At 38.1% G+C, this 143486-nt stretch overlaps 13 protein-coding genes and 1 non-coding gene across 15 annotated transcripts; 12 read left to right on the top strand and 2 right to left on the bottom strand.

Annotated features, from left to right (window-relative positions):
* Positions 1–11993: 11993 nt before the first annotated feature.
* Positions 11994–18411, bottom strand: LOC113783143. The gene is made up of 3 exons (XM_027329204.1): positions 17014–18411; positions 16725–16860; positions 11994–12079 (listed from the first exon to the last, which is right to left on the bottom strand). Exons 1-3 carry the CDS (start codon positions 18409–18411, stop codon positions 11994–11996), a joined length of 1620 nt encoding a protein of 539 aa, XP_027185005.1.
* Positions 17933–18039, top strand: LOC113748470. Its single transcript, XR_003464328.1, has one exon. It is a non-coding gene; the product is annotated as a small nucleolar RNA R71 (small nucleolar RNA).
* A 1777-nt stretch (positions 18412–20188) lies between the features above and the next one.
* LOC113783144 (wall-associated receptor kinase-like 1) lies at positions 20189–21488 on the top strand. The gene is made up of 2 exons (XM_027329205.1): positions 20189–20972; positions 21343–21488. Exons 1-2 carry the CDS (start codon positions 20189–20191, stop codon positions 21486–21488), a joined length of 930 nt encoding a protein of 309 aa, XP_027185006.1.
* LOC113783145 (wall-associated receptor kinase-like 1) lies at positions 21400–22599 on the top strand. Its single transcript, XM_027329206.1, has one exon. It carries the CDS (start codon positions 21514–21516, stop codon positions 22597–22599), a length of 1086 nt encoding a protein of 361 aa, XP_027185007.1. The 5' UTR covers positions 21400–21513.
* A 3299-nt stretch (positions 22600–25898) lies between these two features.
* Positions 25899–31011, top strand: LOC113783146 (wall-associated receptor kinase-like 1). Its single transcript, XM_027329207.1, has 5 exons — positions 25899–26799; positions 26951–27001; positions 27226–28411; positions 29302–29503; positions 30700–31011. Exons 1-5 carry the CDS (start codon positions 25899–25901, stop codon positions 31009–31011), a joined length of 2652 nt encoding a protein of 883 aa, XP_027185008.1.
* A 14266-nt stretch (positions 31012–45277) lies between these two features.
* On the top strand, positions 45278–46772 carry LOC113783743 (putative wall-associated receptor kinase-like 11). Its single transcript, XM_027329958.1, has one exon. It carries the CDS (start codon positions 45281–45283, stop codon positions 46634–46636), a length of 1356 nt encoding a protein of 451 aa, XP_027185759.1. The 5' UTR covers positions 45278–45280; the 3' UTR covers positions 46637–46772.
* A 21719-nt stretch (positions 46773–68491) lies between these two features.
* LOC113783745 (wall-associated receptor kinase-like 1) lies at positions 68492–70089 on the top strand. Its single transcript, XM_027329959.1, has one exon. The coding sequence runs from the start codon at positions 68495–68497 to the stop codon at positions 69848–69850; it is 1356 nt and encodes a 451-aa protein (XP_027185760.1). The 5' UTR covers positions 68492–68494; the 3' UTR covers positions 69851–70089.
* A 5401-nt stretch (positions 70090–75490) lies between these two features.
* LOC113783151 (wall-associated receptor kinase-like 8) lies at positions 75491–77734 on the top strand. The gene is made up of 3 exons (XM_027329213.1): positions 75491–75667; positions 77251–77413; positions 77526–77734. The coding sequence occupies exons 1-3, from the start codon at positions 75491–75493 to the stop codon at positions 77732–77734; spliced, it is 549 nt and encodes a 182-aa protein (XP_027185014.1).
* A 539-nt stretch (positions 77735–78273) lies between these two features.
* LOC113783746 (wall-associated receptor kinase-like 1) lies at positions 78274–79838 on the top strand. The gene has a single exon (XM_027329960.1). It carries the CDS (start codon positions 78319–78321, stop codon positions 79585–79587), a length of 1269 nt encoding a protein of 422 aa, XP_027185761.1. The 5' UTR covers positions 78274–78318; the 3' UTR covers positions 79588–79838.
* Positions 79839–83105: 3267 nt separating this feature from the next.
* On the bottom strand, positions 83106–86409 carry LOC113783747 ((+)-neomenthol dehydrogenase-like). Of its 2 annotated transcripts, XM_027329963.1 has the most exons (6): positions 86307–86409; positions 85951–86197; positions 85009–85083; positions 83845–84024; positions 83443–83566; positions 83106–83316 (listed from the first exon to the last, which is right to left on the bottom strand). In XM_027329963.1, the coding sequence occupies exons 1-6, from the start codon at positions 86336–86338 to the stop codon at positions 83186–83188; spliced, it is 789 nt and encodes a 262-aa protein (XP_027185764.1). In that variant the 5' UTR covers positions 86339–86409; the 3' UTR covers positions 83106–83185. The 2 variants fall into 2 exon arrangements, with proteins under 2 accessions (XP_027185764.1, XP_027185762.1); XM_027329961.1 differs by having other exon boundaries at positions 83106–83566.
* Positions 86410–89147: 2738 nt separating this feature from the next.
* LOC113783152 lies at positions 89148–92829 on the top strand. Its single transcript, XM_027329214.1, has 4 exons — positions 89148–90434; positions 90479–91323; positions 91471–91583; positions 91637–92829. The coding sequence occupies exons 1-4, from the start codon at positions 89148–89150 to the stop codon at positions 92827–92829; spliced, it is 3438 nt and encodes a 1145-aa protein (XP_027185015.1).
* A 2281-nt stretch (positions 92830–95110) lies between these two features.
* LOC113782993 (tRNA (guanine-N(7)-)-methyltransferase-like) lies at positions 95111–96810 on the top strand. The gene is made up of 2 exons (XM_027328986.1): positions 95111–95168; positions 95639–96810. Exon 2 carries the CDS (start codon positions 95689–95691, stop codon positions 96436–96438), a length of 750 nt encoding a protein of 249 aa, XP_027184787.1. The 5' UTR covers positions 95111–95168; positions 95639–95688; the 3' UTR covers positions 96439–96810.
* An 11578-nt stretch (positions 96811–108388) lies between these two features.
* Positions 108389–109752, top strand: LOC113782654. Its single transcript, XM_027328527.1, has one exon. The coding sequence runs from the start codon at positions 108623–108625 to the stop codon at positions 109577–109579; it is 957 nt and encodes a 318-aa protein (XP_027184328.1). The 5' UTR covers positions 108389–108622; the 3' UTR covers positions 109580–109752.
* A 24007-nt stretch (positions 109753–133759) lies between these two features.
* Positions 133760–142915, top strand: LOC113783157. The gene is made up of 12 exons (XM_027329223.1): positions 133760–134074; positions 134186–134335; positions 134444–134884; positions 134958–135014; positions 135095–135183; positions 135734–135822; positions 137568–138162; positions 138250–138388; positions 138446–138734; positions 138852–139825; positions 139880–140449; positions 140924–142915. The coding sequence occupies exons 1-12, from the start codon at positions 133760–133762 to the stop codon at positions 142913–142915; spliced, it is 5700 nt and encodes a 1899-aa protein (XP_027185024.1).
* The last annotated feature ends 571 nt before the right edge of the window (positions 142916–143486 follow it).

Below are 143486 nucleotides of genomic sequence, written 5' to 3' on the forward strand. Positions count from 1 at the left end.
AAAATAATAATAAATGACATATTAGTTAGAAGAAGGATATATTGAAAGTTTGATACATATTAGTTGGAAGGACATATTCAAAGTTAGAAGTTGGCAGTTATCATGGTAGTTTAGAAAAAAACATAAAGTGGTATTAAAAACCTTACACCAACCTCTCCCTCTCCCTATATATATGGTATAGATACAAATGCTTTTGGCACACCCTAAATGTGTGCTTATTTCAAAAAAAAAAATGTACGACTATTTTTTTCATATTAAGTTACATATCATGGTAGACATATATATATATATATATATTTATCTAAAAAATCTAGTTACTACTTTAAAGGAAGTTATTGTGTTTAAAAAATCATTGAGATGAAAAGGGGACGTGAGGAAGTTAGTGTGAAGAAATTGTAATTTGATCTCAAAGGGATAACTCTTTGTTAATTGAGGGGAGTTTTTTTTTTTCTAAATATATTGGGATCAATTTGCCCTTAAGAGTAGATTAGAAATTTTAAAAAGTGACACTGTGGGTTTACACCACGCAATATTACTTTCCCTTTATCTATTATATATAGAAAGGATAGACATCAAAATTATATATATAGAGTACAGGTCCCGCTACAAAAAAAGCAACAAGAGATTGTTGAGATGGTTATTCAATTAGATATGGACATGAGAATTGCTAAAATAAAAAATGTGAAACATTTTTTACCTTGTTTTATATTACATAGTATAGGGTTGTGTGTCATATAAAATATCATTTTCCTTTGTGAATGATGATTTTGAACATACTAGTTAATTAACTTCGAATGCATAATCTTGTTCAAAGGGAGATGATATTAGTAAGTATTTCTCAGAAAATCTCAGATACCCCTTTCCTTCTTTTGCATTAGATGAAGTTTAAGTAGTGTTTGAGATTTTTTTTTATAAGTGTTAATATTATTTCCCTTGTTCAAACTATTAAAAACAGTCTTGATTAAAAAAGATTCCCATTTATCCTCTCTCTCTCACTCTCTCTCTCTCTCTATATATATATATATCTATATATATCCTTTTTATATATGTCATAAAGGGACCTAGGGCGTGTACAGTTATGATTTAGTACACTTCCGTCTAATTATACTTTGTCAAGATTTGGCTTACACATAAAGAAAAGATTCTATTTCTCACAAGAATCAAATATACACGAACAAAACTCATGCGCGCAATAACATAATAATAATAATATATATACCAAATAATGTAAAATATATAACAACACTCAATAACCACTCAGACCAAAACCGTATGGTTGCTAACTGATCATGGATATATTGCAGAAACCAAAAAAAAAACAATGAAGGTTAACGCGAGCCAATTGGGACAATTGATCATTTGGCAAGTTAATAACAACAATGTAGTGAAAACTTCTAGGTTGTTGCTTTTGATACAAAAGCTTTTCTGCTTATTTATGAATTTATCGCAATGGAACCTTCTTTAGACTCATTCAACAATGAGAATGATGATGATTCCTCTACTAATTAAGGACTGACTTTTGGGAGTAGTGCTCTTTTATGTACAGTAGTTGTGTCAGATGATAATTTCATGCTTCACTTTCGCCGTGCTTTGGATTGTTGAAGCTGCTTCCTCACTTCCTTTTTATATAAACTCCTATTGCCATCTGATCCACGTTCAACAAAGAACAAAGACAAGTCACGGGCAGTTTAACATAGTCTTACGTCTAAATCTTGTTATTATAAATTTTAAGGGCATATAAAACTTTACTTTGAAATTGCTTTAAGTTTTTCTTTCTTTTCCTTTTTTGAAATCCTATTCTATTCCAAGGAGGGGTTTTGGAGAAGGGATGCCTTCTACTGCTATTTCTGCGATGTGCCTGTCTGCTGCTGCTGCTGCTCCTCCTTCTTGACGTAAATGATGTTGGCAGGGTTCAAACCTGACCAACACTCCCAAAGATGAACTTAAGTTTTTCTTTCTTATTCAACTTCAACTATGAGGCCGAAGGAGTATATATGTCAATGGGGGTCAATATTTGACTTCAAATTCTTAAAGCTTTTTTGTGATTCAAGTGGTACCTTTTTGTGTACTTAGGGAATGGCAGGGTAGACGGATATTGCATGAAATTTATTGATGGAAAGTGAAGGAAACTTAGAAGGTTGATGAAAACCACGTCCAAGATCTCGAACTCTAATAGTGTTTGACCCTTTTTTATTTTTTTTCTATTAAATCGTATAACTTTGATCTATTTAGTAGGTATAATCCCCGTGTTATTGATCATAAAGCTAATAATTAAGAAACTGCACAAATGAGGAGTGCAAACATCACCTGCCATGAAGTTCCAAATGCCTATATTTCAAAAAAATAAAATAAATTTTATAATTAATTAGCAACCTAAATTAATCCCTCAACTTCTAGTCCGTGACTCACAAAGTACCACTAGGAATATCTTTAAGTTCAATCGCCGTGCTTTTTGACAACACAACTCATCCGCTGATTCCTCAACACTAGTCAATGGGGACCTCCTTTTTAATGGATTATCTAACTAGCTTTTCGAACTTGTCTCACTAATTGACCGAATTGGTAGTCTGAAAGCTAGCAAGTTAAGTTATCTAAATTGACCAAATTGGCAGTCTGAAAGCTAACAAATTAAGTTATCTAAATTGGCATATCCTGACTTTAATCTGCATCTCATGCATGCATCCAACTAGGGCTGCAAACGAGCCGAGCCGAGTCGAGCTTTGAACTAATCGAGCCGAGCCTCAACTAAATTTTACCAAGCTCGAGCTCGAGCTCGAGCTCGACGAGCCGGCAAATTTCGAGCTCGAGCTCGACTCGAATCAAGTCGAGCTCGAACTCGAGCTCGAGCTCAAAAAAAAATAAAAAATAATTATTTTATTTTTAAAAAAATAAATAAAATAATATTTTTTTCTTAATAAATAATAAAATATTAAGGATATATACGTAATTTTACTATAAAAATAAAAAATAAAAAAATATATATATAATATACGTAATTTTATTATTAAATAAAAATAAAAATAAAAATATATATATATACCCAAGCTCGCGAGCCGGCTCGCGAGCTAACGAGCTTAATATTCTGAGCTCGAGCTCGAGCTCGAGTTTGACTCGAGCCGCTCGCGAGCAGCTCGATTCGTTTGCAGCCCTACATCCAACCATTTAAGAATCTACAAAATCCGGAATGTTTCCTACTACTATTTGCACCATTTCAAACTATTCACTCTTTTTTTTTCATGCAAAGCTCCTGCTTACATCGCTTTTCTCGTTTCTCGTACCATCCAATCCATCTTTCCTCCCCTCCATTCACTTAGTAGTTAAAAAAGACATAAACTTAGGCTGCAGTCATTTTGGAATGGGTGGAGAACCCAAATTTATGGTTATAACAATATCAACGCGGTCAGTATCGTCAATAAGAAAACACCCCCCCCCCCCCCCTCCTCCCCAATCATTCTTGCAAATTTTGCATAACACAAAATGCATGAAAGTGAGAGAAAGTGTAGGAAAAAAATTTTCTAGCTTTTTCCTGTCACACAAACACTATAACTGTCTGTCAAGTAATTTCATGCTATTCTAATTTTGCGTTTGGATTGTTCGACTTGGAGTTGCTTACTAACGTCCTAATCATCATTGTTATTTTATTACTATATGAAAAGTGTGAAGAGTGTTGGGATTAGAAAGTGTAAGCACTTTTTTGTTTTATTTCTTATTATATCTAAATTATCATCATGTCTTATAAATAGAATGACTACATTTCAATGTGTGGCGCTAATTAAAAGAAATGTCACACTCTAGTTGATTACATTGCAATATTATTGGTAATTACAATTAAAATTTTTTCATTAAAAACTATTTACCTACCCTTGGACCCAATCTCTAATTATTATATGCATCAAAATTTCTTAATTAAAGCATGAAAAGTTTCTCATTAGTCATAATATGAGATTGTAAAAAAAAAAATCAGTGTAAAAAAATAGATAGTCTTTGGAAAAAGGAGAAACATATAAGAAGAAAAAAGCCATACAAATATCATGAGCAAATTTCACAATTATGTACTTTTAACTAATATGAAGAAATTAAAAAACAAAATCGAAATAGAAAACTCAACTATTTCAATCAAATGAATTTCAAGTGACAACTAAATAATCAATCTAAAATGATTGAGCATTAAGAATCATTTACATTCTTATAAATAGTCCAAATTCAATGAATGTTAAACCTCACTTCATACCATTCAAATTCATATAAAAATTGAAAAGTTGAAAAACTAGCAAGACATAAAAGAGAGCAAACAATTTAGTTTTAATTGACATGATAGTTCATGTTACCCAAATCCAAGCAAACAACAAAAATTTTTCCTTTACTTAACCTATAATCAACTTATTAATTTAATTTCACAATTAGATTTTTTTTTATCTAAGATGAAAAGGAAAAAGCATTCATAGGTTAATTTAGATGTATCCGTATTGAACTTGCCACTTATTAGATTAGTAGGGAAATGGAGTAGTTGCTTTTGGTGCTTTATGTTGCATTGTTTTCAAACAAATTTATAAAAACAATAGAAGATAAATGAAAAAGAGAATATCCAACTAACTCTGCCAATGAAATTTCAATTGATGACATTGAATATTCACACAGAAATGATTAAATATGATGGAATAAAAATACCCTAGTGAATTAAATAATTACAAAGAGTTCAAGTATATAAGTATACAATTTTAAAAAAGATTCAAAAAAAATTTAAAATAGTGTAACTCACTTCATATTAAAGAACTTCATCAAAAAATTAACTAATTCAATTCATATAACATAATAAATAATAATGGTCTACCATACAAAGAATTAGGTTAGATACGAAATGAAATTTGTAGAAAACCTGAGTCAAAAGAAAAAAGAAATACTGTTCAGGTAATTTATTCTTAAAGAATCATCCTATTATAATTCTACAATTAAATAATTAGTAATCATAAGTATTGATACTGCAAATACTATTCAAAAGTGTTTAACAATTTAACCAAATTTTGGTTTATCAGTTGTTAAAATCTGATAATTTTACTAGAAAATCCATAATAGATTTTACTTTTAATTGGAAAAAAGACATATCTAAACCCCAACTAATAAATGAGCTTGCAAAAGCATGAGGGGAAGGAAATCATAATAGATGCATAGTGCAATAATCAAAATGATAAAAATCTGACCAGTCAATTCATGTGGTACTCTAATGCCCTTTTTAACATTTTCATTACAAATAAGATTTGCTGCTTTCATACTTGATATGTGCAATTATACTTCCTTCTTAACAACATTATTTTGTACTATACAAAAGTACAATTTTCTAATATATGGACAATCATAACACCTCTGATAAAACATAATAGTAGTAACAATTGTTATCAAAATTCAATCTAAATTTAATTAAAAATTCTCAAAAAAAAAGTTCAAATAGCTTTAGGTCAAAGAGTTCAAATGTGAATAACGTTTGAAACCAAAATGGGTTAAAAAAAAGTGAAAAACATACATAAATTGTAATATGAGGTCGATAATCAAAATTTTTCAGAAAATTTTAGTACCTAACTATATTCACGTACAAAGTACATGAAGCATTACTAGTCACTCCTACCGCTGTCTGGTCTACAGTACAACAACAAGCGACAAAGAGAAGTCACGGTCAGCTAAAGTCACATTGTCCTAATTTCTTGCAGGCATGTGGGCTAAAACAAGTCTCGAGGGAATAATAACACTGCTATTAAATTAAGGCCCTAAAAGAATTAAATACGTATGTGCTTTCAGTCTTTCTTAGTGCTGGCTTAAACTAGTTCTATGACATTCTTAATGAGGGGAATCCAGGTGCATAGAGATTAGTGGGACGCAATAACGGTGTTCGCTTTACAAGCCTGCGCATTGTTTAGTTCATTATGTAAAAATAAAAACTACTAATCTTTTTGAATTTCTGTGAAATTTTTCTTCAAGCTTTCTCATATAAGTTGTGCTGTACGGTATTCAGTAATCTCATTAGTAAAGTTCCTTTTTTATTAAAAAATAATAATACTAATGATTGGCTTAGGCTTCGATGAGTACATAAAACAGTGAAAATAGAATGGAGAAAAAGGGTAATCTCATTATATCTAACGTCAAATTTTCTTTAAATTTTCTCTTATTCATTTGATAATATTTTACTTAATTAGGGAATAAGGGCAGACGGATATATCACAGCATTATATTGGTGGAAAGTGTTGGAAACTTTTCAAAATTTGTATGATGTACATACATGTAATTAATGTATATTCATTAATTTTTGGTACATGTATAGTATTGTGAATGTTTCTAAAATGTACATTCATTTATGAATGTATTCATGTATATGGGAATTATTGAATGAAAGATAGATTCATGTTTTGATCTAATGATCATGAGATGCATGAATTAAAGTGCATGAATGTGTACACAATACTTTGAATCTATTCATACACAATACTTTGAATCTATTCATACACAATACTTTGAATCTATTCATACAAGTGTTTAATGAGTTCTTTTGTTTCCCAAACAGTCTTCCTATATAAAGAGGTCTAGTAGAGAGTGGTTTGCTGCAGAAAATCACTTTCCTTCTACTGTGTACTCTCTCAAAGCACTCCTTAGTTCACAAAGGGTTTGTCTTACTTTGTGCAAGAGTTTAAAACAAACAAACTTCATCTTATCCTAAAGGATATTTGTCCAAGATTATTGCACTTTATATCGGACAAATAAAGCCTAAAGGAAAGTGATTTCTATCACGATTTGAAGCCAATTCTTGTCACTATATTTGCCAATTCTTTGCATTTTACCCAATAATCTTTAGGCTTTATTTATACTCTACAATGGCTGGTACCTTGAAAGATTTGACATCCAATATTGTCAAGCTCGAGAGGTTTGATGGAGGGAATTTCGTTCGTTGGCAAAAACGTGGTGGTTTCCTTCTCACTGCACTCAAAGTGGTCTATGTTTTGACCACACCAAAATCATTAATCAATCCCGATGAAGAAACTCTTGAAGACATCTGAAACCGTCAGAAATGGGAGAACGACGATGAAATATGCCGTGGTCACATCCTCAATACCATGAGTGACAACCTGTTCGATGTCTACCATTCAATTACTACCGCCAAGGAACTTTGGGATCGACTGGAGTCCAAGTACATGCAAGAAGATGCTACAAGTAAGAAGTTTCTTGTCTCGTCTTTTAATAATTATAAAATGGTAGATAATAAGTCTGTTATGGAGCAATTTAGTGAGATTGAAAGGCTTCTTAATCACTTCACACAACACAATCTACATATGGATGAAGCCATTATTGTTTGCTCTATAATAGATAAGTTACCACCTTCTTGGAAAGATTTCAAAAGAGACCTCAAACATAAGAAAGAGGATATCTCTCTTGAGATTCTTGCTAAATCTCTTCGAGTAGAAGAGGAAATTCGCATGCAAGAAAAGAAGGATAGTCAAATCCTTGAAGAGAACAAAGATTCTACTTCAAAAGTGCATGTGATTGAAGAGAGGCAAACTGAAAAGTCTCAAGGAAGCAAGAAGGGCCAACAACCCAAGAATCAATCCAAGAAAAGAAAGAAGGGACAATGCTTCTATTGCAAGAAAGAGGGACACTACAAGTCCGAGTGCAAGATTCTTCAAAACAAGAAGAAGAAGCAAGAGTCTTCCCAAAACACAGGCAAAAATCTTGTAGCAATGATATCTGAAATCAATATGATTGAAGATGATTTTGCTTGGTGGGTTGATTCTGGAGCTACGCGACACGTGTGCAACAATAGAACGTTCTTCAAGTCTATGAAACCGGTGGATGAAAGCACCGTTGTTTACATGGAAAATTCTGCTACAATTCCGGTTCAAGGCATTGGAGAAGTAGAATTAAAATTTACTTCCGGAAATGTTGTAACCTTGACAAATGTGTTTTATGTACCGGAAATTAGGAAGAACTTGGTGTCGGCTGGGCTGTTAAATAAATTTGGCTTTAGACTTGTGTTTGAGTCTGACAAATTTATTTTGTCTAAAGGTGGTACGTTTGTGGGCAAGGGTTATCTTTGCAATGGGATATTTAAGTTGAATATACTTGCTATTAGAGATAATAAGAGTGATATTATTTCTGCGTATTTAGTTGAGTCTTCTTTTGAATTGTGGCATAATAGGATTGGCCATGTTAATTACAAAAGAATGCATGAAATGATGAGACTTGATTTGCTGCCATATTGTGATAAGATTGAAGGAAAATGCAAAACATGCATACTAACGAAAATCACAAGAAATTCGTTTCCTAAAGTTGAAAGATCATCTAAAATCTTGGATCTTATTCATAGTGATGTATGTGATTTGCATGGTACTCCTACTTTGGGTGGTAAAAAGTACTTTGTGACTTTTATTGATGATTATAGTAGATACTGTCATGTTTTCTTGTTACACTCCAAAGGTGAAGCTTTGCAAAAATTTAAGACATACAAATCAGAAGTTGAACTTCATTGTGAATCCTTTATCAAATGTCTAAGGACAGATAAAGGTGGGGAATATTATGATATTACGTATTTTGAGTCTGTTGGGATAAAACATGAGGTGACTGCTCCTTACACACCACAACAAAATGGTGTAGCCGAAAGGAAAAATCGTGTATTGACAGAAATGGTTAATGCACTTTTGTCAAAATCTGGACTAAGTCAAGGATTTTGGGGTGAAGCCTTGTTAACGGCTTGTCATATCTTAAATAGAGTTCCTAATAAAAGGAGTTCTATAACCCCTTATGAATTTTGGAATAAAAGGAAGCCCAACCTAAACTATTTGAAAGTTTGTTGTAGAGCTGTTGTAAAACTCCCAGAACCTCAAAAAAGAAAATTGGGAGAAAGAGGTGTGGAGTGTATATTCTTAGGATATGCACAAAATAGCAAAGCATATAGGTTCATGGTAATTGAACCTAATGATTCAATTTCGGTTAATACCATAATTGAATCTAAAGATGCTATTTTTGAAGAGAATAGATTCACCTCTATAAAAGATGTTATTCCAAAATCAAGTGAATTGATAAAAGATGGTGAAAATGAAACCATTGAATTGAGAAGGAGCAAAAGAGCTAGAAAGTCAAAGGACTTCGGTTCGGACTTTTATATGTATCTAGTTGAAGGAACTAGAGATACAGTGAGCAACCAAATCTCATATTGCTTCAATATTGAGGCTGATCCCAAGACCTATGAAGAAGCAATGAACTCACAAGATGCTCCCTTTTGGAAGGAAGCTATTAATGATGAGATGGACTCAATCATGGGTAATAAAACCTGGAAATTAGTAGACTTACCACCTGGTTCAAAACCAATTGGTTGTAAGTGGATCTTCAAGAAGAAAATGAAGATCGACGGAACTATTGATAAGTTCAAGGCTAGGTTGGTTGCCAAAGGGTTCACACAAAAGTATGGTGTGGACTATTTTGACACATATTCACCAGTAGCTAGAATTGCTACAATTAGAGTGCTACTTGCTATAGATTCGATCCAAAATCTAGTCATTCACCAAATAGATGTTAAAACAGCATTCTTGAATGGTGATTTGGATGAAGAAGTATATATGGAGCAACCCGAAGGGTTTGTGATGCCTGGTCAAGAGCATAAGGTGTGTAAACTTGTAAAGTCTTTATATGGACTAAAACAAGCACCGAAGCAATGGCATCAGAAATTTGACCAAGTTATTCTTGCTAGTTGATTCAAAATAAATGAATCCGATAAATGTATTTATAGCAAGTTTGATGATGGCAAAGGTGTAATAATTTGTTTGTATGTTGATGACATGTTGATTTTTGGGACTAATTTGGAACAAGTTGAAGTCACAAAAACTTTGCTTTCAAGCAAATTTGACATGAAAGACATGGGTGAGGCAGATGTCATTCTTGGTATGAGAATCTTCAAACATGATAATATAATGTTGTCTCAAACACATTATATTGAAAAGATTCTTAACAAATTCAATCAAAGTGATTGTATTCCAGCCTCAACACCATTGGATCCCAAAATAAATTTTGTGAAAAATGAGGGGGATCCAAAATCTCAAATGGAATATGCCAAGGTTATAGGGTGTTTAATGTATGCAATGACTTGTACTAGACCTGATATTGCATATGCAATTGGTATATTGAGCAGATATACAAGCAACCCTAGTAGGTTACATTGGCAAGGTGTAACCAGAATTTTAAAGTATTTAAAGGCCACTAAGGACTATGGTATATGTTATACCGGTTATCCTTCAGTTCTAGAAGGATTTTCAGATGCTAGTTGGATCACCAATAAAGATGATCACTCGTCGACAAGTGGTTGGATCTTTATGCTTGGTGGAGGTGCAATTTCTTGGGGTTCTAAGAAACAGACTTGTATCACCGATTCAACAATGGCAGCAGAGTTTGTAGCACTTGCTTCGGCCTGTAAAGAAGCTGAATGGCTACGTAATTTACTTTGTGATATACCATTGTGGCCAACACCTTTGTCGCCTATCTCAATCCATTGTGATAGTGCAGCTACACTTGCTAAAGCATATAGTCAAGTGTATAATGGTAAATCAAGACATATCGGTTTGAGACATAGTTATGTCAAAGATTTGATTACAAATGGAGTCATATCAATTGATTTTGTGAGATCAAATGAAAATTTAAGTGATCCTTTGACAAAAGGATTATCAAGAAATTTGGTGTTAAAGACATCAAGGGGGATGGGTTTAAAGTCCAAAATTCTTGATCACTAATGGTGGAACCTCAATTCAACGCTAGATACAACGTCTAGTCTTGAATTCAATGAGTGAAAGTACACCATTCTAGTGGTTGGTGCACTATGTGAAGTTTAGACATCCCAATGTTGAATAGTGCATGTTATTCTCGCCAGTGCAAATGTAAGGATGAGTCATTGGACTCTTAACGAATCTTAAAAGTGCTATCTATGGCGGGGGCACTAAAATGTCGCCTATATGAATGTTGGTTTTCGGCAAACCACAAAGTTAAGGACTTTACTTTGTAAACATTCATGAAAGGATAGTGATACAAGGCCGTAAAATGTATCGTTGAAGAACTTATGGTTGTGCATTGCTCAGTGTATGATGTGTTTATGAGGTTGGTCCAATGTCCAAGTGGTTCAAAGCTTGTCTACCATCTTGAAGGATTGATTTCAAAGAACCTTCACTAAGATAGTGGTTCAATCGAAAGACACCATTATTTATGCATATGAGTGTCAGATTACTTGGTGACCTTTTAGAAATCCATTTTCTAATTTTGAAAATGGCGGGGGATTGTTGGAAACTTTTCAAAATTTGTATGATGTACATACATGTAATTAATGTATATTCATTAATTTTTGGTACATGTATAGTATTGTGAATGTTTCTAAAATGTACATTCATTTATGAGTGTATTCATGTATATGAGAATTATTGAATGAAAGGATAGATTCATGTTTTGATCTAATGATCATGAGATGCATGAATTAAAGTGCATGAATGTGTACACAATACTTTGAATCTATTCATACAAGTGTTTAATGAGTTCTTTTGTTTCCCAAACAGTCTTCCTATATAAAGAGGTCTAGTAGAGAGTGGTTGGCTGCAGAAAATCACTTTCCTTCTACTGTGTACTCTCTCAAAGCACTCCTTAGTTCACAAAGGGTTTGTCTTACTTTGTGCAAGAGTTTAAGACGAACAAACTTCATCTTATCCTAAAGGATATTTGTCCAAGGTTATTGCACGTTATACCGGACAAATAAAGCCTAAAGGAAAGTGATATCTATCACGATTTGAAGCCAATTCTTGTTACAACATTTGCTAGTCATTTACAATTTACCCAACAGAAAGTGAAGCAAATTTACAACCCTCGACTTTGTTTTGTGAAAATTTTAGCGTGGACAACTACCAACCTAGACCATCTCTTACCCTGTGCACATATTGGAAGAACCCCTCTTAGTTTATTCAGTCTCTCGATTTCTAATCTGTGACCTACATGTACAGCACTGTGAGAGTGGTGGTTTGTTTTCCACTTGGAATATGTTGCTGAGGCACCATGCTGGCAAAGCAAAAAGCATCTGCAATAGATAAACTAAGTTCAATTTGCTGTGCTTTTAGACTTCATAAACATTTTCAAACGGATTAGTTAATTAACTTGCTTTTTTTATGAGTTTGTATCGCTAATTCATCACATTGCTAGTGAGAATGCTAAAAATTAAATAATCTAAATTGACATCCCGACTTTTTCTTTTTTCCTTTTTTGGGTTTTTGGGCATCTCATTCATGCATCTAAGTCCAAGATAATCTACAAAAGGTGCAGTACTTTTCCTACTCCTGTTTTGCAACATATCATACTTCACTCAGCAAGAAAGAGATAAACTTACACTGCACAATTTGGCATGGATAATCTGAGCTTCATCTCTGCTTTATTTTTGTTCTTTCACCTCGTTGTTCAATCATCAGGGGCCACAAGATTTCTGACAGGTGCCGAACCTGTGCAATAATAAATACCTACTCGAGAAAAATACAGATTTTTGTATATAGCGGTGAGTAGGGTCGAATCCACAGGGAGCAGGTAGGAAATTATTTCTTTCCAAATCAGTAGAACAGAATTGGGGGATTTTCAATGGGAGGCACACAAATAAAATAAAATAAAACAAACAAAATTCAAAACTAACTCACAAAGTACAATTCACTGAAAATAGCAATTAACAAAAGTTCTACCCAAAGGATCAACTGCTCAGGCACGGTCCAATTAAATGCTCATCGATGCAAAGATATTTCACCCATTTATCACTAGGTTAGTTATAGCCATCAATAAGCTCTGACAACCAGCTCTTCCTTACTTTTTCGACAGTCAAGGTACGACCATTGACTGCTTCTCTAACCAGATAACAACCCTAGGTACGACCGTAGGAATTTAATTACCCAATTGCATTAAAGCCAGAAGAACCCAACCCTAACCAATAAACACGCTAAGAGGGTTTATTTAAATTAGATCTTGCGTTTCCCCAACATAAAACCAATTATGGTGGTTGCCACGAGGTGCTAACTAAATGAACAATTACGGATTCTATTTAATTAACATGGCAATAGGCTATTAAATTAAATCAAATACCCGGCCGTTGATATTCAATTAATAAAATACCCATGAACAATTAATTCAGAAAACGCACGAATAGCAATAACTTGGAAGAAATAATGAAGATTCGATTAGATCTCACAGATATTATGGACCGCGCCCTCGCGTCGACCTTTGGGCAGAGGAGAGAATTAGCCGCTCCTCATCGTGTCAATCCCGCGTGATTTAATTGAATTCATTCAATTATTTGACGAAGAATTGGGGGAAGGAATTAATTGCAATAACAATAGAGAAGGCCCTGCCTTCGTCTTTGCTTCAGAATCGCAATTACAAAGCAAAAAGCTACGAAGGAACTGTCCAGCGGAAAAGTTGAAAGTCAAAAGAGAAAGGGACCTCTAGCGCCTCGGGCAAGAAAAAACCTAAAGCTACTGTTTTTATTCGATGTAAATCTCCCTATCTAATTTGCTGCCCAAGAAGAAACAAAAGCGAAGGGAGCCGTCTGACAAAAAGTAGCCAAAAGAAAACTAAAGCTAGGGTCTTGATCCCCTGATTCTGAATCTCCTTTTTTCTTTTTATATGTAGCGCCGCCCAGGAGAAGTCAAGAAGAAAACAAACGTCTGGCCCAATTGATTGCAACAAAAGCTAGCTTTTGGAGTTTTAATCCCATGCTCCTCACGGTTCACGTGGACCGCAGTCCGGCCTTCGGTTTCGTCCACCTTCCAAGGCGTGGCCACGCTCTGAAATGCAAAGTCTTCTGGAATTTTGCCTCGCGAGATCATTTTCTATGCCGACCACCTACAATGCACACAAATGTCGAATATGAGTGAAACTCCAGTTCTTAGCACCGTGAGTAGTCAAAATTAGGACAAAATAACAGTCCAAAATACGCCAAATAACCGTTCTATCAAATCCCCCCACACCTAGACAATGCTTGCCCTCAAGCATTTCGGAGCTCATAAGTACAACCAAGAGAGCAGAGGCCATGTAGTAGTCTATACTAACACAAGCATCTAGGGTCCCTGACAATATCACCGAAGGTAAAACACACCGGACATGTTGTAATTCAAAGAATATATATGAATACTAGAAACGCTCAATTCAACATCACGGAATGCCATTACCATAAGCTTGCACGTTTATCACATCTCCACCACTTAAAAGTGAACTAAACACATAAATCAAAGGGACTTTATTAGGGTTGTAATGGGGCTCAGGTGAAAGGCGGGTTAAGAAGGTATAGGTAGGGGGTAAAGTGTCAAGAGAACGTCCGAAACTCACCAATAACCACAGTGCTTTACCGGAAGAGTTTCACTAACAAGGCAGTTTCCATTTGCTGTACACACTGTACAAGTGTTCCCAATTTTTTTTTTTTTTTTTTTTTTTTTTGCATACTGCTCGCAAGGCGTGGGCACGCCTTGTAGCCCATAGTCCTCTGGTCACGAGGTCTCTTCAGAATTTTTTTTTTTTTTTTTTCAGGAGAAAGTCCTGTAAGGCGTGGGCACGCCCTGTAAGCCAAAGTCCTCTGGTCAGTGGCCTTTTTCCAATTTCTCCCTCCTTTTACAAGGATAGCATCATATAGCTCCTAATCTAACAGCACTTGCAACCCCCGAATTTGTTTGATTTGCACAAATGATGGATTTCAGACATCCCTTGACAACACAGGGATAAACAAGAAAGTTTAAAGAGGTCTTGGGTTAACAAACACGGATATCAACCAGAAACGAAGGACAAAAGCTCAAATTGGTTCACTATTGGGATATAAAATGAGGGCTGATTTTTTTAGATAGCTGAAGAGGGTTAAATCCTAAATGCCCTTATCATTTCAAATGCATCCAGTTCATCAAAATGCGGTCTTGACATGTACAAAATAGCAAGTTCTAGAATGTTCATACCATGTGCGATACCCACTCAATCAAACAAATTAGAGCAAACAAGAATAATATGCTCAAGTAAGGCTCAAAAGCTCCCCAAAAGTTACAAAAATGGGTGAATTCCAGCATACTCAACATTCAATGACATTGCCAAGGGAAACAAAATGCACAGCCAGCATATACGACCACATACCCACTCATATTGATTATGTCATTTATCACAGCAACATGCCCCAACACTAACAAGCATAGACATAACCAAAAAGCCGACTAACTACAATGTTTTTCAATTTTTTTTTTTCATTCATCCCATGTTATATTTTTTTTTTTTTGAGTAATCAAAGCAAAAAGAACTAATGAAAAACAGAACTAATGGAAGCCACTCCCCCCACACCTAAGACCTACATTGTCCTCAATGTAGAAGAGACAAAATAAAGTAATAGGAGGAAAGAAGAGAAACTTCCCTGGCTACTGAAAAGGTGCGGCTGGAGCCTAAGGAGGCGGTGGATGCGGTGGAGTCGCGCGCTGGGTTCTGCTGCTGGGTGCTGCGCGCGCACGCCAAGGCTCGCACGCGGTGGGCAGCTGGTAGGCCTGCTGGGCGTCGCGTGCGCTGCTGGTGCCGCGAGGTTGCGCGAGTAGCAGAAGGGGTCGCGCGAGGTTGATTTGAGCGGCGGCGGCAGACAGCGATGGTAGGCGGCGGCAAGCTTGACCAAAACAAAGGAGAAAAGTCTGGAAACGTAGGCAATAGAAATTTGGAGAAGATTGTCCATGACTAGTCAAAGAAGAAGGGAAAGTGGAAGGAGTAGGGTCTTGGTCAAACTTTTTTTTTTTTTTTTTACTTTTTCGCTATCGGAGGGGTTGGAAGGCGTGGGCACGCCTTGGAGAGCATACTCTTCTGCCCACCACATCCAAATGATGTCCAAACGAACTCATTTTTTTTTTTTTGCAAGGCGTGGGCACGCCTTGGAACCCCTACTCTTCTGTCCAACACCACAAAAACCATCAAAACATTAAAATAAAACTGAAAAATCATAAAGTAAGGAAAAATGATCACAACTAATATTGTAATTCTTGGGTTGCCTCCCAAGCAGCGCCTTTCTTTAATGTCTTTGGCTAGACATAGCACCACTCTTTAGTCTGGATGTAATTGAATTTTCCTTGCAATTGGTGGCCTTCCTCCAGGATCCACATGGCCATTGAGTGCAACTTTTTTCCTAAATTTTCTCTCCATTTGTACCTCATGAATTGCTTTCATCCTATAGGACTTGTTCGCAGCAACCTTGAATTTACCCCTATAAGCAAACTTAGAAAATTCTTGCACAGAGGGATTAGTGGTATACATAGCAAACACAGAATGAGAGTTAACAGGATGTTTCATTGTATCAAAAATATTGAAGTGGACTATTTCTCCATCAAATTCCATCGTGAGAGTACCCTTACTAACATCAATTTTAGTCTGGGCAGTACTCAAGAATGGCCTTCCTAATATAATGGGTGATGGATTTGGGGCACTTCTATCATCCATGTAAAGCACATAAAAATCAGCAGGAAAAATTAATCCATCTACTTGCACTAAAACATCCTCAACTATCCCATCCGGATAAGCACATGTACGATCAGCCAATTGAATTATTATCCCCGTTTCTTTTAAAGGTCCTAAATTTAGGGAATCATAGATTGATTTAGGCATCACATTAATAGAAGCTCCTAAATCTATCATGGCATTTTTTATACTAGAATGACCAATCTTACAGGGGATAGCAAACATACCTGGATCTCCACATTTGGGTGGGAGTTTCCTCTGAAGTACAGCTGATACATTCTCTCCCACCATCACTCTTTCATCACCCCTTAGCTTTCTTTTGTTAACGCACAAATCTTTCAAGAACTTTGCGTACTTGGGTACCTGCTTGATCGCGTCCAATAGGGGGATGTTTACTTGAACTTTGCGGAACACATCCAGGATTTCTTTTTCCTTTTCTGCCCTCTTTGTCTTTTCCAACCTGCAAGGAAAAGGGGGTAAATTAGCTTTAACGGGTATTGATGGTGTGAGAATTACCTCAGGACCTCCACGAATGTGTCCTCCTTCCTCTATCTCCTGCTCGATCTCGTCTTCACTTTTACTCTTTGAGTTTGTGACCTTCGGCCCCTCCACTTCCTTGCCACTCCTTAATGTCATGGCACTTACATTTCTGGGGTTTATCTCAGGTTGCGATGGCAATTTTCCATAGACGTGGGACTCCAGACGATTAATGGCAGTTGCCATTTGACTCATACGAGTCTCCATGTCCTTCATGCCTGCTTTGGTGTCATGTTGGAACTGAGTAGTACTTGCAACTAAGGACCTAGTCTCCTGCTGGAGCTGAGTGGTGGTCGCGACGAGTTGAGTGGTAGTCGTGGCCAAACTCTTGACAATTTCTTCCAAAGAACTCCCTGAGCTTGAGGACGAGGGTTGAGACTTATGTTGCCAAGGTTGCTGAAAACCTGGAGGCCGATTGGAGAATGCATTTTGTGGCCTACTACCATAGCTGAAATTGGGATGATCTCTCCAACCAGGGTTGTACGTGTTAGAGTATGGGTCGTACGGTCTTTGAGGCGCGGGCACGCCTCCAGCCATGTTCACTTGTTCAGCTCCATCCTCTTGCAACATAGGGCATGAGTCAGTGGGGTGGTCCATGCTAGTACAGATTCCACACACCTTTGCTCGCGGCGTGTCTCTCATGGCTAATTGCCTAACAACAGACGTCAATTCTGACAGTTGCTGCTGTATGGATGAAGTCTCTACCTCATTGACTCTACGAGGAGGGTTGCTCTCACGTAAACCAAATTGCTGGGAGTTCTCTGCCATGGCTTCGATGAGCTCCCACGCTTCCCTCGGTGTCTTGTTTGCAAGTGCTCCCCCACTCGCAGCATCAATGATACTCCTATCTGTTGATTGGAGCCCTTCATAGAAGTATTGGATTAACAGTTGTTCACTAATTTGATGCTGCGGGCATCTAGTGCACAACTTGTTAAACCTATCCCAGTATTCATACAAGGACTCACCGGGATATTGTTTAATGCCGCAGATCTCCTTCCTCAAACTCGCAGCCCGGGATGCAGGGAAGAATTTTTCCAAGAATTTCTTTTTCAGCTGCGCCCATGTGGTAATACTACCTGCTGGTAGGTAGTACAGCCAATCTTTAGCTGCATCTTTGAGAGAGAACGGGAAGGCTCTCAGTCTAATTTGCTCTTCAGTGACCCCAGGAGGTTTCATACTAGAGCAGACCACCTCGAACTCCTTTACGTGCTTGTGGGGTTCTTCGCCAGAGAGACCATGGAAAGAGGGTAAGAGTTGAATCAACCCCGACTTCAATTCGAAAGCGGTATTCTCAGCCAAAGCGGGGAATGTGATGCATAAGGGCTGGTGAGTCAGCTCCGGGGCAGCCAGCTCCCTCAATGTTTGGTTGTTGGCCATGCTTATTTCGTCTTCCGCTGACTCGTTTGCAGCAAATAAGTGCCCTTCTTTTTGCCTCTTGGTCTCTTGCCTCCGCCTACGCGCTGCCTTCTCAACCTCAGGATCGTATACTAATTCACCTGTGCGAGAAGAACGGGGCATAAACCAGCAAAAGTACCAAGAAGAATAGAATAAAATAAAAATAAAACAAAAACTGAATTTGAAAAGAAATAAATAATCCAAACACCAGCTCCCCGGCAACGGCGCCAAAAATTGACAGGTGCCGAACCTGTGCAATAATAAATACCTACTCGAGAAAAATACAGATTTTTGTATATAGCGGTGAGTAGGGTCGAATCCACAGGGAGCAGGTAGGAAATTATTTCTTTCCAAATCAGTAGAACAGAATTGGGGGATTTTCAATGGGAGGCACACAAATAAAATAAAATAAAACAAACAAAATTCAAAACTAACTCACAAAGTACAATTCACTGAAAATAGCAATTAACAAAAGTTCTACCCAAAGGATCAACTGCTCAGGCACGGTCCAATTAAATGCTCATCGATGCAAAGATATTTCACCCATTTATCACTAGGTTAGTTATAGCCATCAATAAGCTCTGACAACCAGTTCTTCCTTACTTTTTCGACAGTCAAGGTACGACCATTGACTGCTTCTCTAACCAGATAACAACCCTAGGTACGACCGTAGGAATTTAATTACCCAATTGCATTAAAGCCAGAAGAACCCAACCCTAACCAATAAACACGCTAAGAGGGTTTATTTAAATTAGATCTTGCGTTTCCCCAACATAAAACCAATTATGGTGGTTGCCACGAGGTGCTAACTAAATGAACAATTACGGATTCTATTTAATTAACATGGCAATAGGCTATTAAATTAAATCAAATATCCGGCCGTTGATATTCAATTAATAAAATACCCATGAACAATTAATTCAGAAAACGCACGAATAGCAATAACTTGGAAGAAATAATGAAGATTCGATTAGATCTCACAGATATTATGGACCGCGCCCTCGCGTCGACCTTTGGGCAGAGGAGAGAATTAGCCGCTCCTCATCGTGTCAATCCCGCGTGATTTAATTGAATTCATTCAATTATTTGACGAAGAATTGGGGGAAGGAATTAATTGCAATAACAATAGAGAAGGCCCTGCCTTCGTCTTTGCTTCAGAATCGCAATTACAAAGCAAAAAGCTACGAAGGAACTGTCCAGCGGAAAAGTTGAAAGTCAAAAGAGAAAGGGACCTCTAGCGCCTCGGGCAAGAAAAAACCTAAAGCTACTGTTTTTATTCGATGTAAATCTCCCTATCTAATTTGCTGCCCAAGAAGAAACAAAAGCGAAGGGAGCCGTCTGACAAAAAGTAGCCAAAAGAAAACTAAAGCTAGGGTCTTGATCCCCTGATTCTGAATCTCCTTTTTTCTTTTTATATGTAGCGCCGCCCAGGAGAAGTCAAGAAGAAAACAAACGTCTGGCCCAATTGATTGCAACAAAAGCTAGCTTTTGGAGTTTTAATCCCATGCTCCTCACGGTTCACGTGGACCGCAGTCCGGCCTTCGGTTTCGTCCACCTTCCAAGGCGTGGCCACGCTCTGAAATGCAAAGTCTTCTGGAATTTTGCCTCGCGAGATCATTTTCTATGCCGACCACCTACAATGCACACAAATGTCGAATATGAGTGAAACTCCAGTTCTTAGCACCGTGAGTAGTCAAAATTAGGACAAAATAACAGTCCAAAATACGCCAAATAACCGTTCTATCAATTTCCAGTGGCAATGCCAGGATGCAATGATACCTGTGGAGGTGTGACAATTCCCTTCCCATTTGGAGTCGGCCCTGATTGTGCGCTCAACGATTCTTACACCATTATCTGTGTTGACAATTACGTTAATGGCTTAAAGCCATACCTATCATTTCTATATCAATCTGTTTCCCAGGTTTTTGTGGAGGTGCTGGAAATATCCCTGATTGACCAAACTGTAACCATAAATAAATCAGCCACTAGAATTTGCTCAGATCATTGGCAAGCAGATCTGACCATGGCAAATTATCTCCTTGACGGGAGTCCTTTCTTCGTTGCTGCAGAACACAACAAGCTGATGCTCGTTGGCTGCGGCAATGCCTTCCTCATGTCGGCTTCTGACGGTCCAGAAATCTTGTCGGGTTGCACCTCCATGTGTACTAACAAGAAGGTAACAGGTTGCTATGGCCTCAATTGTTGTCAAGCTAGCATCCCTTACCATCTCGGTTTGTACACTCTGAACATAACAGCCTCGCAGAACTTTACATCTCGAACCTGTACTGCTGCCTCCTTGGTAGACCAAAAGTGGAAATTTCAAGATTTGGACCCAAAAACTGATATGTTTTTTCCTCTTGTGTTGTCTTGGGCTTTCCGGAATTATTCTGACATTGATGGCATCTCAAGTTGTAGTCCGAAAATCAGATCCCTTGCCATAGGATCCAGAAATATTCCCACCTACTATTGTGAATGCAGAGCCTTGGGAGATGACGCTTGGTCTTATCATATCAATCCATACTTAAGTGATGCCTGCAAATATGGTAAGTTTCTGAGAGCATAGAGCTTCTGTGTGCGTGTGTGTGTGTTTTCTTATTTTCATTGTGCTTTCTTTTTTCTAAGCCTAACAGATTATCCTTATATCTTTGTCTAAAACTTCCTCTTTGTGGTTGGTTGTTTTGTGTTGAAGCCATTTTACAAATCAGGGGGATTAGGATAGCGATTGTAGTTGGTAAGCCATTCATCTCTTTCCATTTTTTTTCCTCCATTTCCTTATTCAGATATTACTCCAAGGGTGGTTTTTCATTCAAGTTCCAATTAGTGTTAAACAACAATATAACGTTTAGAGCGGTCAAGTTGAATATACTATTTATGTATCTTCTTCTATGACTGGCTGTTGACAAACTAGTACAGTTCAAGATACTCTAGACTCTTTTAAGTCCAGGATTTTATTTGGCGTCTATACTCTATTCAGGTTCCAGTGTAGGGGCTGGAATGCTACTTCTCCTGATCATTACTTGAATCCTGTACGGCAAACTGAAGAGGATATACAACAATAAGCGCAAAGAAAAGGTATTCAGAAAAATGTTACAGCAGCAGTTATCTACTCAGGACATTCAAAACACGAAGCTTTTCACTGGCAACGAATTGAGCAAGGCTACTGATGAATTCAATGAGAATCGAATTCTTGGCCAAGGTGGTCAAGGTACAGTTTACAAAGGGATGTTGACCGATGGAAGGATCATAGCAATCAAAAAGGGTAAAAATGTTGGTAAAAGCCGCTTTGAAGAATTCGTTAATGAGATGGTCATTCTGTCGCAAGTCAATCATAGGAATGTGGTAAAACTCCTAGGTTGTTGTTTGCAAACTGAAGTTCCCCTCCTAATTTATGAATTTGTGCCTAATGGAACCCTTCACGATCTCATTCATAATCAGAATGATGACGAGTTCCCATTCACTTGGAAATTGAGACTAAGAATAGCCACACAAATAGCAGGTGCATTGGCATACCTGCACTCAGATGTATCAGTTCCCATCTTACACGGAGATGTCAAGTCCAGCAATATACTTTTGGACGAAAAATACATAGCCAAAGTATCAGACTTTGGAACTTCGAGGTCTATTGAAGTTGATAAAACTCATTTAACTACACGTGTTAAAGGGACATTTGGATATTTGGATCCAGAATACTTTCGGACAAGCCAATACACGGACAGAAGTGATGTATACAGCTTTGGGGTTGTTCTTGTTGAGCTACTTACAAGACAAAAGCCGATATCTTCCATACAAACGGAAGAAGATCATGTTGGGGTGAGTTCGGTAGAAAGTTTTTTAAAATCCATGAATCAGAACTCCCTTGTGACAATTCTTGATCCTGAACTTGCTGATGAGAGAAATGAGGAAGAGGTTATTCTTGTTGCTGAGCTCGCGCAACGATGCCTAAACTCGAATGGGAAAGCAAGGCCAACAATGAAGGAAACGCACAGGGAGTTGGAAAGAGCTAAACTGTCCAAAGTGGATTCTACAATTCATGCAAAGTTTCAAGATCCAGGTTGTAATGGGAAAGAAGCTTTTGGGAAATCTGATGGTACATGTTACACATGGACAATAGCAAGTGATACTGTGGAGTCAATTTCAGATGCCTACCCTTCCATGTATAAAACAGTGTAATTCTACTTTGCAGTGAAGCATTTAGGTTCAGTTAGGTGACACTGGTTCCATGCATTCATGCGTTTGAGTATTATTTTTACTTTGCATGTATTGACAACTTTTGTGAGCAGTGCTTTTTATGGACAGTAATTGTGTGAGAAAATAATTACATGCTTCTCCACTTGAGGGAATCCTTATCTTTTTCCCCCCTTTTTGGAAGCAACTTGAGGGAATCTTGTTATTGTTAAATGTTAAGGGCAGATAAAACTTAATTTCCAAAATGCTTTAATACCGATGTTATTGAGCATAATGCTATTACCCTTTCATGTATAAAACAGTCTAATTCTACTTTGCAGCAATTAATGCATTCAGGTTCAGCAAATTGATACCGATTCCAAATGAAGTTAATCAAATCCGTATCATCAGGATATTTTATTCTGCTAACCCCCAGGGTTGGCTCAGCTGGTGCTAGGGGAAGTCTCTTTAGGTCCTAGCATTCGATGGTCGCGGCTCGACTCCTATTAACGTCTTGTGTCTTCTGGGGGTGGGGGCACAAGCGCAGTGAAATTAGCCGGTCCAGAATATTACTCCGTTGAATCTTGGATACCCACTGTGTCCGAAAAAAAAAAAAAGATATTCTATTCTGTTAACTGCATTCATGCATTTAATTATGGTACTCTTTTATACGTGCAACAATCGCACACTATTGAAATACCAATGCCTGGAGATTATGATGGTGAGTAGAGCAAGGGATTAAGTTTTTGAAAATTTTTCATTTAGAACCAGACAGCATCCCAAGTGCTGATATACATACACATACATACATACATATATTTCCATCTAATAAAAACTAGCTTAGCTAATACGAACATTAACTAGGTAATGGTATGACTGATCTAGTTTGTCTAAAAAGTCATCCACTTCCTCTCTATTCTTCTAAGTTTTAGAGTCTCCCTCTGTTTTATTACGCTGAATCTTTATCATAATGAAAATAATGTATGATGAAAAAACCTACAGTATAAAAAAAAGAAATAAATAATGATAGACTTTGGAAAATCAGTGGCTAAGAGTGGTCTATAAGTTTCAAAGTTGGAGGATCCGTAACATTCCTATTTTCGTTTTGAGATTTAGGTATTCCCACTATCCTGCAGTCATATTTCGTATGGTTACTAGAGGCTTGTCTTGTACAAACTACTAAAGAAGAGGCGCAATAACCAGCAGAAATAGAGCCAACTTTTTTAAAATGAAATGGAGGTCTTTTATTAGAGACAGTTCCTGCTTAAGCAAATGTCATTGAAACAACTGGGACTTACTAGTTTTCCAAGGAACTAATTAATTAGAGAAAGCCACTGACTAATTATGATTTCGGTGCAATTCTGTTTGATTGTGTTTCATCAAGACTCAATTTACACAAATACATAAACTGTTGTATTTCTTACAGAATTTGATATATACAAACAAAATTTATGTATAAAATAAAGTAATATATATGACATATGTAAGATAAATTATTGCGGTAGATAATCGCAGCCACCACAACCCCACCTAATTTTCGTGCGCCTCCAATCTTTACACCTTTTGCCGATGCTTTTGAATTGTGGAATCTGCTTCCTCGCTTCCTGTATCGAAAAACCACTGACCTTTTGCTTTCGGTAGAACCAAATATTAACCAAAAACTTATAGGAGATATATTTAATAAAATTAATGTATATTTATGGGTTTAAATTTTAATATATACAGACGTGTTTTATAACAAAAAAATAGAATATCTGAATTGATTAAATGATATTAAATTTTTTAAACAAAACTTGTTTCCAAAATTAAGTGACAACCTATTCACTTATCACTTAATATGATATACATTCAAATGTATCAGATTTAATACTTAACAATTCATAAGTTGATGGATTTAGACTTCATATTTCAAATTTCAGACTTCAAACTTCAGTTTTATCAAAGGCACACTATAAAATTGGCCCTCGATAAAACTACTAAATAAATAAATAAAAACTTCTAAACTTGATTTATATTTTACTAACATTGCTTCCCTTAGTTCAATCTTCCATTGACATCACCTCCAATTTCATCACGAGCAACAATTGCAATCTTGTCACTGTAGAGATGATGCACGACATTTTGTGATTGAATTTTATCCTGATACGTGGTAGTAGACAAACTAAATAAGCCACGAAGAGAGACGTCACGGGCAGCTAAGGTCACATTGTCCCAATTTCTTGCAGGTATGTAGATCAAAACAAATCTCGAGGGAATAATAACACTACTATTAAATATAGGCCATAAAAGAATTAAATATGAATGTGCTTTGAGGCTTTCTTAGTACTATGGAGCAGTCAATCGAGGAGAACTATGGCATTCATAACAAGGAGAATTCAGACGTATAAAGATCTGTGGGAGTCAATAATGGTTGGCTTTACAGGCTTGTGCATTATTTAGTTCATCAATGCAAAAACTATCAATCCTTCTAAAATTTTTGTAGAATTTCTCTTCAAATTTTGTCAAGTAAATCGTGCTGCTGGACGATATCCAATAATTCAATTAATAAAGTTCTTTAAAAGAAGAGTATAAACGTCACCTCCATTTAAGTTCCCCCCATATGAAGCCTCTACATTCGCATCTGAAATTGTAATTGGGGACAAATACGATGGTGTTTACACTGAAATCTATTTTTCAAGAAAACAATTTTAGAATTAACGGTTTAAATCAAGTCCCATTAGTCATGTTGTGGTCTCAATCCCTAATTGTTGTATCTTTATTTTTTTTTAATTGTGTACCTTAAGAACACTAGAATAAGCACACAAAATATAAGAACTTTATAAAAAATATTACTATCATCTATTCTTAAAAATATGATCATCTACCTACCTAGTCCATCTCTCGATTTCTGATCCGTGTCCGGCATGTACAGCATTATGAGAGTGGTGGCTTTGTTTATCACTTGGAATGTCTTACGAGCCACCATGCTGTCAAAAGCACTGCAATAGATAAACTAAGTTAAATTTGCTGTGCTTTTAGACTTCATAAACATTTTCAAACGGATTAGTTATAACTAGTTTTTTGAAACTGTATCGCTAATTCATCACATTGCTAGTGAGAATGCTAAAAATTAAATAATCCAAATTGGCATCCCAACTTTTTTTTTTGGTGGGGATGGGGGGGGGGGGGGGTGTGTTTGGGCATCTCATTCATGCACCCAAGTCCAAGATAGTCTATAAAATCTGCAGTATTGTTCCTATTCGTGTTTGCTACATTTCAAACTTCACTCAGCAAGAAGGAGATACAATATCACTGCACAATTTGGCATGGAGAATCTGAGCTTCATCTCTGCGTTAATCTTGTTTCTTCACCTCGTTGTTCAATCATCAGGGACGACAAGATTTCCAAAGGCGACAAGATTTCCGATGGCGAAGCCAGGATGCAATGGTACCTGTGGAGGCGTGACTATTCCCTACCCATTTGGAGTCGGCCGTGGTTGTGCTCTCAACGAATTTTACACCATAAACTGTACCGATGTAGTTGACGATTCCGCCAATGGTTTAAAGCCATACCTGGCACTTGTACCTCAATCTGTTTCTAAGTTTCCTGTGCAGGTGCTGGAAATATCCCTGAGTGATCAGACTGTAACCATTTATGTGACGGCCTTTCCAATTTGCTCAGATCAAGGGCAAGCATATGAGATTATAACAAGGTATCTCCCTGACGGGAGTCGTTTCTTCTTTTCTGCAGAACACAACAAGCTGACGTTGGTTGGCTGCGGCAACGTCCTCCTCACATCGGCTCCTGACAGTCCAGAGATCTTGGCGGGTTGCACATCCACGTGTACTAGCAAGCAGGTAACAGGTTGCTATGGCCTCAATTGTTGTCAAGCTAGTATACCTTACCACCTCGATTCCTTCGGTATAAACATAACAGCCTCGCAGAACTTCGCACCTCGAACCTGTGCTTATGCCTTGTTGGTGGATCAAAAGTGGAAATTTCAATCGTATTTTGGCCCTACAACTGACCGGTTTTTTCCCGTTGTGTTGTCTTGGGCCCTCCAGAATTATTCTGATATTGATGCCATCTCAGGTTGTAGTACCAAATCCAGATCACTTGATATAGGATCCAGCAACATTTCTGCATACTATTGTGAATGCAAAGTCTTGGGAGATGATACTTGGTCTTATCATATCAATCCATACTTAGATGGTGCCTGCAGAAACGGTAAGTTTCTGACAGCATAGAGCTTCTGTGTGTGTAAGTGTGTATGTGTTTTTTTTTTTTCCTGCTGTCTTTTTTCAAATCTTGTCAGATTATCCTTAGATCTTTGTCCGAAAGACTCAAACTCTTTGCGATTGCTTGTTTCTTGTTGAAGCCATTTCGCAAATCAGGGGTAGCAGAAGGCATAGGATAGCGGCTGTAGTTGGTAAGCCATTCATCTTTTTCCATTCTTTTCCTCATTCAGCAATTACTCCAAGGGTGGTCTTTCATTCAAGTTTCAATTAGTGTTAAACAACAACATAATATTTAGAACTGTCAAGTTGCACATACTCCAAGGGTTGTCTTTTTCTATGACTGCCTATTGACAAACTGAAATAGTTCAAGACAACCTAAACTCTAAAAGTGTGATTCTATTTGGCATCTTTACAGGTTCCGGTGTAGGAGCTGGAATACCACTTCTCATAATCATTTATTTGATCGTACACAGAAGAGTGAGGAGGATACAGAACAATAAGCGCAAAGAAAAGGTCTTCAGAAGAATGTTACAACAGCAGTTATCTACTGAGGATATTCAAAACACGAACCTGTTCACAGCTGACGAATTGAGCAAGGCTACTGACGGATTCAATCAGAATCGAATTCTTGGTCAAGGTGGTCAAGGTACAGTTTACAAAGGGATGTTGACTGATGGAAGGATCGTAGCAATCAAAAAGGGTAAAAATGTTGCGAAAAGCCGCTTTGAAGAATTCGTAAATGAGATGGTCATTCTGTCGCAAGTCAATCACAGAAATGTGGTAAAACTCCTAGGTTGTTGTTTGCAAACTGAAGTTCCCCTCCTAATTTATGAATTTGTGCCTAATGGAACCCTTTACAATCTAATTCATAGCCAGAATGATGATGAGTTCCCATTCACTTGGAACTTGAGATTAAGAATAGCCACAGAGATAGCAGGGGCATTGGCATACCTGCACTCAGATATTTCAGTTCCCATCTTACACAGAGATGTCAAATCCAGCAATATACTTTTGGATGAAAAATACATAGCCAAGGTATCAGACTTTGGAACTTCGAGGTCTATTGAAGTTGATAAAACTCATTTAACTACACGTGTTAAAGGGACATTTGGATATTTGGATCCAGAATACTTTCGGACAAGCCAATACACGGACAGAAGTGATGTATACAGCTTTGGAGTTGTTCTTGTTGAGCTACTTACGAGACAAAAGCCGATATCTTCCACACAAATGGAAGAAGATCATGTTGGGGTGAGTTTGGTAGAAAGTTTTTTAAAATCCATGAATCAGAACTCCCTTATGACAATTCTTGATCCTGAACTTGCTGATGAGAGAAATGAAGAAGAGGTTATTCTTGTTGCTGAGCTTGCGCAACGATGCCTAAACTCGAATGGGAAAGCAAGGCCAACAATGAAGGAAACGCACAGGAAGTTGGAAAGAGCTAAACTGTCCAAAGTGGATTCTACAATTCATGCAAAGTTTCAAGATCCAAGTTGTACTGGGAAAGAAGCTCTTGAGAAATCTGATACCAGTACTACATGTTACACATGGGCAGTAGAAAGTGATACCGTGGAGTCGGCTTCAGATGCCTACCCTTTCAAGTATAAAACAGTCTAATTCTACTTTGCAGTAAAGCATTTAGGTTCATCTAGGTGACACTGGTTCCATTTAACTCATGCAAATCTGTATCATCAGGATATTCTCATAACTGCATTCATGCATTTGAGTATTACTTTTACTGCATGACTTCACCACATAAATGTGAATGAATTTGTTGATGGCAGATCCAAAACTTCTGGAATTGCTTCCGTACTAATAATTACATGCTTCTCCACTTGAGGGAATCCTTTTCTTTTTTTTTCCCCCTTTTTGTAAGCAACTTGAGGGAATCTTGTTATTATTAAATGTTTAAGTGCAGATAAAACTTAATTTCCAAAGTGCTTTAATACCGATGTTATTGAGCATAATGCTATTACCTAAGAAATTGCACAAATAACTAGTGCAAACATCATCTCACATGAAGTTTCAAAAGTCTATATTTAAAAACTAAAATAAAATCTACAAATGCAACAAAAAAAGGGCCACTTAGGAATATCTTATTGAGGCACCCTGGCAAAAGGCAGTTTGACCGCTGATTGTAGTTTGTTCCCCACTTAGGCGTATCTTAATGAGGCAGCCCTGCTTGCAAATGAGAAAACAATGGCTATTTTAAAACATGGTATCATTTTTTTTAACTAGAGCTTTTCAAACTTGTATCACTAATTCACCAAATTGCTCGTGTGAAAGCTAACAAATTAAGCTACCCAAATGAATTGACAAATCCTGACTTTAATTTGCATCTCCTGCATGCATCCAAACCATCCAAGACAGTGTACAAAATCCCGAATATTTCCTACCACTGCTTGCAACATTTTCAAACTTCACTCAGCAATATAGAAAGAAATAAACTTAGGCTACAGTACATACAATTTGGCATGGGTGATCTGATCAGGTTCATCTATCTGATAGTTGTAATCTTGTTTCTTCACCTCATTGTTGTTCAAGTCAATCATCATGGGAGAGACCATTCCCATCATTTCCCAATGGCGAAGCCAGGATGCAATGATACCTGTGGAGGTGTGACAATTCCCTGCCCATTTGGAATTGGCCCTCGTTCTGCTCTCAATCAAGCATACACCATAAACTTTTTTGGGGTAAGCTAAAATTTATTTCCAAGTAGTAAAATGTACGTTATAATCAGTACAAAAAAAGTGATCCAAAAAGTTGAATCAGTCAAATAAACAAAGAGACATGAATAAATAAAATCCAGCCAACAATTACAGCCAAATAGCAGTTTTGGCCGAAACATAGATTAAGATAAATTTCATTGGCGTTGCAGCCACATATTTGGTTGAGACTTAGTGACCCCTGTCAAGCACATCAGCCTACTTATCACTAAGAAGCACACTTGTTTCTATAGACTTTTAGCAACGATGTAAGAGTTTGTGAATATCTTTTGATTTCTTTCATTCCAAACACAATAAACTGCAACAGCTAGCACCAGTTGAAGCACCAAATTCTAGAAACTTTTTGCCTTTCATAGTCATGGTAGCCCAACTAATGATCCCCTGCCAACTACCTTCAAACCATATGATATTGGATTTCCACAATAAATACCACCATAATTTGTAAATGAATGGACAAGAGAAAAATAGATAATCATGACTTTCAACATTAGCCCGATAAAACACACATGAAATTGATGCAATAACACCATAATTGAGAAGCTTAACGTGGGTTGATAGTCTCTCTTGAACAGCCAACCAAAGGACGAAGAAATGACAGGGAATAGCTTTTGGATACCAAACAAATGTTATGACAAGTGACAATTGACGTACACGATCTAAAGAAATTCCAAGTTTTTTGCACAGTGAATTCTTCTTCCTTCCCCTACATACCACACCACCTTGTCTTCTGTAGCACCTGAAGGCTCATAATGAGGCATGCTGTCAGCCAAATTTCTCATGTTTTCTGTAGGAAGTTGAGGCCAACTCCAAGTATCAGCATGTATAATTTTTGCAACTTTGTCAAATCTTAGGCTAGATTGTCGGAGAATCTGACTTCAAGCAAAAGATGGAGAGGCCCTGCTGGATGCCAATTTTCCCACCAAAGATACGTATATTCACCAATTCCAATAACATGTTTAGAACCACCTCTTGTCTCAATTTGAGTAATTTTAACCAAGCCCAAGCCACCTTCTTCTTTAGGACAACAAACATTATCCCAAGCCACCTTTGCACCAGTTTTTTAAGCTCAGTACCTTTCCAAAGAAAGGCTGGAAAGATTTGGTCAATCTCTGCACTTACCTTTTTTGGAAGAATAAACAAACCTGCCCAATAAACTTGGATAGAGAACAACACAGACTGTATCAATTGAAGTCGCCCAGCATATAACATACACCATAAACTGTCGTACTGAATTTACTGATGTCCATGGAAATCCCATCAAGGGTTCAAAGCCGTATCTGGCTCTTCCACCGCAAACTCATGTTTCCCAATCTCTTGTGCAGGTGCTGGAAATATCCCTTATCCACCATACTGTAACCATAAATGATTCAGCCTCTAGAATTTTTTGGGATTATCAAGGGCAAGTTGATGTGATCTCGGGGAATCATCTCTCTGTGGGAAGTCCCTTCTCATTTCAGCAGAACACAAGAAGCTGATTTTTCTTGGCTGTGTTAGATATTTTTCAAAATTGGATCATTTGCACGACGGGCTGGTCTTGGGAGTTGGGACCCGACATAAAACCCATCTTTCTGCAACCGTTCTAACGGGTTTGTGCATTTTACATACCGCGTAACTCCATTTTCACACGACGTAACTTTATTTACACAACGAGTAACTTTAGAATAAATTTTTGTGAGTCTCACACACATTGTTAAAAACGAGGTACAAGAAGTGATCTAAACCGTATATTTTTTTAGAGCCAGATCTTGGTCATTAACAGCTCAGGAGCAATCCATCTGATGACCGCTCCTGCCCCTCATCCCATCTTTCTCTAGTTCATGCAATGGTCAGTGACAAGTGTCAAGCTTGTATAATAATAAATATCTATTCAAAAAAAATATAATTTTTGTAGATAGTGGTTAGTAGGGTCGAATTCACAGGGATTGGAGATAATTTGTTTCTTCTAAAGTCTATAGTTCAGGGAATTTTTATATAATTGAAGATAATAAAACAACTCAAATAAATTAAATAAAGTAAAAACTAAACGACAATTTAGCAAAATTAAATCAATAATGAATAATCTCTAACCAAGAAATAATTTTGAAAATGGTTTACTCAATTGATCATGGATGCAATAATAATTTCATTCACTTACTGATAAATAAGTTATAACTGCCAAACACGCGATGACAATCAACTTCTCCTTATTGTATCGGTGATCAAGGTACGACCGTTAATCACTTTCCTTATCAAGAAAAATAACCCTAAGTACGACTTTGGAGTTCAATTTTCCAATAGCCTTAAGAATTAGAGAATCTCTATTCTAATCAAATAATACGCTACGAGAGTTATTTTAAATTAACCCATAGGTTCTCCTGACACAAACCCAATCACGCCAGTCACCAAAAACAATTAAATAATTATAGATTTAACTGCTTTAATTGGTTTTAGATTATTATATTAAATTAAATATCGAGCGCCCTTGATATTTAAATAAAATAATAACCATAAGAAATTAAATCAAAGAACATACGAATACCAGTAAATAAAAAGAAATAAATATAATCAATTCAATCTCATAATTTTAAATTAACCAAATCCTCCGTTGTTTCTTAACTAGAATGAAGCGTTTAGTTCATCTCCAAGGAAAAAGCCGCGTGCAAAATCATATGATTTATTGCCGAGACCATTCTTTTGAGAACGTGATGAAAATCCGATTGCAAAGAAAAAGAAAAGAATGTCTGTTTGTCTTTTAAGGAGAAGAGGAAAAACTCCCCCTTGACTGGTCTATCTCTGGCCCGAAGAACAATTGTCCTCACGGTAGACACCAAAATTTTAGCATTTTATTTTTATTCCCATTTTGTGCACTTTAGTTAAATATTATTTATTTTATTTTATTTGTTTCATTTCTGTTTTTTTGGAAAAATCATTTTAGAAAAATTAAGAAGAAAAGAATTAGAAAGAAAGAAAAAGAAAAAACAGAAAAGAAAAGAAGTGAAAATCAGCTTTTTATATAAAAAAAAAAAAAAAAAAACCCACGCGCGCGTCTTCTTCTTCAGCTGGTACAAGAACCAACCATACCAAGTACAGGATTTTGCAGCTCCATGCCCGCCTCTTTTTCCACTCATTTTCTTCGCTTTGTTTTCCTCCATTCGATCATGCTAGTACCAAAGCCACTTGGCTTCAATCCAAACATCAAAAAGGATCTAGAATTAAGCCATCTAATGGCTCTAAGAATTCCACAAAAATGGGTTTTATAAGGGCCAAACCCTTATCTCATATAAATAGCTTCAAGAGGACATGAGAGAGTAAGTAGGCGGCTGAGAACAAGAAGAAAATAAAAAACAGCAGAAAAAAGGGAGAAAAAGTGAAAAAAAGAAGAAAAATATTTTGCAGAAAATTTGTGGAAAAGACTGGTCTGGCAGCCATATTTCGGGGCATTTTTATCTCTAATTATAGCTCTCTTGAGGAACTCTGAATTTCTGCACTATCTACGTAGCTAGGAAAAGAAATTTTGTCGAAAAAACGATTGAAAAGCCTTCGAATTTGACCATCAAGTCACTGCTTCATCAACCCTGGTTCTGCTGCAACATTGTTGAGAACTTCTTCAACCCACGTTCATTCGCATTTTTTTGGCTCAAATATGTTTCCAAAGCTTCATCAGGTAGTTTTCCAACCTTTCTTAGTTTGATTTGACATTTATGCGACTTATTGGAATGAATTTATGGATGTTCATGCTTTAGGAGTTTAGATCTCATGTTTATTCATGTTTTCTCGGATTTTGGCCTTTGTTTGATGTTTACTTAAGCTTAAAATGCCATGAAATACATATATATGTGAAGATCCGATTTTAAAAGTTGGTAAAAATGGATTCTGGCGAATTTCTAGCCAAAATGACCGGAATTTTTCCAGATTCCGGCGGGTTCATGGTGTTCTTGACAATTTTTTGGGTCTTTTAATTTTCGATTTTTTAACTTGGTTGATATTTTTCAAAGCTGTTGGGCTAATTTTTAGTGTTTCTGGGCTGGTGATAGGCCTAAGATCTGTTTCTTTCTTTGGGTTTTGGCTTCAGTTTTATAGTCAAAGCCCAACTCTTTTGGTTGGGTTTGTTTTGTAAAAATGAGGGGCGGTCCACCTGTTGCCTCTGGGTTTTGCGTTGGGCTTAGGGAGTTTTGACCCAAACAAAAAGCAAAAATGGCCCATTGGCCTATGGCCTATTAGAAACCAGAAAACGAAATTTCAAATCAATCCCTGTATTTTAAAATAATTATTCTAAAGCCCTAAAATATTTAGATGTCTTTCGATTAGGTCCTTAATTTAATTTCCAATAAGTCCCTAAACTTTATTTTTTTTCAATTTGACCCCTAAATTTTATAATAATAATACTTTGACCCCTCAAAATTTTTAAAATTTTTCAATTAGATCTTTGCTTGTTTTAGTTTCTTAAATATATGTTGATTATCTTCCTTAATTAGTAATTATGCTTCATTTAGATGCTCTAATTGATAAAATTCATGATTATTTCCATTTTTACATGTTATTGCTTTTTTAATTAAATTGGTGCCTTGATGATTTTTGTTAATTTTGGAGTTAAATAGGGCAAATCCAATTCCCCATTAACTACTACTTCAAGGGAGGTATCTTCTTGTTTTATTTTAAATCCTATTATGTGCCCTTATGTGTTTTCATGTGTGAAATTGCATGTTTGCAAGTGATTTTTCTTTTAGTTATTCGTTTTATTTGTTTTAAGTTTCATATTTAATTTAATTTTGGTGATTATTTGAGAGGCATTTAAATGCCAAATTGTAATAGATAGGGGTTCAAGGCATGTATTTAAATAGATTATGTAATAGATAGGCTTTAGTTCTTACCAAAAATGTAATTAGTTAGATGAATGTAATAGTTAGGTTATTATTTTGTTTTTTCCCCCCTTAGATTGTAGTTAGGGTCCCGAATGTAATAGTTAGGTCTCTATTTGCTTTTATTTATTTGTGTGTTTGCATGCTTGTGTGTTTATGTGTTTACTCGTTTTCTTAGGATCTTTGCATTTAGATATTATACTTATGTGTTATGTGCTCTATGTGCATTATGTGTTTACTTGCTTTAATCGTACTTTATATGATCTTTTTAGTTATAATAAATGCATGACGTCCCCACACTAGTCCAACGCTAGTTGTGGTATTTTCTCCCTAATTTCTTACTAGTCCAACGCTAGTGAGAACTTATAGACATGGACTAGTCCAACGTTAGACCCCTAAGGACCGTCTACGCGTTAGATCATGTTTGTGTGACAAGCATTACATTTAATGCATATTTTCTATTTTTTTAGGATTTTTACCATTTTTGCATGATATTTCCTCTATATATATATCCCTTATCCCTATGTGCGAAACATGACATTTAAATTTGCATTTCATTTAAGAAAAGTTAGAAATAAGTTAGTGCATTTGCTTGATTAGGTTAGAGAGTACCCCTCGAATATGGGATTTGGACGAGTATGGCTTCTTAACCTTAACACGCTCGTATCTCTCCTATAAAAGGGAAAATTGAGTCACGAATCTTAGTACCCCCATACCCATTATGTTGCATCCCTCTCTTTTAGATCATGTATATTTGTATATTATAATTTTTTCTATTTTTTTTTCAAGTCTCATTGTTGCATATTCGTGACCTCTTCAAAGAATCACTTTTAGGCGTCGCAATTAATGCGACTTGCACGAATTAAAATTCGAAGAGACATATTGATCCTTCCGATAACCATTAGATCTAGATTTACATTCATATAGTAATATCTAAGTGTGATAAGTTTTTAGGTTAAATTAAGAAAATTTTTCGACTAAATCACGTAACTAACATTGACTAGGTTGAAAGGGTGCCTTGAATTTTATTTTTGCTTTCCCTTTCTTTAACCGTGATTCCCGAACCCTTTTCTCTTGATTTTCGAAAACTTGGAGTCGTTTAAAAAGGGTTTTTTCTACTTTGTATTTAAAATTGATTTTTAGGTGACTTGGTACACCTTAACTCAATACCAAGTGGCGACTCCTATTTTTCATTAAAAACCTTTTTTAAACTATTATTTTGGGCCAAAATCGTTGCACTTTTTAAGTCTCATTTTAGGCCCTTTTTCTTTATTTATTTTATACAAATCAAAAACTCATTTTCACTCAAAATTAATCAAAAAAATCATTTTTATAAACCCGTAATTAATTTTATTTTTCAAAACAAAATGGGGCGCGACACTCACATTTTGTTTCCTAATACTAGTCAACTACTACTACTAGCCACTAAGCCTTTAGCCTGGTGGTGTGGGAGGTCAAGGGTTCAACCCTTGTCTTTCCCACCAAAATTTGTCATAATATGTGACGGCCTTAATTGGTTTTCTTTGATGAAGTCTGTACTCATATCGAGTCCCCCTCCCCCTCCTCCCCTATAGATTAGGTTAGATTAGATTATAAGAATTCTACCATTGCGACAAAAAATATAGTCAACTACTACTACTAATTCAAGTTAAACTATTCCAACAAATTCTAACTTAACCGAAAAGAAAAAGTCTTCGTAGATAAAATATACTAGCATTCTAGTAGGAACAAAATGCTATCCATTTGGTGAAATATCCGACTCTTGTGATTTCAACTCACGAGCTCCCCGGATATGCAGAATTTAGGTTTCGGCGTGCTCATAATTAACAACAAATATAGTGAAGAAATCACACCTTTTAATTTTTTTTTACTCCAAATCTCTGCAACTAACACAAATTACCAAAAATAAGTAGAATCACCAATTAATGCAATATTTGGTAAAATAAGAGGGGAAACAATCATAAATTAATGATAAAAATGCAACCTATCAGTCATAAATTGATCAAGTTTATTTAGCATCTCTTCATGTTTTTGACAATTAATTACCATCCAAATGGTGTTTAAACATCCAAAAACTATCTAAATACTTGCGTTGATGGTGAGGAATCTTTTGACCAACACAAATACACAAATTAGTGGTGAAATATTGCAATTCTTGATCATGTCCAATCTCAACTCTATAAGGATCTAGTAGGGATGATTTGCTACAAAAGATCATTTTCGTACTATTAGAATTCTCTATAAAAGCATACCATAATTCAAGTAGATTTGTCTAATTTTTTGCAAGAGTTAATATAAATACCCTTTAAATTATCATAAAAGATATTTGTCCAAAATCTTTACACACTAAATTCTGGACATATAAAGTCTAAAAGAAAGTGATCTTAAGTCATGATTTGAAATCTCTTTACATCATTTGCTTTGTAACTTTTAGCCTTTTTCTCTTGTATTATTCCCAACAATTTTTAGGCTTTATTCTTCCTACGTAACAATGGCAAGTTCATTGAAGGAATTAGCAACTATCATTGTGAAACTTGATCGATTTGATGGAGGAAACTTAATAAAGTGGCAAAAACAAGTTCGTTTCCTTCTCACATTCCTACAAGTGATCTATGTATTAACCATTCCAAAACCGCTCATTGTCAACCCTGAGAAAGAGACTCTTGATGACATTCGAAGGTTTAAAAAGTGGAGAATGATGATGAGATTTGTCGCAAACATATTCTCAATACTATTGAGTGACAGACTATTTGATGTCTATCACACTATTGCAATCACAAAGGAACTTTGGGACCAGTTGAAGGCAAAATACATGCGTGAGAAAGCAACAAATAACAAGTTCTCGACAGTCAAGTAACGAGGAGTTGGAAAAGCGAGATGTTTCTCGGCAGTCGCCGGAAACAATTCATGGTAGTAATTCCCCATTTTTACAATGAACGGTTTGAATTAAACGTTGAAAAATTTTTGAAAATGTGAAGGGACAGTAGGCCAACGGTTCCAATTATAACCATTTACCACGTTAATGTTTATATCTATTGTAGTGTCTAAATTGTCCCGTACAAGTGATAATTGCTATTCCCGAGGCCCAATCTGGGGAAACATCTATTAGGGTTTGAAATTAATACTCCCTCCCTTTTTTTATAACTGACGTTTAAGAAATTTGCTCTTAAGTACTTTTATCTGTCATTTTACTATCCCCATGCAGCATTAATTATTTTTTCACAATTTTACCCTTTTATCTCTCTTTTCCAATACAGGGTTCTTAATTACTACTCCTAGTTAGTTTGCATTGCTTTTGGCCTAGTAAAACAGCACCATTTAGTACTCTAGTGAGAGAAAACATGGGTGAATTGGACAATTAATGAGGGTACAAAAGGAAAGTAGTGTATAGATTTAAACAATGAAAAACTTTTCTTAATTGGTGTGCAAAACCTTAAACGTCAGTTATAAAAAAAGGGAGGGAGTATTGGGTTAACATTTATCGTCACTTTATAAATTTTATTTTTGCTCTTATAAAAATTTCTTTTATTTTAATTATTTATAACTACTGATAACTAATTTTACTGTTAACTATTTAACTATATGTTTGCAACATTATTACGGTATTACCCCTAAACATTATAACTACCAATATAAAATTATTTTATGAAAAATATTTAAAAGATTAAAGTTTGCTTCAGTAATAAAAATTTCATTTAAAATATATGACCATCTATACTATATATAAAACCTGAGGAAGGGGTTTGGAATTAATATTAGGGTTAACATTTATCGTCACTTTATGAACTTCCTTTTTTGCCCATATAAAAATTACTTTTACTTTAACTATTTATAACTACACATGACTATTATTACTTTTAACTATTTAACTATATGTTTTCAACATAATTAGCCCTAAACATTATAACTACCGATATAAAATTATTTAATAAAAAAATATTTAAAAGATTAAAGTTTGCTTCAGTAATAAAAATTTTATTTAAAATATATGACCATAAGTATTATGTATTTTTTGATGGCACACACATTTGGTGTGCATCTAGCACTAGGGTGTGCTCAATGCACACCAAATGTTGCATTTCTTACCTGTGGTAAAAAAGAACTTTTTTATTTATAGCATGAATTAACTTTTATGCATTGATAATGTAATGATTTTTTTTTGCACTAGCAATATATGTCGCGTGCATGACTTAAATTTCAAATTTGAATTTATATTATGTGTCATGATCTAAATTTGCTAGTGTGAAAAAAAATTGTACCTTATAGTATTTAGTCACCTAGTTGTCGAAATAAGGAGAAGGCTTTATCGCCCACAAATTATAGTACAACAAGATATTTTATGTCCATAGTTCACTTGTATTTCTATTTTAATAGTATTTGGATTAAATAATATTGGGTGTAAATTAGTGCAATTTTAGTGTGATAGTGATTTTTGCACAAATTAAGTTTTATACTAAAATTGTATTACATTGGCTAAGCTCCTCTCTATCATCTCCATTACACTGTAATAAAATGAATTTAAAAATTATTTTCAAAAATCAATTCCGTTCATTATATATTTCGTCACTTGTATAAGTTATCCATAAAATTTTATATGAAATTGATCAATTTTGCCGTTTGATTAACTACTATAAATCTTGTTGCAATTTGTCTCATTTTTCACCGTTCAAATGTTTTGTGTACATTGAATGCCAAAATATTCTCAAAATAATGTCATTTTTTAGTATGTTGATCTAGAGATTAAAAGAAAAGTAGTAACACAATTCGATGATTTTATAAAGTTATAATAATTTAAATATATTTAACTGGAGAGACCAATGGCAAAAAAAATCTAACGAAGAGTTTCTAGCCTAACTTACGTCAGATTTTGTAAGAATTACGCAACAGGACAATAACTCAACTTGTGAGACCCCAAATCCATCAAGAAATATTTCTCTCTTCAATGACTCCTATGTCATTCACTAAACTAACTTTTCTTTGATCTGCTCAAACAGCTTCCCTGTGCCAGTGCTATAAATGGTCCTAAGCTGTCTCTTTAATGTTTCAATGGTTAACACCCATTGTACATTTAAAAGTGTATCATGCGTATATCTTTACAAATGAGAAAGTATACATATCGGAAGTGTGTACACCCGTCATATGAGAATGTACACGTCTTGAAAGATTTTAATTTGGTGTATTTGGACATGAATTATTTGTCAAAAAATTATTTGTTTGTATCACAAACATATTTTTCAACACACCTTTCTGTCATCTCAATCATCTTTTTACCTCACATACATCACATTACAAAAAAGTGTTATAGTAATTATTCCAAATAATATTTCATATAATCTCCTATCCAAACAATTGTCAATGTATGTAGTATTCTTGTCTGTGTACATCTATCTTAGTAAATGTACACGTTCTTTTGTTGATGTACATACAAGTATTTTCATAGGTTTCTCTCAACAAAGAACATATTATCGTAAGTATATCAATTTGTCAGAGCTGAATCCTGTTCCATTTTTAATACCATTTAATATAATTAAGACTTGGTTGTCAATAACTTGGCTGCCATAACATAGCCAAAGCAACAAGGAAGGCTATTATTGGACCATTAAAGAATGGTATATGTTTTAGGGAAATTTTAGAAAATGGGAGTAAGAAGATTCGAAATTTATAATAAGGATATAAGTTTTAGGAAATTTGTAAATGGGGGTTTGGGTTACTACTTACAGATTATTTTTAAAAAAATTAGTGTTGCAGGCGCAATCATGAAATTTCCTTCATGTGCACATACTATCACTTGTACGTGTTTATTTGAGTATACCTTCAGGTGTGAACCTATATTAATTTATATGTGTACCTTCAGGTGTATGTATTTATTACAAAGTGCACATTTTTATTCAAGGTCCATGTACATGTATTTATACATCAAAATATACATTTTTATTTATTAAGATGCATATTTTTATTCGATGAAATGCATATTGTTACGATGGTGATTTAGTCAACTAATGATAAATTTTGTTAGCTACTTTAATCATTGAACAATAATCTATACCTCGTTTAAATTTGACCAAAAGTTTCATCCTATTTATAAATTTTAAATCTTCCTATTCCCACCGTCAATTTCCCCTATGTTTTATTGTATTGAATTACAAGTGGTTGCAAACGTGGTCCGTAAAGGATTCTTTTCTTTTTCTTTTGGGAAAATTGCATAAACCTCCCCTGAAGTTTCTAATACTAGCACTCACCTCCCTTGTGATTTAGAAAATAGCACTGACCACCCTTGAATTTAAAGATTTTGTTGCAGATTCAATCCATGCCAGAAAAGTTACCATAAAAAAATTGTTTTAAGGAGTAAGATGAGAAATTTGTACTAGATTTGCCCTTCATGCTGCTTACCAAGTTGTATTAACAGGGGAATGATAAAATATGAAAAACTATTAAGAATTAGTAAAATTCAAGGGGTGTAAGTGTAATTGAATGAAATTTACCAACAATACATGAAACAGCGGTGGATACTAAACGGCTAGTTAAACGGAAAACTTATAAAGAATACACCTCACTTTTAAAACTCTTTTTTTTTAATGTAAGTAGAAGGATTCGAACCCAAGATCTCTTGCTTACACTCCCTCCCCCCATACCACCCAACCCATCCCCCCCCCCACTTTTAAAACTCTCTATTAGTAATGTGAATAATTATTTGTGATAGGTTGCAATTTTATCATTTATTTTATTATTAATTTCTCCTCTTACCTGACTTGATGTGGATTAATTGTTGGGTTCTATTCACTTTTCATAATTTCCGCTTACTTCAGGGAGTAGAACGAAAATATTATAACAGGTGCCAATTTGACAGAAAAGGAGCCCAGATGAAAGAGCTTGTCCTAGGGGTGTTTCTGGAAGAGAAGATATTATGCCCATTTTGGTAAATTCCGCCAGGGAAGGACGGTTGGAGGTTTTGGCTCTGCTGAAGTGCCGCCGCAAATAAAAGGAAGAAAAGGAGGATCAGAAGGGGGCTTGCATTTTTCCTTAGTCCTTTCGGCTGTAGCTTAGGCTTGCTTTTGATTTTCTCTTTTGTAATCTTTCCTTACTTCTTTTAGTCTTCTTCTTACGAATGTCAGGAGCCAATGTGGTTTTTGTTGACTTTTCTTCTTAGTTTTGTAGTAGCTTTTCCTTTGACATGTCACTGGCAATTGAGAGATTGAATCACTTTCCGTAGTTTCTTGTTTTTTTTTCCTTATTCCTTCGGCTGAGTTGAATTCGTGCGAGCAAGAACAATGGCAGCAGCTGTTGTGCTAATTTTGCATGGGTTTTTCGCACCAAGTATGAACTAAATTTTCTCGCTCTAGTCAAGGGACAACGGATGCCTTGGATCGCCTAAAATTGTGAGATCGTTTTAATTTAATCTTTTCCTTTTATTTATTGGTATCCGCACATTTCTTGATTGCTATGTTTATGGTTATTTAATTAATTGATTGTTTTGGATCCAGATAATTAGTTGATTGAGTAATCTATTGTCAATTAGGGCATTAAATCCGTAATTGTTTAATTACTCTAAAATAGTGACAACTGGCATGATTAGGTTTGTGTCAGGGGAATACGCGGGCTAATCTAAAATAACCCTGGTAGTGTGTTATTTGGTTAGAATAGGGCTCCTCTAATACGTAAGGCAATTGGGGAATTAAATTCTATGGGCGTACCTAGGATTATTTCTCAATTAGAGCAGTGATTAACGGGCGTACCTTGATCTCCGACACAGTAAGGAGGGGTTGACTGTCATTGCTTGTTTGGTAGTTATAACCTATTTATCGATGAATAATTGGAATTGCCTTTGCTTCAATGATCAACTAGGTGAATCATTGCTGAAGTTATTCCTTGGCTAGATCCTTAATTATCACTCGTTCGATTTTAGTAAATTGTTATTTAATTTCTAGTTGGCTATTTTATTTTTATTATTTTACTTTTAGTTGGATTGCTTAAATTGTCACCTCTGAGATAAAAACACCCCCCTTGTCACTGTGAATTTAAAAAGAAACAATTACTTCCAGTCCCTGTGGATTCGACCCTGCTTACCGCTATCTACAGAAATTAATTTTAGTTTGAGCAGGTTTTATTATTGCGCAGGATTCGACAACCTGTCAATTTGTACGAGTAACACAACTACTTATGTTATCAGCACCAATCATATATCCAAAAAAAAAAATCATTGAGCAATCAGTTAATTAACAGCATACTTAAGCATCACTAATAGTTACTGAGTATGAGATAAGTCTAGTTACAAGTAATTAGAAGTACACACTAATAAAATAAATTTATCTTTAGTAAGCAAAAATTTGTTCATTAAGTTTCTGCAATTAGTTAGGGTATAAAAGTAAATTCATATAGTTTATTGTTAGCAATAGGTCTAATTTCCTCCCGGGGAAGGTCAATGCTATTTTAAAAACTACAGGGGAGGTGAGTGCTAGTGTTAGAAACCTTAAGGGAGGTTTCTGCAATTATATCTTTTTTTTTCTTTTCTTGTCTTTTCTATTCGAGGTAGAGTACCATGACAAGCAAGCTTCACCAGCGTAATAAATGTGAGTATTTTTTTAGCCGCTGATCCATGACGCAGTTGACTATTATTTTTTTTTATATAATTATATGCCTAATTGCCGTATTTTCCCCTCTGTTTTGAAACACGGACCGGACCGGCCGGTCGAACCGGGAACCGGTCAGTAGCCGGTCCGAGTCATATTAAAAAAGCGGAAATTTAAAATCCGGTCAAAGCCGGTCAAAAACCGGGTTTGACCGGGCAAAAATCGGTTTTTCCGGTTCAACAATAATTTTTTTTTAAAAAAATTTAAACTTTTTAATATTATGTTTTGATCCCCTAAATTGTTAAAACTTATTGATATACCTCAAATATTTGATACTTTATAAATATTGTCCTAAAATTTGATGTTATTTTTCAATTAAATTCATAATTTTAATTCTAAACTTGTTAATATTTATTAAATAATATAAATTGCTACTTGATTGTTCTAATTTCTTTGTATTTTCTTGTTAAATATATTTGAAACATCAAATATATATGAATATACCTTTATTAATATCAATATATTATTAGATATTATATATATAATATTTTAATTTTTAAATAATTTTTATTTATGACGTCATCCGGTTCGACCCCCGGTAGAACCCATTGACCCCTAATCTCGGCCGAGTCGATATCCGGTCCGGTTCTGAAAACATAGATTTTCCCTACTTAACCCGGCGCTTGACTATTGACTACGGCACAAGAATTCTATTTAATTCAATTAATAGGAAAAAAGCGACCATACTTACATGCTTAATGACAAAAATCCAATTTTTGATTATTGAATAGACGGTATAATTTACCAAGTCTGGTGGTCGGATTTTTTTTTCTTTTTCTATTTTCTCCAATGTTCATTAGCACAACTTTAAGAAGACCACCAAATTAAAGGATGCTCCATGTGGAAAATTTTAATTACAGAAAATCTTCAATGGATCTCACAGTTTAATGCACTAGAACTCTACACAAATTTAATCGAACTTAAGTTTTTTGGGTTCCTAGTGACACACACTTAAATTTCATGAAAGCTATTTCTTGGTATAAATTTCCAATTAGAATGTGAAGTTGTATGTGTCAAATTAGCATTTAAATGTTGTCGTCCTTCAAATTACCACTTAAATTCATCGGCATTAACCGCTTAATCCGAAATGAATTTGTTTAACTTATATGAAGTTGGAATTATTAAGATTGGATAAATGATATATTACATTATTTTCTATTTTTATAGTATCTTAATTTATTTTAGATCTGATTTGGGATAAAACACTTTTAAGGTGTTTTAATTTATTTCAGATCTGGTTTGGAATTATTTTATTGAAAATTTTATTACTTAATTATGTATTTAGTCTAGTGCGAAATTGATTCTGTTAGAAACTACAATAGTAAATTAATAAGTTGAAATTATAATTCAGGTCATTTAGGTTGACCAGCCATCCCATCAACCTGAAATTTTCGGATTCGAATCAGGTATCCTGATCCATTTTGGGTTGACGGGTCGTGTTCGGGTCAACAGATTTTTTGTTGTACCTGGACCTCAACCCGTTTCTGATCTGATTGCCACCCCTATTTCAAATCATTTTTTTACCTCACATACATCACATCGCAAAAAAGTTGTATTAAAGTAATTATTCCAAATAATATTTCAAACAACCTCATTGTTTAATGCATGTAGTATTCTTGGCCGTGTACATCTATCTTAGTGGATGTACGCATTTTGTTATTGATATACATACAAATATTGTCATAGGTTTCTTTCAACAAAGAAAATATTATCGCAAGTATATCGATTTGTCAGAGCTGAATCCTGTTCCATTTTTAATACCATTTACAGAGAGTCTTGCCAACTATGATTATAAGCTTTCAAGGAAGAACCCAATAGAAACGGATGAGGGGTCTCGCAAATTGAAACCTGTAATTTTATTACATCTGATGTACAATTTACACTAATGGATTTCAACTTGGTAGATTTCAACTGGTGATGCCGATGATCTGACAAAAACACCATAAAAATAACCTTGAATATAATTGGTAATTAGTGTAGGAAATGAGATGGTCAAAAGAGTTAAGATGAGAACAAAGTCTAAGAGGCCGGCCAAACAAGTTTTGACCACGGAAGTGGATTGTTCCATACTGGTTCCTTAAGTCGTCGATTACATCCAGCAATTGCGGTGGAGCATCCAGGAATACATCCAACAATTGCGGCGAAACATCGAGGAAGTTGCTAGTCAAAAAAATAGCCCGCATCTGATCTCAACTGATGTAGGCTTCTCCAAGGTAATTTGACTATTTCCCCTACGATATTTGATTAATTATAACATTTTGGTTCACCTATTTAGGCAGATGCTCTTTGATCAGTTCAATAATATCCCTATGCTAGTGAAAGATAAAACTTTGCTCTACTTCCCAATAATGAGTCCTCTCAAGTTATTCTTTCTGCTACTTCTCATCCTTGCGGTAGTCATAGTTACGTTATGTCTTTTGGGCATAAGGACTCCAAAGCTTCCTGCGGCTGCTGGGGTGACAATTGCAGTGTTTACTGGTTTTATCCTGCTACAGAAGAGACGCAATAAAAAGAAGAAGCAGGGCCATTTTGAACGAAATGGAGGTCTTCTATTGGAGAAACAATTATCTGCTGCAGATGGTGCTATTGAAAAAACTAGAATTTTCATTTCTAGGGAATTGGAGGCGGCCACTGATGGATTCAACGAAAGTCGAATACTTGGTCAAGGTGGCCAAGGTACAGTATATAAAGGGATCCTAGCCGATGGAAGAATTGTGGCAATCAAGAAGTCGAAGGTTGACGAAAGCCTGTTGGAGCAGTTCATCAACGAGCTCGTCATTGTTTCGCAAGTTAATCACAGGAATGTGGTAAAACTTCTGGGTTGTTGCTTGGAGACAGAAGTTCCTCTGCTTGTCTATGAATTTATCCCTAATGGAACCCTATTTAACCTCATTCAAAACGACAATGAGGCTGAATCCTTTCCTTTTACTTGGAGCTTGAGATTAAAAGTAGCCACAGAGGTAGCAGGAGCATTGGCATACCTACACTCGGGGCTTACAATTCCAGTCTTTCACAGGGATATCAAGTCCACCAACATATTGTTGGATGAAAAATACATAGCTAAAGTATCAGACTTTGGAGCTTCATTGTCCATTGCAATTGACAAAACCCACATGACTACTCGAGTCCAAGGGACTTTCGGCTACATCGATCCAGAATATTTCCGGTCGAGCCAAATTACTGACAAAAGTGACGTTTACAGCTTTGGGGTGGTTCTTCTTGAGCTCCTGACAAGACAAAAGCCCATACCTTCCAGAGGAGAAGGAGAAGATGTCTATTTAGGATTGGCACAAAGGTTTCAGACATCCATGGAAGAGAATTCTCTTCCAACGATTCTTGATCCTCAAATTATAGATCAAACAAATGAAGGGGAGGTCATTGCTGTTGCTAAACTTGCACAACGATGCATAGACTGGGATGGAAGGAGGAGACCAACTATGAAGGAAGTTTCCATCGAGTTGGAAAACATCAAAATGTCCAGAGGGGGTTTAACTATTCAAGAAAATTATCAAAGTCCAAGTTGCACCGGCGAAGAAGCTGTTGTGATGATTGATGTTTACGACGCATGGACTATTGGAAGTGAGAACGTTAAGTCAACTTCAGATGCCTACGCGGTATTGAACAATACAATCTAATTCAGCGCTGGCGGCAAAATGACGGGGCTGGAAAGGCGCAATGGATCTTCCATCCTACGTCATGTGCCATTCTCTGTCCCTTTTTTTATTGTGTTTGGATTGTAAGTTATTTGAGATATTTTTACTGTAGCACTTTTTGTGATGTGATGTATGTGAGATAAAAAGGTAATTGGGAAGATAAAAAGGTGTATTGGAAATTGTAATGGTGATGTAAGTAAATATATTTGGGCAAATAACTTACAATCCAAACACACATATATATTATTATTTCTCCTTCATAAATATCATATTTTAGTTCTTTTTTATTTTTTTAAGATCCAATAACTATTAATTCAATAATACACAAAATTTAACAAACTCAAAAAATCAAAATGCATAAAAAATGAGAATTTTTATGAATTTTCTGCTGTATTTTTTAATTTTCTATTATATATTGCTTTTTTGAACTCTCTGTCCCACTTTTTATTATATTACTATTTCTCCTTCATAAACATCATATTTTAGTTCTTTTTTGTTTCCTTAAGATCCAATAACTATTAATTCAGTAAAAAAAATAAATAGAACAGCTTCAAAAAAGTAATATATAATAGAAAATTTAAAAATATAGCAGAAAATTCATAAAAAATCTCATTTTTTATGCATTTTGATCTTTTGAGTTTGTTAAATTTTGTGTATTACTGAATTAATAGTTATTGGATCTTAAGGAAATAAAAAAAAACTAAAACATGATGTTTATGAAGGAGAAATAACAATATAATAAAAAATGGGACAGAGAGTGACACAGGGTGTGGGACGGAAGATCCGTTGCATACAGGGCAGTCGCCCGAAGAATTCCACCAAATGTTTGTATGCACTGTGAACTTGGAGTTCAAGAAACAACTTCCTGTGGTTATTTTCTTCCCCCCCCTCCTCCCCTTTTTTTGTGGGAGAATGTACTGTGCTTTAGCGGTCTATCTTTTTACCGATAACTTCATCAAATAAAGTAGGAAAAAGTTCCTTGACCATATCACAACATATTTTGTGGGCCTGTTTGGAACCTGAGTTTTTTGGGAGTTTGTCTGATAAGTCATAATTTGTGCTAAATTTATAATTATTTTTCCCTTTGATTTTAGCTAAATATTATCTTAATTGATATATTCTATTTATATTTGGTATTTGGGATTAATTGCAGGAAGTGGTGAAGAAAAAGTACTGAAAATCGTCATTCTAGCAGACTCCCTGATAGTTTGGCGTGCCCACGCCTAACTCCAGCTTTCAAGGACGGATTTTCGGGATGATTTGCACACGTGAAAGCTTCCAAAACTAAATGAAGCAGCGGACTACAATGCTGAAAAGCAGTGGGGCCATTTCAAAAGCTGAAGAAAGCTATCCATAATAAGATTCCTATTGTTTAAGAAAATTGGTACTCGAGTACCAATTTTGAAGGAGAGAAATCAAGATGGGGATCTGTTTGTTCTCTCGGTGGGCCTGGCCTAAAAGGAAGGGATTTCCTTCATCCCTTTTAGTGGCTAAGAACGTAGAGGATTAGGAGACTTGGGGGAGGCTTGTCTTTGAATTTGTTTTTACTTGGAAAAGCTAGGGGGAAGGTACGGAGGTCGGGGACTTTTCCTCCGTAGCCGACTTTTATTTTTCTTCCTTGGCCGATTTGGCCAGGAACAATTTTGGAAGATTCAGATAGCTTTTTCGCATGGTTGTTCTCCATTAATGGAGGACTAACCTCTTAATTCTAGTCAAGAGACAACTGAAGATTTGGTTCTGCAATTACTGTGAGATCGTATTTATTTTAATCGCTTTCTCATTTATTGGTATTTATATGATTCCTGCTTTTAATTGTTATAGCTCTTGTGTATGATTGATTAGTGCGCAATAATTAATTATTCATATAGGCTATTTTGCTAAATAGGGGTAATTGAATCCGTAATTGTTCGTTACCTCTATCCCAGTAGCAACTGGCATAATTGGATTTATGTCAGGGAAACATACGATCTAACTTAAACAAACCCTCTTAGCGTGTTTGTTAGTTAGGATTGGGTCTTTCTAATTCTTAATGCAATCTAGAAATTAAATCCTACGGTCGTACCTAGGGTTGTTTTTGGGTTAGAGAAATAGTTAACGGTCGTACCTTAGCTATCGATAAATTAAGGAAGGGTTGGTTGTTTATCGCGTGCATGACAACTATAACTAATCTATTAATAAATGTTGGAATTATCTGTGAATCGATGATCAGTGCATGAACCATTTCTGAAGTGTACCGTTGGCTAGAGTTTCTCTTAATTACTTCTTTTAATTAAATTATTTTCTGCATTTAATTTGTTTAGTTGGCATTTAATCCCAAAACCCCCCATTAATCTTGACTTGAAAAGAAATAAATTTCTCTCCAGTCCCTGAGGAGACGACCCTACTTACCACTGTCTACTAGTTAGTGAAACCAGTTAAATAATGAATTCAGGTATATCGGATTAAGCAAACTCTTCGGGAACAAGATGAATCAAGTAACCCATTGCACACCTAGAGTCCCTGCTCCAGTACTCGAATTGATTATTGACTGCTTTAGGTGGTAGTTAGGTTTTATTTATTATTATTGCACAGGTTTGGCACCTGTCAATTTTTGGCGCCGTTGCCGGAGACTGGTGCCTGATTAATTTGTTTCTTTTTGAGTTCATCTTGTTTTCATCTTTTTTATTTTTCTCTTATTTTTTTTAAATATATAGTTTATGGCTGCTAACATTCCGTATTTTGGTGATAGACTAGATTTTATTTCTACAAGGGGTTATGAGACTCATGCTTTTTCTAATGATCAATGGGCTGTTGCGAATTGTGGAACTTATTTTGTCTCAAATTATTCAACCGACATATGCCCTGCATTTCAAGATGGTCTAAGTACTCCAATCGATATATAATAGTAATATATAATAGAAAATTAAAAAATATAGCAGAAAATTCATAAAAAAATCTCATTTTTTATGCTTTTTGATCTTTTGAGTTTGTTAAATTTTGTGTATTACTGAATTAATAGTTATTGGATCTTAAGGAAATAAAAAAAAAACTAAAACATGATATTTATGAAGGAGAAATAACAATATAATAAAAAATGGGATAGAGAGTGACACAGGATGTGTGACGGAAGATCCGTTGCATACAGGGCAGTCGCCCGAAGAATTCCACCAAATGTTTGTATGCACTGTGAACTTGGAGTTCAAGAAACAACTTCGTGTGGTTATTTTCTTCCCCCCCCCTCCTCCCCTTTTTTTGTGGGAGAATGTACTGTGCTTTAGCGGTCTATCTTATTACCGATAACTTCATCAAATAAAGTAGGAAAAAGTTCCTTGACCATATCACAACATATTTTGTGGGCCTGTTTGGAACCTGAGTTTTTTGGGAGTTTGTTTAAAATTTACTGTAGTGCACTGTAGAAGTTTTTGAAAAAATTTTGTAGAAGTTTTTGTAAGGTGAAAAATTTTGTAGAAGTTTTTGTAAGGTGAAAAACTTTTTTTTCTTTTTTTTTCCTTTTCTATTTTTTTTCTCTTTCCTCTTTCTTTTTCTTTTTCTTTCTTTCCTTTTTCTTTTCTTTCCTCTCTTCTTCTTCTTCTTCCTTTTTCTTCTTCTTCTTTCTTTCTTTCCTCCCCGTTACCTCCCAGCAGCACTCACACCCGCCACCCCTCTCCTCCCTTTCCCCTTCTCCTCCCTTTCCCCTTCTCCTCCCACCACCCCCTGTGCCCCTTCCCCCTCTGACAGCAGCCCCTCCCGCCAGCCCCTGCCCTTTCCTCTGCCAGCACGAGCCCCTCCACGCCACCCCTACCTTTTCCCCAGCTTCTCCCGCCATCCCCTGCCCTTTCCCCGGGAGACCTCCCCTGCGCGACCCCCTCCCGGCCACCCCCTGCCCTTTCCCAGCGCGACCCCCTCTCCCCGCCACCCAGCGGACGACGCTGAAATAGTACCCCGGTTTCCGGCAGAAAGCATCGAGGAATTTGCGGAACTTGGAACGCTTTGTCGCGGAGGATTTGCTCTTCTGCATCCAGTTGAATAAGGAAACCATCACGTTGAATTTGATGTCCAATTCCTCCATTCTGGACTTTTTTTTTCCCTCTTTTTGCCTTTTCTGGGCTATGATTTTGCTTGTTCGGTTCTTGGGGTTTTATGTTCATTCTTTGTGTTTGAAAATGAAGGATTTAAAAACCGCCTGAAAGGGGAGGGGGAAGGGGGCGGGGGAGGCAGAAGGGAAGAGGGAGGGGGGAGGGAGAGAAAAAAAAAACTTTGTGTATGGCCGGAACTGGCCGCCTGAATAGTAACCGGCGCCGGAAGTGGTGGTGGAGGTGGTGGCCGGCGGAGGATGTGGTGGGTTGGGTGGGGGAGGAAAAAGAAGAAAAGTTGAATGGAACGTTTTTTGTGTATTTTTGAAGTGTGTAGGTAAAAAGCTTTGAGAAGTTTTTTGGGGTTCCTGTAGCAAAAGTTGTTAAAAAACTAGTAGGTAAAAAACTTGATCAAAAAACTCACTTCCAAACAGGCCCTGTGTGTGTTTGGATAGAGTATTATTTGAAATATTATTTAAAATAATTACTATAGCACTTTTTGTGACATGATATATGTGAGATAAAAAGATAGTTGAGAATGTAAAAAAAGTATGTTAAAAAATATATTTATGATGTAAGTAAAATATTATTTACAAAAATGTAGTTACAAGATTAACCCGTTAATTTAAAACTAGTCAAAGTTGTGTGAGGCAGTCCCAATCTTTGATGCCCTGCTGCAATGTAGTAGCATAAAGATAGATAAGATGATAACATAGAGTGAAAGTTGTAAATTTATAGAGAAGTTATCTACAACAGGGTCAAGATATTTACCATGTACAAAATAGGTGTTTTTAGCATAGGCTGTCTTTTTCTTTTTTTCTTTTTTGAAGGGGGTAGGGGTAGGTGGGAGGAGAAAGGAAGTGCGATTTAGTATTTAAAAAAAAAAAGGGTCCCCTTGGTCTCATGGCCACCAGGAGGGCTTTCAAGTCCCTTCTGAGGCATTAGTTAACAGATCAAATTCTTTTGTCAATATTAAATATCAGAATTCCTGACTTCTCAAATTCAGTATGTGCTTTAGTGCATCCATCTGTTGCGGAAGCAACTAAATCCCTTCTGGTTCTAGTGGCCCTATTCCTGTCTTCCATAGTATAGGAGAAAAAATAGGTGCAGAAAGTTACTAATTGACACCAAACAAAAAAAAAGGAAGATTACATCAATTATCGCATTAATAAATTGGAGATCTCCTTTGCCTCAATATGTTTGTCATCCATGGTGCATCAAATGATTTGAAAGACTTAGGGTCTATTTGATAACATAAAAAAGTGCTGAAACTGAATCTTTTAAGACATTCAGATGTTTTGAGTGTTTGATAAATGAAAATCCATCTACTAAACTTATTAAAGAAAAATATATTCCATGTAGTCAGTGGAGATAGGCTGACACAAGGTCATGACCCCCAAGTGTTGAACCATTAAAAGAAAATATTTTTTTCAGCTCATTTGATATTTGGTAAGGTCAATAATCAGTTAATCAAAAATTCTACCTCAAACTCTCAAATCTCCCCTTTTTCAAATTGCTTGGGATATTTAAAAAAAAATGGAACTTTTAGTAGGGGAGGGTAGAAATTGAGAAGCAAAGCTGGAGATCAGAATTTGAAATCAAAACTTCTAATTCCTGATATCTCGATTGTTTGTGAGAGTTTAATTTACTAAAGTTATATTGAAAAGAAACCAAGGCTATGACAAACAAGATATTAAGCAGTTACAAGAATTGTAATTTGGTTCCCTTTGAACATCTGTTTTCAAGTTTAACGTGATATAGAACTAAAACTCCAATATTCATTGTCTATACTATGGACTCCATACCTATTTAATTATTATTGGACTTTAAGGAAATAAAAAAGAACTAAAATATGATATTTATAAAGAAAAAATAACAATATAATAAAAAGTAGGACAAAGAGTGGCACGGAAAGTTGGACAGAAGATCCATTACGTTTCAATGAGTATTACTCCTAATTTAAATTCTTTGTGTGATATTGGTGGGATAAATCCCAAATAAACAAGCGAATCAGTCTGCTAAAGGGTTTGGTTTCCAAATTACAATACTAGTAAGTGGAAAGTAAATTAAATTGGAAAACGAAATGGGGATTACGTTAGTCCATTCCATGACTAGAGTTAAAACAGATCCACAACAGATGTTGTACACGTTTCAAAACGCCCTCATTTGGAAGAAGACTCAACATCTACTGTTTCTCAATTTGGAGAAAGTTTTACCTCAGACACTTAGGAATTCTAGATGCTAATATTCAATACTTTAATTAGCCATACATTCTCAATTTTAAGAAACTTCAACTCAGAGAATTAATAAATGTGCAAGTGGAAGTGGATTCCCAAGCATTGGTTCAGCTACTTAATTCTCCTACACAAGTAAACTGGCCTATATGTCTTATTTTAGTGCATGTCAAGCATTTAACAGGTCTCTTGGCAGCCTTTATTATCCATATACTTCGAGAAGCTAATAGTGCAGTTGATGCATTGGCATCTATTGGAGGTAGTCAGCAACAAATTTTTAATTTCCTAATAGATCTTATGTTTTAATAAAATAAGGGCTGATATCCCTCCCCCGTATATGCCCGTTTATGGGAGGCTTGTCCCGAAAAAAAAAAAAAAACTCTGAGAATTAATAGGATGATAGGAGGCAGATTCTCTTTTTAATACATGGATAAATCATGTTTCACTTGACTTGAGGTTTGACAGGTGCCGAACCTGTGCAATAATAATAAATAAAACCTAACTACCACCTGAAACAGTCAGTAATCAATGCGAGTACTGGAGCAGGGACTCTAGGTGTGCAATGGGTTACTTGATTCACCATATTCCCGAAGAGTTTGCTTAATCCGATATACCTGAATTAATTATTTAACTGAATTTCCTAACTAGTAGACAGTGGTAAGCAGGGTCGTCTCCTCAGGGACTGGAGAGATATTTGTTTCTTTTCAAATCAAGATTAATAGGGGGGTTTTGGTATCAAATGCCAACTGAACAAATTAAATGCAGAAAATAATTTATTAAAAGAAATAACTAAGAGAAACTCTAGCCAAGGGTGCACTTCAGAAATGGTTCATGCAACTGATCATCGATTCAAATATAATTCCAACATTTACTAATAAATTGGTTATAGTTGTCTCGCACGCGCTAAACAACCAGCCCTTCCGTAATTTATCGATAGCTAAGGTACGACCATTAGCTATTTCTCTAACCCAAAAATAACCCTAGGTACGACCGTAGGATTTAATTTCCAGATTGCATTAATAATTAGAAAGGCCCAATCCTAACCAATAAACACGCTACGATGGTTTATTTAAGTTAGATCATATATTCCCCTGACATAAACCCAATTATACCAGTTGCTACTGGGATAGAGGTAACGAACAATTACGGATTCAATTACCCCTATTTAGCAAAATAGTCTCTATGAATAATTAATTATTGCGCACTAATCAATCATACATAAGAACTATAACAATTAAGAGCAGGGAGTATATAAATACCAATAAACGGAGAAAATAATTAACAACGGCTTAGATCTCACAGTAATCGGTGAACCAATTCGTCAGTTGCCCCCTTGACTAGAATTAGGGGTTTAGTTCCCCATGATTTGATGACAGGTCGCGCGTGTGGAGTTTGTGAAAGTTTTCAGATCTATTTTTCCCCTGCTTTGGTCGACACCGAGAGGAAACACCACGAGATTTCTTACTGCTGCCAATTTTCCTCTAAAGCATACGTCCGATAGTCTCCCAATTTTTGGTCAAAATTGAGTAAAGAGAAAACCCACAAAGTCCACAATGGCGGCTGCACTTTGCTTTCTTTCTTTCCTCACAAAAGAGACATACGAGAGATTTTGTTTCAATTGCTTGATTTCATGGGTCAAGGCTAATCAAAATTGACAAGCATCCCAGAGTCAACAAAAGTGGCTATTGTCTGCTTCCTCCACAGAGCTGCGGCTCTCTAGTCTAATTTTTAGAGTAAGGAAAAGACTCCAAAGCAAAACGTAAGAAGGGAATCCTCCTCCTAAGCCTCCCTACGGAAGTCTAAATACTTCCCTCCGTTTGTGTCCGGCCTTTTCGGGAAGGGATTTTTCCCCACAATTAAAACAAGACTTCCTCCAATAAAAATAAAAATAAAATAAAATCTATTACAATTAGATTTCTTCATCTCTCAAGCGGGCCCCACGTGCGATGAATCTTCTAAAAGTTGAATTTAAGCACTTTTCAGCATCCATTCCTGCAATTAGCACCAAAATAAAATATCAGTAGAATCCACCCAATTAACAAAAATATTTAGTCAATTAATTGTGCAATAATGCCCAAAATACCCACTAAAATGCAACCTATCAATCTCTCCCACACCTGAACTATGCTTGCCCTCAAGCATAATTAACTCAGAAGTACAATCAAGATGCTAAGCGAATCACAGCAGTTCATACCAAGAACGACATCCCAAATTCCCCAATAACTTCATCGAAATCAGAATATACCAAATCAACAATGCTCACAGTTCAAAGTGTACTCATTCACTCCAAAATGTATATGAAATGTATATAAGATGGCTCTCAAATCAACACAATAGAATGACACTACCATAAGCTTGCTCATATATCATATCTCCACCACCTACTCATGAATTTAAATGCAGCAATCAAGGGACTTTGCAAGGTTGTAATGGGGCTAGGGTGAGAAGGTAGGATTAAAAGGAGTCAAAAGGGTGCAAAAGTATAAAGAAAGTGCCCAGAAATTCATTACATAGATTCTTGTACATTTGAAATTTAAAGGCATCTCAACCATCACACAAGTGAAGTGAATTAGCACTTGCCACAACCTTCGCCTTTTCTCCTTTTTCATTCATCTACTTCCCCTCTCGTTTTCTTTCCTTTTTTTGTTTTCTTCTTTCCCCTTTTTTCTTTTGCTTTTTTTTATTTTTTATTTTTTTTGTTTCCAATACTCCCAACCAGCACCCTAAAAGTCAACTTTACTTGCTGGTTTCCTGCACTTTGTCTTCTTTTCACATAAAAGTCAACTTTCTCTTTCTCTCTTTCTTTTTTTTTTTGATACATAAATGGGTGTAATGCCCTTCGAATAACACTCCAAAAGTCTGTATAATGAAATCAAAGCACTTCTTCACACGAGGTTCAAAAAGAAAGTCTAAAAAGAGGTTTCACGGCTAAGAGCTGGGGTCTCAAGCAACGAATAGGGGTTAAGGCTCAACTTGGCTCCCTAATGATAGTAAATAATCCAAGGGTTGGTTTTAAGAAAGTCCAAAAATGGCTTATTCCTAGGTGCCCTATCATTTCAATGCATTAAACTCATTTAAATGTGGTCTTGACACGCATAACCGAGCAAGTTCTAGAATGACAAACCATGTGCACTAACCACTCAAACAAACGAAAAATTAGGCCCAAAAATCGCACAAGTGGTCAAATTGATGTCAAATCTAGCATATTCATCAATCAATTCAATATTAAGGAAAATAGAACACCCCATGGCATGAACTTACTGCTTATACTCACATCTCAATTGTATTCATCACAGTTTAAAGAAAAAAACTACTAAGGCAAGGAAAATGCAAATAACAACAGCTCAAAGCACCACTAATGCATAATTAACCCTCCCCCACACCTAAACCTTTCATTGTCCTCAATGGAAACGGATAAAGAGGAAAATAAAGCGATAAAGGCAACAACACTTCCCTTAATACGGCGGGGGGCAGAGGTGAACTAAGGTCGTGGAGGGCACGGTGGGCGGAAACCCACGTGGTGGAGGTATTGTGCTAAATTCTGGGCCATGCCGGCCATTTGGCCCTCCATCCGATCCATACGAGTGTCCATGTGCTGCATCTGGAACCGAAGAGCTGCAAGCTGGCTATCGACGGAGGAAGATGGTGGGGGTGCCGAAGAGGATGGTCCAGGTGTATCCGTGGAAGGACCACCAGCCTCCGGGGCAGTGGATTTGGAAGCGCTGCGCTTCGGAGGAACAGAGATTGGCCCCGGGGGAGCAAACTGGAAAACGCCATTAACCTGTCGCACAAGACCCATTTTCTCCAAACAAACCAAATCGAGGGGTTCCATAGTACAAGCACGATGCAAATTATGGTTATTTAAGTCCAAAACCCCAAGATTTACAGCCAACTGAGTGATAAATGAGCCTAAGATTAATGGCTTATTTTTCTTACTTAGCACAGTTCGGAGCTGGAGGGCAAACCAGCCACCCAAATTGACCTTAGTCCGAGTGACCATGCACCAAACGAAAAAGAACTCGGGCTTAGTCAGAGTACCCGAGCTATCCTTCCTACCTGAGAAACTATAGGCCATGAATCTATGTAAATAGCGGTAGGCGGCGCTCTTAAGATAAGAAGCCTTAGACTGACTGGGGTCATAGCATTGTCGGTCAACTGACAAACCACTCCAATAATCAAGGTAATGAGAGAAAAATGGCTCCGAGTACTCGCACACACTGTGCATATACTCCTCACTCTGGGAGTAGGGAATATCAATAAACCCAAGAGCCAAATTAAACTCAGTTATAGATTGGGTGAACTCTCTACCCATTAATCGAAACCTCACTACCCCAGGAGTGGTAACGGAAAATTCATCAGGAATATTCAACTCAAAAGTAGCATAGAATTCCCACGTCAGTTCAGTGAAAGCAGGTAAAATGATAGAAGCATAGCGGGTCCAACCTACATTAGTCAAGTGCTGCGTGACCTCATCCCTCAGGTTTAGCAAATCAAGTGTAGGGCCATGGATGTATTTACAAGGAATTATCTTCCTTGTGCAAGCCGAAGCATACCGCTCCTTGTCGGCAGCCCGGGTGAAGGTCAAATTGACCGCCAAAATGGGCCGGAGAGGAGATATGAACCTCCCTATTCCGTCCAAGGCGAGTACGGGGCCCTCCAGGCCCAGTCGATGGGGCAGGTCCCCCTAAGGGGACCGTAGGCTGAGGGGTGGAAGTGGAAGGCTTGGTCTTGCCTTTAGTTTTTGGTTTAGTCATTTGGTCTATTGGATAGGGCACAGGCAAGGCAAATGTGCACAAAAGAGGTCAACAGGCAGCTGATTCAGAAAAGGGTCCCAATCACAGCTTCCAGTCACAGACAAGCGCACAACCAAACAATAAAATTACCCCAAGAGTCAATTAATCATGTGAATCAGCAAAATACTTTCCAAACACTACTAAATCAATCCAAAATTCACTTAATTAGACAATCGCAGAAAAATTCCCCCAAAAACTAATAAAGCAGGCAACCATGGTAAAAATTCCTCCCCAACTATCACTGATTGAGCACAAAATTTGACAATTAGTTAGCAATCACCCACGGAGATAGCACAGCACCCAAAATCAAGCACAAAATTTCTGTCCTCAGCTAGCAAATAAACAATCTGGCCCCAGCTACGAAATTAAAATCTGGCATCAGCTACTTAGCTAGTAATCTGGCCTCAGCTACTTAGTGACAGAAATTTAAAAAGAAATCACCGGAGGTTTGGAGTAGGCAGTGAGTTTGGTGAAGTATGGAGCAAGGGCGGTCTGGAGGTGTCCGCTGGTGCGCGAGGGCCGTCTGCGAGCTGGTGCTCTGGCCGCTTGCTGCGCGCGGCGGCTGCTGGACTGGACTGCTGCTGGCGCAAGGCGGGTTCGGTACGCGCGCGGGGGAGGCGCGCGGTCTGGGTTGAGAGGGACGGCGTGCGGAGTGCCAAGCGGAGTCGCACGCGATGGAGGCGAGCTGCGCGCGCGGTGGGTTGCTGGGCGGCAGGGCTGAGTCGCGCAGAGGCTGCCTTGGTCGCACGCACAAGGGGCGCGCTGGGGTTGGCTGTGGGCTGGGCTGAGTTGCGCAGAGGCTGCGCACCTGGCTGCTGGAGCTCTGCCGGTGGTGAGGCGCGGCTGGGCAGCAGGCTGTTGCGCGAGCTGCTGGGAGGCGCGCTTGCGGTCTGCGCGCACGACCTGTGGTCCGCGACTGCGGCTTGTGGGTCTGGTGGTCCGCGCGGTGGGTTGACGGCGCGAGAAGCTTGTGCGGCTGGCTGCTGTGCGCGCAAGAAGGGGACGCAACGGCGGACTGGGCGGCGACCTGGTGCGCCTGGCTGCTCAGCGGTGTGCGGCAATGCTAGTGGCGGCAGGCAGCGGGCTGATCTCAGAGGGGGAGATCGAGCGGCGGGCAGACGAGCGGCGGCGGCGGACGCAACAAAAGAAGAAGCAAGAAGAAAAAGAAAGAAAAGGAAGAAGAAAGAAGAGAAAAGAAAAAGAAAAGAAAGAAGAAGAAGAAAAGAGTAGGGCTTCGTGCCCTTTGAAAAAAAAAAAATTTTAGCCCTTTTTTTTTTTTTTTTTTTTACGTTTTACCAACCTAGCGTGGGCACGCTCAACTGCCATAGAGTCGCAGAACTGAAAGAAAAATTCTTCCATCGGCGTGACCACCTGGCGTGGACACGTCTAACTGGCATAGAGTCCGCAGAACCTGAACGAAAATTCCTTCCATCAGGCGTGACCACCTGGCGTGGGCACGCTCAACTGGCATAGAGTCCGCAGAACCTGAACGAAAATTCCTTCCCCTCAGGCATGACCACTTGGCGTGGGCACGCTTAGCTACTAATTTCCTGCCACCAAACATCAAACTATTAATTGACACTAACACTTAACTAAAACTTCAAAAATACATGAAAACTGAAACAAATAGTCTTGGGTTGCCTCCCAAGTAGCGCCTTTCTTTACTGTCTTTGGCTAGACATGGCCAAAACCCTCAAGCATGATAAAGTGGATCTTGGAGGTGTTCAACTTCTACTTCTTCAACATAGAAACCCTCATAATAAGGTTTGAGACGATGGCCATTCACCACGAACTTTTTCTCCGTTTTTAAACTTTGGATCTCCACTGCACCATAATGGAACACATTAGAAACGACAAATGGATCAATCCAACGAGAACGCAACTTACCGGGAAAAAGTTTAAGCCTTGAGTGATACAAGAGGACCTTTTGCCCCACTACAAAAGTTTTCCTAGAAACCTGCTGATCATGAAAGATTTTACTCTTTTCTTTATAGATCGTGGCATTCTCATACGCTTCATTTCTTATCTCCTCTAACTCTTGTAGTTGCAATTTCCTTTGGACCCCAGCTTCGTCAAATCCCATGTTACACTGCTTCACTGCCCAAAATGCCTTGTGTTCGAACTCCACGGGGAGATGGCAAGCCTTACCGAAAACAAGTCTATACGGAGACATCCCAATTGGCGTCTTATACGCGGTTCTATACGCCCATAATGCGTCTTCTAGCTTTAAACTCCAGTCCTTCCTATCCGGACGCACCATCTTCTCCAAGATCGACTTGATTTCCCTGTTTGACACTTCGGCCTGACCGTTTGCCTGCGGGTGATACAGTGTGGATACCTTGTGCACTACACCGTATTTTCGAAACAAGGCCGTGATAGTTTTGTTGCAGAAATGTGTCCATCTATCCCTAACCACAGCTCTTGACATTCCAAAACGGACATAGATATTGGACTTTAAGAACTCTGCAACCACTCTAGAATCATTAGTACGGGTGGCTTTGGCTTCCACCCATTTAGAGACATAGTCTACAGCAAGTAAAATGTATAAGAAACCAAAAGACGAGGGAAAAGGACCCATAAAATCTATCCCCCAAACATCAAAAATTTCAATAAACAACATGGGGGTTTGAAGCATTTGGTCCCTACGAAAAATATTCCCCACCCTTTGACACCTATCACAGGATTTACAGAATAAATAAGCATCTTTGAAAAGGGTGGGCCAGTAAAAACCACTCTCCAACACCTTGTGAGCTGTTCGTTTGGGCCCAAAGTGCCCTCTACATGCAAACGAATGACAGAAATTTAAAATGGAGTGAAATTCACTTGCACTTACACACCTCCTGAGCACTTGATCCGAACATTGTCTCTAAAGATACGGGTCGTCCCAAATGTAATATTTAGCATCACTCTTCAACTTGTCTCTCTTAGCCTTGGGCCACCCTGCAGGCAATTCATTAGTCACCAAGAAATTTACTATATCAGCATACCAGGGTGTAGACGAGTTAATGGCAAGTAGTTGCTCCTCTGGAAATGCCTCTCTCAATGGTGGCTCTTCCTTATGAGCAAGCAAGCGGCTCAAATGATCAGCGACTAAGTTTTCTGCCCCACTCTTATCTTTAATCTCCAAATTGAACTCTTGAAGGAGCAGGATCCATCTGATAAGCCTTGGTTTAGCATCCTTCTTTGTCATCAAATATCTCAAGGCTGCATGATCAGAAAAAACTATTACTTTTGCACCTAACAAGTATGGTCTAAATTTTTCTAGTGCAAAAATCACAGCAAGTAATTCTTTCTCTGTTGTAGAATAGTTGAGTTGAGCTCCATTCAACGCCTTTGATGCATAATAGATTGCATGAGCCGCCCTGCCAATCTGTTGCCCCAGCACTGCTCCCACTGCATAGTCACTCGCGTCGCACATTATCTCAAATGGGAGGCCCCAGTCTGGAGGCTGGATAATAGGTGGTGATGTCAATGACTCCCTTAACCTGTCAAATGCCACCTTGCACTCCTCGGTGAAGTCATATGCTACATCTTTTTGCAACAGTTTGAACAGGGGCGCTCCAATTTTTGAGAAATCTTTAATGAATCTCCTGTAGAAACCTGCATGACCCAAAAAGGAGCGCACCTCCCGCACACTTGCGGGGTAAGATAAAGCAGAAATAATATCGACTTTTGCCTTGTCTACCCCTATACCTCTGGCTGACACTACATGCCCTAAAACAATGCCGTGATCCACCATGAAATGACATTTTTCCCAATTTAGAACTAGATTTGTCTCAATGCACCTCTTCAAAATTAAAGCTAGATTATCCAGGCATTCATCAAAACTATCTCCATACACGCTAAAGTCATCCATAAACACCTCAATAATCTTTTCTACATATTCAGAGAATATACTTACCATACACCTCTGAAAAGTTGCTGGGGCATTGCAGAGGCCGAAAGGCATCCTCCGATATGCAAATGTACGGAAGGGGCAGGTGAAGGTAGTTTTCTCCTGATCCTCTGGTGCTATTGCGATCTGAAAATAACCAGAGAAACCATCAAGAAAACAGTAATAGACACGGCCAGTTAATCTTTCTATCATCTGATCAATAAAAGGTAGAGGGAAGTGGTCCTTCTTTGTCACAGCATTCAGACGCCGATAGTCAATGCACTGGCGCCATCCTGTGGGTTTCCTCACCGGGACCATCTCACCCTCTTGGTTCTCTTCAACTGTTACTCCCGCCTTTTTCGGGACTACTTGCACTGGGCTCACCCAGGGACTATCTGAGATGGCGAAGATGATCCCAACTTCTAGGAGTTTAAGTATCTCCTTTTTCACCACTTCCATCATCAGTGGGTTCAATCTCCGTTGCGCCTGCCTCACTGGTTTTGCATCCTCCTCAAGCCGGATCCGATGCATGCATAAAGAGGGGCTAATTCCCTTGATATCCGCTACGCTCCACCCAATTGCTTCCTTATGGTCTCGAAGAAGACGAATGAGGTCATCTTCTTGTCTTGGTGACAAGTGAGCAGATATGATGACTAGTAACGTCTCATTGTCTCCGAGAAAAGCATACTTCAAATGCTTTGGGAGAGGTTTGAGCTCCAATTCAGGCGCCTGCACAACAGAAGGCAACAATTTCGCCTGAGTTTCTGGTATGAAAAGAGAAGTAAGTTCATACATTGGGGAAATTGGTGGGAGCGAATGCAATACTCCAACAGCCCGATATAACTCATCACTCAATTCTACATCAAGAGTTGCTCCCAACTTAAGATGTTTGGCTAATGCCACTGCCAGTGCATCAACCCCATCCAATTCAAATATTTCCTGTACAAGGGGCTCAACAACACTTAAAGCATAAACAGAGTTAGTCTCATCTGGGTACTTCATCGCATCAAAAATATTAAAATTTACAATTTTCCCATCAAACTCCATCGACAAGGTACCCTCATTTACATCTATTTTCGTCCTAGCAGTGCTTAAAAATGGCCTACCTAACAAAATAGGAGACGGATTTAGTGCCCTTTCATCCCCCATGTCTAGGACATAGAAATCTGCAGGAAAAACCAACTCATTGACCTGCACCAAAACATCTTCAATTAACCCTTCCGGGTAAGCATTGGTACGGTCTGCAAGTTGGATTATAATGCATGTGCCTTTTAATGGACCAAGATTAAGGGACGTATAAATTGTTTTAGGCATTACATTGATAGACGCCCCTAAATCCAACATTGCCTTCCTTATCGAGGCACCTCCTATCTTGCAGAGAATGGTGAACATACTTGGGTCTCCACATTTTGGTGGGAGTTTCCTTTGGAGCATGGCTGACACGTTTTCTCCAACCGCCACTCGTTCATCTCCCCTTAGCTTCCTCTTGTGGGTGCACAAGTCCTTCAAAAATTTAGCGTATTTCGGTATCTGCTTGATTGCATCCAACAGGGGAATGTTGATCTCCACTTTCCGAAACACATCCAAGAGCTCTTTTTCCTTCTCTACCTTCTTTGTCTTTTCCAACCTGCAAGGAAAAGGGGGTAAGTTAGAGCTAATAGTGAGTGGAGAGGTGGAAGTTATCTTAGGATCCTCACGAACACGTCCTTCCTCCTCAATTTCCTTTTCTATCTCCTCCTCGCTTTTGCTTTTTGAATTTTTCACTTTAGGCCCATCCAGCTCCTTGCCACTCCTCAGCGTCATGGCACTTACATTCTTGGGATCACCTCGGGTTGCGATGGCAGTTTCCCATAAACGTGGGACTCCAAGCGGTTAATGGCAGTTGCCAGTTGGCTTATTCGAGCGTCTTGGTCCTTCTTGTCCGCCTTGGTGTCCTGCTGGAGCTGTGCGGTATTTGCCGCCAAGGATCTGATCTCCTGATGAAGCTGAGTAGTAGTCGTGGTCAGGCTTTTGACTAGGTCCTCCAAGGAGCTTCCTGAATTTGAGGATGAGGGTTGAGATTTTGGTTGCCACGGCTGGTGGAATCCTGGTGGACGATTCGAGAATGAATTTGGTTGCCTGTTCCCATAACTGAGATTGGGATGGTCTCTCCAACCGGGGTTGTATGTGTTGGAATACGGGTCATACTACTTGTGGGGCGCGGGCACGCCTCCGGCCATGTTTACCTGTTCCGCCCCGTCCTCTTGCAAAATGGGGCACGTATCCGTGCAGTGGTCCATGCTAGTACAGATTCCACACACCTTTGCTCGCGGTGTGTCTCTCATGGCCAATTGCCTGACAGCAGACGTCAACTCTGACAGTTGCTGATGGATGGATGACGTCTCTGCCTCATTGACTCTACGGGTAGGAGTGCTCTCACGGAAACCGAACTGCTGAGAGTTTTCTGCCATGACTTCAATAAGGTCCCATGCTTCCCTCGGTGTCTTGTTCGCCAGGGCTCCTCCACTCGCAGCGTCAATAATACTCCTGTCAGTTGACTGGAGTCCCTCATAGAAGTATTGGATCAACAGTTGTTCACTAATCTGATGCTGTGGACATCTAGCGCACAACTTGTTGAACCTTTCCCAAAAATCATACAATGACTCCCCGGAGTACTGCTTGATGCTGCAAATCTCCTTCCTCAAACTTGCAGCCCGGGATGCGGGGAAAAATTTCTCCAGGAATTTCTTTTTCAATTGTGCCCACGTGGTGATACTACATGCAGGTAGGTAGTATAGCCAATCCTTCGCTGCATCCTTGAGAGAGAAGGGGAAGGCTCTCAGTCTTATTTGCTCCCCAGTGACTCCAGGAGGTTTCATGCTAGAGCAAACTATTTCGAATTCCTTGACATGTTTGTGGGGTTCTTCGCCGGAAAGACCATGGAATGAAGGCAGGAGCTGAATCAACCCCGATTTCAACTCGAAAGAGGTATTTTCAGCCAGAGTTGGGAACGTGATGCACAAGGGCTGATGAGTCAGGTCTGGGGTAGCCAGCTCCCTTAATGTCTGGGTGTTGGCCATGCTAAATTCGTTTTCTACTGACTCGTTCGCAAAAGATAAGTGCCCTTCTTTTCGTCTCTTGGTTTCTTGTCTTCGCCTACGCGCTGCCTTCTCAACCTCAGGATCGTATATCAATTCACCTGTGCGAGAGGAACGGGGCATAAACTAGCAAAAATACCAAGAAAAATAAAATAACAAAAACTAAATAAATAAAAAAAACTGAATTCAAAAAGAAGCAAATAATTCAGATGCCAGTCCCCGGCAACGGCGCCAAAAATTGACAGGTGCCGAACCTGTGCAATAATAATAAATAAAACCTAACTACCACCTGAAACAGTCAGTAATCAATGCGAGTACTGGAGCAGGGACTCTAGGTGTGCAATGGGTTACTTGATTCACCCTGTTCCCGAAGAGTTTGCTTAATCCGATATACCTGAATTAATTATTTAACTGAATTTCCTAACTAGTAGACAGTGGTAAGCAGGGTCGTCTCCTCAGGGACTGGAGAGATATTTGTTTCTTTTCAGATCAAGATTAATGGGGGGGGTGTTGATATCAAATGCCAACTGAACAAATCAAATGCAGAAAATAATTTATTAAAAGAAATAACTAAGAGAAACTCTAGCCAAGGGTGCACTTCAGAAATGGTTCATGCAACTGATCATCGATTCAAATATAATTCCAACATTTACTAATAGATTGGTTATAGTTGTCTCGCACGCGCTAAACAACCAACCCTTCCGTAATTTATCGATAGCTAAGGTACGACCGTTAGCTATTTCTCTAACCCAAAAACAACCCTAGGTACGACCGTAGGATTTAATTTCCAGATTGCATTAATAATTAGAAAGGCCCAATCCTAACCAATAAACACGCTACGAGGGTTTATTTAAGTTAGATCATATATTCCCCTGACATAAACCCAATTATACCAGTTGCTACTGGGATAGAGGTAACGAACAATTACGGATTCAATTACCCCTATTTAGCAAAATAGTCTCTATGAATAATTAATTATTGCGCACTAATCAATCATACATAAGAACTATAACAATTAAGAGCAGGGAGTATATAAATACCAATAAACGGAGAAAATAATTAACAACGGCTTAGATCTCACAGTAATCGGTGAACCAATTCGTCAGTTGCCCCCTTGACTAGAATTAGGGGTTTAGTTCCCCATGATTTGATGACAGGTCGCGCGTGTGGAGTTTGTGAAAGTTTTCAGATCTATTTTTCCCCTGCTTTGGTCGACACCGAGAGGAAACACCACGAGATTTCTTACTGCTGCCAATTTTCCTCTAAAGCATACGTCCGATAGTCTCCCAATTTTTGGTCAAAATTGAGTAAAGAGAAAACCCACAAAGTCCACAATGGCGGCTGCACTTTGCTTTCTTTCTTTCCTCACAAAAGAGACATACGAGAGATTTTGTTTCAATTGCTTGATTTCATGGGTCAAGGCTAATCAAAATTGACAAGCATCCCAGAGTCAACAAAAGTGGCTATTGTCTGCTTCCTCCACAGAGCTGCGGCTCTCTAGTCTAATTTTTAGAGTAAGGAAAAGACTCCAAAGCAAAACGTAAGAAGGGAATCCTCCTCCTAAGCCTCCCTACGGAAGTCTAAATACTTCCCTCCGTTTGTGTCCGGCCTTTTCGGGAAGGGATTTTTCCCCACAATTAAAACAAGACTTCCTCCAATAAAAATAAAAATAAAATAAAATCTATTACAATTAGATTTCTTCATCTCTCAAGCGGGCCCCACGTGCGATGAATCTTCTAAAAGTTGAATTTAAGCACTTTTCAGCATCCATTCCTGCAATTAGCACCAAAATAAAATATCAGTAGAATCCACCCAATTAACAAAAATATTTAGTCAATTAATTGTGCAATAATGCCCAAAATACCCACTAAAATGCAACCTATCAAGGTTATAATTCGCTGGCAAGAATGGCTTGGCAAGTCAGTCTGGACTATTGAATGTCGACAAGTTGGACGTAGACATTTCACGAAAAAATATGTAAATCCTGCTGCCACCTTCCTAGCAATTGAAGAAATGCATTCTCTTAAACCAATTAAGTTCAGTTATTCTGCTTAGTGAAAATTCCTCAAATGATTGCTTGTGTCATCCTTTTACTTTGCTTTAATGGCTACGTTTCTGACTTGACTCACTGACTTTTGCATCTAAATGCACCAATATGATAGTCGACAAAATCCCCCATGCTCCTACAGCCCTCTGCATTTGCAACATTTCAGACTTTATTCAGAAGTTAAGAAATAAATAATTTGGTACGAGTAATTGATGTTAATCTGTATGTTATTTGTGTTTCTTTACCTCATTGTCCAATCACTGGGGCGACACGATTTCCAGTGGAGAAGCCAGGATGCATTGATACCTATGGAGGAGTGACAATTCCCTACCCAGTTGGAATTGGTCTAGATTGTGCTCTCAATGAAGCATTCATCATAAGTTGTACTGATGTCTCTGGCGATTCCATCAACAGTTCAAAGCCGTATCTGGGGTGCTTTAACCTGGAAAAGGTCCCCAAGAAATTGTTGAGGTGCTGGAAGTGTCCCTGAGTGATCAAACAGTAACCATAAACTTACCCTTGCTCCAAGTTTGCTGGAGTGATTCATTTGATCCGGCCATTGCAGAAGGTTCCCTTGCTGAAGCTCCCTTCTCTGTTTCGAGAGAATGCAACAAGTGATGTTCCTGGCTGTGGAAATGCTCTCTTCAGACCGCGACTTGGCAGTCCAGAGATCTTGTCTGGTTGGTTGCACCTCAATGTGTGGCACCAACACACACATCAATTCCTTATCATAATCGGTTGCTGTCGCATCAATTCCTGTCAAGCAAGCATTCCCTACTATCTCAGCCAACACAGTTTTCAATTGCACGTAACGCTTTGCAGAGCTTTGCATCCAATACCTCTGCCTATGCCTTCTTGGAGGACCAGAACTGAAGTTGGAGAACCATGTACCCGGATCTCAACCCGACCAGCCAACCCGTTTCTGACCCAATTACCACCCTTATTTCCAATCATTTTTTACCTCGCATACATCATATCATATCGTAAAAAAGTATTACAATAATTATTTTAAATATATTTCAAAAAGTGTTACAGTAATTATTTCAAATAATATTTCAAACAATCTTGTATCCAAATAAGTGTTTAATGCATGTAGTATTCTTATCCGTATACATCTATCTTAGTGGATGTACGCATTTTGTTATTGAAATACATACAAATATTGTCATAGGTTTCTGTCAACAAAGAAAATATTACCGCAAGTATATCGATTTGTCAGAGCTGAATCCTGTTCCATTTTTAATACCATTTACACAGAGTCTTGCCAACTATGATTATAAGCTTTCAAGGAAGAACCCAACAGAAACGGATGAGGGGTCTCGCAAATTGAAACCTGTAATTTTATTACATCTGATGTACAATTTACACTAATGGATTTCAACTTGGTAGATTTCAACTGGTGATGCCGATGATCTGACAAAAACACCATAAAAATAACCTTGAATATAATTGGTAATTAGTGTAGGAAAAGAGATGGTTAAAAGAGTTAAGATCAGAAGAAGACTAAGAGGCCGGCCAAACAAGTTTTGACCACGGAAGTGGATTGTTCCATACTGGTTCCTTAAGTCGTCGATTACATCCAGCAATTGCGGTGGAGCATCCAGGAATACATCCAACAATTGCAGCGAAACATCGAGGAAGTTTCTAGTCAAAAAAATAGCCCACATCCGATCTCAACTGATGTAGGCTTCTCCAAGGTAATTTGACTATTTCCCCTACGATATTTGATTAATTATAACATTTTGGTTCACCTATTTAGGCAGATGCTCTTTGATCAGTTCAATAATATCCCTATGCTAGTGAAAGATAAAACTTTGCTCTACTTCCCAATAATGAGTCCTCTCAAGTTATTCTTTCTGCTACTTCTCATCCTTGCGGTAGTCATAGTTACGTTATGTCTTTTGGGCATAAGGACTCCAAAGCTTCCTGCGGCTGCTGGGGTGACAATTGCAGTGTTTACTGGTTTTATCCTGCTACAGAAGAGACGCAATAAAAAGAAGAAGCAGGGCCATTTTGAACGAAATGGAGGTCTTCTATTGGAGAAACAATTATCTGCTGCAGATGGTGCTATTGAAAAAACAAGAATTTTCATTTCTAGGGAATTGGAGGCGGCCACTGATGGATTCAACGAAAGTCGAATACTTGGTCAAGGTGGCCAAGGTACAGTATATAAAGGGATCCTAGCCGATGGAAGAATTGTGGCAATCAAGAAGTCGAAGGTTGACGAAAGCCTGTTGGAGCAGTTCATCAACGAGCTCGTCATTGTTTCGCAAGTTAATCACAGGAATGTGGTAAAACTTCTGGGTTGTTGCTTGGAGACAGAAGTTCCTCTGCTTGTCTATGAATTTATCCCTAATGGAACCCTATTTAACCTCATTCAAAACGACAATGAGGCTGAATCCTTTCCTTTTACTTGGAGCTTGAGATTAAAAGTAGCCACAGAGGTAGCAGGAGCATTGGCATACCTACACTCGGGGCTTACAATTCCAGTCTTTCACAGGGATATCAAGTCCACCAACATATTGTTGGATGAAAAATACATAGCTAAAGTATCAGACTTTGGAGCTTCATTGTCCATTGCAATTGACAAAACCCACATGACTACTCGAGTCCAAGGGACTTTCGGCTACATCGATCCAGAATATTTCCTGTCGAGCCAAATTTCTGACAAAAGTGACGTTTACAGCTTTGGGGTGGTTCTTCTTGAGCTCCTGACAAGACAAAAGCCCATACCTTCCAGAGAAGAAGGAGAAGATGTCTATTTAGGGTTGGCACAAAGGTTTCTGACATCCATGGAAGAGAATTCTCTTCCAACGATTCTTGATCCTCAAATTATGGATCAAACAAATGAAGGGGAGGTAATTGCTGTTGCTAAACTTGCACAACGATGCATAGATTGGGATGGAAGGAGGAGACCAACTATGAAGGAAGTTTCCATCGAGTTGGAAAACATCAAAATGTGCAGATGGGGGTTAACTATTCAAGAAAATTATCAAAGTCCAAGTTGCACCAACGAAGAAGCTGTTGTGATGAGTGATTTTTACGACGCATGGACTATTGGAAGTGAGAACGTTAAGTCAACTTCAGATGCCTACGCGGTATTGAACAATACAATCTAATTCAGCGCTGGCGGAAAAATGACGGGGCTGGAAAGGGCAGTCGTCCCCAAGAATTCCACAAAATGTTTGTGTGCACTGTGAACTTGGTGTTCAAGAAACAACTTCCGGTGATTATTTTCTCCTCTCCCCACCACCCCCCCCCCCTTCCCCCGGGCCGGGGGCCCAAATTCTTTCCCCTTTTTTGTGGCAGAATGTACAGAGCTTTAGCGTCTATCTTTTTACTGATAACTTCATCAAGTAAAGTAGGAAAAGTTCGTTGACCATATCACAACATATTAATTCTGAAGCATGATGAAAGTAGGCAAGGATGTGTTTTGAAACTCTGACAAGTAACAACTCGGTCGAACTCAGGTTTCAGGATCAATGGAATGAACCAGTTAGGTTGGAGGTTAAATTGGATGGCATCATAAACATGTCATAAATATATATTCATTATATATAATATAAATAATATATATAAAAAAACTCCTCTTAAATTGGTAGTTTGCAACTTTACATACATATTTGATGAATTTAGATTTAGTCCAAAAGAACTCCATTGAAAAAATTTTAAAGTTATAAGTAAACAATATAATTTGAAAAATATAATGGATTAATTTAATGCTTTATTAAAATAATAAAGGGTCAAAATAAAATTATCTCAAAGTTTTAGGGTATTTAAAGTTAATAAATGCCAAACCTAATGTGTCCTCCTTGTTTGTCCCTTACTCAGCCGCCAGTTACTTTTCTTCTTTCATTTTTCCTTGTTTCTTCTCCGTTGTTTCTTTTGCTTTGTTCTCTTCTTTTATCACACACACATTAAAACTCTCTCTTGTTTTCATTATTTTCTTTCAGGTGAAAAAAAAAAAAAAAAAAAAACAACCACTTCTGATTAAATGAACATAGAAAAGCCCTCCTATAATTTTAAAATATATAATTCGATACCTCGTAGATTGAAATAAACTGAGAAGGCGACAAATATTGTTAAAACTAATGTGTTTGTGGCACATGCGCTTGTTTTGCAATTAGTGATACCGAAAAATAGTTTTTTATAATAATTTTCAATTGATATACCTATTCTACCTTATAGAAAAGCCCTATGTGATTAACCCAACCTATAGAAAAACTCACTATAGATTTAAAACATATACGTTGGATTTGATCCGAAACTTTTAGGAAATATATTGAAAAGGGAGTAAAACTTCTTGAGAGAAATCAACCAATAGTCTTATGTACACTACTTTTAGGGTATAGTAAAAGTTTTAAATCTGGGTTTTTGCTATTATAATATTATCTCAGAGGGTATTTTTTAAGAATTTAAACTAAGGATTTCAATACATTTTCGTTATATAAGGTGAAGGAAAATTTTGCAAAATGGTTGCTTATATCTTTCTCAAACTCTCGAGTGGATAGCAGAACTAAATACTATGATACCAATACAAGATTTGTGAAAAGTGAAAGTAAAAATTGTCGAGATCGAAAAGGCTATCAAAAGGGATGTTGTACTTTACGTATGCAATGGATAATCGCGGGTTTTTTGTAATTATGATGTTATCCCATATACAGATATTAACGAAATCAGAACAATTGTTTTATGTGTGAAAGGGATGAATATTATATATATTTTTAGAACCATAGGGAACTTTTCTGTAAGTTGATTTAATCACAGGGGTTTTTTTGCATTTTACCCATATATATATTAGGGTATTTTTCTTACTTCGCCTACCCACATTAGTTTTGATGATTTCCATCGCATTTTTAGTTTAGTTCAAATCATGAGTTGTTGGATGCCATGTTTTGATACCATGAGAAGTTTTTATGTATATTCACTTAACCACAAGTGATTTTTTTTTTTTTTTGTTTTTATCCTTTTCTATTTCTCTCCTCTCTCTTCTCTTCCTTCTTTGCTCCTTTCTTTTGTTTTTTTTTTTTTTTTACTTCTATTTGATTTGAAATCTTTCAAGAACTTAGAGAATGGAATTAAGATAATGGAATTTCTCCCAGGTTTGTAACTTCAATTCAGACTAGTTTTACTTCTTAGAGCTAGTTAACGATCAAAGGAAGGAAAAAAAAAAAAAAAGAGTCCCGTATTTGAAATTGCACCTGAGGTGGGAATACATATGTCAATCGGTGAAGGCAGGATAAGAAAATGGAAAAAATGGGGCTTCAACCGGTTTGTCGGTTTCTGTTCAAACCCGATTTTTGACCAATTTTTAACAGACGGTATTTTAGTGAGACTCAGACCGGCTGCTTGGTCGATTTCCTGTTCAACTAATCTGAAAACACTTAAAGTATTTGGTAACAGGTCGTGTAAAACCTCGAGCAAGACCTGACTGTTTGTTGACGAATTGACACTACCTAATTTGTTTAAGTTTTACGCATGTTACACAACAATAGACGTTGTACCATGAAATACTCTATTTTACAAGATTAACCCGTTAATTTAAAACTAGTCAAGTTGCCTTCACACGTTGTGTGAGGCAGTCCTAATCTTTGATGCTCAGCTGCATAAAGATGATAACATAGAGTGAAAGCTGTACATTTATGGAGAAGTTGTCTACCAGCCGGGTCAAGATATTTACAATGTGCAAAATAGTAGTGTGTTTTTATCAAACACTTAAGGGTGCATTTGATAAAACTGAAATCTGAAATTTGAAATATGAAGTCTGAAGTTTAAATCTGTTAAGTTATTAAATTGTTAAATATTACATTTGACACATTTGAAAATATATATATATCACATTCAGTGATAGATGAACAACTTATCACTTATTTTTTGAAGTAAATTTTATCTAAAAAATTCAGTAGCACATAATTAATTCAGATGTTCAATTTTTCATTACCAAACGCGTATAAACATATGAATACATTAAATTTCAGTCTGTCCTTTGTGTCCGCCAGACCCAGCAAAGACTCTGGGCCATTTTCGGAAGAGCTACAGGCTTGGAAAGTAGTCGTTTTTGTCGGCTGGGTACTAGAAATATTTGTGGGCTTGGCACTAGACATATATTCGCGTAGTCAATAGAGATGGGCTGGCACACGGTCGTGAACCAAGTATTAAACAATTAAAAGAAAAGATTAATCAGTTAGTCAAAAAAAAAAAAAAAAATTCTACCTCAAACTCTCAAATATTCCCATTTACAAATTGCTTGGGATATTTTTAAAAAAATAGTAGGGGAGGGTAGAAATTGAGAAGTAGCAACGGAGACAGGAATTTGAAATCAAAACTTCTAATTCCCTATATCTCAATTATCCGTGATAGCTTAATTTACTAAAATTATATTGAAAAGAAACCAATTTGAATACATTAGGCTATGACAAACAACATATTAAACTGTTACAAGAATTGTAATTTGGTTCCCTTTGAACATCTGTTTTCAAGTTTAACGTGATATAGAAACTAAAACTCCAATATTCATTGTCTATACTATGGACCCCATACCTATTTAATTATTATTGGATTTTAAGGAAACAAAAAAGAACTAAAATATGATATTTATAAAGAAGAAATAACAATATAACAAAAAGTACGACAAAGAGTGGCACGAAAAGTTGGACAGAAGATCCATTACGTTTCAATGAGTATTACTCCTAATTTAAATTCTTTGTGTGATATTAGTGGGATAAATCCCAAATAAACAAGTGAATCAGTCTGCTAAAGGGTTTGGTTTCCACATTACAATACTAGTAAGTGGAAAGTAAATTAAATTGTAAAACGAAATGGGGACTACGTTAGTCCATTCCATGACTAGAGTTAAAACAGATCCACAACTGATGTTGTACACCTTTCAAAACGCCCTCATTCGGAGGAAGACTCAACATCTACTGTTTCTCAATCTGCAGAAAGTTTAACCTCAGACACTTGGGAATTATAGATGCTAATATTCAAGACTTTAAGTAGCCATACATTCTCAATTTTAAGAAACTTCAACTCAGAGAATTAATAAAATGTGCAAGTGGAAGTGGATTCCCAAGCATTGGTTCAGCTACTTAATTCTCCTGCACAAGTAAGCCGGCCTATATGTCTTGTTTTAGTACGCGTCAAGCATTTAATAGGTCTCTTGGCAGCCTTTATTGTCCATATATTTCGAGAAGCTAATAGTGCAGTTGATGCATTGGCATCTATTGGAGGTAGTCTGCAACAAATTTTTAATTTCCTAATAGATCTTATGTTTTAATAAAATAAGGGCTGATATCCCTCCCTCGTATATTCCCGTATATGGGGTTGTCAAAAAAAAAAAAAACTCAGAGAATTAATAGGATGATTGGAGGTAGATTTTTTTTAATATATGGATAAATCATGTTTAATTACTTGACATGAGGTTATAATTTGCAGGCAAGAATGGCTTAGCGAGTCAGTCTGGAGTTCTGGACTATTGAATGTTGACAAGTTGGGCGTAGACATTTCACGTAAAAATATGTAAATCCTGCCACCTTCCTAGCAATTGAAGAAATGCATTCTCTTAAACCAATTCAGTTCAGTTCTTCTGCTTAGTGACAATTCCTCAAATGATTGCTTGTGTCGTTCTTTTACGTTGCTTTCTTTAATGGCTACGTTTCTAACTTGACTCGTACTGGCTTTTGCATCTGAATGCATCACTATGATAGTCGACAAAATCCCTTATGCTCCTACAGCCCTTTGTATTTGCAACATTTCAGACTTTATTCAGAAGTTAAGAAACAAATAATTTGGTATGAGTAATTTGAGGTTAATCTGTATGTTATTTGTGTTTCTTTATGTTGGGAAAGGGTACTAGGCACACAATATCAGAGTTAACCTAAAATAAATTACTCTTTCCCCAAATACTAGTTAAAATAGGAATAATGCCAGCAGTGGTACTAAAATGCAGAAAAATAAAAAGCACAGGACACCAAAAATTTTTATGTGAAAAACTCAAATTGAAAAAAATCACGAGACCTAGTCCAGTAAAAAATCTCCACTATCACAATAATGGGAATACATAGGTTTATTCGAAATATTCGGATGACAATAATATTACCAATATCAAGCAAGCGAAATTACTACAAAATCACTCCCAAAAATTACAACTATCAAAGAAGTGAGTTTAGAAAGGTGTTACCAAACGAAAAGGAAATCTGAAATCTGAACCGGTAGATGAGTAGAACTTGATGAGAGGATTGCGTGCATAAAATTTCGTCTCAATGAGATTTTGAATCATCCTCCAATCAAGACCTTGAACTCTCTCTATCTCTCTAGCTGCTTTACTTTTTTCTCTCTCTTCAATTTTTTCTGCCGACTAGCAAAAGTGACGACTGACTCTTTTTTTCTTCCTTTTAAGAATGAAACCTACGGCTTTGTTTTCTAAATCCTGCCACCTTCCTAGCAATTGAAGAAATGCATTCTCTTAAACCAATTCAGTTCAGCTCTTCTGCTTAGTGAAATTCCTCAAATGATTGCTTGTGTCATTCTTTTACTTTGCTTTAATGGCTACGTTTCTAACTTGACTCACAGACTTTTGCATCTAAATGCATCAATATGATAGTCGATAAAATCCCCTATGCTCCTACGGCCCTCTGCATTTGCAACATTTCAGACTTTATTCAGAAGTTAAGAAATAAATAATTTGGTATGAGCAATTTGAGCTTAATCTGTATGTTATTTGTGTTTCTTTACCTCATTGTTCAATCACACGATTTCCAATGGCGAAGCCAGGGTGCATTGATACCTATGGACGAGTGACAATTCCCTACCCATTTGGAATTGGTCCAGATTGTGCTCTCAATGAAGCATTCACCATAAGCTGTACAAATGTCTCTGGCGATTCCATCAACAGTTCAAATTCAAAGCCGTATCTGGGGTGCTTTAACCTGGAAAAGGTTCCCAAGAAATTTGTGAGGTGCTGGAAGTGTCCCTGAGTGATCAAACAGTAACCATAAACTTACCCTTGCTCCAAGTTTGCTGGAGTGATTCATTTGATCCGGCCATTGCAGAAGGTTCCCTTGCCGAATCTCCTTTCTTTGTTTCCAGAGAATGCAACAAGTGATGTTTCTTGGCTGTGGAAATGCTCCCTTCAGACCGAGACTTGGCAGTCCAGAGATCTTGTCTGGTTGCACCTCAATGTGTAGCACCAACAACATAACCGGTTGCTGTCGCATCAATTGCTGTCAAGCAAGCATTCCTTGCTACTCAGCCAATTCAGTTTTCAATTGCGCGTAACGCTTTGCAGAGCGTTGCATCCAATAACTGTGCTTATGCCTTCTTGGAGGACCAGAACTGAAGTTGGAGAACTATGCGGACCCTCCAAAATTGCCTTTGAGATATGCTCCTGCTGCGTGGTCCTGGCCCCTAAACTATTCTGATATTGATTCCATCTCAGGTTGCAATCCTAAAAGAAGTCCCTTTTGAATTACAATCCAGAACCATTTTCACTTATCAGTGTGAATGCAAAAGCTTGGGGAATGCAACTTGGTTCTATGAAGTAAACCCGTATCTAGATTTTAGATGGTGGTTGCCAACATGGTAAGCTGTAAAGAGATGGTTGACTTTATTATTTTGGCCTTCTTGCTTGTGCTTACTTCTTCTGCTCCAATTGATCCTCCTTGTGGACATTAGTCTAATACCTTTTTTCTTTTTTTTTTGAGTGATTGCTTGCTTCTTTGGTCGAAGCCAACTCCCAAATCAAGGGAAGGCGTAAAGAAATAGTTGATATTGTTGGTAACCCACCCTAGATCCCCTTCTTGCCACCATTTTGTAAATATTTAGGACAAATTTCACTTTACCCCCTGTGATTTAGCCTTTTTTTACATAACCCCCTATGATTTCAAAAGTTAAACATAACCCCCTCGTGGTTTGGATTAAAGTATCAAAATGACGGAATGATCATTCCTAACGGAGTTACCTAAAATGTCAAAAATACTCTTATGTAAAGTTAAAATTATTTATTAACCAAGGGGGGTTATGCATATATTTTGAAAATCATAAGGGGGTTATATGGTAAAGTATTAAACCATAAGGGGATTATATGATAAAATATAAAAATCATACTGGGTTAGTGTATCATGTATTTATAAGGGTAATTTCAACATTTTTAAAAGTTCCATTACGAATAACTATTTCCTTCACTTTGACACTTTAATCCAAACTATGAGGGGGTTATGTATAGTTTTTGAAACCATAGAGGGGTTGTGTAAAAAAAAAAAGCTAAACCACATGGGGGTCAATTCTTATGGGGCCCGACTAATTCCCTGTGGCCCGGGCCTTGGCGCCCCAACCCGATCCAAGCACGGTAAGTGCGCGGAGGAATCCAGCAGCGCATGGACTCGAACCTAGGACCTAGAGGTACACCAGGGGGAGGTACTGCCGCTGGACCATTCACGCGGGGCTAATGTTCTTCCATTCAATTGATGGTATTTCTAGAGAACGTATTGCACACGTTAGTGCTATTGAAAGAATGTAACAGCAACATTTTTCTGCGGATGCTATTGAAAGAACACATCTCGTTAGTGCTAAGAAATTGAGCAAGGCTATTGATGCATTCAATGGAAGTCGAATACTTAGGCAGGGTGGTCAAGGTACAGTGTATAAAGGGATGTTAACTGATGGAAAGATTCGCAATCAAAAAGGTTGAAATGTTACTGACAGTCACTTTGAGGATTTCGTCAATGAGGTGGTAATTCTGTCACAAGTCAGTCATAGGAATGTGGTAAAACTCCTAGGTTTGTCGTTTGTTTATAGAAGTTCCCCTACTGGTTAATGAATTCATCCCCAACCGAAGCCTTTATAATCTCATGCATAATCAGAGTGATGATGATTTCCCCTTCACTTATAACTCGAGAATAAGAATAGCCATAGAGATAGCAGGGTCACAGGCATATCTACATTCTGAAATTTCAGTTCCCATCTTGCACAGAGATGTGAAATCAAGCAAGATACTTTTTGGATAAATATGTATAGCCAAAGCATCTGACTTGGGAACTTCGAGATCTATCGAAGTTGATTAAACTTATTTACCTACACGAGTTAGAGGGATTTTTGTGTATCTGGATCCAGAATTCTTTCAACAAGCCAATGTACTGAGAAAAGTGATCTCTTGAGTTTTGGAGTTGTTTTTATTAAAGCTAATAACAACACAAAAGCCAAGTCATCGATGGTTAATTAGTGTAGGAAAAGAGATGGTTAAAAGAGTTAAGATGACAAGAAGACTAAGAGGCCGGCCAAACAAGTTTTGAACACAAGTGGATTGTTCCATACTGGTTCATAAAGTCGTCGATAACATACAGCAATTGCAGTGGAGCTTCCAGGAGTACATCCAACAATTGCAGTGAAACATCGAGGAAGTTGCTAGTGGAAAAAATAGCCCACATCTGATCTCAACTGATGTAGACTTCTCCAAGGTAATTTGACTATTTCCCCTACGATATTTGATTAATTACAACATTTTGGTTCACCTATTTAGGCAGATGCTCTTCGATCAGTTCGATAATATCCCTATGCTATTGAAAGACAAACTTTGCTCTACTTCCCAATAATGAGACCTCCCAAGTTATTCTTTCTGCTATTTCTCATCCTCGTAGTAGTCACAGTTCCATTATATTTTTTGGTATCGATTACAAGTGTTGCTGTGGCTGCTGGGGTGACAATTGCAGTGTTTACTGGTCTTGTCCTGCTACAGAAGAGACGCAATAAAAAGAAGAAGCAGGGCCATTTTGAACGAAATGGAGGTCTTCTATTGGAGAAACAATTATCTGCTGCAGATGGTGCTATTGAAAAAACTAGAATTTTCATTTCTAGGGAATTGGAGGCGGCCACTGATGGATTCAACGAAAGTCGAATACTTGGTCAAGGTGGCCAAGGTACAGTATATAAAGGGATCCTAGCCGATGGAAGAATTGTGGCAATCAAGAAGTCGAAGGTTGACAAAAGCCTGTTGGGGCAGTTCATCAACGAGCTCGTCATTGTTTCGCAAGTTAATCACAGGAATGTGGTAAAACTTCTGGGTTGTTGCTTGGAGACAGAAGTTCCTCTGCTTGTCTATGAATTTATCCCTAATGGAACCCTGTTTAACCTCATTCAAAACGACAATGAGGCTGAATCCTTCCCTTTTACTTGGAGCTTGAGATTAAAAGTAGCCACAGAGGTAGCAGGAGCATTGGCATACCTACACTCGGGGCTTTCAATTCCGGTCTTTCACAGGGATATCAAGTCCACCAACATATTGTTGGATGAAAAATACATAGCTAAAGTATCAGACTTTGGAGCTTCATTGTCCATTCCAATTGACAAAACCCACATGACTACTCGAGTCCAAGGGACTTTCGGCTACATCGATCCAGAATATTTCCTGTCGAGCCAAATTACTGACAAAAGTGACGTTTACAGCTTTGGGGTGGTTCTTCTTGAGCTCCTGACAAGACAAAAGCCCATACCTTCCAGAGAAGAAGGAGAAGATGTCTATTTAGGATTGGCGCAAAGGTTTCTGAGATCCATGGAAGAGAATTCTCTTCCAACCATTCTTGATCCTCAAATTATAGATCAAACAAATGAAGAGGAGGTCATTGCTGTTGCTAAACTTGCACAACGATGCATAAACTGGGATGGAAGGAGGAGACCAACTATGAAGGAAGTTTCCATCGAGTTGGAAAACATCAAAATGTCGAGAGGAGATTTAACTATTCAAGAAAATTATCAAAGTCCAAGTTGCACTGACGAAGAAGCTGTTGTGATGTGTGATGTTACCACACATGGACAATCGGAAATGAGAACGTTAAGTCAACTTCAGATGCCTACGCGGTATTGAACAATCAGCGCTGGCGGGAAAATGACACGGCTGGAAAGGGCAGTCGCCCCTAAGAATTCCACAAAATGTTTGTATGCACTGTGAGCTTGGTGTTCAAGAAACAACTTCCTGTGGTTATTTTCTTCCCCTCCTTCTTTCCCATTTTTTTGTGGGACAATGTACTGTGCTTTAGCGTCCATCAGTGTGTTTGGATAGAGCATTATTTGAAATAATTATTGTAACGCTTTTTGTAACATGATGAATGTAAGATAAAAATGTGGTTAAAAATATAAAAAAATATGTTAAAAATATGTTTATAATGTAAGCGAAATATTATTTATAAAAATGTAATTACAAGACTAACCCGTTAATTTAAAACTAGTCAAGTTGCCATCACACGTTGTGTGAGTCAGTCCCAATCTTTGATGCCCTGCTGCAATGTAGTAGCATAAAGATAGATAAGATGATAACATAGAGTGAAAGTTGTAAATTTATAGAGAAGTTATCTGCAGCAGGGTCAAGATATTTACCATGAACAAAATAGAGGTGTTTTTAGCATAGGCTGTCTTTTTTTTTTACTTGGATAAATCATGTTTCACTTGACTTGAGGTTATAATTTGCTGGTAAGAATGGCTTAGCAAGTCAGTCTGGACTATTGAATGTTGACAAGTTGGACGTAGACATTTCACGTAAAATATCTAAATCCTGCCACCTTCCTAGCAATTGAAGAAATGCATCTTAAACCAATTCAGTTCAGCTCTTCTGCTTAGTGAAAATTCCTCAAATGATTGCTTGTGTCATTCTTTTACTTTGCTTTAATGGCTACGTTTCTAACTTGACTCACAGACTTTTGCATCTAAATGCACCACTATGATAGTCGACAAAATCCCCCATGCTCCTACAGCCCTCTGCATTTGCAACATTTCAGACTTTATTCAGAAGTTAAGAAATAAATAATTTGGTATGAGCAATTTGAGCTTAATCTGTATGTTATTTGTGTTTCTTTACCTCATTGTCCAATCATTGGGGCGACACGAATTCCAATGGCGAAGCCAGGATGCATTGATACCTGTGGAGGAGTGACAATTCCCTCCCTCTTTGGGATTGGTCCTGATTGTGCTCTAAATGAAGCATTCACCATAAGCTGTACTAATGTCTCTGGCGATTCCATGAGCAGTTCAAAGCAGTATCTGGGGTGCTTTAACCTGGAAAAGGTTCCCAAGAAATTGTTGAGGTGCTGGAAATGTCCCTGAGCGATCAAACAGTAACCATAAACTTACCCTTGCTCCAAGTTTGCTGGTGTGATTCATTTGATCGGGCCATTGCAGAAGGTTCCCTCGCCGAAGCTCCTTTCTTTGTTTCCAGAGAATGCAACAAGTGATGTTTCTTGGCTGTGGAAATGCTCTCTTCAGACCGAGACTTGGCAGTCCAGAGATCTTGTCTGGTTGCACCTCAATGTGTGGCACCAACAACATAACCGGTTCCTGTGCCATCAATTCCTGTCAAGCAAGCATTCCCTGCTACTCAGCTAATACAGTTTTCAATTGCACGTAACGCTTTGCAGAGCTTTGCATCCAATACCTGTGCTTATGCCTTCTTGGAGGACCAGAAACTGAAGTTGGAGAACTATTCGGACCCTCCAAAATTGCCTTTGAGATATGCTCCTGATGTGTGGTCCTTGCCCCTAAACTCTTCTGATATTGATTCCATCTCAGGTTGCAATCCTAAAAGAAGTCCCTTTTGAATTACAATCCAGAGCCATTTTCACTTATCAGTGTGAATGCAAAAGCTTGGGGAATGCAACTTGGTTCTATGAATTAAGCCCATATTTAGATTTTAGATGCTGCTTGCCAACATGATAAGCTGTAAAGAGATGGTTGAGTTTATTAGTTTGGCCTTCTTGCTTGTGTTCACTCCTTCTGCTCCAATTGATCCTCCTTTTGGACATTAGTCTAATACCCTTTTTTTTTTGGTGATTGCTTGCTTCTTTGGTCGAAGCCAAACCCCAAATCAAGGGAAGGCGTGAAGAAATAGTTGATATTGTTGCTAACCCACCCTAGATCCCCTTCTTCCCTTCCTTTTGTAAATATTTAAGTGACCATGGCAATGTTCTTCCATTCAATTGATGGTATTTCTAGAGAACGTATTGCACATGTTAGTGCTATTGAAAGAATGTTACAGCAACATTTGTCTGAAAGTAAAGGAAGTGAAGGAAGAATGTCACAGAAACATTTTTCTGCGGATGCTATTGAAAGAACACATCTCGTTAGTGCGAAGAAATTGAGCAAGGCTATTGATGGATTCAATGGAAGTCGAATACTCAGTCAAGGTGGCCAAGTTACAGTGTATAAAGGGATGTCAACTGATGGAAAGATTAGCAATAAAAAAGGTTGAAATGTTACTGACAGTCACTTTGAGGATTTCGTCAATGAGGTGGTAATTCTGTCACAAGTCAGTCATAGGAATGTGGTAAAACTCCTAGGTTGTCGTTTGCTTATAGAAGTTCCCCTACTGGTTTATGAATTCATCCCCAACCGAAGCCTTCATAATCTCATACATAATCAGAGTGATGATGATTTCCGCTTCACTTATAACTTGAGACTAGGAATAGCCATAGAGATAGCAGGGTCACTGGCATATCTGCATATTCTGAAATTTCAGCTCCCATCTTACACAGAGATGTGAAATCAAGCAACATACTTTCTGGATAAATATATATATATAGCCAAAGTATCCGACTTGGGAACTTCGAAATCTATCAATGTTGATAAAACTTACTTACCTACATGAGTTAGAGGGATTTTTGGGTATCTGGATCTAGAATACTTTCAATCAAGCCAATGTATTGAGAAAAGTGATCTCTTGAGTTTTGGAGTTGTTTTTGTTAAGCTAATAACAAGACAAAAGCCAATACCTTCCAAAGAAATAGAAGAAGATTTTAGGAGTATGGCAGACAGTTTTTAAAAAAATCCATGAATCCGAATTCTCTGAAAACAATCCTTGATCGTCAACTTGTAGACGAGAGAACGAAGAAGAGGCTATTCTTGTTGCTAAACTTGCCCAAAGATGCTTAAACTCAAGTCAGGAGAGAAGACCAACTATGAAGGAAGTAGCTATTGAGTTGGAAGCCATTAAAATATCCAAGAGGGATTCAACTATCCAAGCAAATTATCAAAGTCCAAGTTGCATGGACGAAGGATCTGTACTGACTTCTGATATGCATCATACACTGACAATTGAGAGTGAGAGCATTTCTGGTACAGATCATACATGGACAAGTGGAACTGAGACCGTTAGGTCAGATTCAAGTGTCAAACCCTTAGATGTCTAGTACAGTCGAATTCAGAACTCATAATCGTTGACTATGAGCATATAACCTGTTATGGAGTGGCATCTTGGTTAAGCAATTTGGATGAGTGATCTGTCAGCAATGAAAGAACCATTTGAACCTCAGGATTTGAGCAAAACCAAAATTTGTAGCCATCATTAGCTTGGCCTTAGTTTTCAATATTTAGCAAAATGATACTATTTCTAAACCGATGAGCTAAAGTACATACTTTTCCATAAGTTGTATAGTAAGATAATACATCATCCTCTTTCAAGTGTTCCATCAATACTTTTATTCAAAAGAAGAAACTTCATTTCGAACAAAGAACAAACCAGAAGAACCATCATCAGGCAGCAGAGCTAGTCTTACTGGACTTTCAGCACCTTCTTCAACAGTTAAATGACCAGTATTGAAGTTTACATCTGTTTTTACAAAACCAGGACAAACACAATTTATACGAAACTTTGGGTGCTTTTTAGCAAGAACCCTAGTATATGCATTCATAGCTGCCTTTGAAACTGTATATGCTGACATAGATGGAGGCCAACCTTTTGCTTTAAGTGAACCCTCCTTAAAATCCTTGAGAAATTCATTCACCACCTCATCCACTCTCTCCTCTGTAAGGTTTCCAGAATCATTTAGTACTCCTTTAGCCCATTCACTGGGTATGTGCTGAAACATGATCAAATGAGTCAAGAGCATATTTCCATTAACCAAAAGACATGAAAAATGAAAGTATGAAACAGAAAGAGATCATCTTTAAAGACACAGCACGTTTGGCCAAGGTACAACATTAGCATTGTCTCAACAACTTAGGCAAGTATGACATTTTAGTTTGTCAGGTCTAGTCAATGCATCTGTATCCTGTTTCCAACTAAGCTTGGTGTAAAACAGCACTCATTTTAGGTCCTAAATTTCATATGCAAGAACACAATCTGAGATTTTAGTACCTTTAACTTTCCCATTGACGAAGAAACATTTACGATCCTTGGTGAATCAGATAAGTAAAGGAGAGGAAGAAATGCTTCAATCATTCTTTTTGCACCATAGTAGTTTGTCTGCAGACATTCTACTGCCAAGTCATATGTCTCAGTCAAGATGCCATTCCAATCTATATGTAATCCATCAGGCTGCATGATTGAAGGTAATCAGCACTTCAACAACTAACTAAAGTGAAGGGCAATTATTCAACTACTTGCTATGTATTTGCACAATTCAACTTATTCAGAAGGGAGGGATTCCTGCAAAGTTACTGTTTTTTTGTTTTCCAGAAGATAGCATTGCCAACACATGGCTAGTGTAAACAGAAAAACTTAGGAGAAGAACACAAGATAACTGTAATGGTGATAAAACATTACTCTGCAAATAAGGTTGAACGATTATGAACATTACACACATCATCAAACTTATTAGTTAGAAAAATGCATCACAATGTGTAACCATAGGTATGTGCACATATAAGTACATCAAAACACAAAAGAGAAATCGGTTTCACAGTTTGGGTTGTGGCAATTAAAGATGACCTTTGCAGGTCAAAAGGCTTCAAACTTGATCTTTTCCTAGAAGATATTTGGTATGAAGAGCTCTGATTTGCAAATCCTAATTGATTATTGCAAAGTTAGAACTAATGAATTCATCTCTTTTCAAACAAAATGCAACTTCGGCCAAGGAAAATGTTGCTCGCAACTGGACCATTGTAATGCTATTACTATCCAGAGGAAGCAATTACAGACAATATTGGAACCAGAATACTCTGAATTGATAATGAATTCTAAAAACATTTACACTTTCAGCCTTCAGTTTTCAGCAGCAAGTATGAAACAATCATTAACTCCAAAACTAGGGTACCATAACCTTGTTATTATTCTACAGAAGCTCTAACATGCAGCTGTAAACATAAGTAGCTTCCCATGGGTGCTAAGAATCATGACTAAGTATGAATAATCATTGCCTGATGCAGATGAAGTAAATCAACATAAATCAATAGCTGTAAATTTCAAGCATCCATTCCAAGGGCTGAAGTCCTCATTAGCTACAATTTCAACATGCATAGTCTATCATGAACTTAGCATCAAAAAATGCCAATTAGAAGCTAACAGTCAGAAATGACTCACTCCACCAGATCCATATCCAGAAGCTCTTAAAGCATCAACATCTACATCAACTCCACCAATCCCTGCATTATTCACCTGGAACACAAAAGCTTATATATGAGTGTCCTATTGATGTTCTAAGTCACAATTCTCGAACTGTAAAAAAGTGAAAAAGTAGATTTTTAGTGCACAGATCTCATTTCCCAACTTCCTGTAAACCCCACCATTTTCTTGCTTCCCAAGAGGAAGGAACTTTCATACACAAGATCATCCCTAAAACAACAGCAGTCAAAAAGACCATTTTTAGTTTTTAACCTGGGGCAATGCTGAAAGAAGTCAAGTTACAAGACTGCAGGGTTGTTACAAAAAGTTACTAAAACATTAAGGTTCTCAACCATGTAGAAGCTAAGTAGACCTCCAAAAAGAGCAGAAGATTATAACAGAAAATGAAGCCAAAGTATTTCGTGCATCCTGTTTTTGTTCGCTAAGATGCCACTACACCAACTTGACAATGCAATTTCATCCTCTTCCCAATAATATCTGCAATTTTATGTCTTCGAACGTAAAGCAATTCATTACGACGATTGCAAAAAATTCGCTATATAAGAGTTCATATCTGCTGATATACACATGAAATGAACCAATTATACGCTTTCAGTAGCAAAAGATTGTCAGAAATTTGGATGCAGACACTAATTTCAAAACCAAGGCATCCAATCCAAAACCTTTTAGAGAATGACTGGGATTATATAAGTACTTAAGCACCAAAAAAAGGCCTAAATAAGGCCCAAGATTGCAAGAATGATTAATATCAAGCTCTTTGATTCAGATTTTGTTAGGTGATTCACCAAGATACTTTTCTTGTACGAAAGTCTGGATTTTTTCCCTTCATCTAGCAAGCAGAGAAAGCATTTTCAGTCGGAAACTACACAGTTTTCAGAATTGGAGCAACTTAATTATTACCAGAATATCAAGTCTTCCATAATGTATTCTGATGAATTCAGCAAGAGATGCAATACTTGAAGGATCAACCACATCAAGCTGATGAAAAACTATATTGTCAAAGAAATCAAGCCCTTTAAAACTCTCAATAGCTTCAAGTCCCCTCTTCAAATTTCTAGCAGTCAATACCACTGTGATTCCATTAGAAGCTAACTGCCTGCAAATTCCATAGCCAATCCCTTTATTTGCCCCTGTCACAATTGCATATCTGCAAGAAAAAGATTAATAACAAATCAAAAAAGAACCAAAAGTTGGTTCTTGATGAAGAATGAACTTGGAGACAGCCCAATTCTTATACGAATTCATAGGACGTTTACCTTTTTTTTGAAGAACTAATTTCTTCTGCCATGGCTGATAAGTTGGAAGAGTGGGCACTGGCCAGGAGGACTTAGAATATTACCTTTCCCTCAATTTGATGGATAAGGAATACTCACATTTCTTGTTGACTTTTCTTGCAAAAAAAAAAAAAAAATTGCACCTTTAATCAGTACGAGGAGTTGGCGTAAATTTGGGCTGGTGTTTCTGTCACGCTTTTACGAGTAAGTAACAAGCATCTGAAGTCGTGAGTTTTCTATGGCTACAGATATCAGTGAAGCACAAAGGCGTGACAGAAGGTTTACATGGAGTTTGTCCCCGGGTTTATAGCGTGGGGGCTAAGGTGTTGTATGCGTAATTGTTTCGAGGATCCATTTTTTTTTATCGAAAATCAATTTGATTGCATTAACTTGATATCACAAGTTTGATACAACACTCCTACTTTCTTTGTAATCGTTTTGTACACTCTCTTGGAGCCACATGGAAAAATTTTACTTCTCATTCAGCATTCATAACTAGTTGAACAATCAACTTTGCTAACCTATGTGCGCACTTGTTTCGAGGATCCAAATTGAACCCCTTTGATTGGTAAGCATGCGATCTTCTCTCTCCTATGAGTTCTCTTTCTCTCTCTACGAGAGCTTTTCCCCCCAATAGTGGGAGCCAAAACTTTCCAACTCTGCAAACTTTTCAAACTTTCAAAAACCCAAAAACAGAGTCTCAGACAAGGAGCAAACAATTAGATACTTTGCAACCAATCAAGGCGAATTTGTCCGCATTTCCAAACAAGAACAGTTGTAAGTGCTAATTGTTGTCAGTACAGGAGCTTGCCCAGGTTCCAGGAGCTTCGGACAACTTAAATACAAGCTGGTCGGAGCTAAGAAGATGGAACGTCACAGTACAGAAATTTGCAGCCATAAATGCATGCTTGCTTAAAGCCAGGGTTTCACTTAGGTTTTCTTTCTTAAACTAATTCTCTGCATTAATTACATTTATTGCTCTTCTTTTTTCTTCCTTTTTCTATCTACTTGTTTCTGGTCTCCCAGAAAGGCATTATCTAGTGGAAGTACGCAGATTTGAGTGCTCATCTGTATAAATTTGGTTAGATCTAGTTCATACCTACAGAGAAGTGGGATTTCACCTAAATATCATATTACTACTATGGCGGAAGAGTTGACTGAAATTATGCAAAAGTTTGCCTTAAATAGCCATGAATACAGTGTGACTGACCTAGATGAAGGAGATGCTTGCATAGGCAGGCAGGAATGCCAGACCAGTCTGTTGGGGAGAATCAAGGGAGATAAGATAGCTAATTTTACTGGGGTTAAAAATTTTGTGGCAAATGCTTGGGGTTATCCGAAAGATCTCAAGATGACTGAGCTAGGACCAAACTTCTTCCAGTTCGGAATTAAGGGGGAGGAAACTAGAGAAAGGATAGTCAATGGAGGGCTTTGGATTTTCGATAACCAGATACTTGTGCTGAGTAGGTGGTACGAGGGGATTGAGGATGATCCTAATGCCTTCAGAATAGCACCACTATGGGTTCAAATGTGGAACCTTCCTTTACATTGCATCTCTAAGGAGGTAGGGAAGAAAGTAGGTGCAGTGTTTAAGGAAGTCAGGGAAGTAGTTATTCCGCAAAATGGAGGTAAAGAAGGAAAGCATCTAAAGGCACATGTCATGGTTGACATTTTTCATCCATTGCTTCGAGGAACAACAATCAAAATGAATGGACTAATGAGATGGATTAAATTCAAATATGAAAGGTGTCCTGACTTTTGCTACACATGTGGGATTATAGGCCATAATGAAAAGGCCTGTAAGTCAAAGATAGTAGTAGAAAATGGTCAGCAAGAGAACCAGTATGGTCCATGGTTGAGAGTAAATTCTGGAAAATCTTTACTCCAAAAGGAGAATAACAACTACAAATCTCCTTCCAAAAGGCAATATTGGGGGGTGGAAAATGGGGAACTGGTGAGGAAAGACTCAAAGAGACAGGATGGGGAACATGAAGCCACAGCTCCAAGAGGAAAGGAACATCTGGAAGAAAGGGATAAGGAAATACATAAACCAAAGGAGAAAGTTGACTATATACCAAGGAAGTTGAATAAGGAACTACAGGTACAGATTCTGGTCAGCAAGGAAAAAATGGGAGAAAGTCATACAAGTATTGCCAGTGTGGAGGAAATCATAAATGAGGAAGTCCAGTCAGGAGCTCAACCATTCAGTAGTAACAAGATGGTGGAGCTTTTACAAGAAATGAAAAGATGCAAAAAGCCAGAATTTCAAGGAAATAATGGAGATGATGAGATAATGGTGGACAGGGAGCTGCAAGAACCAAAGCAAAAACCTGGTCTAACCATCCAAGAAGACAGTGGTAACATGACCATGCCAAGTGAGGTACAAGACAAACCTGTGAGTCAAAGCAGCAAATGCACTCAAGTAGAACATCCTCAGAGACAGGAAAGGAAAACAAGGAAAACAGCAAGGATATCAATGGGAAGGGGAAGGAAGGTTTTGCAACAGATTGATGGCAATTGTCTAAGCCAAGTAGGAACGACCAAAAGGATATTGGCATTGGAGGATGAAAATATGACAGACACTGAGACCATCGAACACATTCAGAAAAAAAACAAAGGGGGAGGCCAGGAAATGGAAATAGAACGATCAGAGGAAGGGGTGGGTGCCAGCCTTCACTGGATCCCAAGGGATCCATGAAGGTTATGGTGTGAAATTGCCAAGGTGCGGGGAGCCCCTTGACAGTTCCCCACTTGAAGGAATTCAAGCGACTCCTCTCCCCAGAATTGATGTTTCTATGTGAAACTAAGAATAGGAAACAATATATGGAAAAGATTCAAAGGATTCTAAACTATGAACACAGCTACATAGTGGAATCAATGGAAAGAGCAGGTGGCATGGTCTTATACTGGAGTGCACATACCAAAGTACTGCAGGTGCAACACACGGCCTTCACTTTAGAGGCTCATATAGAGGACCAAAGCAGCAGCAGTGACTGGTGGATGGTTGGGATCTATGCTAGCTGTGATGACTCAATAAGAAGACAGCAATGGTCAGTCATACAAAGAAGGAAACATCTATGGGGTAATAGATGGATAATAGTAGGGGATTTCAATGACATTTGTTCCAACAAGGAGAAATGGGGAGGAAGGATAAGAGAAGAGTGGACTTTCAATGACTTCAGGAACTTTATCAATGAGAATCAGTTGGTTGACATTGGTTACGAAGGACAGCCTTGGACCTGGAGCAATAACTGGGAGGGGGATGGTGAGATTAAACAAAGGCTTCATAGGACACTGAGCAGTGTACAATGGAATCTGAAATTTGAAAAGGCAAAATGCACTCACATTAAGTCTCATGCGTCTGATCACAGTGCTCTACTGTTGGATACTAACCCCATGAAAAGGAACAGGAAAAAAAGATTCTTCTTTGACAAAAGATGGCTTCAAAGGGAAGGAATAACTCAGGTAATCAAGGAAGCTTGGGACAAGAATGTAGAGGGGTCCAGGATGTTTCACATTAAGACAAAAGTGAGGAATTGCAGAATAGCTCTACTTAGATGGAGCAACAAAAGCAACAAGAACTCTAGGAAAAGGATTGAGAGTATAAAGGAGAAGTTGGATCAGATCCAAGGAACATCACTGCCAAGTATCAGAAAGGAAAAGGCTTCTCTTAAAATGCAGTTGAAGGAAGCTTACAAGGATGAGGAAATGTTTTGGAGCCAGAAAGCTAGACTCAGATGGCTACAAGAAGGAGACAAGAATACTCAGTTCTTCCATACACAGGTTAACAGTAGAAGGAAGATGAATAGAATGCAGCAACTACAAAAGGAAGATGGGACATGGGCAGAAAATGAGGCTGAACTGGGAGCTGAAATTGGTAACTACTACAGGCAACTCTTTACCAAATCAACCGAGAGTAGTAATCATGAGATTCTAGCTGGAATCCCAAAATCCATATCTGAGACTATGAACCAGGATCTAACTAAGGATGTAACAGAAGAGGAAATCAAATCTGCAATCTTCTCTATGGATAGCAACAAGGCTCCTGGCATAGATGGGATGTCCCCCCTTTTTTTCCAAAAATTCTGGGATATAATCAAAGGAGACCTGGTAAATGCTATAAAAGCTTTTTTCATTCTGGTAATATGTTAAAGGCTATCAACCATACCATCATTTCCTTGATCCCAAAAGTCCCCTGCCCCACCAACATCAAGCAATACAGACCCATTAGCCTTTGTAGTGTAATTTACAAAGTTATTGCCAAAATTTTAGTCAATAGGCTCAAACCAATTTTGCATCATTGCATCAGCATTAATCAATCTGCTTTTATCCCTGGGAGACACATTCTTGATAACATCATTATCTCTCATGAGTACTTGCATCATCTTAAAAACAAAAGGCACGGTAAGGATGGATTTATGGCTGTGAAGCTTGATATGTCTAAGGCCTATGATAGAATAGAATGGCATTTTTTGCAAGTTATGATGGAAAAAATGAGGTTCTGTGAGAAATGGATAACATGGATTATGAAGTGCATAAGTACAGTCTCCTTCTCCTTTAACATCAATGGAGAGTGTAAGGAATACATTGTACCAGAAAGAGGGATAAGACAAGGTGACCCTCTGTCACCTTATCTATTTCTTATATGTTCAGAAGGCTTCTCTAGCCTGCTGAAGAGAGCAACACAGACAAGGAATATGGCTGGCATGAAGATAAGCAGACATGGTCCCTCAATAACCCATCTTTTTTTTGCTGATGACTCCCTGATCTTCTGCAAAGCCAACTCTCAAGAAGCAAAGGAGCTGAAGAGGATACTAGAGGTATATGAACAAGAATCTGGTCAGATGGTTAACTTAGACAAATCTAGTGTATTTTTTAGCAAAAATGTGAATTTAGCAACAAAGGAGGACGTGTGTACGGAACTAGGAGGTATTCAACCAGTATCACAAGGGAAGTACCTAGGATTGGCCATGGTGATATCAAGGTCTAAAGGACAGCTGTTTGGCTACATAAAAGATAACATCAAAACAAGGATGCTAAGCTGAAAATATAAGCTCCTGAGTTCAGCTGGGAAAGAAATTCTGATCAAAGCTGTGTCTATGGCAATGTCTACTTACACAATGTCTTGTTTCAAATTACCTTGCAGGTTATGCAAAGAGATAAGCTATGCTTTTCAATTTCTGGTGGGAGAAAAAGACAACAAGAATAAGGTTCACTGGGTAGCTTGGAAGCAGTTGACAAGGGAGAAAAAACGAGGAGGCATGGGATTCCAGGAGATTCAAAGCTTCAATAGTGCTTTGCTGGCTAAACAGATTTGGAGAATCATCAGAAATCCAAATCTGTTATCCAACAAAAAATTCTGAAAAGCAAGTACTTCCCAAATTGCAGTGTGCTGGATTGCAAAACTCCCAACAATGCTTCATGGTTTTGGCAAAGCATCATGAGTGCAAGAGAAGAGCTTCAATGGGGGATACGGAAAAGGATAGGGAATGGACTTTTAACAAGAATTTGGGAAGATCAATGGATTCCAAACCAACATTTAGGGAGACCTGTCACAACCAAGCCAGAAGATTGTCAAGTACAGAAAGTTGCTGATTTGATAGAAGGCTACAGGTGGAATAGGAATCTCATCTTCAAAAATTTCAAAAAGGAAGATGCTGAAAACATTCTCAAGATCCCCATAAGTATTACAGGAAGAGAGGATGACTTCTTCTGGACAGAAAACCAAAAAGAGGAGTACACGGTACAATCAGGCTACAAGGCAATCCAAACTAAGAAAGAACAAGAGGGCAGAGGGAGAAGAGAAAGGATTGAGCCCAGCAACAGACCAAGAAAGAATGACATGTTGAGAGTGCTGTGGAGCCTAAGAATCAGTCACAAAGTTAAGATCTTCATATGGAAAGGCCTGAAAGAAGCAATTCCAATCAAAGAATTAATCTGGAGAAGAATGTCAAAAGGAGACCCTATATGCTTAGGTTGTGGAGAGGAGCTAGAAACCTTGGAACATCTACTGCTGAAATGCAAGAAAGCAAAGGAGATCTGGAAAGCTACACCAATACAATGGGATGGGATTCAGGAGCTGACTGGGAATTTCAACAGCTGGTGGGCTGCATTATCCGAAGCAATTCAGAGAGATCAGGGGATGGACCATATATCTCTTACATCATATATTCTTTGGCAAATTTGGAAAAGCAGGAACGATAAAGAGTTCAACAACAAAACACATGATCCAGCACAAGTGATCAACAAAGCCTGGAATGCTTGGATGGAGTTCAATGAAGGGATAAAAAAGGCTAGGAGGTGTAGCATTGAACAAACAACAGCACCACTTCAAATGGAGGAACAAGAAGCTAGCCAAAACCCAGACAATAGATCAGCAGGAATGCATATAAGAATAGCAACCAAGTGGAACAAGGCATCAAAGTCCATTGGGTATGGTATTGTAGCAGCTGACTGTAGAGGGCAGGATGTGATGGGATGGAAAATGAGGGAAAACGAAAGCTGAAACCAACTTCAACACGACACTGAAGGTGTAAAGTGGGCGTTGATCAAAGCAGCAGAACAAGGTTGGAGGCTGGTATGTATTGGAGTTCCTGATACAGAACTTTTGCAGCAAATTCAAGGAACAAAAACAGTAGACATGTGGTTAGCTACCCTGATAGAGGACATCCGCGAGCTAAGTAATATGTTTTACAAATGCTCTTTTTGCATAGGAAAATATAAAAGGAATGATCTAAGTTGTTTGTTTAGCGCTCAAGTTTTGAGCAATTATTTTGATGTAGAATGGGTCAACCCCAATCTATTGTGCTAAATGCACATTGTAAAGCATCGAGCAAGTCTCGCCTGTATATACTTATATTCCAAGCAATATAATCTTATCGTTTCGACAAAAAAAAAAGATTGGTAAGCATGCAAAAAAGGTGTTCATACTTGGATCTTTGGATATCTTTGTATGTAAACATGTCTTGACTGATGGTAATTGTCAAGATTTTTGAAAGTTTAATTCTACAATCATTATGTTTTTATCACTGGACGTCTCTTTTGTTTGTAGTCCATATTTGCATTAAAAGAGCCAAAGTTTTCTGGGGCAGTGTTTTAAAAGTTAGGTAATCCACCTTTATTGTTAGATGTCTTTCTTATATGTAGTCTGCATTTTTATTGAGAGAGTCAAAACTTATGAGAGCAAGGAATTAAACGTGGAATAAAATTAAAGTGTGTGTTGTACCTGTACATAGTCCCATGCTACAGAAGAAAAATCATTAATTTTCCATATTGTTGAAACTTAAATAGGATGTCCTTCACTATTAATGGTGATGTTTTTCCAAGGTATCATAATTCATAAAAACAGTTAAATTTCACTCCTTTATGAGTATTGTGTGAGAACTTAATTAAGAAGGCGTGAAATTTGGTGTCAATTTTAAACAATGGCTTTAACACAAAGACGTGGCTTAGCATTCCTCCACTAATTGACACCTTGAATAAATAGGCCATGCTAGAAAGCACGTGAAAAATGACCTCGCATTCAAGGCCAAAATTATAACAAACTGGAACCTCTGGGGGCAAAGTGCAATTACCCAAGCGAGAAGCTCTGAAAATACAAAGGGATAATTTCATAAACCTCCCCTGAGGTTTTATGAAATATCACCTAGCTCCCTTGAGGTTTTCAAAATCTCACTTAGCACCCCTTGAATTGATATTTTGGTAACATTGAAAGCCCTTCTAACCAAAAGTAATATTAAAAAATTCATGTTTGAGGAGAGATATTATTTTAGTGCCTTTAATACCCTTAGGCAATAAAAAAATGAACATTTTACAAACCAAGAAAAAAAAGTACTAAATTGGAACCATCTTAAAAGTGGATAGATGAAAAATGGTAAGATTTTATGTTATAGTCAATGTCACTTCTACAGTAGGAAAAAATAGTAAAAGCAAAGTAATTGTGTTTGGACAGCTGATTATTTGTTCAAATATATTTGCTTACATCACCATTACAATTTTCAATACACCTTTTTTATCTTCCCAATTATCTTTTTATCTCACATACATCACATCACAAAAAATGTTATAGTAAAAATATCTCAAATAACTTACAATCCAAACACTAAAACCATTTCTATAAATAGAACCCTTCATAGCATTGAAGGTAATTAGCATGTAAAATCAAACATTTGAGTAAAAAAAACTTAGTAATAGATGAAATTCAATTTCAATATCATACAAAAAATTTACTCAAAATAGACAGAATTTTTTTATGGGTGTGAAATATGAAAATTTTATTATAGAAAAGTTAGACTTTAAATAATTGTTCGGAGTTTCAATTAGTTTATTTCTCTTACGCTCTACATGAATAGGAATAAATAAATAAAGTTGTGAAACACCAAAAAAGGAAAAAAATAAAAGAACTTGCAGCTATTCTTCTCCAAATGCATTGAATATTTCATTGATTAAATCCTATATTTCATTGATATTTGTAATTTAATTATACATATATATACATATATATGTGTGTATGTATGTATATATGTATGTTTGTATAGACATTGTTAAAGGAAAGTAGGAAATTTAGAGAAAGAAAAACAAGTTTAGAAAATTTAAATATGAGGGTATTATTGACAATTCATCACCCTTGATATTAGTATATGGCCCTACTATCACTTTAAGGGTGCTAAGTGAGATTTTAAAAAGTTTAGGAGATCTAGGTGATATTTCATGAAACCTCAAGGGAGGTTTCTGAAATTATCCCAAATACAAAGCAAAGCCCGGTTGAGTAAAATAATACCGTACTAGGGCACAAATTTTGTTCCAACCCAGTGCAGCTTCTCCAAAGGACTTGTTCAAAACCAGGTGAGCAAATTTTGCTTTTACTTCGATATTCAAATTCATTTGTAAACAGAATTTTGGAAATTAGTAAGAAATAGAATTGAAATCCCAACTCAGAATATTACTATTTTGATTGCAAAAAATCCTTCAGCAGTAACTGTTTCATGAATTTCTCACATTCTTGACTACAATCCAAGACTGATAACAATGTAAAAAAAGAACCCTTTTTTTTTCTGGTATGGGGAAATTTCCAATTAGTTGTACGATATTTGTGTGTGATTTGGTGGTTTTAAAGAATAGGGTTCTTGGTGAAGGAGGGATTACGTGTATTATTAGATGAAAGATTATTGTTATTTGCATTGAATAAGAATTGAAAATGCTCGGCTTTCCTAAGTTTTGATGTAGAGTAGTTAGTTTTCGTTCGTTAGTTTTGTAGCTCTAGATTCTACATTTTTCTGACTTGGAATTTTAATTTTGCTGTTGGATTCATTTAGGCAAAAGGAGGAGGAAACGGGGGAGAAGAATAGGGAAGGGAAGTGGGAATATGATGGAGCATGAGTCTAATGTTAATCCTACCCTTAGCAAGAGTACTGGGCTACCTCGGAAACGATTTTATCGTGCTCGGGCACATAGCAATCCATTGAGTGATTCCCATTTCCCTGTTCCTGTTGCCCCTTCTCAATTTGATTATTCCAGTCATTATCCTCAGATATCTAATGATTCCAAAAAGATTGAGTTTGCGGACATAGGTTGTGGTTTTGGAGGGCTTTTAATTAGCCTTTCAACGCTTTTTCCTGCAACCCTTATGATTGGAATGGAACTCAGGGATAAGGTGACAGAGTATGTAAAGGAAAGGATTTTAGCACTGAGGACTGGTAATCCTGGGCAGTACCAGAATATTTCAGTGGTTCGCACCAATTCGATGAAGTACATTCCCAATTACTTTGAGAAGGGGCAGCTTAAAAAGATGTTTTTTCTGTTCCCGGACCCTCACTTTAAAGAAAAAAATCATCGCCGTCGTGTTATTAGTCCTTACTTGCTGGATGAGTATGCTTATGCTCTTGCAGTTGGTGGAATTATTTACACCATTACTGATGTGGAAGAACTGGGGGAGTGGATGAAATCTTGTTTGGAGAGGCACCCATTGTTCGAACCCCTTATTGTGCAAGAGCTGGAAGATGATCCGGTTGTAAAGCTTTTGAGTACTGCTACTGAGGAAGGACAGAAGGTTGCACGAAATGGTGGACAAACATACCAGGCAGTATATAGACGCAGAACTGGTCCTATTGAATGATCAATCATGCTTGCTTGGTTGCATCTCGCAGGTCCTTAGACTTTCCCACATTCTCTTGCTCTGCCAGTAGAGAATGTAGTTTTGTGCTGATAGTATAGATTTGTGAAATTTTGGTATTGAGTGTACCATTGATTTATGTAGAACAAACTCATTTTTGTAGGCTAAATTCATTTTTCCCTTCCATAGTTTCCTATTGTGATTTCTAGCTAATTTTAGTGCATATTCATAGCACTGTTTGATTTTGTTTCACGATAGATATGAAAGGGCTAAACATGGTAGAATTTTGGTATCTTTGTTACACGTTCAATTGGTGTAAATGTAATTTGTCAGGTGAACTTCAACCTTGTTAACTACTAGTCGATCATCTTTTCTCAAGCAACAAGTGAACTTCTTCTGGTCTAGGAGATGCACAAATCCTTAAAGTGCATTCCATAACATGCTGTAGTGCATTTCTTTTACACCAGAATAAGACGTTTTTATGTTTGCTCTCCCCAAACCACCCCCAACCCCCCCCCCCAAAACATCCCCCTCTTTTTCTCCTTTTTAAGGAAAAATGAGAGAGGCTATGAAACACCAGTATTTTATTACCTACTGACTGGCTTTGAGAAATGCATTATGGCTCCTGTGATGCTTTGGGATTATGGTAATTTTATTTTTCAACGAATCGAATCTGTTGAAGACTATATACACCTGTGATGAAATAGATTTGATTGTGAAGTTTCTTTTCTGATTTTACCTTTCACCTTTGGAATGCAACTTTGCAAGTTTTTGTTGAGTTGATTTGATAATTTGGGAGCACCTAACTGATATTTTCATTAATAATCTTAATGTAAGATTAATTCTTCTGAACCGTACCTCTTTTATGTTTTGGAGTCTTTGATGAATATTTGTAGTGTAGGATTGATGTTTCTGGACTTAATCGTTACTCAGAGATTTTCTGCCCTTGTTCTTGATGCGAAAAATTGAAAATATTCCTAATCCAAATTGCAAGTAAATAATCAGATTTCTTTTTCTTTTTCTTTTTTTTGTATAAGTGGGGGATTTTAAATCCAGAACCTCCTACTTACGATCCCTCCTACTTTACGATTGAATTTCAAGTCTGAAAAAACCAATGCCCCGTGGGAGGGTGAAACTCTACAAATTGTGCCCAATAAAGATTAATTAGACCCTTTATATGAGTTTTTCGTATAGAATAGTAATTCACAAACAGACATTTGATTTTGGAGGTGAACTAAAGCCAACAGAATTCCTACCAAATAAGTGCTTGGGTACGTCTTTATTTGAACAAAAAAATAAAAAGAATTTACTATGCTATTGTGGCGCTTTTGTGATGTGATGTATATGATATAAAAATATAGGAATAATTGGAAAGATAAAAATATGATTAGAAAAGTGTACATGATGTAGACAAAGTAATTTTTCCAAATAATGAGATATCAAAAAAGTGATTCTGTTTGATTTTTCCCATCACTTTTGAGTACTACGTTATGCTTATTGTTTTTTTTTTCTTTGAAGTAGAAAAATGATTTATTATCAATTGATTGAAAGATCCGCATGAAGATTTTTTTTTTTTTTTTTTGTTATGCTTATTGTTGCTAGCGGAATATTTTTCTGCATGTTTTGCTATGAATTAGCAGCATGTTGTCTTTAGCTAATTGTAATAAGGTCAGAAAGTTAGAAAAGGAGTTTACTATCACTTAGATAATTAGGGCAATAAACTCTCTCAACATCCGACTTAATTTGTGTACACTTGACCTCCCACCTACCAAAATTTAAAGTCTTTGGTGGTGACCACCAACCCAAATGGCTAGTAGTTACTTAATTTGTGTACCCAATGGTACTTATTATTATCTAATGGTATATCATAATTAAGTAACAGATGAAATGGAAAATTGTTACGTTCTTCGTGAACACATTTTTCAATTATTTTTTTACCTCACATATATCAAATTACTACAGTAATTTTTTACAAAAAATTCAAAAAAAAAATACAATCCAAACAAAATGTAATATTTTGTGGAAAATGAGAAAAAAATTCTACTTCTTCATATTGAGCAGGTGTAACATGTCGAATTAGTAATAACACTAGGACTGTCAATGGGGCTGGACCAACCCGAGCTTGGCTCGTTCGGCCCGATAAAAAGCCCGATGAGCCCGATCATTTAGTGAGTCGGGCTGAGCTTGAGCCTAAAAAAAGGTCCGAATTAAATATGAGCCGAGCTTGAGCCTTATTAGGCTCAAACCCGATATAGGCCCGGCCCTTTAATTACCTATATATATAATATTTATATTTTGATATTATGTATAATTATATATCCAAATATATTATTACTAAATACTAAATATATATATAAATTACAAAACACAAAAATATATCTAAAGACTCTTTCATGAGCTTTCTTGAGAGTCAATATTAGTAATGCATAACTAAATCTCTAACTTTTCTTATTGGTTGAGTAAATTTTTGTACTGGCATAATATTGGTTAATTTCTTTTTGGTCTACAAACACAAAAATCATCAAGCATATTTGGATTTAAATCACAAGATTATAAAAAAAGTTTCAACTTTTAAAGATGTATTGGCTTATGATCGCATGTTTTATTACTATTTTTCATGCATTTTGAACGAATTAAATATAAATATTGTTGAAAAAAATTTTGGTTTATATACTTTTTAAGAACTATTATTTGTTCATGTTTAGTTTTAATATTATAGTCTTGTAAATGTTAAATTAGTTTAACAACTTAATAGTTATAGTAATTATATGAAGAAAATTAAGGAGTAATAAGTGAGCTTGGGCTAAACCCGATTAAGGCTCACAACCCGAATATTATGTGAGTTGAGTATGAGCTTCACATTTATGAACCCGAAACTCATAGTCCGAAATCCGAAAATGTTTCAAATTAAATGAGTTGAGCTTGAGCTCATCAAAGCCCGACTCATTAGGCCCGATTGACAGGCCTAAATAACACTCACTGGAATGCCAAAATATGCTCCCTTTGAATCCTTTCACTTTCAACAACATCAGAAAATAAATAAATAAAAAAGTAGACAATATATAACATGAAAGGAAGATTTTGATTGAAAATCATTTTAAAAAGTATTTTTTTTTGGTATTATTCAGTAATATTTATATATGATGTGATGCGTATGTTTCTGACTAAAAAAAGAAGAGTATTATTAGAAATGCATGTAAGAAGTATTTTTTTTAAAACTTCCAAAGGAATTACATGTATAGACACTGTATCAATCTAATATTATTTTTTATCAACTTTGTTTTGTATTCCTGTTTCTATTTTACTAATCCGATTTTTGACGAGAAGTTTGGTAATCTTAAAAAGTAGGCAAGTATATTAATGCGTAGGCAAGCACATTAGCATTAGTAAAGGACTTTCTACGCAAGAAGTTCAGTACTCTGAAAAAGTACATTAGCATTAGCTTATTAATGTGTAGGTGATATAGGGTGCAAAATTGTTATTCAGTTTATGATTATTTTCCCCTCGGTATTTGCCAAATATTGCATTATTAGGTAGATTTTAATTATATTTGGTATTTGGTGCTAATCGTAGGGAAGTGGAGCAAAAAGTGATAAAATTGATGATTTTTCAAGAATTGCTATCGAGTCCAGATGATTTGGAATTTGCACACGGGGATTTCCAAGTCCGAGTAGAACTTCGGATAGCTTTTGGGTGAAGATTTGGAAGACTTTGATTTTCTTTATTAGTTATAGTATTGGATTAGGAAACGAGTTTGTTTGGATAGTAGGTTATTTTCCCAAATATATTTGCTTACATCACCATTACAATTTTCAATACAGCTCTTTATCTTCTCAATTATCTTTTTATCTCATATGCATCACATCACAAAAAGTGCTACAGTAAAAATATCTCAAATAATTTACAATCCAAACAAACCCTAGAAGATTATCTTTTGTAGTATCTTTTCTATTTAGAAAACACGTCTTTATTATTAGTAGTTGACAGGAACTAGCAAACTGGGAAGAGAGAAAAGCCGGATTCCTGAGTGATTAGTACTTCCGAAAAGATAGAGAATTGCATTTGGACTCTTTATATGATTAGTCTCAGGCAAGAAACAGGGGGTGGTGACTTTTGCATCAGGAAAAAGAAAACGAGGGCAACATGTTTCTTTTCGTTTCTTTAGTTTTTCTTTTATCAAACACTGTGCGAATGGCTTTGGAAAAATAGGGTGAATTGTTTTAATTGGCCATGCGCAACTAAGTTTTCTTTTCTAATTGAGAAATAACAAAGGATTTGATTCATCTACATCTGGGAGATCTAATTGTTTTCGTTTTGTATGTTTTCTGATTTAATTTCTCATGGGTGTTTTTGTTGTTTCAATATCAAGAGCTCGATATTTAATTCAACTTGACAAACTAATGTCAATTAGGATAGTTAAATCTATAATTGTTTAATTGTTTTAAATTAGTAGCGACTAGCGTGATTGGTTTCATGTTAGGGAGACATATGATCTAATTTGAATGAATCTTGGTAGTGTGTTCATTAATTAGAACATGAATTTTCTAATTTCTAATGCAATCAAGAAATTAAATTTTACGAGTTTATCTAGAGTTATTTTTTTGTTAAGGAAGTAGCTAGCAGACGTACCTTAACTATCGAGACGATAAAAAGTTGGTTGTCATCGTTTGTTTGACAACCATAACCTGTTTATTATCGAATAGATGAAATAATTCTTGCATCGAAGAACAGTTGCATGAACCACTTCCGAAGTTATATTCTTGACTAGAGCTTGTTGATCCTTGATTTAAATTTAATTTGCTTTCGTTTAATTATTGTTATTTTCGTTAAGTATTTTATTTTAATCTTAATTTTCTAAAACCTCCTTAATTGGCTTTGTTTGGAAAGAAACAAATTTTTCTTCTAATTCCTGTGGAGACGACCCTACTTACCATTATACTGGAATAAATATTCTTATGAGTAGGTTTTTATTATTACACAGACTCAACACTAGTAAATTAGCATTAGAATTAGCATGTTAATGCGTAGGCAAGCACATTAGCATTAGTAAAGGATTTCCTACACAAGAAGTTCGATCGGTAATCTTAAAAAGTAGGCAAGCATATTAGCATTAATAAACAGCCATACACAAAATTAAAATTAGGCAAGCATACTAGCATTAATAAACTGCCATACACAAAATTTGAATTCTGAACCTCATAGAAGGAAAAACTCTAAAAGTTCTTCTCTGACCATTAGGCTAACCCCACTCGTTAGTACATAGATGGACTTTTAAAATATTTACTTTTGAAATCTGGCAACGTCGTGTTTATTAAAATTTTACTAATTATATTTGACATAGAAAAGTGAAAAATATATGTATATAAACCATAGTTATTAAACCCGGCCCGGAAAGGAGACCGGCGAAGGAGATGGGTCAACGGGTTACTGGTTCAACCGGTGGGTGAGTGGTTGAACCAGTGGGTCACTAAATATATTTAAATATTATATCTTATAATTTTTTATATAGGATATATGATATAAATTTTAATAAATAATGTCATAACAAATGCTCATTTGATTTAATTTGCTATAGAATAATTAATTTATATAAGAATCATCAAAACATAAATTTAATTAGTGATCCATCAAATTTTAAGTGTAAAATTTTATCTATGTTTAGTGTAATTATCTAGGTTACTTACAAATTTTAAGTGCAAAAAATTATTAAAAACAATATTTGTCTTTAAAATAAATTATGTAATATGTTATTTTTGAAATCTATTTTATAATTTATAGAATTTGGTGGTCATAAGTTTGTATTAAAAGATTCCAAATAAATTTGTTTTGGAGAAATAAAAAAAGAATAAAGATAAAATTGATAAAACGTTCATATAGCGTAAGAATGATAACTAATTAACATGTAGCGAAGTAGTCTGGTGGGGAGCTTGTCATAAACTTTACCTAAGGTCAGAGGTTCGAATCCAGCCAACAACTTTGTAAAATTTTTTCCTCAAAACCGGTTTCTTCACAAAACCGGCCGGGTTTCCGGTTTAATCCGGTTGAACCACTGGGTCGTTGACTAGTCAACGGTTCCAGTGCTTAACCGATCTAATTAGAAACCCGGCCCGGTCTACTGGCGGGTACACCGGGTTGACCGGTTCGACCGCCGGGCCGGGCCGGGAACGTAAACGGTTGTAACAGCAATTCATAGTCATTCTAGATTTTCCATGCTTCTTATATGTCAATCTCTGTGAAAAAAAATTCATTTTTTTAGCAAAATATTGATTATAGAACACTTCTTCTTTGACACAACAAATTCAAGAAAACGCATAACTAACATAGTAGTCATTTAATCCTTCTCGGTGGCATACTGGCGCTTTGTCATCTTGTTGCTACAGTCAAATAAACATTAATGTAAACAAACAAATGCAATCTCGTAAATTAAATGCAAACTTTTATGGTTGAGTGTTTGATTAGTATGTGCCAAATAGCAGAGTGTGAATTCCACACGCATTCAAGAATTCATGCAATCCATTAACACAATTTACACAGTTCATCTTCCTTTTAACCTCAATAATTCTTACAGTTAAGCACATTAATTTTTGTGACCAAGGGAACCAAAGGGTCAAATTTCTTTACCAAGCTTCCTAGGCCAAGAAAATGTAAGAGCTGCATTTACCTCTATATAAGCACTTTGCTGGTGAATCCAGTTTCACTACCTCACTCTTTTTCTTCTCCCCCTTGGTGCATTTTCCTCTCAAAAAATGGCTCTCAAATTCATCTCCCTGGTAATCTTGGTTTTGGTCATGAATTTTTCTTGCAATTTTTGCAGTGCTCGGCAGCTTCGAAATTTGGAGGAGGTAAAAGATGACAGTGGAAATGTTGGTGCTCCTAACACCCCAACCTGGCTTTTTCCCATCCCTTTTCCTCCATTCCCATTTCCATCCCCATTCCCAAATTTCCCCCTTCCATCCCCATTCCCAAATTTCCCCCTTCCATCCCCATTCCCAAATTTCCCCCTTCCACCTCCCTCCCCAGGTGGTTTATCTCCACTTCCTGGTTTCCCTAAAATCCCTGGATTTCCCAGTTTTCCTTTTCCACCAATATTCCCTTTTCCCAGTCCTTTCTTTAATCCCCCTACTTTTGCTCCACCTGCAAAGGACTAAGGCTTGAGCTCATGATCAAGAATTGCTCTGCATGTAATAGGTGCCATGGGCTAGCTTGATGTAATAAAGTTCATTAATGGCGTTTTAAGCTTTTTTATGTTATCTTTGGATCGATCTCGGCGTTAGAAAGAAATGACAAGTCCCTCTGTTTTCTGCTTTGATTGTAACTTTTGTTGTTCAAAATCACATATATATATGTGTGTGTGTGAATCATATCATGGTGGTGATTTCTTATCTAGTTCTTTGGGCATAACATCAACTTTCCTAAAAAAAAAAAAAAAAAACCCCCCAGTAAGATTTCTTTCTTTTTCTGAAAAAAAAGAGCAATAATTCGTGGTTAAACTGCGAGTATGAATTTGTATGTGGTGGTAATTTGGGATGAAATAGCTATGATAGAACGGCACAGACATTAGGCCAATTCTCTTCATATTTTGCCCACACAAAAGTTCTTGAAGAACTCACTCCAATTTTGTGTGGTCAAACGTATATCCATATTAGTATATTTGCATTCCAAAACTATTAGGCCTTACAATTTTTGACAAAATGAAGAGTCGATATTAATTATACAGCCTAATAGCAAATTAGTAGGGCGAATTTCTACAAATAATGATGAATCCAAAGAACATCACAATTTTGGTATCCTGCAAGATTTAGATCATTGGATGATAATAAATAATATTATCAGTGAAGAAATCTGCCAATTATCATCGTCATAAAAGCTCATATTCTCGCTTCCATTACAATAATTATCTAAAAGGAGCATTTTTTTTTTTTTGAATTCAGCATACAAGTTACATATCCTAGTGTTTAATACATCATACTTATGACAAATAATAAGATAAATAGTGGATCAAAATCTAACCTTGTGACTAATGACTGATAATACTCTAAGAATCCATTTTAGAGTTACCAAAAACCATCATGTCAAATTGGATCGCATGGAAAGAAGTTCTTGGATCTTGAGTCATGAACTCATGATCAACATGAAAATCATGGCCATGGGGTTTTCCCTCGGAGTTGTCTTTTGATTCTTGACGATAAGGAAAGTGACATTTTATTCGACAGTAATTAAGGGAACACATATTGCAGTTACTGCTCTTGGCTAGTCAAATGCAGAATTTTGTGGGGAGAGGGATGAGTTTAATGGTTTGAGGGAAAAGGCAGGAATGGTAACGGGGCGGCGGTGGGGACGAGGCTGTCCACTAGTCTCCCCTGCCCCCACCCAACGCCCGCTTCCCCCCGCAGGTACGAGCTACTAAAATTTGTCTTATAATTATATTATAATCAAATTTTTGTCAAAAATCAAGAATTTAAAATGCTAACATATAATTAAGTCATTATTCATTGTAATTTTACAATTGAAATTCATAAAAATAATCAAATAAAAGTTATTTGAATACAATTCAACATGATGAGATAAATACAACTAAAGTGGTCAAGTTATCATTTTTGAATTTTAAAAATCATCCTCCCAAAACATGTCATTGGTCATCAAGTCTTTAATTTCCTACTTCAATTGTCATTAGGAATTTAATATAAATATATTAATAAATTGAGTATAACTAATTAATAATTTTTATTAATATATATGTATAATTATTAATGTTATATATAATATACATTATATAATACTTATAACTAATAATATATTTATAACTAATTATATACACACAAACATTTAATTTTTCTAATGGATGGCAGAGCGGGGGTAATACTCCTCTGCTCCTTGCCTCGTTTATTAACGAGGGGAAAAAATTCCCCCTCCCCCCATTCCATTAGCCCCCACGGAGCGGGTGCTCGCGCCATCCCTAAGGAAAGGAGTATCAAGTGAGATGTCTTTAATTCCCATTTACACTGTAAAATTTTTTTTTAACTGAAAAAATGCAGAATTTGTCAACCTGGTTTTTTCGGAATTTAACAGATTGGTGTCTGGGAAACACAAATGACCCAGGACTATAGAAGGATACTCAATCAAAACAAGATGATACCAGAGAAATTTATTCGTTAATGTTATTAGATGGTATATCAGGATTTAAAAAAAAAAAAAAAAACACGCATACACACACATATCCAGAAAACACACATAGCCAAATGAAACAGATGTAGACAAAAAATGGAAGATAATGCTCTAGAAGTCGAACCTGAAACTGTTTTTATTTTCTACTATTCCAACTTCTAATGCAATTTTCAGGCAATCCTAATTTTTTTTTTTTTTGCATTAAACTTTCTTAATTATATCCACAAGTTCACAAATTAACACCATGTAAATCTAAATATGAGCATTCTTTTTACTTCATACAAGGGAAAGACTCCGAAAGAAATTAGAAGGTGAAAAAAATAATATATGCCATTGGTATAAGGGCTTAAGAATTCATCAATTCTCACTAGACTAAGGTTCCGTTTGATAAAACTGAATCTGAATTCTGAAGTCTGAATTCTGAATTCTGAATACTGAAACAATTAATTTGCTGAATTTTAAGCACCGAAAAAAATATATGAATGTCTGAATTTTAATGCTAAACCTATTTATACTGTTTGATAAATATTTATAACTGAATGCTTAATAAGTTTAATTTGACAATTTTGCCCTTATATCCTTTCATTCAAAAAAGAAATAGAATCTATGATTTAATTAGTTTAAAATTGTTAGGTATGAAAATGACAATATTTATTTTTAAATCAAATTAATATAAAAAATGAAATATATTATATGAGGAGTATGGAGAAGATGTAAAAATCATTAAAAAAGGATAAAAGAGAAACTAAAAATCGTTAGATAGAGAATATTATGTTATTTAATCAGATAAGAATTTTGAACATAATGAACAAATAATGGTAGATTTGGTAGATAAGATAAGGTAGTTGAAGTAATTCTATTGAATCTTATCAGAATTAAGCATTCAGTTAGGATTCTTGTGCTGAAAAAAATACACACAGGTTCAGCACTGCTTAACAAGATCAGCAAATAGATTTTCATTTATCAAACACTCAAAACATCTGAATGTTTGAAAAAATTCAGATTCAGCACTTTTTTATGTTATCAAACAGACCCTAACTTTAGTCGTTGACTGATAATCATCATCATCGTATACATAATGCCACTCGAACAAGCGTCGGGAAGAGTTATTAGAGACGACCCTCCCTATAATTTGTAGTCATGATTTAGTCATAAATATAATAAATTCAAACATAGATTTACTCTCTTCTGGGTTTTTCTTTGTGCGCGTTTTTTGGGTTTTTATCCTTGTGAAATTTGAGATTTTATAAATCTAAAATCTAATTCTTTAGATTTGAAATATCTCCGTTATTGTCAGATCTAAATTTCTTTTTAGGCTTGAACAAGTTTTAATCAGATTTGATTGTCAGCAGACATGCACTGATGTATTAGGTTACAAGGATTCATCCGAATGAAAGATATACAGGAGTATCAATATTATTTTTATTTGTATCATTTTGCTAGATTTGTTATATCTATTGATTTCAGATTTATATCGTATTTCTTGGATGTATTTTTTGCCATTAATGTGTATTTATTTGGATCAAACGATCTATACTATTAAAAAAAAAAAATCACGTCACGTAATTCTGACACAATTGACGTTTATAAATGTCAACAGCATTTACGCACTTCTATTATACAATCGTACAAATTAGGTGTGACGGATTACAACCTAAGTATCGAGAGGGCCTTATCCATCATTCGGAAATGTTAGCAGGCCTCCCAATTTTACTCGCACAATGGAAAAAGCGACGTACGGTTTTGTCCATTGTATGATGTCGATCCCAGCATTTGCCACTTGGTCAACATTTACTGCTTAAACAATTTGCCCGACCCAATTTCAGACCAGGCTTCCTCGGGTCTTAATCGCCTCCAAGCCCATTAACACCTTTATACTCAACCCCCTTGTATTTATGCCCTTATCTCACTTCGTGCCTCCAATTTTGTTGGTCATGACTTCTCACCCCTTTTTAAAACCTTCATATAAGAAAGAAGTATTCAGTTGTTTTTCCTTTTGTTTCGCTCTATTTTTTCCCGCTTGTCTTTCCTTTATTTTTAAATATAAATTATTTCACTAGTGACATCTTAATTATATTTTGTTTTCATTTATAATAATGATTTATAAAATAAATAAATTTTCAACCATTCTCTGCAAAAGAATATGAAGATAATTGTAATACTTTGATTGTAAAAATCGATAGCTAATTACCTATCATAACCCAAAAATTTTATTTATTCGATTGTTTATATTTTTAAGGGATATTCAATTGACTATCTAATGTTTATAGTTTGTATAAAGTTACCCTACTATAGCTCATTATTAGTGAATAATTTATGATAAAAATTTGCACCAAAATTGACAATGAATTAAAGTAAATAAAGGATCATTCAAGGTAATATAATGTTTTAAAATTATTGGCTTGAAAAAATGAAATGGCAAGAAAATTAAAGGAATAGGGTAAAGGTAGACATAGTGTACTAATTGTATCAGAAAAATCAGTATGAACCCATTTTGAATAAGAGGTGATATTTGCACTTCTCAGTTAGCCATTATTTATTGAGTGAAAATGTGAATGTCAATCCCCTTCTAAATCGTTCTGATAAACAAAATTGAGTGTGCCAACTAAGATAAGCATATGAATATAGAGGAATTAAGTGTAATTTATCCAAAAATGATGCACTTCTTCAATGAACGAGGGGAACAATTTACTTGCCAACAATTAAACACACAAAGGAATTGACTGTTTGCAAGTGGCGGTGAACCAAATTCCCATCAAGAAGCAAACTAGCGGAGTAGCTCATATCTGATATCACCAATTCTTTTTTTTTTTTTCAGCGCATTCTTGTTTCTTCCTTTCTTCTTCATCTCCTTTACTTTCCTCCTACCCAATTTCCAGATCCCAAGATTACTTAACCCCACATAGAAACTCAAGAAAAACCCAGTAATCTTCCAGACAAATTCATGTATTTGTTCTGAAAACTCAAGAATCCATCCATCCGTCCATCCATTTATCTATCCAGTCAACATCAGAAAACAGCTATGGATCTCTCCCTGGAAGAACTCCAATTCTTGACCATACCAGACATCCTAAAAGAATCAGTTTCAATACCAAAACAATCTCCCAAAACCTTTTACCTCACCACGCTTTCCTTAATCTTCCCACTTTCCTTTGCCATTTTAGCCCACTCCCTCTTCACTCACCCCATACTTTCTCAGCTTCAAGCTGACCCTGCTGGCTCTCACACTTCCCAATGGACAAAGCTCCTGACTTTTCAGTTCTGTTACCTCATCTTCCTCTTTGCCTTCTCCCTTCTTTCCACGGCTGCTGTAGTCTTCACTGTTGCCTCGCTTTACACTTCCAAGCCTGTGTCTTTCTCCTCCACAATGGCAGCCATCCCTTCTGTTTTTAAGAGGCTTTTCGTTACTTTCATGTGGGTTACGCTCACTATGGTGATTTATAACGTGATTTTTATCGGGTTTCTTGTGCTTCTGATTATAGCTGTGGATACCGAAAATGTGCCTTTGTTTTTGTTTTCGATGGTGGTTGTTTTTGTACTGTTTTTGGTGGTTCATGTTTATATAAGCGCATTGTGGCATTTGGCTAGTGTGGTGTCTGTTCTTGAGCCTGTTTATGGATTTGCGGCTATGAAAAAGAGCTATGAGCTGCTCAAGGGCAGAACCCGGATTGCTTTTGGGCTTGTTTTTGGGTATTTGGCAATTTGTGGGGTGATCAATGCCCTTTTTGGTTCAATTGTGGTTCATGGTGGGGACTCTTATGGTGTGCTGCCAAGAATTTTGGTTGGTGGATTCTTGGTTGGGGTGTTAGTGATTGTCAATCTTGTGGGGTTGTTGGTGCAAAGCGTGTTTTACTATGTTTGTAAGAGCTATCATCATCAGGGAATTGATAAGAGTGCTCTTTATGACCATCTTGGTGGATATCTTGGGGAGTATGTGCCTCTCAAAAGCAGCATTCAGATGGAGAACTTGGATGCTTAGCTTGAACTCCTGCTGGCAAGAGAGGTTATTAAATCCCTGTGTTGTTTCGGATTCTCTGTAAGGAAACCAAATGATATCTGTAAAGACAAAAAATTTCAAAGGGGTGTGTGTGTTTTGTGACAATTGTATTTCATTGTTGCAGTAATAAACCTAGCTAGTTGTTATTTTATGTACGTTGCATTTGCCTCCATATGCTTTGCTCTATCTTGGTATATGCTGCGCATGTTTTTCACATGTTTAGGTTTGATAGTTCAAGCTGTATTATAAGTAGGAGTTATGATTTTCTGTTTCCTTGAGTCACCCTATGAATTGTTCATATATTGCAGAGAAAAATCAGTCCATGTGGAAACCAGTGAAAGGAATAATGCATGTTTAATTCTCTTAGTCTAGTAATTTGGACTTGGATACCTGCAAACCGCTCCAAATGTTTAGAGTTTGGCTACCCATGCTACTGGTCTCATCATGTATTGATCATTGTCGTGCAAAATGGATGTAGGGAATATTTGTTAATTGGAAATCATTGTTGGTACAACCTTGAGATTAAGTTGATGCAATGTAAATTTTCCTCTTCTTGTTGAATGAAATTTTTGTATGGTAAAAACAAAATCTCAAGATGACTATGCAAGGTTTTTCAGCTATCCTGCTTGTTATAACTGAAGAATGTTGTTTCTAGTGCTTATGGGGTATAAACACCTAAGTAAGCTGACTCCCTCACACTCAGGAATGGAAAAGGAACTAATGAACAAACAATTGTTATTCAAATTCTGGCACTTGTTCGATGCATATTCTGTTGCATCTATGGTGTATCTGCTTTCTTCATTATATCTGGCACATCTGGTACCTTTGTGGAGAATAACATACTTTAGCATAAATGTAATAACCCAGATAAACCACACACTAAATGGACAAGTAAATTGGTAATTAAAGTAAGATCTCAAATTATCTCTGCAGTTATTTATCTTAAAGATTTGTGAAGGTAGTAGAAAATGGCTATTGAACTTAACTGGTTCCAAGTTGAATTTTTTTCCTCCTACAAAAAAAAAGCCATATGAACAATGTCTTATACACCTCTTTATGTCATGGACCTTTCACAGCCATGCATTTATACTCGGTTTTATACTTGACTGGTATTTACTTAGAAACTGAGTTCCAAATCTATTCCATACATGGTACCTGGCCAATTTCCAGTCTAGGAATAAGACCATTCTCTAGCTTGCATGTTCTTGGTTTAGAAAATGATATAATAGTGGGACATGCTATTATGACTTGGTAGACTGCTCATTTTTCTCTAAATACTGGATATGGGAGGCAGGTAGTATGTGTCACTACAGGATGACCAGGTTGTGGATGCATCTTTGGTATATCTAGAAGATCAAAGATATGTCAACTTTTCAAGTTTCAACTGGTTCTTGAAAGCAAAGACAAAAGGCATGGGGAAGAAATCTAAATCGAGCCAGATAAAATCTTGAGCATGCCAGAGAAATCAGTAGCATGAGATCTATGCACCAGAGTACAAACCAAAGCAAAGAGCTCTTTATTGGATATCCAATACTCTGTCAAGGAAACTTGCATAGAGTAAAAAATTAGTTGGGTAACTATAATTAACCAAAATATTACACTTCGGTAGTGATCAGGTGAAGCTTGTGTGTGTTCCCTCAAAAGCTATGTATCTCCTTTCCATCAACGACAACCTAAAGAAAGGCATATATTGCATAATAAAGGCTTCCCCTTTTGCCTTTTCCTCAATATTCCCCTTTACATGTTCTCCTGAAAGATAGCTGTTGCTTTGAATTCTGACATTCATGGAGATTCTATGTTGATTATGTACAACCTTGACAAAGAGATGTTAGAAAGTGTCTTCAAGGATAATAGCATTGGTAATTACAAGGTTGGGAGAAGATAATTTTGTCAAGTGCTTGGGTGATACTGGTGGTATAATGAACTTATTGTTGAATGCTCACTTTTCAGGTTAAAGTTAAAGGTCCTAGAGATAGCATCCTGGACTTTAAGATGGATCCAAAAGGATATATTTGGGAGTTAGCTAGCAGTCTTAGGAGAATTCCCATGGTTGGGCTCGCAAAAGTTCTAGACTCTTGAAATACAAAACCCCTTGTGCCTATAGGTCCTTAAAGGAAGGAAAGTTTGACTTCATATCTTAGTGATGATTAACTTACAGCAGGGTGCTCTATGAAAATACGAGACCACTAATTACTTTTGCAGGAAGAGGGGCAACTGGTATTTTATTATGGTGGATATATTAGGATGACATTTGGTTGCTTTACTTTACCAAAACGGTTATCAGTAAAATGACTTAAAAGTATGTGTGGCTGCAACTTGAAAGTCTTTATTTTGCCACAGGAAATGCATCTTAAGTGTGTACACTTCCAGAAGACCTTCTTCCTGTGGAAAAAAAGTGTTTTGCCTAGATGCACTTCTATCAGTTACAGACTTGATGACAGAGTACAAAATTTGAATTTTGCACATGTATCTAATACCAACTGAGCACTTGGCTGCAACTTAATAGTAACCTCATGTAACTGCTTTACATGTAAGATGCATTTTGGATGGAAAAGTATATGGAATACTATGAAGGTTTCACATTGACAGGTACAATTTATTGGAACTATTTGTCTCCTTGCTGAAATTGTGCTCATGATCATAGGGATGATTGATCATGCATGTCTACATATAGGGACACACTAGTCATGGATCTCAGAAGAAGTTTATGTTGGGCATGAACTTGTATACCAGGTTTATGTCTGGTACTATACTACAGAGTAAAACTTTTGCAAATATGTGCATGCAGTCAAAATACCTTATTTTATCCATGTGTACTGGCACGCAAGCTTGAGTGCAGGGAGATGTATCAGAACCTGTTGTAGTCGTCCTTTAAGTGTACCACTTCTTGCTGTACCTCTTGCAGGGAGATGTGTACTGGCTTCTTGCTTCTTGTTTAAGTGTACCACTTTTAACTACGTTGAAACTGTATCAAACAAGAAATCCCTTCTCTACTACACAGAAGTATCAAACTAGACTCTTTCCCTGGAAACTAAATACATGCAGTTAAATAGCCTAGTTCAGACGTATTAATCCAAGTCATATTTAGTACTACGCATGCCCTGGTTCTATGTTTATAGCATTAGGAATTTTGGTCCCTGATCAATTTGAAGAGTGCAGATCTATGACTTGTTTTCAGTGATGTATTTGTTTCATATTAGTTAATGTTATCTTTCTTTTTGTTTTTTAGCTGAAAGGATTTCCCCAAATTTTCTAGCTACTTGTCATTGAGGCACATGACATATAAATCCAACTTCTAGTAAATACAAGTCTATGGTATGCCACTATTTTCAGGCAACTTAAGCACACTGTGGTTTCTTCGAGACATCTTAGTTCTTTTCCCTTTAACTTCATAGCCAAATGCTTCTTGTGTTTTCTTTTCATGAAAATAGCACCATTTAACTTATAGTTCATCTGCCCTCGGGATTCTTGCTGTTCTGCTTTTTTATGTTTTTTTGGAACTCCATTTTTCCTTTATTATTGTTCATAAACCTTTTCTAGGGAAGTATGGTAGTGTGCTCTTTGTAAGGGGCTTTACGATGATGAATAATCTTAGTGGTCTATATGCTCTTTCCCATGTGTTTGAGCTATTAGCCCATTACGCTATCTGTCAAAGCGACATTTAGTTGTGCAAGGTGCTGTTAATAGTTTTGCTACGAACTTTTCTTACATCCATAAGACAACTCAAAAGCATGTCTCATTGAAACTAGAGAAGTTAACTGAAGATCATTGATGAATGCAACTCTATTCACGGTCTTGGTCCAGTTTGCTAGTGTGCTTTGTTATTAGGAATTGTTGATATCAACATAGAGCAGGTATGGACAATTGCCTGGCAAGTTACTTTTGTATTTTTATGACTATCACTTCTGTATAACAACTTTTACAGCCTGATCGTTACTCATGAATCAGGGGTCTCTACACGCGCAGCAGAAAGGAAAAAGTTTTCTCTATTTAACTAGTAACTGCACTTGTATTACGCAGTCTGTTGCTTAAGAACTTTTCACAAGTGACTCGTGATGCTTCCTTTTGTGTGATGGGTTTCTGTTTTCATGCTGCTGTTCGCAACATCATGTATAATTTAGCCAGTTTGTTTCTTAATACTCTGGAGAACTGCTCACCTCAGAGATACGATATCTTATTGGCTAAATCGGAATAGCTTGATATATTCCAATTTGTCTGGCAGGATTTTGTGCATTATTCCGCTCTTTTATATTCTTGAAATTAGTTGTTTCTTTTTACTGACAATTCAATGAAAAACTTATTACTTGTGCTCTCATGTGATGATTTGTACCTAGTTTTTCTTCTGCAACATTGCCATGTGGACATATTCGGCCTGATGAACATGTGTGTTGTAAGACATTAATATTGTTCTATCTAGTCACTTGTGCGCATCAGAAGAATATTCTTGATCATGATTTGTAGTTGAACAATCCTGTTTCCTTTGGTTCTTTCTGATTGCATGCAAAGTTACGTGGTTTTCTTGGAGATGTTATTCTACTGCTTGTCTTTGTATTTCATGAATAAACTACTGCAGGATGCAATTTCTTGTTTGAGATGCTGCTCCATTCTAATTCATATTACCAGAACAGTTACTTCCATTCTCCTTATTTCTGATCTATGCTACCCTGGACCTGGGCTCTGGGAGTCCTGACCACACAGCTACTCTAGTACAAAATGAAGAGCTCCAAGAAAAGCAGCTTCATTTGTTTCCTATCTCAGGAATTTGCCAAAAATAAACCAAACCTGATGGTTTACGCCTTTCTGAAGATTGATTAGTTGAAACTTCATAAAAAGATAGTCCCACTCTCCACAGAAATCAGGCCTCAGGAAGGGTCCAGTCACAAATTAACTTATTAGAGAACAAATTAGACTTATAATTAAAAAGCAAAACCAGTTATCCAATTTGCTGTCCATTGAAGGCGATGCATCTTTTGTTACCTAGTTAAAGGTCTGAATGTTGATGATGTACTGGTTAATCTTGAATAAACTATACTATACATAAGGGGAAAGCATTGGGTTTGGTATAAACTGTTTTTTTGGGTCACTTTTGAGATTTTCAACTTTATCCTCACAATCACGAAATTATGCATTTATCATCTGGTTACATGTTGCCCACATTATCAATCAATGGCATTGCAACTAATTCTCGCTCATAACGACTCACAAACATTGTAATTGCCAAGTTAATTAAAATTTTATTCAAAAACCTTTTAATAGATCAAAGTTTTTTTTTTTTTTGTTTACGAAAGTTTTATACTAAATTCTTCCGTATAAAAAGTGATTGTTCCTAAATTACGAATAATGTCTCTAAAAGATGGGTGCTGAACTAACCAAACGATGTTAGGTATATCCTTTAGCGTTTCATGCCAAGGCTTGCAATCTGGTTGAGACCCTATAGAACTCTCCTCTTAATTTTGTCAAGCAAGTTGTGTTGGACTTGGACGATTTCCACTGAGTTTCATAATAAAAATTTTCCTCTTTGTGTCAATCAAAAACACGAGAGAGGTATTATTCCAAAGCAAAATCAGTTTTTTGTTTTGTACAGAATCTCCCAATCTACCTAGTTACAGCTCCACATGGGCTTCAATCATTGCCTTTTGTTGTCCATTAAATTGGCTTTGGACTCCCAAAAGAGTAAACCACAAAAAGCTTACAAAAAAAATCAACCACACTCTTTTTGAAGCATACCAATTCTCTGTAAAAGAAACTCGACTCGTCTCGATTAAAATTAGTTATGGACCATAAAACAATTAAGCAAGTATCTTTCAAAATGATTAAAAAATTCTCTACGAATATATATGTAACAAACATTCTATTAATGGTCAACATCTTATCGAGGGATACATCAGAGGAGTTTGCTTTTCTCGGATGATTGTAACTAACTTTGTTTAATTTAATGCACTTTGCAGAGGCCCCGTCCTGGGCCTAAACACGTGGCAGCCCAAGAAGGTCGGAGCTGGGCCTGGGCCCCAAGCCCCTGACAACTGTCCTGGGGCACATCACCACTAGGGCTCCGAGAGGCTCTGGAAAACAATCCCGCAGAGGGCGGGGAGAATCCCCCTCAGCGCAGGATTGAGGTTATCCCAGGCAGGTCCCGAAACATACGGAGGTCGGACTCACAAGCAGGTATAAATGGTACCGTACACCAACTGTACAAGGTACGCTCACTATTGGCAAAACACTTCCAGCAGTTTTACCCCCAGTGAATCCCCCCACCGGAAGACTAATTTGACCGTCGGAGTGCCCTCGGCGACCACCTCGGGGCTCCCCAATTGGTCACCCTAGAGACTACTTCTTGTTTGTTTTGCAGGGTTGGGATACGTTCTCATCATCAGCACGCCGACCTCATCAGGTCAGCTCGGCTCAGGGAAACTTAACGCTTCTTCAGTTGGCGCCGTCTGTGGGAACGAAAGGTAAGTGCAGTTGTGTTGATGGCAAGAACTCGTTCTAAGCGAACCATGGAAACCACCGATCTCGGGGCTGGCGAGGGGTCCCAACGAAAGGAGACCGAGGCGGCTCGGGGCGCCGGAGGCTCAGCCCTCTCAGGAGAGCGAAGACAGCAGATCCTTCAGTTCGTGACGGAGAACCTCCCCATGCTGGAAGATATGATCCGGCAGGCGAATGAGGGAGGCGAAGCCGGGGGCGCGCAGAACTCCAAGGTGAAGGGGAAGGAGAAGGAATCACCTCCCGACCCCTCGGAGGATGAGTCACGGGACCAGCCCCCTAGAAGGAAACGGCCAGGGACTCCCCTTCGCCCACGAGCCTCGGTGGTCGGGGATAGCGAGAGGTACTCCCGCGACCGGTCTGCGGGGAGTAGACTGAGAAACCCCTCACCGCGGAAGCCTGCGCGGGGCGAGCCTGAGCGCTCCCCCGACCGCTCTGTCAAAAGCCGACCGCGCGACCTTCCCCAGTGGAAGCCTGTTTGAGACGAACTCAAGCAGATCTTGCGGTCACGGTTGTACAAGGACAACTACACCACCTCGCCCTTTACCCGGGAGATAGACGACTACCCACTGCCCCGGAGGTTCAAAATCCCGAACATTGAGCTGTATGACACTTCCACCGACCCGGAAGACCACCTCTCGGTCTTCCTGACGCACATGCGTCTGCAAACAGCCGCGGATGAAATCCGCTGCAAGACCTTTCCCATGTTTCTGAAGGGGAAGGTTGGGCTCTGGTTAGAGGGTCTGGCACCGGGGTCCATCCGGAGTTTCCCCGAGCTAGCCAGACAGTTCGCCGCCCAGTTTGTCTCCTCGAAAACTTACTCGAAAAACGCGGCTCACCTGATGGCAATCAGGCAGAAGCCGGACGAGTTCCTGAGGAATTTCATGACCCGCTTCAACACAGAGAGCTTGCAGATCAGGACAAGGATGAAAAGGTGGTCATGCCCGCCTTCATGAACGGGCTCCAGGCGGAGGAGCTCTTCTACAAACTCGCCGAGAAGCCTCCTGGAGACCTGGAGGAGCTCTTGACCAGGGCTCACGCGGCCGCTAATGCAGAGGAGGCTGCCCGCCTGAAGAGAGAGTCAGATCGGGAGCTCGGAGACCGGAGGGGATGGGAGAACCCCCCCGAGAACAAGGATGGCCCGACCAAAAAGAACGTCTTTGACCGACTTTCGAAAGAGAAAGCCCCCGCTCCGCCGCCACTCCCGGAGAAAGGCTACACCCCTCTGACTCGGCCTAGGGCCCAGATCCTGGCCGTCATGGAGGTAGAGGGTCTAGGGGAACAGCCACCCAAGATGGGGACCCCTAGGAACAAAAAGAACCAGGACCGGTACTGTGCCTTCCACCGTGATGTTGGGCATGATACGGAGGGGTGCTGGGCCCTGCGAAAGGAGATCGAAGATCTGATCCAGGGCGGCTTCCTGGGGCGATTCGTGCGGCAAGTTCGACCAGACCAGGAGTCAGGACGCACCTACCGCGGAGACAGGGGCGAGGACCAGCGTCGCGACCGCCCTGAGCGGCGTGACGTTCCTCGGGGCAACTCTCCCGACCAGGACACCCAGAACTTAGCAGGGGTGATAAACACCATCGCTGGGGGCCCCACAGGGGGGGACAACCATGCAGCTCGGAAGAACAGGCGGCCTCCCCCCGAGGGGGATGATTCCCTGAAGCGCTTGCGCATAGATGAGGAGATCACCTTCGGACCAAGGAATGCGATTCCCCTGGCGTCTGGAAACCACGAGACCATCGTGATAGACGTCGTGACCAATAACTATCGGGTGAAAAAAGTGTACGTCGACCAGGGGAGCGCAGTGGACATCCTGTTTTATCGAGTGTTCAAGAAGCTCGATTTGGAGGACGGACAGCTAACCCCAGTTCGGACAACCCTGATGGGCTTCACTGGACCGCCTATCAGCCCGGAGGGGATGATCACCCTAATGGTCACGGTAGGGCAGGCGCCCAAATGCCGGACCATCCCTGTCAACTTCGTGATGGTCAAGCAACCATCCCCGTACAATGTATTCTTGGGTCGGCCCGCCTTGAACGCCCTCCGGGTTATTCCCTCTTCGCTCCACCTCAGCGTCAAATTTCCCACCCCGGGAGGGATAGCCGAGGTGCATGGAGATCCAGAAGTGGTTAGAGCTTGCTACTTGGCCATGCTCCAGGGACATGAGAAGGTGGTCGCCCAGACGACCAGCTTGTAGCCCTACATCCCGGGGGAGGAGGCCCGACAGTTGGGCACCCAAGACGAGATCGAGGAGTTCCCCTTGAGGGAGGACAAGCCTGACCAGGTCCTCCGCATCGGTGCGCTGCTACCCTCTGAGGAGAAGGAGAGGTTGAAGGCCCTTCTGAGGGAATATTCCCAGGTCTTCGCGTGGATGGTTGAAGACATGCCCGGGATTCCGACTGACCTGGCCGTCCACCACCTCAACATAGACCCTCGCTTCAAGCCAGTGAAGCAGAAGAAGAGAAGCTTCACCCCGGAGCGGAACGAGGTGATCAAGAAGGAGCTCGGCAAGCTGCTGGACTCCAAGATCATCCTGGAGGTATACTACCCGACCTGGCTAGCCAACCCCGTCCTGGTGAAGAAAGAGGACCAGTCCTGGAGGATGTGCGTGGACTTCACAGACCTCAATAAGGCCTGCTCTAAGGACTGCTTCCCCTTGCCGAGAATCGACAGGTTAGTAGACTCTACTATGGGTTTTGATGTTTTGTGTTTCCTGGATGCCTTCAAGGGATACCACCAGATAGAGATGGCCGAGGAGGACCGGAAAAAGACTTCCTTCATTACTGAGGAAGGGACTTATTGCTACCGGACAATGCCATTTGGGCTAAAAAACGCCGGAGCTACCTACCAGCGTTTGGTCAACAAGTTGTTCCAGAAACAGATCGACAGGAGCATGGAGGTCTACGTGGACGACATGATCGTCAAGAGTCGAATTGACCGGCAGCTCGCTCCCAACCTGAGGGAAATCCTGAACATTCTATGGGAAAATCAGATGCGGCTGAACCCGAAGAAATGTACCTTCGGGGTTAGGTCGGAAAAATTCCTGGGCTTCCTAGTCTCTCGAGAGGGGATCCGGGCCAACTCGGATAAGCTCCAGGCCATTAAGGACATGGCCCCTCCGAGGAGCGTCAAGGAGGTCCAACGGCTCACGGGAAGGATGGCCGCCCTGAATAGATTCCTCTCGCGCTCTGCGGTAAGGGGGCTACCTTTCTTTCGAATTCTGAAAGCACCTAAGGACTTTCAATGGATTGAGGAATGCCAGAAAGCCTTCACCGACCTAAAGGCATATCTGGCTGAGCTACCTGCTCTGACCGCCCCGGAGCAAGGAGAAACCCTGTTCCTATACTTGTCTGCTTGCAACGAGACCGTTAGCGCGGTGTTGGTGCGGGAGGACATGAGGGCTCAGAGGCCAATATACTACGCCAGCCGTGCTCTACAAGGGCCGAAAACGCTGTACACGCCGACAGAAAAATTGGTCCTTGCCTTGGTGCACGCCGCTCGGAAGTTCCGACCTTACTTCCAGACCCACAGCATTGTTGTCATGACGGATCAACCCTTACGTCAGATACTCACAAAACCTGAGGTCTCGGGCAGAATGACCAAATGGGCCGTCGAGCTGGCCGAGCACGACATCGACTATCAGTCTCGCACTGCTATCAAAGCTCAGGCCTTGGCAGACTTCCTTGCCTAGGAGACAAGTTTGTCCATGGCTGAGCCGAGCTCTCCGCCCACGGAGGTACTATTCATAGACGGGGTCTCGAGTAAGGAAGGGAGCGGTGCCGGCCTACTGCTCACCTCGCCCACCGGGGAAGAGCTGACCTACGCGCTCAGATTCAACATCCCGGCATCCAACAATGAGGCTGAGTACGAGACCCTATTAACAGGTTTGCGGATAGCTCACCAGATGTGTATAACCGCGATCAGAATCCGGAGGGACTTTCAACTCGTAGTCCAACAAGTTCGCGGGGAGTATGAAGCCAAGGAGGAGGTCATGAAGAAATACCTGGTTAAGGTACGAGAGGCAATAACCCTGTTCGATACTTTTGAAATCGAGCGGGTGCTGAGATCCCAGAACAAGCACGCGGACGCCCTGTCGAAACTGGCGTCCTCCTCGTTTGCCCACCTGAGCAAGGAAGTCTTGGTAGAGGTAGTCAAGCAGAAAAGCATTGACCCGATCCAGATCTTGGCCATAGACAGCTCGGCCACCTGGATGACTCCCCTCGTGAACTTCCTCAACTCGGGTGTCCTTCCCGGGGACAAAATCGAAACTCGCCGACTCCAATTCAGAGTTGCTAAATACGCCTACGTTGGGGGAACCCTCCACAGGAGGTCTTATCTGTCTCCCTGGTTAAAGTGCGTGACTCCCGAGGAAGGCGACTACATCTTCCGTGAAGTTCACGAAGACTTATGTGCGACACATGTGGGGTCCCGGGTGTTAGCCAAAAAGTGTCTGATCTTAGGCTACTATTGGCCTGCAGTGTTTCGAGATGCCGCGGCTCTAGTTCAGAAATGCCGAGCTTGCCAGGTGCACGCCCCGCTGCGTCACCAGCCCACTCGGGAGATGGTCCCCATCCCCAGTCCTTGGCCCTTTACCCAGTGGGGAATAGACCTCTTGGAGCCTTTTTCCCGAGTTCCCGGGAGATACGAACACCTCGTGGTGGCCATCGATTACTTCACAAAGTGGATAGAAGCGGAACCCCTGGCCACTATCTCTGGAAGGAAATTTTCAGAAGTTTTTCTGGAAGAACATAGTCTGCTGCTTCGGGATCCCGCATGTCTTGATATCCGACAATGGGCGACAGTTCGCCGAAAACCCTTTCAGGAACTGGTGCGCCGAGCTCGAGATCAGCCAACATTTCACCTCGGTCGATCACCCCCAGGCCAACGGTCAAGTGGAGAACGTCAACCGAACCATCCTGCAAGGGTTGAAGACTAGGTTGGAACTAACCCAGTCTAACTGGCTAGAGGAGCTCCCTAGTGTCCTCTGGACTTACCGCACCACGCCGATGACAGCTACCCATGAGATCCCTTTTTTCCTGACTTACGGGGCAGAAGCAGTGGTGCCCGCGGAGATCGGCCTCCCCTCGCCTCGGACACAGAACTTCGTTGCGTCAGCCAACGAAGAAGAGCTGAGGTGTAACTTGGACATGCTGGAGGCCAAGCGCAAGGAAACGGCGATACGGATGGCTAAGTACAAAAACCAGCTCGCCCGCTATCATAACACAAAAGTAAGGAACACGCAGTATCAGCCAGGAGATCTCGTCTTAAGAAAGAACTCCATCAGCCGAGCCCATAGTTCCAACAAACTCGACCCTAATTGGGAGGGGCCGTACAAAGTCCTGAAAACAAGCCAAGCCGGCTACTGCAAGCTTGCGAAATTAGATGGAGTGGAAATACCCCGCACTTAGCATTTCTCGAACTTGCGATTGTTCGTAGGTTAGATTGGGCCAGGATAGTCTATTCTTCAGAATTCGTGTAAACGTTCGTCTTTGAATAAATGTCAGACTTTTAACTTTACTTTTACCAACGCCGTTTAGTTTTAAAGTTTAGGTCCTACACTAGCACACTCAAATAATGCTAAGTGTCCTAGTGGGGGGCTGGGGATGAATGGTAACGGATGGAATGCCTTTAAAATTTGAGAGTGGATGCTCGACCCAGGAGGTCGGCATGGCTGCCTTTAAAGCTGTAAAGTCTGGTGTTCGGCCCCAGAGGCCGGCATGTCATAAACTATTTTGATGTAGTTTGTTGAAATCTGGGAGTTTGACGTTCGACCCAAGAGGTCGGCATGACTGCTCTGGAAGTGTGGTGCTCGGCCCGGGGGGTCGGCTCATTGCGAATTGGTTTTGCACAATGCTCGGCCCAGGAGGTCGGCAGGACTATCTTTAAAATCTCGACGCTAGACCCAGGAGGTCAGCAGGGCTGCCTTTAAAGTTTGGTGATCGATCCAAGAGGCCGGCATGATTGTCTTTAAAATTCTGACGCTCGACTCAGGAGGTCGGCATGGCTACCTTTAAAACTTGGTGCTCGGCCCAAGAGGTCGGCACGTCGCTAATTAGTCTGATGTAGTTTGTTGATACCTTAGTATGTTGTCCTTGACAATTCAGTTGTTAGCTTAAAGCTTCATAGATGCTCGACCCGAGAGGCCGGCACATCGTCTTGGTGGATCAGTTCGATGCTCGACCCAGGAGGTCGGCAGACCACTACGATTATCAAGTCTCGACGCAAGCAAAAATTGAAAGTCAGAATTAGGCAGTTTTCATTGAATGCTATTTCATATATACATTCAAAACATATCTATTACAAAACCTACCGAGCTATAAAAGAAAAATAGAAAGGGTTTCTGAAGTGGTCGCTACCCTTAGGCGGACAAACCTCTTGCAGGTGACTGCTGACATGAGAAAAACACGGCAGCAGGTTTTACATACTGGGAGAGTTGGTGATGCTAGATATCCGCACCCTTCACACTGGGGAAAGATAAGCTTTCTCTCTACCCCAGATATGAAAGCCTGGCTATGTACAGCTCGTCCCCCTCAACACCCCTAAGCCACCGGCTCCTTCCCGGAAGCTCTGCCGGGAGCCTCGTCCTCCTCCAAGGGAACTTCCGCCAGATCGGCTCCCACATCATCTCTGCTCACCAGATCCTTCAGGGCATGCCCCTTGCAATACCCATCAAAGAGCCAGCCCAGCTTCTCCTCAGCGGCGGGGTTGTAGTCTTTAAAATCCACCAAGTTGAAGCCAAGCAGGTTGAGACCCTTCACCTGGTCCAGGGCCCGCGTGAAACCGACCTGGAGGATGGGCTGGTTGAGGAGGGCCACATCCTCGGCAAACCGCTCGGAAGAGATGAACTCCCGAACGGCCTTCTTGCGCTCCCGGCTGACGGTGTCGGAGAGCTCGATGGCGTGGTCCGCCCTCAATTTCTCCACGCCGGCCTTCTCCTGGTCCAGCTCTGACCTGGCGGAGACGAGCTAGACCTGAGCCGTCTCCAGCTCCTTCTCGGCCTGGCCCAACTTGGCCTTAAGGGAGTCCGTCTCCTTAAGAGCTTGGTCGAGCCTTTGCTCTGTCTCCCGATTCAGCTTCTGCAGTTTCTCCAAGTGGGAGACAGCTCGGAGAAGCGGTTCACCAAGGCATCACCGGCAGCATTAGCCTGAGGTGAAGGAAAAAGAGGTTAGCACATCGTGATTTAGCCGAAGAGTGGAGGGTAAGGAACTTACTTGAGTTTGGGCGGTGAAGTACATATCCTGCAGCTCGGACGGGTTGGCGAGGTCCATCCACCTCCTGTCGCGCGGAAGGACCGAGCCCGTTACCAACTCCCGAGCCACCTCGGGGAACTGAGTTCGGTCGTTAATGGACAGCCCCCAGGAGGGACAGAAGCGGCGGGAGTCATGCATGGAGGGGGTCTGGCCCGGCTTCAGGGGGGCGATGTGGCGGAAGTGCCACAGGTTGGGGGGCGGCATCTCCCGCGCGTGCTCCTCCGCGGAGCCGACTCCCAAGTGGACCGGACCCGCATGGGGGACGCCCCCCGACGTCAGCAGGAGAGGGGGCTGTGCTGAGGTGGGCGCAAGCCTCTTCTCGGGTTGGGGGGCTTCGTCCCCTCGGCCCCTCTTCTGCCCAGCCGCTTTCTTCTTACTGGCGACCTGCTTGGAGGGGGAGGAGTGAGATGCCTCCTTCTGGGGGCCTGAGCTGCCCCCGGGAGTCGGAGCGGCCTCAGAGGCCTTCTTAGCGGTCTCCGGCTGCGGTGTCGGGGCAACCGACTCGGAGGGCGTGCCCAACAACTTGGAAAACCTCCTCACTGCAGCAAACACCACCAGATTAGCAAAAATAGGTTGGTAAAAAAAAGAAAAAAAAACAACAGGCAACGGGAGCACAGAGGCGGCATTACAGTCGTCGTAGTTGAGGAGGGAAGGCACCACTTCTCCAGGGGACCTGGACATCGTCCCCATCAGTCCGGCCGCAGATATCTGCTCGGTGGAGAACCTGGCCGCGTAGAGCTTCACCTTGGAGCTAACCAGCTGACTGAGGGTTTCAGAATCCAAGTCCTCTGGAAAAGGGTCGGAGACGACCTCCCCAACCTTCCACACATTAGGGGGAAAATGCGTTGATTTAACAAAGAAGAAGTCCCCCTTCTAGTTCTTTATGGAAGAGAGGACCTCGAAGAGAAGATCCTGGGTGCCCTTTCCACCCCGACCTTTGTTAGCAGTTCGGCGGGAGAAATAGTACCACCCAGAAAGGGAGAGTTTGAGGGTGTAAGAGGCTCGGAAGAGGGAGAGAGAATAGGGGATGGAGCAGATCTGGCAGTAAATCAGGAATCCAATGATGATCCTGATCCAGTTGGGGTGGATCTGGGTGATCCTGAGCCCCCAATAGTTTAAGATCTCGGCCAGGAATGAGGGAATGGAGAGCCGGAGCCCCGTGACCAGTTGCTCCCTATAGATGGCTACAAAGCCAGGGGGAGGTCCGGCAGCCCTCGGCTCAAAGGCCGGAGGAATGGAAAAAGATCCGGCCAGCTCGGCCACCCCCTCGGGGGAGAGGGTGATCTCTTACTGGTCGGGGTGACCGTAGTCGAATTCAGGATCATCCCCCTACTCGGAGGCAAGGGTCCCCTCGGAGGAGTCCCTGTCCCTACTAGCCCCTTCCTGGGTTCCGCCAAGAGAATCATGGGGGGACCGGGGGGAGGGGTACGGATGTGGCCTGCTGCTCAATGAGGGCATCAAGCTCGGCCACCTCCTTCAGCATTCGGGCAAAAGGAGAATAGGTAGAGGGAGAGCTCATGATGACTATGGGCTCTAGCAAGTCAGGGATTTGGAAGCTGGAATTGGAAGGGGAGAAGAGAAGAGAAGATGATGATGAATGAAGACGAGGAGGAAATGAGGATAAGGTTCTCTACGTGGGGTCCTGACTGATCTGACATAAAAAGCAGAAGATGGTAAAGGGAACAAAGGGTGAAAGAAAAGGACTTACTGATGAACGGAATGGAAAAAATGAAGGAATCGCCGGAATCTGGGCACGGAGAGCCGGAAGTCTTGCCGTTGGAATTTCAGAGAATGCAAAAATGTACGAAGAAAGGAAAATGGCAAATAGAGTCGGATGAAATCTGGCAACCCCTATTTATAGGGGATGAAATGGGGGGAAAACGGTTTGCTCGAATTTGAACCGTCCCATGTGAATGCATTTAAGAGCGGTACGGAAACCGAATAGACGCGACAACTGAAAGGACGTGGGCGCGGCTTTTCAGGGACAGCACTGTACCAGAGGTGACCCTGTTAAAGCAGTGCGCAGTGCTGGTCTCCCACGTGGCAGGGGTATAGATTAGGTCTGCCTGGAAGCCCTACCTAATCCAGGGGGCCAGTGCAGAGGCCCCGTCCTGGGCCTAGACACGTGGCAGCCCAGGAAGGTCGGAGCTGGGCCCTGACAACCGTCCTGGGGCACATCACCACTAGGGCTCCAAGAGGCTCCGGAAAACAATCCCGCAGAGGGCGGGGAGAATCCCCCTCAGCGCGGGATTGAGGTTATCCCGGGCAGGTCCCGAAACATACGGAAGTCGGACTCACAAACAGGTATAAATGGTACCGCACACCAATTGTACAAGGTACGCTCACTATTGGCAAAACACTCCCAGTAGTTTTACCCCCAGTGAATCCCTCCCACCGGAAGACTAACTTGACTTTCGGAGTGCCCTCGGGGACCACCTCGGGGCTCCCCAGTTGGTCACCCTAGAGATTACTTCTTGTTTGTTTTGCAGGGTTGGGATACGTTCTCATCATCAGCACGCCGAGCTCATCAGGTCAGCTCGGCTCGGGGAAGTTCAGCGCTTCTTCACACTTCATTATTTTACCAAAAGAAAAAAATCTAATCGTGGGACCAGTAGAAGGTTGGAGAAGAGCTCGAATTTGTGTTCAATGAATAAATGTCTTTATTTCATCAAAGGGTAATTTAGTTTGAGTGTTTTGAGATTATCCGCATTAATCTCATCGGTATTTAAGAACTCCTTTCGCCGGTCTACGTTTGACGTCAATGAGGCCGTTGAAGAACGGGGACAGCCAACATGTCAGTCACCGACAGCCAACTGCTAAGCAGCCCGGTTGAGTTTACCATCTGAAAAAACAAAAAAAAAATGTCAAACTTCCAATCATCAGCATTGAACAAGCAGCCCTTCAAGGAATACAACTACTTTTCCATTTAAGAATCCTCATTTGTACCACATTTTCCCTAAGTTTGTACTAAAAGATTGTCTGAACTCATTGCAGTTAAGTGCAATCATGATTCAGCAGTAAGACAGCAATTGCAGTTTCTCATTTATACTTTTCTAGGATGCCCCTTCTTTCACACACACACACACACAAAAGGATGCTCCTCTATCAATTGGTACGATTTCCTGCATATTGAAGTCAACCAAAACCGTTAATTTAACTACACCATTTTTTTCAACTGTACAGCCATCATTCTTACTGATACTCTAATATATAGTAAGATAGATTTACTCCTAATTTAACGTATGTTAGAAAATGATCCAACTGAATTAAGAGGGGTCAGAGGTAGATGATCCTATCTCTAAACTAAATGAGTGCACTATTGTACACTTTCGAATTTCAAATTTTAATACAGGCACAGAAATTTGAATCCTCGATCTACGACCAAACTTGCATCTTATAGATGCCAACTTATAATGGTTGAAAAAGATGCTTGAATCAGGGTGGTTTATTAGCTTGAAATTAGATCTGCCACAACTTCCTCCAAGAACCCCAACAAAATCCCTCTCTCTCTCTCTCTCTCTCTCTCTCTTTAGAAAAAGGAAAAGCATCATCTTAGGATTTAAAAATGTTCAAAGGATAGAGTGAATGGTCATTACATCCTGTTCTAGCTATACTAAATATTTTTTCCCCTTAAATAAAACGGTCACTTAATTGATGTGATAATTTTCGATCAAAAAAATCTACTTCTACTTCTAAAGATACAAAATGTCATCTTTATTTGTATTAGTTTTTTAGATGTGTTGTATCTATTGATTTCAAATTTATATATATCTGTCTCATGTTTTGTTTGATATATTTTCTGTCATTAGTGCAGATTTATTTGAACGAAATGTTCTTTTTCCCTTGTTAAAAAAAAAAGCAAATTGTTAAAAAAGACAAAAAAAAAGGAGGATTAATGTAATGGCTTCATTAAAAATACACCAACATAGCCATTGGACGGCTCCACTCTAGTCATGTACTCCTATTAATGAGAAAAGAATAAATCGTAATCGTACTATAGAAAATTCGTCTGCTGCCATTGTCGAGTCATTTCAATGCCATTTTTTTTTCCCTTGGCAGCCAGCAGACAACATCCTTCCATTCTGTCTTCAATGATCCAATGCATTTAGGCACATTTGAGGAAGAAGAAGAGAAATCAAGTTGAACTTCTAAGCCTAATATCAGCCGTAATATTTTTGTCAACATCACCAGTGGACAAAATTAATTTCGATGAAACGGAATAAATTCATGAATATTCCACTTGTGTAGCACCCAAATCTGACCAGAGAATTCCAATTCTTTTGTTTTCTTTTCTTTTTTTTTAAATTTTTCTATTTTTTTTTTAGGAATTAGCAAAGATGGATGATGACAGTATGACAAGATGTTTGTTTGATAATGAAAAGAGACTGTAACTAACATATACAGATTGCTAGCTAGCACAATTGTAAAGAAAAAAAAGAAAAAAGAATTCCATATATTGTATAAAATTCGAAAAGAAGTTATACAAAATTGTGAGAATAATATAATACTTACAACAAATTTTTTTTTTTAATCTTGAAAAAGGACAAAAACCGGTGAGGTAATCTATTAGCTTGTTTTTCGACAAATTTGGATGCTTCCATGTTCAATGCATACGTGCTTTATGAAACTGATCACTAACGTCTAAAAAAATAATGCCATCCCACGAGGGAAAATCATAAATGAAGAATTCGTTGACTTTTAGGCATTGAAAGTCAAACCAAAAAAATCATACGTATAGCTAAGGAAGCTCCCCACTATACTAGCAAATAAAAAATTAATATTTCTAGTATAAGAAATACATGGATATATTTCTAGTTCATTATGTTGCAGTGAATCTGTTTGGAATGTAATTTTTCTCCAAAAAATTTTTATACCCTTTTCGTGAACATATTTTCAATCAATTTTTTATCTCACATACATTAAATTACTACAGTATCTTTTTCTACAAAAATTTCAAAAAATAGCAATTGAAACGGTACTTTTCATTTGTAGAAGAAGGCTTAAAATTGACAATAGCGAAGAGAGAAAGTTTCAAGTCGCATGAAAAAGATTAGTGTTTTGAAAGATGTTGTATCTCGTGTGATCGCATTCAAGAGAAGTGCATAAGTTAGTCATATAAAAAAAATTGAATTTAAACAAATAAGTTGTTATACAAGATCACATCATTTAATTTGACCAAAAAATTTTATTTATTAGTGGATGAATTAAGATAATTACCAAGATGCAGTTACTCGTTATAGTTTACCAAGTACAGATTACATATTGATGAGAGCAATGATTGGTTCAAGCAATTTGCTTCACTCTTTTAAGATAATACGCGAAAATTGGACTCTTATTATTTTCATTGCACAAATTTATTTTATTTTGCTTTGCATAGCAAAGGCTGCATTGATAACAAATTTAGGAATTATTATATGGTGGATAGTAGTGTTCATAACTCCTATTCAATTAAAATGACTTAAACTTTTAAAAAGAAAATAAATCATTTTAGTAGAGTAAAAAATGGTTATGAAAAAGTTGAGGAAAAACAACTCGATTCCTGCGTTTGATTGGTTGATCAAAAGGTTTTCCTCAATTAGACATGCAAACTAAAGCCCTAAAGTAGTACAACCAATTTTCTACTTTCCTACTATTTTTTGGTTTCATATTTGCTTGTTGATGCAAAAGACAATGAAGTTTGTTTTATGGAGGAAGATTTATCTTGGATTTATGACGTAAATTTTTTCAGAAAAGTCGAAAGCAGCAACCCAATCTAGAAACCAAACCAACCATAAAGGTAAAGACCGCATTATGTAATGGGATATTAACAACCGATCGTTCACTGGACAGAAGACTTAGAGGATGGCTCTTGGAGCCTTCATTGCGATTAGGTTTCGAATCTTATACTTGATAGCTATAGAAGGGAAGGGTGTACTGGGGAAATAAAAGTAAATATATATATATAAAGTAACGAGATACTAAAATGGGATAAAAGTAGAGTTACAAATGAATTAAACTATTCACCTGCACTCATGAATTGGCTCGGTCAAAACTTGATTGAACTCGAGCCAAATTCAAGCTAATTAACTTGAGTTCGAGCAAAAAAAACTCGTTAGCTTGCGAGTCGCTTTATTTTAAATATACATATATATATATGTTAGTGATGAAATTAGATATGTATTCCTAACATTTTATTATTTGTTAAGAAAAAAATACTATACTAGTATATTATTCATTTTTTAAAATAAAATAATTATTTTTTATGTTTTAAGCTCGAGTAAACTCAAGATTGAGTTCGACTCGGTTTGAATCTAAGGTTAAATTCGAACTCGAACTTTATAATGACAACTCGTTGAGTTTGAGATCGACATCAAACTTGATAAAATTAAGTCAAAATTCGATTCCACTCAACTCAATTTGTATCGAATTCAAAATCATGAGTTTGGGTACCTGCCCCGTTTGGATTGCATTTTCCGTCATTTTCTATGAAAAAAATACTGTAGCGATTTGATGTATGTGAGGGGAAAAGGTAATAAGAAAATGTGATCACGGAAAACGACGCAATTTTCTGGCAGAAAATGGCAATCCAAACAGTACTATTCCAGGAGAAAAACTCATATCCAAACAATATATCATAAACAACTCCAAATACATATTTAATATGTTTATTTCAATTTGTATATTTCAATTATGTATAGGATATATATATTATATTAATTTAAATATATTTATTTATACATATTATAAATATTTTATTTTATATAAAATATATTTTTATATACTAAATTTTCACTTGTACATTGTATGTAATGCTCTTTTCGTTAGGTTAATGGCTCAAATTGACGAAAGAGTTGTAAGTATACATTTAATAGAGTTCAGGGACAAAAAGGATGTCAACAACTATTGGAGGATAAAAAAAATATAGATTGTTAAAGTTCAAGGGCCTAAAAGTAGTTTGCCATTCAAAATTTGATTTTGATGGCTAAAACATTGGTTAGTGCACTTATATTAAATATAATGTATCATTTAAGTTTATAGCTCAACTTTATTATCTCTATTACATTTAAACGCTTTTTTAATTTGATTTCTTTTTTTTAAATTAACTCTTAGGGTGCATTTGATAAAACTGATATTGCAAATTTGAAATTTGAAATCTGAGTTCATTCAATGTATATTACATTAAGTGACAAGTGACTAGCTTATCGCTTATTTTTTGAACAAGTTTTGTCTGAAAAATTCAATGCTAATTAATTGATTCAAATGTTCTATTTTTTATTATCAAACGTGTTTGAACATATCTAAAAAAAATTTGTTAGTGTACAGAAGATTAATCCAATAAAAAAAAATAGAAAATTATGCTTTCTTGTATTATAAGCTTTAACCTATGATTAAGTCCTTCTTTACATGTTTAGTGTATGTAGAAGAAAAGTTGAAATTAATTCGTTGCCATTTTACGAGATGGACCATGTTGCGATTTAACAAGATTTTGTGAACTTAGATTTAGCAATAAAGTATGGTTTATTTTCACAAGTTAGTATTTTAGAAGATTTCTCTTGCCATCTTGTTTGATCTTTTTCATAAGTTGAACTTTTTGGTAACATAAACCAACTTTGAATAGTTCCCCCCCCTTTTTTTTAATTTGATAGCTGTAGTTCAAGCCTCAAACTTCAAAAGTTTCCTTGGGAAAACTGTTGCCTAGATGTGGTTTTACCATTTTCTAGGTTGTCATTAATTTTGAGAAGTACCTATAATCATTCTTTCCAAATAATAGATAAATAGACAAGGGTATATTTAACAGGTGCCCTATGCCCTCATTAAGATATATTTCAGATGTCATATTATTTGAAATGTAATATTAATTAGAGAAAGTAAATAAATACAAGAGATGGTAGGTAAGATTAAATAGGAAAAGTATATAAATGTAAGGGAGAATAATAATTGTTAGTATGTGTATATACATGTTAAGTTAGGTGAATGTTAGGTATGTTAATGGATAACCCATTAGTTAGAAAAACCCCTTAAATTCTAATCTATTCGTCATATATTGATTTATTTTATTAATCATCTGCAAATTCTATGGCAGCATCTATTACTTTAGGAAAGCAAAAGGTCCAAATGCCAATGATCTCTTTTCTCCTTCCTTGTTGATGTTCATTATCAAACTTATTACATGTAATCAAATTTTTTAGAATGAGTTGTAGATGTAGGCATTATCACGGAGAAGAAACACTAAATTGGGGTTTTATCATGACCAATGCTACAAGCTTCCGAAATACAATGGGATCTTGGTAAGGTTGATCATTATGAGTGTTACTGCGAATTTGATTGGAAGGTTTAATGGCAAAACGAGGGAGATTCATTATTTTGATTGGATCATAGTTCTTATGTTTCATAATTAATTAGCTCTTAAGGCTAAATTTAAAATGTAGCATTTCTTTTTTTTTTTTCATACGTATGCATGAAGGTGATGAATTTATTACAAAAAGATGAATACAAAAAAGATCATCAAAACATTCATCAAAAACTAATGAAAGAAGCCTGCCAAATCCAGAGATATATTCTAACACCTGATTGATTTGTTGCATATGGTATACATGAAATATTGAGATGTGAAAATGTACCATATGAATTCGTAAAACGTGTTTCACCATTGTGCGATTTACGGATTCGATTTAGAGAATTTGTCATCTCTATTATGTTCTTTTATTACAAGTTCTAAAATTTATATGTCTTCACAAATTGTATGTACATCACAAACATCATAATAATATTTACTACAAATATCTAAGTCGGTACCCTAAAATCTCATTATTGATGTAACAATTGGTAAAGCATACTCATGTGCTTCTCCATGCGAGACTTGGTTGATGCAATTACCTCGAAAAGAAAATCAATGGAACATCGGGTCCAATCACATCAAAGCCATCAATTTGGGAGAAGGGTTTGGAAAAATTTTACTCGTACGATCATATGTCATGTCACAAACATCATTACTCCTGTCATGGGACCAAATGTGACAAATTTTTAAAGTTAACATTATTATTCTTGTGAATACTGATGAAGAGAGGAGAAATTATTGTATTTAAAATTAAATAGGATTAAAATCTTTCTTATATCGGATGAATGATAACTATGTAAAATTTAAATTTGAAATCGAATTTTTTATACATGTATCATAGATCCAGCAGTAATAGTGTAAATATTGTCAATGTATATGTCCTGTTTGTCATTTGAGTTTTTTGCCAAGTTTGTCTGCTACAAGTTTTTTAAAAACTTTAGCTACAGTAACCTCAAAAAATTTCTCAAAAATTTTAAACTATACACTTTAAAATATTCAAAAATTTACACATTTGAAATTTTTTTTTATAAATTTCTACATAAACTATAGTAAAGTTTTAGACAAACACTCAAAAAATTTACTTAGACAAACGGGCCCTAGTCAGAACACCTAGTTATCAGAGTCATAGTAATACAGGTAAAACACATCACTGGACAGTACAGTTATCAAAGTCATGCATAAATAAATGCTCTGAAAGATCAATTTAATTTACAAGTAAGGATGTTGCTGCGGTATGTTTACATGTCAAAACAGAGGTGTGGAAAGTTAAGGGAAAAGACATTCAAGCATTTTGGGCCACAAACGGTAGGGGAAGTGTGTTGGGCGGGCACGTGGAAAGGGCTTTTGTGACGTGCAACCGGAAGATCTATTGGGGGTTGAAGGGGACTCCAGCCGGGCATGTGAAATGTGGAGGGGCCGAAATTAAGCAACCGGGAAAGTGAGGGTTTGTACGCGAAAGTACGGCATGGAAAAAAGGCGCGAAGCTTACTGGATAAGCTAAAGAGTGTAGGCGTATTAGAAAGGAAAAAACGCCAAAACCTGAGCAGGAGGAATAGCAGAAGATAGGGATTTGTTATGGAGCTGGCGGCGGAAATAGATGCTTCGGATATGCAGTGGGACAGTGAAGGAGAAAGCGAAAATGTAGTATCGCCGATGCATGAGAGTGGAACACCTTCGAATTTTAAAAGTTGCAGCAGTGAACGGAAGGCCATTCGTCGGACGGCGGAAACAATGGTAGTATCGCTGATGCATGAGAGTGGAACACCTTCGAATTATAAAAGTTGCAGCAGTGAAAGGAAGGCCATTCGTCGGACGGCGGAAACAATGGTAAGCCACTCAACTCATTCCGTGAAGAATATGGTGGATTGGATCTCGGATGAGCAGCGGCAGGCTGTCAGAGAGTTTGGATTCGGGTCAATTTTGAATGTGAAGGGAGTAGAGGTTGACGAAGAGATGTTGAAGTGGCTGGTGGATAACTTTGATGTAGATCGGAGGACACTGAACGTTCATGGGTACTGTCTACAGGTGACAGCCGAGGATGTGGAATGTGTACTTGGTTTGAGCAGCCGTGGGAAAGATATTGAAAGCGAAAAGTGAAGGCAAGAGATGGATACAGAGTTGGAAAGAGAATTGAATATCAGAATAAATAGTGGTGAAATTGTAGCGGAGGAATTGAGGCACAATATATGTAGTTTGCATAACGAAGGCTTAGAATTCAAAGTGAAGTTCGTATTGTTTGTTGTTGGTAGGTTGTTAGCACCAAGTTTGGATGACACAGTGAGCCGGTCTCTGGTGGCTGTAGTGGCTACAGAGGAGAATATGGAAAATTTGAACTGGTCGAAATTCATACTTGACAATTTGGTGAAGAGCATCCGTGATAGAGACGGCAACGGAATAGCGGGATGTGCACTTTTCTTGATGGTATAAGAAAGACGCACCATTTTGTATTAGAGATAGGAATTGCTGGAATAATGAAATTAAACTTTGATAGAAAAGACCTGTAAATGATGGTAGGCGTTTTTGTCCGTGCAGATTTACTATCTGGAACGATTCTATATCGAGGGTGAGGACGAGTTTCGCAAGTTCCAGCCGAGAGGGTCGAGGCTAAGATTTTGGGGAAGGTACGAGATTAATGAAAGCGTGCGAATATTGAGGAGGAATCACATATTTGAGGGGGAACAGGTAATGTAAAATCCTTTCGTGTGAATTGTTGTTGAAATTGCAATCTGCATTTTGTGACGTTACTAGTAGTACAAAACTGAAGAGTTGTAGTGACAGGGCAATGTGCAGTTTTACAATAACATAAGCTGTAGAGAAGACATTGATAGAAGACTGATTGAAATTGAATGTGGTAATAAAGATGTGAATGATAGTATTGGTAGAATGGAAGCAATGATTGAATGTCGTTTTGAAAGGCTGAGGAGCATGTATGAAAGTGGAAGGGTGTGCAAAACAAACCGGGCACTTGGTGTGGAGGGTGGGCAGAAGGACGATTGGCGCGGTAATGTTAAAAGAGGGAGTGAGTTACATAAATTTAGTCCTACAACGCCAGATGTTAGGTCCAAAAGCAGGAGTGAAAATGATAGAGTCACTACGAATAGTACTGTAATGGGTGAAAAGAGTGCATCGAAAATTACAAAGTGGAGGAGTAGAAAGAGACTAAGGATGGACAATACGGAGAAGCCTGTGGGGGAAGACAAACAAAACAGAAGGCAAGGTAAAAGAATAAAGGTATGCATCGGTTTGTGCCAAGGTATTTCTAACATTACTTTCCGTAAAGTATAAATTGTAGTTTTATGTACAGATGGATAGCAGTGTGATGAACAAGTGTCAAACGAAGATCGTTGCTTTATTGGCAAAGGTGAGTATTCCAACGTTCCAGAATTGCTAAAGTATGGGAAATTATAGACAATGAAAGATGACATATTTTTGTGGTAGCAGGAAACGAGGCTGGCATCTATCGGGGAAAAATTGAGTGAGGGACGAGCAAAAATACTGAAGTTCTTGTTTGACACTCAGCTGTCGCAAGGGTATGTACTGGATCATGGATTTGTTAAATCAACAGTTCTATTTTGTTTTATCCTTTATTTGAAATTGCAATGGGAAAGGGGACAGAAAAGTATTTGCAATTATAAGGTTGACTAAATATGTAGTATGATTATCCCCATAGGGGAGAGGGCATAGGAACGAAAATCTTCGAAGCAGTTAAAATTGGTTTACAAGTGACCATAAAACTTACAATTTGTGTGCTGTCAATCATGCCACCTTATATAAAAAGCAAGGGTAGGTAACATGGTTGCATATAGAATAAAAGGTGAGTATTCCAGAAGTTTGAGAATGGAAGTACAATGATAACTCAATGACCCTTATGGTGAGTACATAACCGCCTTAGGCTAACTCAATGACCCTAAGGACCGATTGAGTCATTGAAACCGTGATTGCTGGTTGTATTAGTGAGGAAGACCGAACCTACTCTGGCCGTTTTAACTCGAGTCATTGAAAATGATGATATCAAGTTTGTAGATTATGAAACCGTAATACACATAGGGAAAAGATTAATGTACGCTGTTGTAATGACAGGGAAGTACTGGTGTCAATTAAGGGGCAGACAGCAAGTCGGGATGCAATGGGGTCGTTGCTTCCTGAAAAACCCATGGCATGTGATGTGAGTAAATCGAGGGATTGAAATTGGGTGGTGTTGTGTGGACTGTTTCACGGAGGACGAAGTGATGTGACTTGAGTTTGGTGCAGATAATCAATTGCTATTGTGCGATGAAAACAGCAAGGCAGCAAAGGCGTCCTGACGATCAGTCAATGCGATGGTGGTTGATAGGGTGTTAATTGTTGGTATTTTAATTATTAATTTTCCCTTCTATCCCTGACAAATATTGTGTTAATTGCTGATATTTACTCATATTTGGTATCGGGACTTAATTTCAGGAATGAAGCAGAAAACTACCAAAAAGGAGGGACTTTATGGAGAATATGGAGACTTCTAAGGGCTTCAATCCTTAGGCCTTGGATTGGTGGGGACCACAAAGCTATAAGTCATTTGGGCTCTTAAAAGAAAGCAACGTAGAGAGACTTGGAAGAAGGAGTAATTTTGGAGACTTTGTCCACATGTGTGGGGACCACCGGAGATAGCTTTTAGTCATCTTACTTTTGGCTTTTTAAGGAGAGAACGTACAGAAGCAAGGGGGGACCTCTAGTTTAGCTTTTTAGTTTAGTTCTAGTTTCCTTTCTCTGGACTGGCCTCTGACACACGCCAGGTGTTCGACAATATTCCCCAACGGGAAAAACATCTTTTATTCCTTGCTTTCTAGTAAAAACGCAATGCCTTTGCAATCCAGTACTTTTGGCTGCAATTCAACTATGAGGAGTGGCTAATTTCTTCATCTAGTCAGAGGTTAAATCGAAGCTTTGGTTCGACAAAACTGTGAGATCGAATTGATTTCCCTACGTTCTTTAATTTGCAAGTGTTTATATATTTCCTGTTCACTTATGCATATGATTATTTCTTGCAATTAAATACTTGATCACTGTTTAATTGTGTGAGTAATTAACAGCCATCTAAGAGTGCTCAATCCGTAATTGTTGGGTAATTTTAGTACATGTGGCAAGTGATATGATTCAATTGTAGTAGAAACTTTTGAGTCGTCGTTGCGGAAATATATGATATAGCCTAAATAAACCGAGCGTGTGTGTTTGTTGGTTATAATTGGTGGCCAGTCTAATGATTAATGCTGTCAACAGGTTAAATCCTAAGAGCGTGTTTAGGACTGCTTAATTGGCTAGGGCAATAACTACAGAGCTTGTTGTGGTTATCGAATCAGTAAGGTTAGGCAGGTTGTCAGAGCTTGTTGACAACCATAACCAGTTTATTTGTAAATGAGAGATTTTATCTCTGCATCTGTGATCAGTGATTCGAACCATAAGTGGAGATTATACCTTTGACTAGAGATTTTCCTTCCGTCAATTTACTTTATATTTTTAATTTGAGCAATTAAATTAGACAGTTCCATATCAACTTCCCCCATTTTTATTTAATGTTACATTCATTCAAAATAAATTCCCAAGTCCCTGTGGATTCGACCCTGCTCGCTGCTATATTCGAATTTTGTCTTTCACGTAATTAATACACTTTGGTATATCGGATCAAGCAAACTCTGGCACCAGGGTGAAGCTAGTAACCCATTGCACAGCCTAAGTCCCTGCTCCAGTACCATAGTGGACTTAATTCGTGACTTAAGAGTAGGAATTTTATTTTTGCTGGTTTGACACCCAACAAATTTTGGCGCCGTTGCCGGGGACTTGGTGTCAAAATAAATTTATTTTCTTTGAATTATATTTTCTTTGTTTATTTTTTATTTTTATTTTTATTGTTACTGGTTTATGCCTAGATCTTCTCGTACAGGTGAACTGCAATATAATCCTGAGATAGAGAAAACTGCTCGTGCATTGAGAAAAGCAACAAGAGAACGAGCAGAGGCATCCTCCTCATCTACTGGACATAATTCAGTAGTAGATTTTGTGGATTCATTTAGTGAGACGGAAGAGATAGATAGCACCATGGCTAATGAACGGACATTGAGAGAATTGGCTGCACCAGATTTAAATCAACAGCCTCTATGCATTACTTATCCTACATTAGAGGTTGCATTTGAGTTAAAATCTGGACTAATCCATTTACTTCCTTCTTTTCATGGCTTACCAGGTGAAGATCCCCACAAGCATCTCAAAGAATTCCATGTGGTTTGCTCGACAATGAAACCTCAGGGAGTCACAGAGGAGCAAATTAAATTAAGAGCCTTTCCATTTTCCTTAGCCGATAAAGCTAAGGATTGGCTCTATTATCTGCCCTCTGGGTCAATATCCACATGGACAGACATGAAGAAGCATTTTCTAGAAAAATTCTTTCCTGCATCCCGAGCTGCAAGCATTAGGAAAGACATCTGTGGAATTCGACAATTCAATGGAGAGACTCTACATGAATATTGGGAAAGATTCAAGCAACTATGTGCTAGTTGTCCTCATCATCAAATTCCTGACCAACTCCTCATCCAGTATTTTTATGAGGGTCTGTCCCAAACTGACAGAAGAATTATTGATGCTGCCAGTGGGGGCTCCTTAGTGAATAAAACACCCACGGAGGCAAGAAATTTGATATCGAGTATGGCTGCAAATGCTCAACAATTTGGAGACAGGCAGGATAACACGACTCGTAGAGTCAATGAGGTAAGTAATTCTACAATAGAGCAAAGATTAGATTGTCTAACTTCTTTGGTTGAAAAGTTAGCTATAGGACAAATGCAGCAATTGAAAACATGTGGAATCTGCTATGGTTCGAGTCATCCAACAGATATGTGCCCCACACTCCAAGATGATTCGACTGAGCAGGCTAATGCAGTTGGATTTCCAGGACCACCTCAGAGACGGTATGATCCCTATGCAAACACCTATAATCCAGGATGGAGGGATCATCCTAATTTTAATTATGCAGTAAGGCCACCAGGATTTTCACATCAGTCACAATATCAACCTAGACCTCAACTTTCACAGCAACAACCTGCTCCTAAATCAGGTATGTCACTTGAGGATATTGTGAAATCTTTGGCTACTAACACTCAACAATTTCAACAGGAGACGAAAACTAGCATTCATAATTTGGAGAATCAAATGAGCCAGTTAGCTTCCACAGTCAATAGATTGGAATCCCAATTATCTGGAAAGCTACCTTCGCAGACAATTGTCAACCCCAAGCAAAATGCTAGTGCCATCACATTAAGAAGTGGCAAAGAGTTGCCTGAGCCGAGCAAGAAAATTTCTGAACAAGCAATCGAGGAAGAGCTCGAAAAAGAGGGGAATGTGTCTCAACCTAGAGCCTTGGAACAACCAGATTTTGGAGAAAAATCAACACAAGTGGTTACACCTCCGCCTCCATTTCCTAGTCGACTGGCAAAGTCCAAAAAGCAAGAGCACGAACAGGAGATTTTGGACACTTTTCGAAAAGTTGAGGTAAATATCCCTCTTTTAGATGCAATTAAGCAAATTCCTAGATATGCTAAATTTTTGAAGGAATTATGCACTGGTAAGAAAAAGTTGAAAGGAAACGAGAAAGTGCATATGGGAGAAAATGTTTCGGCAGTTTTGCAGAAAAAATTGCCTCCTAAATGCAAGGACCCAGGTATGTTTACTGTCCCTTGCAAAATAGGTAATATTAAAATTGAAAAAGCTATGTTGGATTTGGGTGCTTCGATAAATGTTATGCCTCGTTCTATTTATAATTTGATGAACATTAGGCCTTTAAAAGAGACGGGCGTAATAATTCAACTGGCTGATCGATCAAATGCCTATCCTGATGGAGTTTTGGAGGATATTTTAGTGCAAATTGATAATTTGATTTTTCCTGCAGATTTTTATGTGCTTGATATGGAGGATGATAATTCTAATTCATCTCCAATACTGTTAGGGAGACCATTTTTGAAAACTGCTAGAACAAAAATTGATGTTTTCACTGGCACATTGACTATGGAATTTGATGGTGATGTTATTAAATTTAATATTTATGATGCCATGAAATATCCTGGTGAATCTCATTCAATTTTTGTTATAGATGTAATTGATTCTTTGGCGCAGCAAAATTTTGAATTTAATAATGACGATGCGTTGAAGGTTGCTATTTCTACTGGTCTCTGTCAGGAAAATTTGCAAAAGATAAAAGGGAAGTTTGTTTTTCCTTTTGAATTGCAGGAAGTTATTTTTGAATTGAATTCTCTTTGCCCAGAATTTTCCAATGTGTCTTACTTGGAATTACCTCTGTCTCATTCACAGCTTTTGCCATCTATTGTGCAAGCCCCGAAGGTGGAATTAAAGCAGTTACCGGATAATTTAAAGTATGCATTCTTGGGAGATGGAGATACACTCCCAGTAATAATTTCCAGTAAATTGACTGCTTTAGAGGAAGAAAAACTAATTCGGGTGTTGAAGGACCACAAGGAGGCAATAGGATGGACAGTGGCTGACATAAAAGGATTAAGTCCAGCCACTTGCATGCATCGCATCTTGTTAGAAGATGGTGCTAAGCCTTCGAGAGAGGCTCAACGGAGATTGAACCCACCAATGATGGAGGTAGTGAAGAAAGAAGTTTTAAAACTTCTTGACACAGGTATAATCTATCCCATTTCGGATAGTAAGTGGGTAAGTCCTGTTCAAGTAGTTCCTAAAAAGACAGGAATTACTGTTATTGAAAATCCTAAAGGTGAGTTAGTGCCCACTCGAGTTCAAAATGGGTGGAGAGTTTGTACCGATTTTAGAAAATTAAATGCATTAACTCGTAAAGATCATTTTCCATTGCCTTTTATTGATCAGATGTTGGAAAGGTTGGCAGGAAAATCTCATTATTGCTGTCTTGATGGTTTTTCAGGTTTTCTACAAATTCCAGTGGCGCCTGAAGATCAAGAGAAAACCACATTTACTTGCCCTTTTGGTACATTTGCCTATAGACGAATGCCTTTTGGTCTTTGTAATGCGCCTGCTACATTCCAAAGGTGTATGGTTAGTATATTTTCTGATTATGTGGAGAATATCATAGAAGTGTTTATGGATGATTTTACTGTCTATGGTAATTCTTTTGATGAATGTTTAACTAACCTCACAAAAATTCTTAAAAGGTGCATTGAGACTAATCTTGTTTTAAATTATGAGAAATGCCATTTTATGGTGGACCAAGGCATAATTTTAGGCCATGTGGTATCTGCAAAAGGAATTGAGGTAGATAAGGCTAAGGTAGAAATTATCAAATGTTTACCTTACCCTGCAAGTGTGCGGGAAGTTCGCTCTTTTCTTGGCCATGCAGGTTTTTATAGGCGTTTCATCAAAGATTTTTCAAAGATATCCCATCCTCTATGCAAATTACTTCAAAAGGATGTGGTATTTCATTTTGATGATAATTGCAAGAGTGCATTTGACACGCTCAAGGGATCATTGACTTCAGCACCAGTGGTTCGACCACCAAACTGGAGTCTTCCTTTCGAGATAATGTGTGATGCCAGCAATTTTGCTGTTGGTGCAGTACTTGGCCAGAAGGAGGGCAGAGCTTCTTATGTCATTTATTATACCTCGAGGACCTTGGATGGTGCCCAGTGCAATTATTCGACTACGGAAAAGGAGCTTTTAGCTATTGTTTTTGCTTTAGAAAAATTCCGTTCTTATTTACTTGGCACTAAAGTCATTATTTATTCTGACCATGCAGCTTTGAAATATTTGCTCAACAAGAAAGAGGCCAAACCACGACTTATAAGGTGGATTCTCCTACTCCAAGAATTTAATTTGGAAATTAAAGACAAAAGGGGTGCCGAAAATATGGTTGCTGATCATCTCAGTCGTTTGATCAATAGTGAAGGACCTGCTCCCTTGAAGGATAATTTTCCAGATGAGCATCTTTTTGTAGTTCAAAAGACAACTCCCTGGTATGCTGATTTAGTGAATTATCTGGTTACTAGAACGCTACCTAATGATTTGTCTAGAGCTCAAAAGGAAAAAATTAAAAGTGATGTTAAATATTATGTGTGGGACGAACCATACTTGTGGAAATATTGTTCTGATCAAATTATTCGCAGGTGTGTGTCTACAGAAGAGGTTCCATCAATTTTATCTTTCTGTCACTCATATGCGTGTGGTGGACATTTTGGCCCTAAGCGAACTGCAAGAAAGGTTTTAGAGTGTGGTTTATTTTGGCCAACTTTGTTTAGTGATGCATACTTATTTTGTAAATCATGTGCAAATTGTCAAAAGACAGGTAATTTAAGCCATAGAGATCAAATGCCTCTTACTCCTATACTGGTTTGTGAAATTTTCGATATATGGGGTATAGATTTTATGGGTCCATTTCCTTCCTCTTTTGGTAATATGTATATATTACTTGCAGTTGATTATGTCTCAAAGTGGATAGAGGCTAAGGCAACTAGGACTGACAATGCTAAGGTTGTAGTTGATTTTATTAAATCTCATATTTTTGTCAGGTATGGCACGCCAAGAGCAATTATCAGTGACCGAGGGACACACTTCTGCAATCGAGTAATGGAAGCATTGTTGAAGAAATATGGCGTCACTCACCGGGTTTCTACGTCCTATCATCCGCAGACTAGTGGTCAAGCAGAAATCTCCAATAAAGAAATCAAGTCGATACTTGAAAAGACGGTGAATCCCAATAGAAAGGATTGGAGTTTGCGCTTAGATGATGCACTTTGGGCTTACCGTACAGCTTTTAAGACCCCCATAGGTATGTCTCCTTACCGATTAATTTTTGGCAAACCTTGTCATCTACCTGTGGAATTGGAACATAGGGCATATTGGGCAGTTAAAAATTATAATATGCGGATGGATGAATCTGGAGAACACAGGAAGTTGCAATTGCAAGAGTTGGAGGAAATCCGAAATGATGCATATGAGAGTTCTTGCATTTATAAGGAGAAGACAAAAGCATTTCATGATAAAGCAATTTCAAGGAAAATTTTTTGTATTGGTCAAAAAGTACTTCTTTTTCACTCTAGACTTAAACTTTTTCCTGGTAAATTGCGTTCTCGTTGGATTGGACCTTTTATTGTGACTAATGTGTTTCCTCATGGTGCAGTAGAAATTCAAAGTCTTCACACTGACAAGATTTTTAAGGTTAATGGTCATCGTCTCAAACCTTTTTATGAAGGATTTCAAGTTAATAATGTTGAGGAGGTGACCCTTGCAGTGCCTGAACTCTCTGATTGAAGCATTATTTTGTCTAGCCAAAGACTTTAAAGAAAGGCGCTTTTGGGAGGCAACCCAATTGTTCATTTTAATTGTTTGTTCAATTCCGTGTGGTAGTTTAGAGGTGTTCTCCTTGAATTCGACTAATTTTGGGTTTCAGTTTTCGTTTTTGCCGATTTATAGGTGCCCTTCAGTTTTGACGTGCCCGCGTGATGACGTGCAGGAAGCTCACAATGAGAATCGTCCGAAAGCCACAGTGAAACGCGACTAGAAAACGCGAGTTGAAGGCGCGTTTTCAATCGCGTTTTCACTCCTGCGAGATTTGTGCACAAAACGCGACTTATAAAACGCGAGTTGAAGGCGCGTTTTCAATCGCGTTTTCACTCCTGCGAGATTTGTGCACAAAACGCGACTTATAAAACGCGAGTTGAAGGCGCGTTTTCAATCGCGTTTTCATTCCTGCAAGATTTGTGAAGGAAACGCGACTTATAAAACGCGAGTTGAAGGCGCGTTTTCAATCGCGTTTTATGTGTCCCAACAAAGGCTTCAGAAACGCGATTTCAGCTCATTTCTTCCTCTCTTCTTAGTTTTC

Source organism: Coffea eugenioides, chromosome 9 (assembly GCF_003713205.1).
Source record: "Coffea eugenioides isolate CCC68of chromosome 9, Ceug_1.0, whole genome shotgun sequence".
In the NCBI taxonomy this organism is placed as follows: Eukaryota; Viridiplantae; Streptophyta; class Magnoliopsida; order Gentianales; family Rubiaceae; genus Coffea; species Coffea eugenioides.

Bases quoted from the DNA above. Each gene is read 5' to 3' on its own strand.
- LOC113783152 (XM_027329214.1), top strand. From the start codon at position 89,148: ATGGAAAAGATTCAAAGGATTCTAAACTATGAACACAGCTACATAGTG. The intron at 91,324-91,470 runs GTTTGGCTACAT...ATTACCTTGCAG, and splicing joins TCAAGGTCTAAAGGACAGCT to GTTATGCAAAGAGATAAGCT. The intron at 91,584-91,636 runs GCATGGGATTCC...CTGGCTAAACAG, and splicing joins AAGGGAGAAAAAACGAGGAG to ATTTGGAGAATCATCAGAAA.
- LOC113783747 (XM_027329961.1), bottom strand. From the start codon at position 86,338: ATGGCAGAAGAAATTAGTTCTTCAAAAAAAAG. The intron at 86,198-86,306 runs GTAAACGTCCTA...TTTTTCTTGCAG, and splicing joins ATTAGTTCTTCAAAAAAAAG to ATATGCAATTGTGACAGGGG. The intron at 83,567-83,844 runs GTACTAAAATCT...ATCATGTTTCAG, and splicing joins CGTCAATGGGAAAGTTAAAG to CACATACCCAGTGAATGGGC.
- LOC113783151 (XM_027329213.1), top strand. From the start codon at position 75,491: ATGGCGAAGCCAGGGTGCATTGATACCTATGGACGAGTGACAATTCCC. The intron at 75,668-77,250 runs GTTCCCAAGAAA...AGAATGTAACAG, and splicing joins GGTGCTTTAACCTGGAAAAG to CAACATTTTTCTGCGGATGC. The intron at 77,414-77,525 runs GTTGAAATGTTA...GTTTGTTTATAG, and splicing joins AAAGATTCGCAATCAAAAAG to AAGTTCCCCTACTGGTTAAT.
- LOC113783145 (XM_027329206.1), top strand. From the start codon at position 21,514: ATGTTACAGCAGCAGTTATCTACTCAGGACATTCAAAACACGAAGCTT.
- LOC113783144 (XM_027329205.1), top strand. From the start codon at position 20,189: ATGCCAGGATGCAATGATACCTGTGGAGGTGTGACAATTCCCTTCCCA. The intron at 20,973-21,342 runs GTAAGTTTCTGA...AAACTAGTACAG, and splicing joins AAGTGATGCCTGCAAATATG to TTCAAGATACTCTAGACTCT.
- LOC113783143 (XM_027329204.1), bottom strand. From the start codon at position 18,411: ATGGCCAACAACCAAACATTGAGGGAGCTGGCTGCCCCGGAGCTGACT. The intron at 16,861-17,013 runs GTAATTCTCACA...GCGATCAAGCAG, and splicing joins ACATTCGTGGAGGTCCTGAG to GTACCCAAGTACGCAAAGTT. The intron at 12,080-16,724 runs GTATGTTTGCTA...TATCTATTGCAG, and splicing joins ACCCAAATGTGGAGATCCAG to ATGCTTTTTGCTTTGCCAGC.
- LOC113783157 (XM_027329223.1), top strand. From the start codon at position 133,760: ATGGATACAGAGTTGGAAAGAGAATTGAATATCAGAATAAATAGTGGT. The intron at 135,184-135,733 runs GTATGTACTGGA...TTGTAATGACAG, and splicing joins GACACTCAGCTGTCGCAAGG to GGAAGTACTGGTGTCAATTA. The intron at 139,826-139,879 runs GTTGCTATTTCT...ATAAAAGGGAAG, and splicing joins ATAATGACGATGCGTTGAAG to TTTGTTTTTCCTTTTGAATT.
- LOC113783746 (XM_027329960.1), top strand. From the start codon at position 78,319: ATGAGACCTCCCAAGTTATTCTTTCTGCTATTTCTCATCCTCGTAGTA.
- LOC113783745 (XM_027329959.1), top strand. From the start codon at position 68,495: ATGCTCTTTGATCAGTTCAATAATATCCCTATGCTAGTGAAAGATAAA.
- LOC113782654 (XM_027328527.1), top strand. From the start codon at position 108,623: ATGGATCTCTCCCTGGAAGAACTCCAATTCTTGACCATACCAGACATC.
- LOC113783146 (XM_027329207.1), top strand. From the start codon at position 25,899: ATGGAGAATCTGAGCTTCATCTCTGCGTTAATCTTGTTTCTTCACCTC. The intron at 27,002-27,225 runs GTAAGCCATTCA...GCATCTTTACAG, and splicing joins TAGGATAGCGGCTGTAGTTG to GTTCCGGTGTAGGAGCTGGA. The intron at 28,412-29,301 runs GTATAAAACAGT...TGATCTGATCAG, and splicing joins TCAGATGCCTACCCTTTCAA to GTTCATCTATCTGATAGTTG.
- LOC113782993 (XM_027328986.1), top strand. From the start codon at position 95,689: ATGATGGAGCATGAGTCTAATGTTAATCCTACCCTTAGCAAGAGTACT.
- LOC113783743 (XM_027329958.1), top strand. From the start codon at position 45,281: ATGCTCTTTGATCAGTTCAATAATATCCCTATGCTAGTGAAAGATAAA.